The 122,195-nt window shown below is 42.3% G+C and overlaps 1 protein-coding gene across 1 annotated transcript; it reads right to left on the bottom strand.

Annotated features, from left to right (window-relative positions):
* Positions 1 to 8,572: 8,572 nt before the first annotated feature.
* On the bottom strand, positions 8,573 to 121,864 carry CACHD1 (cache domain containing 1). Its single transcript, XM_027792679.2, has 27 exons — positions 121,335 to 121,864; positions 83,304 to 83,366; positions 68,867 to 69,015; positions 55,904 to 56,010; positions 45,596 to 45,722; positions 43,192 to 43,336; positions 41,359 to 41,575; positions 37,599 to 37,748; positions 36,253 to 36,486; positions 33,814 to 33,963; positions 33,106 to 33,229; positions 32,488 to 32,605; positions 30,618 to 30,786; positions 28,362 to 28,504; positions 27,577 to 27,758; positions 25,827 to 25,937; positions 22,588 to 22,710; positions 20,303 to 20,402; positions 20,065 to 20,181; positions 18,510 to 18,670; positions 17,119 to 17,205; positions 16,782 to 16,898; positions 15,709 to 15,860; positions 14,809 to 14,970; positions 13,843 to 13,920; positions 12,806 to 12,907; positions 8,573 to 10,283 (listed from the first exon to the last, which is right to left on the bottom strand). The coding sequence occupies exons 1-27, from the start codon at positions 121,542 to 121,544 to the stop codon at positions 10,045 to 10,047; spliced, it is 3,837 nt and encodes a 1,278-aa protein (XP_027648480.2). The 5' UTR covers positions 121,545 to 121,864; the 3' UTR covers positions 8,573 to 10,044.
* Positions 121,865 to 122,195: the final 331 nt, after the last annotated feature.

Genomic DNA, 122,195 nt, shown 5'->3' with positions numbered 1-122,195 from the left:
AGGAAATATTCCCTCCTGAACCCAGATGTCATCCCTGTTTTGAACTACAGTACACCCTCAAAGGTACCTGGAGAATTAAAATGTAATTTTAAATAAAAGAACAATCAAAATTAGCCACCGATAAAGTAAAATGCCAGAGTCCTTTGGAATCCCCCCTGCCCCAAGCATCAGTGGGCACATTAACACAGTGTAGAGGTTGTGCAAGCCCACAATCCAGCTCCTTCGAACTGCCAAAAACTTAGCAATGCATTAGATAGGCAGTTCTCTCATTTGACAAGTTAAACTTCTGCCTTTGGAAATTCTCCCATTTTACCATAGTTTCTGCCAGAAGCACCAGAACACCAGGCTGGTCGCATGGGTTACTGTCCTCTGTGCCGGTTTTGGCCAGTGCTCCTTCAGGTCAGCTGTTACTGCACTCACCTGCATTCTTTGTAACCGCTAACTACTTTGTACCGGTGAAAATAAATTGTGCGAGGTGAAGGAGCCCTTGCTAACCTATGCTGTGAGAGCTGATGCGGGTTAGGGAATCCTCTCACAAGCCTTTATGCTGCTCTATCCACAGGAGTGAGGAATGCCTTCATGAACACGCTGTGATGGTGCATGCAACCAGGATGAAATGCAGGTGGTAACAGTTTTCACCCAGCTGTATCCAGGAGAGCAAGAGAACAGTGAGCCAACGCATGTATGTATTTTCCTTGAAGAATTTCATCTGGTTGGTTACAGGCCATCCTTCTATATGCGGATGCTGGATGCATATGTTTGCATGACTATACTGTTACTCTCTGTTGCTTTCAAAGGAAAGCCCTACATGCTTTGCACTCTATAAACAGTGTTCAGTTTTCTAATGCCCTTTCGTTATGTTTCAAAATCACTGCAAAAGCAAAAAGCACTATGTAAAAAATATCAGGAAAGTATAGTGATCTGCAAATGTAACTTCGGTTGCACTGCCGACTTGATGCTATTACACAGATAAGCCACTTTGCGGTAATTTAATTTAGTTCACTAAATTCCTTGTTAATTAAGTGTAATGTACCCATCCACAGCAGCTGCTTTTGTACCTCTTCTAAGCTGAAGATTAATTTACACATGCTTCTGCAGCTTTGAAGTAATACAAGCCATATATATTTTTTCATTTTTATGGGATGACGGTCATAAAACACAATTGTATCACAGACATTTTTTCTGAATTAAAGATGCACTCAGGCATAATTGTCCATGTTCAAAAGTACAAACAAGTTCAGATCTGTGCAGGTAAAATAAAAGCCAAGATTTAGAACATCTGGATCTCAAAGACCCATCTGATGTTCCCAGGTATATGAGGGGTACTAAAAATGTATCTGTGAGCTCTTAGACAAGTGGTTTCTTATGTGAAAGAGAAATCTAAGCGGTTTTCTAAAACCCAAAACCATGTGATTGGTATGTTTCCTGCAGTGAGGGTGTGGAATCCATCAGTCACTCCAAATCTGAAGCTTCCATAAAAATCCCTGCTTGCTAGCACCACTTCATGTGAACAAAGTGTAAACAATACCATTCTCTTCAGTCTGTATTACGGCCTGTTTCAAGCTCTAGCTGCTCCTTTTGCTTCATTAGGAAACATGTTTTGAAACCAAAAGACATAGACTCAGTTTTCAACATCGGTAATTAGTCCAGCAATAAACAACGAGGATCTAGATGATATCTCACAAATGTATGCTGCCTCCAAATTATACCAGAGGTGCCAAAAGAGGTCCTTTTCACCATCTTTCTAACAAATACGTTCAGTATTCTCAGTATAACATTTTGTAGTGCAGTTAACACTGTGGATCATTAAGAAACAAATGGAATTTCCTACCAAATTACTAACCTAGAACAGCACAGTGAGCAACTGATACCTTCAGGATTCTGATGAAGCAAAAACTTTGTAACCCTGCTCTGCAGCTACTGCATAGTCTCGGGCTTTGCTTCTTCCACAGGGTTACAATTCACTAATTCACCATCAGAATAACTCAGCATGTCTAGACTGCAATTTTGTTGAGTCAGGTATTGTGACATGGTAAATCCTCCCAACTAACTGCTAAGCTCTTTTTAATACCAGAGATATTTTGATTAATGTTTCATTCTCCAAGACTTAGGAACTGCAGTAATACAGGATCAGACTTCAGGTCTATCGAATCATATCCCGGCAGTGCCCATCTTGTTGAAGAGACGCCAGATGGGCAGCAGATTGCTTCAGAGATCACAACAGCCACACGCTTCATTCAGAGCTGCACTGCCAATACAGTTATTTTCATTTTGCTCACACTCCTTTGCAGGAGCCTTATATGTGCTGTACATAGCTCACATTCACTGGAATCTGTCAGGTACTGCTGTGTATGACCAAAAATGGGATGTTGCTTTACTCCTGAAATGTTCTTCCAATCAGACAGAAAACCACTTCAAGTGCCCACAGCTGAACATCTTCTTTTTAGGTGGAACCTGATAGCTATTAAATCTGATATACCACTGCTCCTAAGTGAGTTAGGGGTGATGGATTATCTCACTACCAGAATGGTTAGCAGCTTCTCCTCAGTTTCCATTCTGTTACACAGTGGTCTGCAAATAAACAGTAAAAAGATAAAAGAGGTAAGAGCTGTAACTTACAAAGAGAGTAACTATTCTGAGGAAACCATTACACTGAAAGGTAACGGTCTATTTTGGGAATCGTGGTCTTTGCAGTAGAATTTGTAATCTTTATTGCCTAATGCGTATCATTAGCAAATCTGTGTGAAGGTTATATTTAAAAACAGCAAAAAAAGAGTAAATCTCAAAACAAACCACCACAAAACAAACCCAGCTTCTTGGATAACAACGGAGAACAGAAGAAAAGAAGATGAAACAAATATTATGAGTACAGTCCTCTTCAATACATGGCCCTAAAGGCCAATATATTCGCAGGGAGACCTCAGCAATGCTTTCTCTTAAAACAATGCCTTCCCTATTTTATATCACCGTTCTTCCAAATAAATAAATACATCTATAAAATTAGGCTTTGTTTTTCCTCATTCAGAGTCATCTCAAAATTTAATAATAACTTACTGGCTGAAAGTACATTTTAGCAATTTTAGTATTAAAAAGAAATAAAATGTTCCTTGGGTTTCTAGCAAAAGCAGATACAACCCCACATTCTTACACAGAGTATTTTTATTGGCTAATCTGTTAATGTGATGCAAACTATTCTTACACAGAGTATTTTTATTGGCTAATCTGTTAATGTGATGCAAACTGTAGTTTCAAATCCTTCTGTCTCAGATTTGTATGAAAATAAGTGCTTATCTTCCAGGAACTGGAAAGTGATAATTGAAAGTTCACAGGAAATTGTGAAATGATTTCACATAAAAAAACCCAGTGAAATCATAATATTGAATTAAAGCATTCACTAGGGCACATTGGTACATCACCATTACTATCTCATTTACAGCCCCCACGGATCTGGCTAATTATAAACTTGAAGAAAATCTTTAACATGATTAACTGAATAGTTAGTACGTACTGGGAGTGAACAGGCTTCTTACCAGCAATTTGTTTTGCTGTGATAAACCAGTCAGTGATTTATCCCTGCCAGCAGAGGTTGGAATTTGAAACACCCCCACAATATTTTGTCCTTAAAAATGCTGCAACTTGTTAAATACGGAAAACTGGCATAAAGGATGTAATGCAAGCTAAACATTCCGAATGCATTCTTAAAAAAATTTATGAGACTTTAAAATGTTCTGGCATTCGGTTATAAAAAGGTTTCCAAGGAAACTGTCATGCAACATGACTTTTTGCTATAAACACACTTACTGAAGTATCTAACTTCTACATGTGCATTCTGTTTTCATGGGGAGAAAAAAAAAAAAACCCAAACCCACCAAAACCCACCAAACCACCACCACCCTGTCCCTCTTCCTGTTTTCCAGGTTCTCTGGCTGAGGTTACAGCACTAACGCATTTCGACTTTTTTATAGAGATTTCCTTGGTTAAGCTGCAATGGAAGTAAACACTTAGAGAGGTTATTATAATTTTGCGGGAATTAGATCATGTAGGTTAATTACTGAACCTTTAATCTCTCCCAGTTGCATGTGATTTGCATACATTATGCCAAAAGAGTTGATGTTGGGAGCAAATTAATTGTTGAAGTGTCAGAAAGTTGGAAAACTGAAAATAAGTATACAGAAAACTTTTGACCGAGTTCCCAGTTTCCTGCAGCTCTCGGTGCCAACCTGTCTCAGAGCATCTGTCTGATTGCGTTACCTCTAGGTGCAGTTTTAAAATTAGAAAAATCCATCAGTGTTGACCAAACTGGAAATATTTGGCAATCTAATCCAAGGCTGGCCCATTGTTCAACTGGTATGATAGTGCCTGGGTTTGAGGCGGAGAGACTGCCAGTTTTAGAAGTTCGGCACGGTGTGGCACCACCTCTTTCTCTTTGGTTTTTTTATGCAGACTTACTGCTTGTAAAAAGTGCCGACTTGACAAGTCTTGGTGGCTGAGGTTGCACCCTTTATCCATGGAGTAGCTGTTGTACTCGCGCCTTCACATTTTGGCGCCAGGTGGAGGGTCGGGGAACAACGGCTCCTGCACTATGCTTTTTGGCCAACAGCTTCCCTTCCTTGCTATCACTGCTTTTATTCCATTAGTGGCAGTAACAGTGGAGAACACTTGTTCAGGCAGTGCTCCAAGAAGCTGGTGGTTTTACCAGTGTCAGCTATAAAAATGTAGAATAAAATGGAACAAAATGTAATTGTTACTGCTGGCTCCCAGCTTTGGCAAGCAGTACCATCTACTGCTGCCGCTAACAAAACCAGACCAGGGACAACAGCAGGGTATTTCTCCCACAGTATTTAGACGAGGCCACTATGATTCACCTGTTAGCTGAAGGTGAAACTTCCAGACCTAATAGATGTTCTGCCTCTGCCACTGAATTCGTGCATCTTTTCTGCTCAGGCCACTGCTACTGCTAACTGGTACCAGCTGTCACTTTCTGCTGGGCATAGAAGAGTGTTGCATTACAAACGCCTTAGTTAAACAAGAGTACATCTGATTATTTGAAGGAAACTTTTGTACTTCAGACATTTATTTTCCCTTAATATATTATTAGATCAACTGTTCACTGAAGACCTCACAGGAAGTTTGCAGAAGAGAGGTAGACGTGATTAAACCTTTGCCTGCAACAGTGCAGGCAACCAGTAAGCACATGTTCTAGTGCAGGCTGCCATGCCAAGTTGGTAAGTCACTTTGGAAACTCCTGTTCACACAGAGCATTTAGTTATGCTCTGAATTTCTGCCAGTTTGGGCTCCTTTGGGTTCCCAGGCAGAGGATCTGCAGGCCCAAACCTCAAAAAGCACAATCCAAAGCAGGCAACATAAACGGTACGGAGGCAGGGAAGCATCAGGCTTTTCTACAGAGATAAAACCGGCAGCGTTTCTGCGCATGCACTGGCAAACAGACCAGTTATGCTTGGCACTTCACTAACAAGGCAGCGTTGGAGGACTTCACTCTTGGATTTGAGTGTCTAAATTCCACTGTAGCCTTGGCTTCAGAAATGCAAGCCCTTCTGGGCCAAGGTCCTCCGGTGACTCACTTCAGAGCACATAAAGTAGGGAAGATAATTACCTCTCATCACGCAGAAGTGCTGCAAGTAAGTAATATGGAAAGCTCTATGGCACTTACACTACTTTTTTGTAGTTGGGGTCCGTGGCAAAGAGGGAATTGTACAGCAAAACAACCCAACAGTTACCGAATTAACCGAATTAATATTCCAAACATCACTGAAAGCCTAGCTCAGGCTCCTTTGAAAATCCCAGCCATAGCTGGGATTCTCTTTCAAAAACAAATTCAATGGGTAGCTAAGAGCTATGAACGCTGCAAATTCATCTTTGCACTCGCACACAGCCTCTTGGATTACCTGCACTCTCTTAACTTGATCCATGACTTCTGCATCCTATTTTTTACCCCCTTTTCCATCCTTGCTGCCAGCTTACCACCATAATTTGTACTCTGACAAATACACTTTCTATCCTCATCACCATTTCTGGGTCACTTTCCAGAAAAAAAACCACCTTTGAAAGCTAGAGATCTCATTTTGACCAGTTATAGTCACAACTGCTGCTGCACATGCGAACATCTCATGAATTCTCATCAGTCTCCTCTCTCATTGCTAAGGGCAAGGGTAAAGATAGCATTTCATGGCTTAAGTGCCCTTGTAAAACATTCATGGGCAAACTGTAACATACTCTTCTTTCCAAATCACGTTTCTATCAAGGCAATAGCGTAAACAAACAGTCTCAATTAATCTTCCAACAGTATATTCTGAACATGTAAACAGCTTGTCTCTCTGGGCAGGCCAGCTGGGTTACTTGGACGGAGGACCAGCTTGTTACAGTTAGGAAAAATCAATCCACTTCACAGCGCTCAAATGCTGAAAGCACCGAGTCAATTTAACATCAGTGAATGCAAACCAAAGGCAATACTCATTTTCGTTTCAAAAGAACTTTTTCTAGAAGAATGAAAAAAACCCTACAGGGAATTAATACCACTTTCAAAAAGAAACAAGCAGAAAATGAACGGCCATAAAGTCTACCAGTTATAGGGAAGGAGGACACAGGGTCTGAGCCCAAGTCAGGCAGCTAACCGCTCATTTTATGATCTGTTCCTCAGTCAACACAGTAAAATAATAATGGGGAGGGAAGGCCATGGCAGCAACACGGGCAATAAAAATGGAAGCACTATCATGCAGCTTCTTAGAAACTTCGATTACATCCATTGTCAGTTTTTCTTTTAAATGAACAATAGCACCTTTACCAGCATTACATTTAGTCCTGCTGGGACAAGGCTAGCTGTCAGCATTTGAAGTTGTGATTTGGCACACCTCTAGATCTGTCTTTTTTCTGCAATTATTCCTTAACAGCAAGAGCTTTGGCTCGCCTCATTACTTCAAGTATAAACAAGGTTGTCCAGACCCCACAAACCGAGAACGGTTTATACGTCCTAGAACAAAAGTGACGAGGCAGCAGTGAGGTGCAGCTCTACAAAAGCTTTTAAAGGTAAAAGCAAGGGGGGCTGATCGCTGCCACTTTTGATAGCTGTTTAAAGAGAGGTGTTCTGCAGCACTTGGCTGAATTTCTGGCAGGGCTGCAACAGAGCACTGCAAGCGTTTTCTGCCCAGTACATACTGCGAAGAACAACAGAAAAGATCTCTCTGCTGAGATGGTACTGTCGTTAAAGTAATTAACATTATTGCATTTTACAAGGTATGTGCTTATTCATGTTACTTTCTGATACGTTTTGAACAAAAATGGTTTCTCCCACTGTAAAAACATAGTACAGAGTATGCCAGCGTAGGTTAATAGATGTATACATACAAGCTGTGTTTAACACTGTAGTTTAATTAGAGCTGGGCTTAATGACTTGCCTCTCACCACAAATGTGCTCCATGGCCTTATCTGGTTTAAATTAATATCAGCACCAGAGCAGGCAGGCAGGTGCAGATCAAGCCAAAGGTGTGCTTTTCTTTCTTTCTGTTTATATTATTTTATAAGCAAAGAAACTATTCTAATGTTGCTTGACAAATTACAACTGGGGAGCAAATACTCAAGTTCAAGAACTCTGCTGCATAGTGAGATACCTTCGTATGTACGTGGATGGGCCAAATACAATTCAAATTCCACTTTACAAGTCATTAAATCCTAGAGACACTTTTGTCTTGTGGCAACAGCTTTTGGTTGAATTCCAGCTTCTACAATACATTCAGAGTCAAACACATACAGTCCTAGCTAGAACTTCAAATCTCACTTACCTCTGAATTTCAGTGAGAACACCTTTATGAGTTCTATAGGACTAGGAAATCAACAAAGCACCTCATTCAATGTTTCACTTAAACTGTTATTAAAACTTACATACAGTTGAACAGTTTCAACACTGAAAGCTATTTTCCCATCATGCTTAAAAATTCTGCTTCTTGGCTCTGTATGTTGTTCTTTGGTCGAGCAGTAATAACAAAATAATGCATTTTCTTCTAAAAGCAAACCTGATGAAACAGCCAGTTTGTCCATTATTCAAAACCCAGCATTATTCTGGATTCAAAATTAGAAATTCTAGTAAGTGGCTCTACAGAAAGTGACCCAGAAAGTGTTACAGGGCGTCAGATTCGGACCTTTGAGAGCACAAAGCGGTGCTTAATAGATATCTACAGCTGTCTGGTCAGCAAAAACCCACAACCCAATCCTCACAACCACAGCAGAATGGCAAACCCAGTGCAACCAATTTTTCAGGTTTTCAGTAGCACGTAAGAAAGAAAAAGTCCAAACCAATTACTGGCTTTGGCGAGTCTATGCAGTGGCTGACCACTCCCAGAAATGTTCATTTCCCAAATAATGCCAACAGGCAAAGGAAAAAAAGCTTTAAAACACATCAATACTGTCATTTACATGTGAAGTTTAGACCTTTCAAGATTGTTGATCAAAACTATAGGAACCTGACCAAATGTTTCATTCCTGTTATAGCACTCATTCAGCCAGAAAACTAAAGGAACAGAGATAGAACAATTTCAATCTAGCCAGTTATCCACAGAACTATACTTTATATACAGTTTATTTCACTAGAGATTTTAATTTTATACATAGTATAAAGGGGTATCCTGATATCACACATACAGTTATTTTACCGTACTGTTTAAAGAACCAATTTTTTACATATTACAGTATTAAGTACCATATTAATTAAAACAAGTGATTTTTTTAAAAAACTACATATAAATGGATGTTTATCATATGCACAGTGCAAGAATGGTTTTATATCATTGTAATCAAAAACTGTGAATCTAAAATACAACACTGTGATTTAAAACTAATTTATAATTATGATGCCCTGCGTTGTAGACAGATTGATTAATCTGTGTTTGAATTACCAAGCAATGTTAAATTCCAGACAAACAGCAGCTTATAATTATGATTTCAAAAAGATATCTTCCACAGTAACCCAAGTTTTACAAAACACTGGTTTATCCCTACTTCCAATCTTGACAGTGTCCTAAGGAAACAGAAGAATGGTAGAGATCTCATTTGGAATCATCTGGTAACTAATGCTAAATAAATTCTTTATTACTTTCACACAGGAGACCTTTAAGGAAGATCAAAGAGGCTGAAGATGGAGAGGTTTATGGGCAGAATTATCAGAATTTTAGCAATGGAGTACAGGATTTCTCCTCTGCAAACAGGAAGAAAATACTGTAATATAAATCAGGTTGTAATATTTACAGAAAACAATTGTGGAAAAGAAAGCATTCATAATGTAAACACGTCAGAAACGACTTCTTCATTTTCCCTTTTGCAGAGTGGGGCAGTGGATGAGTATCAGCTAATAAGAAACAGATGTCTTCCTCAGAAGAACCACTTCACCATCACAGAATATATGTGGTAGTTGCTGAGAATTGCTAACATGTTTTCTCCCCTCCCTCCCCCCAAAGTTTCAAGTTCAATAAATAGTAGAAAAATAATCCTTTACTTAAAAATCTTGAGATGCATTGTCCCAGGTTCCATACAGCAATTGTCGGAGGAGTGAACTTTCCATGCGCAAGAGAAACCGCAGAGAAACCAACAGCCTTCCCTCCACCCCCCCCCGCCCCCCCCGCCCCCCACCCCCCCCCCCACCCCCCGCCACTTGTTAGTCTTCAGCTGCCCAGATTTCTGCTCTTCCAGTTAAGGAAACCAAATCATCTCTGGCTCTTTTAAGCGCTCTCTCCCCTCTGGGCTCAGCATAACAGGGCTTCCAAAGCTTCAGCTGCTGTATAAACTTGCGTCCCTGGTCCTGGAGATCTAACGTGCCTCCTGCTCCGTTTTATTAAATGTTATGTCAGGTCCATTCATCAAGCACGTTTCCCTTTCATTTCAGAGCCAACCTTACATTTATAAAAATGTAAAGCTTTTATACCTAACAGTTTGCTCAGGAAGTTAGTTCAATCGTTCCTGGTGAAAAGCACAGAAACCAAGCTGCCTGTTGCCGCATGGATCATTGTTCACAAGTTCGGTTTCTTTTGTCGTTGTTCATTAGCATTCTGCATCCACAGTGTGTACCGTGACTGCAGCCTGTAAGTGGTGGCTGTGGTGAAGAGTTGGGTGGTGCAACCGGTAGTGGTGAAACTTGTGACTCAACAGGGCAGCTGTCTGAGGCGGTGTGTCCAGGTCTAAGTCTTCGTCGTGGTTTCCAACATCAACACCAGCTGACAACGGGTCATTGTTGCATGGAGGGTTTTCACTGTCTTCTTGAGGGCTCATAGTGCTGTAACCTAGAGTATTAAACATAAATATTACAAAATAAATATATATAAATATATCAAAGAAATCAGCAGGGCAAAGAATTAAAAGCAAGACTAAGAGGTCAATATTCCACAGTGCTGACTGCTGCACCCTTCATGGAATCAGACACAGTCAGTGCTTTATAGAGAATAAAACAATTTTCCTTAATTCACAGAAAAAGAAAAAAACAAAACCACCCTCTCCTGTAAGTTCATAATGGATCCCTTTCCCTGTTGCCGCCTTTGTTTATGGACTTTGGGGACCTGTGGTCTGTACCACCCCAAACAGTAAAACACACTCACATGTTCAACAGTTTGTTATGGCAGGATTGCTAGCACTGATTTTAAAAACAAATTATTCTTTTTTTGGGGGTGGTATCTTTTCAGATATTATTGAATTTTTACAAAGAGACAAGAAACAAGTGGGTTCTACTGCTGTTACCTCCGTTCCTATCAAGCTACACTTTGCTAGGAAGGACTGCCAGCTATCGTATCTGGAAGCAGCAAAACTTCTTCACATCATCTTTACAATCACAGTATTATATTTTTAAAAGGAAAAGAGCACTTTTCACCTCTTATTTGCAAAAAACAAGCATATGTTTTTAATGCTGGTGAGCTTTCCACACAGTTAAGGAAATCTATTGAATCCACATGGGAGGCGTTTCACACAGCAGGTCCGTTAAGCCGAACAGCGCTGATGCTTGCGGCTAAGCACGCGCACACAGCACAACTAACTCAAGGCTCTCCTGTGGCTAAAGTATCTGCTCCTGGAGAACAAACCTAGGTCAGCTGTCTATAGGCATAATAAGACATATTCACTGGATATACTAAGGAAATTGTGTCACTAGGAAGCTAACAGCTAACCTTTGCAAGACAAAATTGTGCTTTCTCAGCGAGGAAGCTGTCTTGTAACAGGCCCCTCAGACATTTTCTGTTTCTTTTGAAGCAGGTGCTGGTAGTTACTATGAGATTTGAATTTACCACTGGAACCAGCTGTTACCACCCAAAATCAGTCTGCGGTACAAACAAAACCACCTCAGTATTTCTAAATGCAAAAACACAAATGAAATTTAAAAAGGAAAAAGATCTTGCTTTCATTAGAAAAATAATCCTTCTCAGAAAACTTTGGCTAAGAACTGAAAAAACACTAGCGCTTCTAAGCATCTCAGTCAGGTTTTCAGCTTGAGACACCTAAAAAAAATGTGTTAAAAATACCGGGCTAAGTACCCACAGCTGGTTCTCACTTGCCATGGTCTGAGTCATGGCTTCTAGCTGGCAGAGAGGAACTGGGGAAGAAGACTGGGCAGCCCTTTGAAGAAGATGGAATTACAGAAACTAAACATAGAAGCAGACGTTTCAGAAATAGGTAGACAGTTACCCTGCTAACCCTGACACGTTGACTAGAAAGATGGGAAGGATTTGCTAGGTCTACAAAAAATGGAGCAAAAGGAGCATTAGTCTAGCAAATCTGCCTCAGCCCAGGTAATCTGACCCCAAATCCAGGGTAATTCCTCGCAGAGCAAGATTGCCTCTCAGACATCTGTTCAGCGACGCTCCAAGGCTTTGGCCTTCCGATTGCCAGTCTCTCAGCAATTCCATTACTGCAACCACTGTCTTAATAATTGAACAGGTCTGCTGTAACATATCCAGCCACTACCCCAGGCAGCTAGAGCTGACATCTGTGGCAGACTGCCTTGTCTAACCCTCCTCTTAATTTATATTAAGACTCTTCATGAGTCAACAGCATTACACCCTTCTAACAGCTTTCAGGATTTAAGACGACTTAGTCTCAGGGCACGACAGACATATCAAAAGTCCCTCAACCTAAACAGGGTTGAAGTGTGTGTGCGTGGCAGACATATACGGCTGAACCCCCTTCATCACTATACATGTATGCAGTTAACATTGATCATTACTTGCTTAAAGGAGACGTAAGAGATCCTCTGCGGTGATGCTATAGACTGGCTGTGCAACAGAGGCAGCACCTGGTCTCTAAATCCCTGCTTGCTTTACCCCAGCAAACGCAGGTGTCCAGCATGTGCTGCTAGAACTTTATGAAAGATGTGTATGTCACATCAAAGAGAAGAGCAGCAGAGATGCTGACTTGGGTGCAAGGGATTTTCCTTCTCTCGTTCGGTAGGAGAGGTCCATGGTCTCAACTGAACATGTGGATTGTTAGGGCTGGCAGTGGAAAAGGAGCGTGGTAAATGTAGTACCATTTCTGTCGGTCTGAATTCCGGTCACCCAGCGAAGCTGGCAGAACCCAGAGCCAGCCAGGAGGCGCACGGCACTCAGCTGCTGCTACAGCACCACTCTGAGAAAGCCAGCTCCCTCGCTGGGCAGCGTCATCTGCTGAAGGGTGTCAAAACTGTTTAACTGTGAAGCAATAAGGAGCAAAGGTTTTTGTTTTACTCTGGTTTTAGCAGCCTTATCTGCAACGTGCCAGATATACGAAGGAAACCAAGTAACCACAATGATTAGCCTGGGGCCAGGGCAGTGGTTCAAGGTCTTACCGTGGTCGCTTTCTGTTCCCGACCGCCCCCAGTACCGGCGTCTTCGTTCAGGGCTGTGAGCGTGCCGCTCTATTACCGCTGCTATAAATCGAGTGTTACTAACTGGGAGAGAGAAACAAACAGAACTGGTTTTAAAGAAAGTGCCTTTACTGAATTGTATCAGTGGGACAAATCAGGCACAGGGGAACAGGCTTTCTGCAAACTAGTTCTTCTCAAATACTACTCCTTTTAAGAAGACTGTCAAGCGACAGAGGAGTAGGAGTAAAGAGATGCTGTTTAAGTGTGGAATAGATGAAGATCCAGTCGAACTCATTCACCTCATCTGCTTGGATTAACAGAAGTTAGAGAATTACTGTACCAATGCTAAAGAACCTGTGGCAGCACTGCAAGCTGACTGGAAACTAAAAAGGACTTGGAGAAGCAGTAGATGCAAGCCATGAGACGCAGATATGCTTGTTTTTCGATCTTTGAGTGTTGACACAGTTTCAAATCTTGGGTATTGTTTTAATTCTGCTTTAGTGAGGGCCCAGAGACAAGGGATCTGGTCTGACCCAATTTAGGTGCACCAGCTCATCTTACAGTACACCGGTAATCGTATGCAAAGTGCCGTTTTTACTCAACAGTAAAGAAGTACAAGCATCCCAGATCAAAGCAAATAAAATTTACTGCTACCATGTGTTGAGCGTACATGCCAGCCTGGGCCCCTGCTTTCCAAGGCTGACCACAGGTAAGAGTTTTCCATACCCTGTACCGTCACAATTGCAATTTTTAAGCTCATCAGAACTATTTCTGGAAGTGGTCATGATGGGGGGGCATCAGGGACAAACCTCCTCCACATAAAAAAATGTAATTTTTCAGCATGAAAAAAAAAGGTGCACCAGAAGCTACAGCTTAAGTTAAAATGCTGTGCTGTCACTTTCTACTGCTAATCAGCACAGGGCTTCCTCACATATTTTTAATACTAGCGTATCAAGAAAAAAAAAAGGCTCATTTAATCTCCCCCATCCCACCCCCCAGCAAAGTGACTTGGTACTTACTGATTCCTCTGTCTTCATGGCTGTCGTCGTCTCTCTCGTCCCTATCATTTTCCAGGTTCGACATACGCACTGACATTTCTACACACCATTACAAACAGAAAAATGCAACTGTTAAGAGAAAAATTTTGGATCATCTTACTAACGGCTGTCACCCTGGTAATATAGTGGAAGCATTCTGTGTTACTGTGTGAGGACATGCAGTCTGAGCTTCGTGTGCTCTTTTCCCAAGATAGATGGGGCTAGGGATACCAGGAAAACATCACAGCTCACCTCCCCCTGAAAGGAACAGGCTTTCAAGTTCTGAAGAAAGTTAACTGATTCAAAACGGAGCCAGGATACAATCAAATATAGAGGTAACTAGCCTTGATCACACTTCTCACCCTCTGTATCTTTCTACCAGTACCCTTTCTCCCAAACAGTTCTGTCTCTCAGACTTCAGCGGTTTTATCCATGTATGGATACTCCATAAACATCACACAGACCAAAAACGGGAAACACAAGTTAAAGAAAAGACACGTCCCAAACAGCCCAAGCAGAAAAGGTGTGAAAACTGTAATACTCCCCAAAGCACCGCCCTTGTGCAGAAATACGCAACCGGCACGCTATGACAAGGCCCGGAAAGCTGTGAAGCTGGGCTTATCATTGCAGCTCTACAAAAAGTGTAACTTCAGCTTCCTGACAAGAACAGCATGTTCAGGTTTTTGGGCAGGCTCTCCTCAGGTGGCAGCAGGTCTGGCTGCACCAAGGAGAGTGCACAAAGCACCCTGGATAAGACTTGACTTTTATAAGAGTTGGCAAAAGGGAAATAAAATGGGCTGAAGCATTGAAACAAAACCAAAGAAAGAGGGTTTGGATTTTTTTGTTTGCTTAGTTTTGGGGGTGTGTGTGTTTGGTTCTGGTTCTTGGTTTGTTGGTTTTTTTTTAACTCCCACCCTACTATTTCTCTCTCAAGAGTTATCAGCTCACCCTGGGCAGCCAAAGGTGACATGTGCTGGTGACTCCTCCGATGTATCTGGTGGCGATATGCGTATACTGCTAGGACAAGCACCATAATGCAGCCCATAATGCCTCCAGCCACCGGGCCAACCGGTGCACTTTTGATCATGTTCAGAGTGATTACCTCATCTCCTAAATCAAAAGGGACAAAACAGAGGAAAAACACCCATTAACGCTCTGCAGAAAGGTTTAAATCAACATCTCTCAAGATTCAGAGATGATCCTGAAGGTTTTCTGGGTGCTTAACTGCGCACACACAGGACGGCACACTTTAAATTGAAGAAATTCAGAGGGGGTATATCTTAAAGACACAAACGTACAGCTACACCCTGTGGTGACTGAGGTACGGACTTTGCAAGGATGGTGAAGCAAAGACCTTTATCGTTAGTTACATCTTTTATAAGTTTATACCCTGCACACACGCGCTGCTAAAAGCTTTATTATTGGTCAAAGTCTACCACCCACGTGCCCAGCCACTGTTCACTATAGGCTACTCTCTGCTGTTCATGCTGCCTCCTTATCTTCCAGAGGTGAGATCACACTCCTCCTTTGTTTCTGTCTCATCTGGCTTTCTTCTCACACTTCCTCAAAGTTATTTACTTCTTTGCTCACGGTCACAGCTGCACATTATCAATGTCAAACCCACCGTCTCCATACTCTGTAACATGCAGCTACACATCGATATTTTCAAAAACGTGATACTCACAACAGGCCTGATGCTACCTCTTTACTGCTTGATGCACTATTTATGCTAATTCACCACTCGCGAAAGAGATAAACATGTCACGTGAAGCATGCTCTGACACTGAAAGTGCATGTTATTGAATACAAACAGTTAAATGCAGCGTCTGTTCAGAAAGGCAGAGTTACCTATTGCTCCCAAGTCATCCACGTACGGGCTCTTTGCTCCCACAATGCCGCCAAAGCATTCCTTCTGAGGGGCACAATAGGACTTGTCCAGATGGGTCTTCCCATCACTGTCTACCATACACCACTCGCAGTCCAACACCCCAAAGCAATCCCTGAAAATTAAAAATGAAAGCGTTCACTGCTTTTCATTTGACATGGCTCAGTCTGTTTTAGAACTGCAAGACAGAGGGAGGCCAAAATCATCCATAAACCCTCATGCACATAACATTTGGCCACAAAAAGCTTCTCATTAAAATGCTTAAGTGCCACAAGGGAAGTTGTTATACAGGGAAGCTGCATCTTCAGTATGCATCCTCCAAGCCTGCTTGCTTTGCTTTTTTCCTCCGTTCCTCAGCCTGAGCAAAAGAACAACCTACTTATAACGCCTCCAACATGACATTTCTCAGCATGGCGAAATCTGACTACAGTTCCACCCTTTTTCTGCACTCCTTTGGAAGATGGAAGAAAGGATTTGGAACGTCTGGTCAGAGCATGGCATGTTCTAGCAATCTCAGCTCCCTGGAGACTGCTCATAACTAGCAAAAAATAAGCCCCCAAGCTTCTCTACGTAATGCCAGGAGTAGAACAGAGAAGCAGGAAACCAGAAGGGACATGCAGCTACCACCTCTAATGTGCTCCAATGTTACCACCACCAAAGCTCCGTCTACTTTCTGTGAACACATTTCTCTGGGAGGCGGACAAATGTATCAGCGCTATCCATTTTGCAAAAAGGTAGAATTCATTGTCCTTTCAACAGCAAATCTTCCACATGTACAGCCCTTGGATGTGAGAGTCACAGAGCGTGATGGGAAAGCCGTTTGTTTGCCATTAATGGTGTTACGCGACTCAAATGGGAATACTGAGGTCTGTTTCTGCACTGCAGCACACCATTGTCATTGCTCTGTGCTGTAATATTTCATCCTGGCATCACACTTTTTTTTTTCCCCCTCTCTAAAATGTGTAAGGAAGAGCTATTTTAATGGAACTATTTCAAGAAGATGGTACAACTTGATAGATGCAGAACGCCACTTTACCCGCTCTCTGTTCTCTGATTGCACTGCGTGTTAATACACTGCGGGAGAGCATCCTGCAGGCTCGGATCGATTGCCGTGAAAGTCATTGGCTCCTGATGAACTTCACAACTCGGATTCCTACATCGGGGCAAAAAGTAAAGCCTTGTATTATAAAAATAGTCAAAGCACAATCAAGGAAAACTATCATGTTCACCTATGACACATCATCTGCTTAATTATATTTAAATTACTGTCTATTCTATCCTCTATCACCTGTACGTTAGCATGAACAAACAAGTAATTTTGTTAATTAGCTTCTGTACCGTGCTGTGCCTTTTTGGAGGAGGCTGGTTCTCACCTGCTCTCGGCGTTGGTGAGGTTGCCGGTACATTCATTCACCTCCAGAGGGCACTCACAAGGGCACTCGCATTCGTTCTGTTCCATTCTTCAGGGGCAGAAAACACACAGAAAAATGCATCAGACATTGCAGGATGATTTTAACCCCTCAGTGCAGCTCCGGAACAGCCGTTCACCACGGAGAAGGCTGTTCAGTAACCTTTCTCGTTCTCCCAGGAACACAGGGATCGCTCTGTTCTGCACTGGGCCTCAGGGCAATGCCATCAGAGCGCCTCTCTGGCCTGTTACCCATCCCCTGAAAGGTCAAATGAAGACAACCGCTGGACAAGTCTCAGATCTAGACACAAAGATCCAGGTTGCCAGTGCAACAAACATGTAACGATGCTGGCGTAGGCAAAATCTCCTGCAGGCGCCAGAATCCCCTCAATCAAAAACTGCACCAATCCACATAAAATCGCAGGTACCGATATGCCAGCACAAAGGGCCTGACCCACAGCTAACTGACCCTGAGAAACTGAACCTCTCACAGTCTTTTACCATGTCAAGAACAACCAACCCGTGCTTTAATACACTGATGATATGGCAAATGATTAGAGGTATGCTATGTCGCTGTCCTGCTTTCGGCTAGGATAGAGTTTATTTCCTTCCGCATCGCCGGTTTTGGATTTAGTATGAGAATAATGTTGGTAACGCGCCGATGTTTTAGTTGTGGCCGAGCAGTGCTCGCTCTAACTCAGGGGCTTGCCAGGCTCCCCCTGCCCAGCCAGCGAGCACCTGCACAGGGAGCCGGGAGGCAGCGTGGCCAGGACAGCTGACCCAAACTAGCCAAAGGGCTAGTCCATGCCGTACGATGTCATGCTCGGTATATAAACTGGGGGAGCTGGCTGGGAGCCATCATTCACCGCTCAGGGACTGGCTGGGCATCGGTCAGCAGGGGGTGAGCCCTTGTATTGTACATCACTTGGGGTGGGGTTTTTGGGGTTTTTTCCTCTTGGATTTTATCCCTCCCTCTCCCTCGCCTCTTCATTACAATTATTATTGCTGTTGCTGTTCTTATTATTTTTACTTTATTTCATTATTAAGCTGTTCTTAACTCAACCACTAAAACCACAGGTTTTACCTTTTTCCGATTCTCCTCCCCATGCCACCGGGCCAGGGGCAGTGAGTGAGCAGCTGTGTGGTACTTAGCTGCCAGCTGAGGTTACACCACGACAGACACCACGCCTCTCACAAACAGCACATGTGAAGTAACTATTCTGTTTTCACTTCAGCTTTGCACTGCATGTTTTCATTTAGCTTATAAAAGAAATGTGCTTTTATGAACCTTGACTCAAGAAAGAGGGAAGCAGTAAATGCCTGGACCAGCCCGTTCACTTCCAATCTCTTGCTCACCTGTGGCAGTTGAGGCAGAGTCTGTCTACCATACTGCAGGCACAGAAGGCGAGTGAATCGCAGGTCTCATTGACAATTCCCACGAAGGCGTTGGTGCCTGGGATTCTCGTCAGCCTGTACTTGGAGCAGTGACTGCCGTGCACAAGGTTTGTCAGATCACCCTAGGTAAAAAACAGATAGTGTCAATGGTGTAGCGAGAAATACGTCGTTTTAGGGAGTGGGACATCTTCCCCTTTCCAAGGAAACCTACAGAACTGAGGGAACACACATGCACGGGAGCACCACCTTCACAAATACGAGGCTTACAAAATTGTTCATCCAGCTGTTGAGCTTTGCTTCCAAGCCACTGCTGGGTGGAAAGACTTTGCTGAAGATAGAAAAAAAATAGGCTTAGCTTATAAACACTATGAGGTGTGGCAGCAGCACTGAGTCCGATATCCCGTCAACAGCAGATTACGTTTCAGTCCTTCGCATCGCTCACCAGCCCAACCCTGCAGTGCCAGCCATCGGTGACCTCCGCAACGAGGCTCTGTGCTGACAGGAAGGCACCATCACAACTTGTGGAAAACTTCCTGGCACACGTATTGTAAGAAAAATGCACCACAGCACTGTACAGCTGTGATCTATTTGGTAGGCAGATTCATTCCTGGTTCCTATTTGCATGCCACCGTCTTAATTTTTTGCTCTGTCCTATACAATTTCCTTTACAGTAGTACACTTTCTATTTTGCATTTCAAGTGTGGGGAAAATGTTTAAGCCTACCTGACATAAATCAACCTATTCTGATATAACTTTCAAATAGTTTTGACACTCATATCCCACCTTCTCCTCCCTGTAATAATTGAAAAGTATTACTTAAAGAGCAGCTTCTCTCACAGAGTGTAACGACTTCTGAGTAATCCTGCAGGGGCTGATATGTGGCACTGCGACCAGCATTCACGGCACAGCGAGAGGACAGCCCCTAGCTTAGACCTCTTGGCATGGCTGAGCGCAGGAGGAAGCTCATACATGACCTGTGGGGCCTGCAGGGCATTCAGGTGTCCAGAGACTGCAGTCTGACAAACACTACTCTGTGAATGCTCACGTGCATTGCATCCATAAATCCATTTATCTGGACACCTAACTAAAAGGTATCAGAAACCCTTACTACCCGTGTCACAGGAGGACGTTACACTGGTCAGAGTGGGAAGCCAGAGGTCAGGTCAGAGGATCCAAAGTAAAAAATCCCAACTACTGCTGGAAAGTCCTCACCTAACAACAGAGACCCGCTCTTATTTTCATGATGCTGGATGAGACTCTGCAGACATCAACCACAGCTGGCCGGCGATCACATCCGTAATCCCTTGTATGTCAACTGACTCCTCGTGCGAGTACAGCTTGTGCAGTCCAGATCGCTGATTTGTGTTTGGAGAGGGCGGACGGAGGCCAATCCACACGGACGGCTGGCTTCCAGCCTCAGCTGCGGATCCTGGCAAGCATTTGCGTTTCCACCAGAAGAAACCCAACCCAACCAAAGTACGCTCAAAAGCAAAATAAAATAGAAAAACACACTTACCACTAAGCTGGTATTAAATTTATAAAACCGCTGAACTGTTCTGTCACTGAAGCTGTTGCAGAGGTTTTTCTTGACGAAGTTTGGGTGGTTCAGAATGTCATTTGCTACCAGAGGTTCCTAGGCAAAAACCATAGGATTTTACGCCTTTGAAGTCAGACACGAACAGCAGCTTCTCTGCAGTCCTTAGACCTCAAAAATTAGAAAAGGTAGGAATAACCCACGAAAAAAGGAACCAGACCTTGTGCGTAATGTGCTGTTGCTCCACCGGTGCGTGTCCCTTGGGATCGATGAGCGTTGGGTGGGCCACAAGGTACCCTCTGTCCTCCATGATAAAGCACCTGCCCAGAACAAACAAAGCGGAGAGCCTCCCATTAGACCTCCTCGGGCTTTCGAGAAACACGGTGAAATAAAACATGATCGGAAACGTACAGCTAGAGGAAGGATTTTTAAAGGCTTCTGTTTACTAAAATAACAGGGACATTAAACAAATTCACTGCAAAATATCTGTAAAGAATACGTTGGGGATTTCCCTGAAGCTTTTAACTCTGTCACTGTTACAACAAGCCTGGACCATTAAGGACTTGAAAATGGAACTGATTAGAAACAGAAAGGAAAACTGATCAGTGCGTTGTCTTGTCTGATTGAGGAAGATCCAGAAATAAATGAAGCATAATGAACTTGGAAAGCTTTAACAGTTTATTAATCTACTACGTTACTAATTAAACAGAGATTTCACACTCTCCATTAATGACCTCCCGCTTTAGAATTCAATTTTAAACAGAGAGATAAATCACTCCTGTTTCATTCTCAGCCTTCCCAACCTTTCCTCTCCCTTTTCAGCTCTTCCCATTAGTTTCCCGTGTGATCTCAGGGAAATGATGTCAGATCCGTGCCCTTATCTAGAAAGCAGTGTGCTGCGAGGTTTTAATCCGTAATGTTTTTGGCATCTCCCGTTTCCATAGCTGCAGACAGCTGCGCTGGGGAAGGCGTAGGAGCGAGTGGCACCGGGGACAGCACAGCCTGTGCCAAGATCAAGAGAATCGGTGGCCGCAGAAGGGAGACGGAGGAGGTTAATGTGACCACTCCGTGCTCCCGAAGAGCGCAGTGGGGTAGCAGCCACGTTCCCCTGTGCAGCGGGGCTTCGGCTGGGCCCACAGCTGCCCCACTGCCCCGGCCTCCTGCCTGGTGGGCACTTCAGGCAGCGTTAAAGCCTGCGATTCCCATGGCAGTCTGCTCTGTAAAGTTCTACTTACATCAGCTCACGGAGGGCGGCAGCAGACAGAATGTAAAGCAATCAGCACAGGATAGATGGGACCGCACACTTTAAGTACACAAAGGAGTCATTAAAACTTTTAGTTGGATGGGGTTTTTTTTACTGCCCCAAACTGTTTGGGTTTTGCATTAGAAGTTCATGTAGTGATGTTGCTTTTTCTCTTTTTTCCGAAAGATGCTATAGGAAACAGGAGAACGAGTAGGCTCGTGACTACCCCAGAATAACTGCAGAGAGAAAAGGCTCAGTAGATACCTCTAAAACAAAATGCCAACGCCTACCAGACAGAATAGTTGTCCCTTAATACCTGCGTGCATTTTCCACAGAGGCCATAAGCATTAGATCCGGCTTCTACATTAGAAATGTCTAACAAAACTTTTAATAATACGCTTGAAATTCCTCATTTTGGGAATGCAGACACAGAATAAAGCATCTGACCCCATTGACTATTAGTAGTTTTTAACTGAAATGAAAGGAATGCCAAACCAGAAATGCTGATTGTTTTTTTTGTTTTTTTTTAGTACACCATAAAATATATAAAAAAATACCCAAATCAAAAAAGAACTGTGAGGATGACAGAAACCCACTTCCCTTCCTAAATTTAAGGTTTAAAAACAAAGAAACAACAACAATGCCCAAACCATGTTAGTAACTTACTCTAGATTCAAACCAGAGTCTACTTCTGCCCCTCCCACATGATTTTTCAAAAAAAAGGGTAAAGGGGAACAATTAAGATACACGTAAGTCTAAATAAAATTAGATACTTCTAAGACTTCTGACTATTGCTGTGCTATATATTTCTGAGAAAAACGTAACAAAAGTTTATTTTATTAACCACAGTTAAAACAAATAGAGATGATACATCATTATTACATGCTCACAGTAACCAAGTAAGTAAAATGAAAACAAACAGAAGTGAATAGGAAATGTGTTCATAACATTTTTTTTGCCCGGGATTTCAGTGAAGTCTAAATATAACCGAAAAAAAATATCAGTCATCTACTGTTTTCATATTCCTGCAGACTGTTTACTTGGCTGATGACAGTTTGATCTTGAGTAATAAAAAAAGTCTACATAATCTTTATGAGAACAAGTAGTACAAATTTTAGTGGAAATAAGAGAACATACACTGAAAGTAACAGATTCCTAGAGTAAGTTAAGTCCGAAAGTACCTCTGGGTCTTTCAGTTAAAGAGGGAAGAAGAAAAAAAAAAAAAGGCTTGAACTATGTATTGCCTGGAAGGAAGGGTTTACCTGATTTTGTTTCCTCCGTCTTGGTTACACACTGGCAACAGATCCATGAGAACTTTGTAGAAGTATCGCAGGGTGAAGTCAATGCCCATTACTGCCACTGAATGTCCTGAAGACATCTGTGCACTGCAAAGAGGGGAGGAAAAAAAGGAAAAAGGCTTTCATGGCTGTATTAATAATTACTATTTTAATTACTTAGTTTCCTGCTTTAAAAGCAGACTGGCTTCCCTGGCATATAAATGACCAGCTCAAATCCACACCTCCACACTGAAGCTCAGTTCACCCCGCTTGTGTTTAAATCAACAGTCTGAGCAGCTGTGAAGGGAGAGAACAGCATCTTAACAGTGTTAGTTATTTGCTGCCACTCCTGAAGTCTCTCCACAAAAATTGCACCTCATTACAACCAGCATGTGGAAGAGACAGGACCCAGCCCAGGACTGGATCACACCCCAGAACTGACCCTTCTCCCTCGACCCTTACATACACCCCCACCACCTATACACATTCAGTATTTGGCAACACAAATTAGGACTAAAAATTCCCCACCCGCACAAATGAACGCAGGACGCAGCTCCTGCACTCCCAGCACCTGAACCCCCACCGCATCAGCGGGGGTTATGTTCTGCACTGCTCCTCTGCTCAGCCCCCAGCATCACGACCTGACTATGAAGCTGCCACAAACATTTTGCTAAATCCTTAACATTCCAAAGTGTAAGAGTGATTACGAATTTCAGCCAGAAAATAGAGGAAAATCGTATTTATTCGGGTGGGTTATGAAAATGGATGATATGATGTGGTGGTGTACGGTAGCCTGCGGCTGGACCGGATGACGAGGGAATCTGTCACTCCTCCACTTCTAACGCCCAAATTCTCAAGGTTTGCTTCCCGCAGCACTGCAAAGGCACGGCCAGGCCACGTTAGCTCCCATCCCTGAAGGATGCTAAACGTTCAGCTCATCCTCAAATCGCAGGGCATGCTATTTCGCACCTATGTGGGCTTTATCCCGGTGACCAAGGAGACACCTTTGACTTGCTGGTTTTTAAAATGTACTTTCCTAAGTAATTTTATCTCTGAAGATAGGAATAAAAACGTTTAGAAAAAGAAGATACTGAATGGCACAGCTGGACTGCACAAAGTAGAGGCTGCTGGCGAGACCTTATCGATACAAACCCAACTCTGTTTACTGCACTGAAGTTTGTTTGCTTTTATAGAGGTACAGTGAAGATGTAGTCAAATCTAATTTGCAGATTTAAAAACACAGAATCTAAAAACCCAGATTTGATTTATTTTTAGCATTATCCATTTCACAGAGAAGGAATGGGAAAGAGGATGACAGTGAAGCAGCACAGACACATTTAACTGTATGTGACAAGACATCAAGCTATGAAGTTTCTGCTCTGTCCTAGCAGACAAAAAGCCATTAGGAACGCTGTAAATATTTTAGGCTCATTTTTAAACATTAACTCCTTCTGGTTTGCTGATGCAAGCTACATTAAATAATTCCTTGCATGAATCTTCTATTCCCAGCCTCCAAAAAAGAAGTAAGATATACATAAAATGGGAATGAGAGGTAAACGTCAGTTCCAGATAAACTAATGTTGCTATTTAAACCCACACAGCAGTTTCTAATGCGAGCATGCCTATTAACTCTACTGATTCCTCCCCCACCCCTCTGGGTTTTTTTTAACTAAGATTTCTTTGGGGATTATAACCGCATGTGACTATAAGCTTCTAGAGGTCATATTTACCCAGGAATCACACTCACATCTGCCAAATTTTGTTTAACCATTCTTTAATCATGTTCTAATAACCCACATAAGCTTTAAGTTCCTAAACCTAACTAAACCATCTCTTACCAGATAAAAATCAGAGGTTTGATTAATTGCACTTTTCTTCTTACAAAAGTGCTTATTTCTCTTAAGTAAATTCTTCTGTGAGAAGCACCACACAGGCGTTAGGCCTGATAATACTTCTGCCAAAAAAGACAGGCAGATGTCCTGTGGTGGGAAATCCCAAACAAAGCTGAGATGTCTCTGAGGAGAGTAGAAAAGCGGTGTCCTGGGCTCTGCTGGCTTTGTGATCGGTATTTACCAGCGCAACATTAGAAGTCACCTTTGTACTAGCGGGCTGTTTGAGAGTGTGCGCAGAAGCCACATGCTCAGTGAAAGCCTTAGAAAAGGCTCTCTGTAAAAAACAAAATGAGTAACTACGATTTCTGAAACTTGGGAGAGCTTGTGATTGAAAGGTTTAGTACACGTTCTGTGAACTGACCTCCTTTAAACATCCTACATCTCAAACCAAACCTCAGCCTCAGGCTGGGGGCCTGGCCAGGAGGGAGCTTCTGAAACAGATAAATGTCTGGTCCTCAAGGAAAAGCTCATTCCAGTACTGACACGATGATCATAGAGAGACTGAGTCCGCTTCTCCTGGTGGCAATATTAACTGTATTAACATATGGCTGTGATGGCCCTTTAGCTGTATGTGGGGTTTTGATCCCAAAGGCACGGCCGCTGTTTTCACTCCGATTTGTCTTCTGCAGTCCTGTAAGGGCAGTTGAAGGTTTACAGGCTTCTCCTCAGGTGGTTCTTCCTTCTCCCGAAAGCCTGTCCAGAAGGGCTGAATTTAAACAGCCCAGGTGAGGTGCTCTGCCAGTGCCTGGCGTATGGACAACTCTTCTGTTAAATCTGTCTTGTGGCCTGACCTCTACTTGCAGTTAGGTATCTGCTTTCACTTCTTGTTCCCTTCCTAACGTCACACTGGTACATGCAACTTCAGCAGTGGAAGTGTAAACCTCAGGAAATCCAGAGATTAATAGTCTTGATGAAAAACTATTTGCCTACCAGCAGAGAGAGAGCATCTCCCAGACTGCCTAACGGAAGCAGTCCCTCTCCTTCTCCTAGGTCTTTGCCTCGTACACATGACAGCTCATCTCATGGTCATCCAGGAGCACATTCTCACCATTGTTTCTTCTATATGCTGTTATTCTTCATCTATCAGTAAAGTTACAGAATATAAACTATTCATATAACGTGGATTTTTCACCGTGTTTCCATATACTATTTCCACTGACTCTACAGAATGTTATATTACAATTTCACTAAAAGCACTTTAAAACCAGGTTTGGTTTTCACTTCCTGAACATGTACGTATGAGTCGCTCAGCACTTTTCTCTCCTACCCAAAGCACATCTTGATAATTCAAGATGTATTCTAATTTGACACAAACCTCAAAGCACCACTTACCTGGAAGAATGGACTGTGTGACTGATCGTAACGACGTAGCCAGCCCCTCCAACATCTAAGTAGGGACCAGTAAAGGTAATTAGCCCTGGATTAGCCACTGCATGCAAGTACCTGAGGGAAGTCAAAAGAAACGCTCACCATTAGTGAAAAATGGTTACTGTAAACTTTAAGACAGCATCCTTGATTTTGCAGAAATACAGACAGGCACTGAATTCTGCAGACTGTGAACGATATGCTACCAAACCAATGTTTCTTAATATTAAACAAGTACCTAAGCGTGATTAGGACCCAGGCCTAAAACAGACTAGCCCAATAAATGGTTCCTCAGTACATCCAACTGCATTAAAAACTTCAACTTACTTCTGCACAGGATATGTTTAATATAATTTTAGACTTTTTTTCCCAGAAGAACACATGACTTTATGCCAGCAGAGTCTCAAACGCAAAGCAAATACTGGCAAAATTACTATGTTGCAAACGGAGGAGAAATGACATCCTATAGTAGACATAATTCATGCACAAAAATTGAGAAACACGCAAGCCACGGTCACAGCAAATATCTTTCTACTGTCATGAGAAAGTTTATAAAACACTCCAGTGCTGGCAACATTTTTGTGTGAGAAAAAGCTGTTACTCCGCTTTTCCCTACCCCAGTATACTCAGCTGACTCCAGACAGCACTGTGCAAGCAGCTTAACTGACTTCTACTTTATTTCTAGTGTTTTACTTGCATCTTCTTTCAAAAACGCTACCATCTGGCTTTATATGAAACCCAAGACACTATCTCATGCTGCATACGAAGGCTTTTTCAAAACCACAGCTTGAAAAAATCAGTGAAACGTAAAAGCAAAAAACCTCAAATCCCAAATCCTAAATAAAACAAGAGTGGAAATAATATGGGAGCTTTTAAAATGGAGACAAGGGATTGTAAAGGTACGTTCAGTTTGTTTACAATATGAACGCACCCCATTTATCTCTACTACAAAAGAAAAAAAAAAAGAAAAAAAGCAAAATTCATCATCTTATGCAAAAACATAAATAACACAAAAAGGAAGAAAACCTGAAGAAAAGCTGATCGGTAGCTATGGCAATGATTTTTTCAGGGAAAACCCGAGTCAAGAGAGCTACAGCATCACCAAGGCCAGGAGCAATTCAGACCCTTCCCCGCAGAGCTGGAGGGTTTGGACCCAGCGCTGGCTTGTGGCTTTCACAGTGTGGCAGCTCCTGGCTGGCTCCTTTCAACAAAGCACAGATGTCGAAACACACTCCAGAGCGCTCTCATGTCTCAGGCTCTCATTTGTAATGTATACAAATACTTCCCCAAATCAGATGCTAGCATCTAATTAATAGTGCACAGTCGAGCCAACAAATTCCTACTTTACGTTAGACAGGAAACCCACTGTAAACAAACAAAGAAACAACCAAAAATGGCACAAGTTGCTGAAAACACTCCCGAATTAGCTAATCCCTAAAGCAGATGCTAATTTCCTGAATATTTATATTCCCATCTGCCATAGGAGGGATATGAAACAGAAACCATCACTTAAAAAGGGTTGAAATTAGAACCAATAAAGGTTTTAACTAGCTGTATTTAAGCACCGAGTCTTTTACCCACGATGAAAACAATTACAGTTAAATAGTTCATTAGCTGGCCATAAAAAAACCCCAGGTTATGAAATCGATACCAAATATCTTCCTTATTGCCCTCCAAGATTATCCAAAGCTTTGATAACGGGACCCTAAAAACTCACCATTGTCTCCTGGTGGGATCAAATGCTTTGTCCATGAGGGAACCGGGGTAAATTCGGAGCACCCCATTGGGGGTTGCTATGTAACGGCGCACAATGTAACTGTTCAGGCTACTCATTTCCATTTGTGTCATCCATTCATCTGTGACGTGACTGGTAGCCATTACTTCATTTCTGACAGAGAACTGCAAAACAAAGGCAGACCTAGCAGGGTTCCTCTAAGACTTGCATGAAAAGATAATAAGCTGCTCACGGGGTTTCCTAAAGAGCCATCGGAGATCATCTAAACTCAATTACTTGTTTAAAGTCGTCTCACACCAGACGGATCTGGCACATTCCAAGCAAAGGAAAAGCTTATTATAATGAAATATCGTTGTCATTATCTCTGCAGCTTTTAGAGTTTGCTTTTTTATTTCATGCAAATATAAACACTGCTGTGCTTGCACACAAAATAGAAAATTCTCATTTATATGCCTAAGAATGCAAAGACATTTCCACTAAGAATTTACTGTAGCTTTAATTCTTCTAGTGTTTATTTCAATAGCTGCTTATCAACTTTTTTCCCCCTCTTGCAGCAGAAGCCCCCTCTCTCCCTCTCCACTATTCTGTGCCTTGAAGGCCCCGGCCAACTCTCCAAGCATGGGAATACCACTCCAAACCACCACTCCATAACCCCCTGAGCATCAGGAGGTGAATGTTGCAGGTACTTCCCCGCCGGGTGAAGGTGTGGGACATGAGGAAACCAGGGTCTCCAGGGCTGACCAGAGTGGTCAGCACCAAGGACATACCTTGAGGCCAGGGTTGGCAATCAGGCGCGTGTTGTCGCTGAGGTACGCCGTGTAATGCTCCACCATCCGCTTTGTCTCGGGCTGGCTGAGATGTTCGTAAGGAGAAGAGAAGCTGCCCGCAGAGAGCATGACTGTAGGGCTTTCTAAAAATAGCAAAATACGAGAAAGTTAAGGCCAACGAATTGCACATATTGCATAGTAAATGCATTTGTACCACAGAAGGGCATCTGACGTGGCGTCCTAGCTGAGGACACGTGGAAGGAATTACACTGATGCGCTCTTCATTCCTCCGCCTGTTCCTCCAGTCTCCCACTCCTGAGCGTGCAAAGTGCACCGTTTCCTCAGGTCGCGGGCGGACTGTGAGCGAGGGCAAGAAACACCAAGTTTCTGAGCCAAACCAGAGCCCTTACGGCACAGCTTGCCTCCCCAGGCACCCACAAAACTTAGGTTGCACATGAACTATCTTTCTTGCTTCAAAATACAGAAGTGACAAAGTTAGTCCAGTTACTCTGATTTGGTAGGCTTTAGTGCCCCTGCTCTCAACGTCTAAACCATTTCTGAATTACTACTTTTTGAAAGATTACAAATGCTGTTTTCCCTTAAGAGAAGATTTTGTGCTAAAGAAGAAGAAATTAATTATCCGTGTTTAGGTTAAATACAGCAGAGGAAAACAGAACCAAGCACTTTCAGTTACAGATAACAAACAAATGGAGAATTACAAGCACACAAGAGGGAGCTACACCAGAAGTGTAGCTGTCTGGGGTGAGTTTTCAGAACAGAGTAGAAAGCAAATTTTCATTGTGCAGAAACTGCAATGCCAGACAGCTTTTTCTTCTTAAAAAGAAAAATGATTACATTAATGCAGGGCCAAAGGCTGCAAAGAACGTCTTTTCTGAATATTTGACCCATGGAACCCAATTTCCCCATGTGTAATGGTCCCCAGCGGAAAAAATCTCACCGGCCTATGTGAAGTGTTCTGCTTTTATTCACATTCCTCTAAAACACATCACCATACATCCAGCAACCATATGTACTGCAGTCATCACTTATGAACTTCTATTATAGTCCTTCATCTGCTTCCCAGACCAAATATTCTGATGTGATTGCATTTTGCTTTGCATGAAGTTTTTCCACTTGTGAGCTTAGTGCTGTGTTTTGGGGATATTTTCCACTTATATCTTACATGCAGAAAGACGAGCTAATCATGACTAGGCACCACATTAAAGAAAGAAAAAAGCTTATGTTTTAAACAATTGGCAAAGCAATTTTGATAGGTTTGTCAAGTTCCTCTGCATCTCTCAAGTCTAATCTCACATGGCTATTCGGGGCACTGCAATATAGCTATGAAAATATCACAACTGTGCCACTAATCCACCATGAGACCTTCAAACCCTGCTACAAACAAAAGCACCTAATTCAGAACTTCTTACAATAGAGCGCAGATCTTACTAAACCCCCCCAAGATTAATACTTAGAAATGAAAGCTTTCAACTTATGATGCTTATATTAAACCCCCCTCTATGTTCTTAGGATATATTAGATTTTTTAAGTTCTCTAGCCTTTCCAGACACTAGAACTTACACTGCCATGGAGACTCGCCCTCTTTCCTCCAGTAATGTTTGAGCAACTACTGAAATTACAGGTAGAGCAGAATCACTTTAGCTTATCAAAAGCAGGAGTGCGTCTGTAACCCAAGAATTTTTAAGCAGTTAAGGAGGGTCTGGAAACCATCACACCACTGAAGCTCTCAGTTTTCCCCAACAGACTTAACTTCCATGTGAAGTCAGATCGATGGTATTAAAATGCTTATGGCAGTGAAAAACTTGCATAAATCCAAAGTCAAAAGAATAGTAGTGCTGCATGACTGGCTAGGACTTCATCCTACTTATTTATCAATAAGCTGCTTTACAGCCAAAAAAAGAGAACTTAGTTTTAAAGCTTGGTGAGACATCTCTCACTCTCTCGACTCCACTTTCTGGGAACTTGATCGAGCAAGAGTCCCAGTGTATTCATCTCGTACTCTGATGAGCAGTCCCACTGTGTTCATCCATGCAAGTGCTCACCATCAAGCAGAGTAGCTATGATCAATGAAGAGCTATAAGAAGGTAACAGCTGATTAGAAAATCAGCCTTGGAAATAAAAGCCTCTCAAAGGGAGACTATTTCCAGGGTTCTGTGAGAAGAGTTGTACTTTCTGCTGCCACACTCTACAGAAACATGCACAAGGTGGTCAAGGTGAACTGCAAGAAAGCTTTACCTAAGGTGGCCAGCTGCTTGAAGTGCAGGCAGGCGTTGAGCTGGCCCAGCAGATCCAGTCGATGATACAGTAGCTTGCTGCTGGGGACAGTGTTGAGATTCTTCAGCTGTTTAACAGGTATTTCTGGCTGTATTACCACAACACACAGGATAAAGGATGTGTCCTGGACCTGAAAAACATAAGCAAGTCATCAAACAGAAACAAAAGGGTGAAGATTTAGCATTCATTCTCTTGTCGTTAATTGCTCATCTCGTCCAGTTCTGGAAGGCAGCACCACACTTTGCCATACTCTCAAGGATCACAGTTTCCACTGTATCTCCTTTTCAAAGAAGCCACCATAGACTTGATCCTACAGAAAACAGAGGGGAGGACTGTGCTCAAGCCACACTGGTCTCCATGCAGGATAGAGACACTTGTCTTCAGTGGTTCGATTACTGCAACCCAGTCCCATACAGCCACATTCTAGTCCGTAACCATCTTGTACATATTGGAGCCACTAAGCTGTAACAAAAAATAATTTTCCACAGCCTATGCACAAAATAAAAATATCTAGTTTTCAGGAAAAAAGATTACATTAAGAGCCTCATTTTGTTGTTCAATTAGCAAATAATTTCTCACACAGTTTCATGGACACTTTTTGAAGTGTCATTAACAGAGGAGAGGCTTCAGTTTCCCACTTGATAAAAACACACTGGTATTCCCTTTATGAAGAATACAGACAAACTAACTCTCGAAAACAAGATCTTATCATTACCACTGTTAATTTTGTGCTACATGTGTCACATGCTTTACTGGTTTGTATACTCTAAGTATCCTATAGTACATTAGACTAGCAAAACTTGGAGCTGCCCAGCTGCTCTGCAAGCCTGTTTGATATTTAATGTAGCATTACAACATTAGAAAATTAGCTCCAGACACCCTCCTATGTGAATTTCTCTTACACAATGACAGATTTAATCTCTTAAAACTGCTCAGCTTAATCTTTCAGGTTGGATTTAACTTAATACTGTGAAATGATCCACAAGTACCCTCCTGAGTTTGTTGGCACAAAGAAGTAGCCAATTATTTCTGGCATCAGTGAAATTCACCTGGATTATAGTTAACCTCAGATTCCATTTTAATCCCTGGGTCAAGATTAGCATTCAGATATGTTCCAAACTGAAGAAAGGAAGACAGCTGCCAGAAGCTCTCTTAAAGCGCCGCAATCGGTAACATAGCCTGCTGCATAAACATCGTACTCCGTTTCAATGAAAGCTTTGATAGGAGTAATGTTTGTAAGAAAAGTGCTACATTACAGCAAACACCATCACTGGCTACGGATACAGTTCTGCAACAAGACAGTATCAGAATGAGAAGATGACATTTTCCCAACTATTAATTACTGGATCATACTACTCTGCCCCAAAGATAACCACAATATTAAGCAAAAGAGTGACCTAATGCTAAACACTGCCTCAGCACTGTATTCAAGTGTGGTCTCTCGTAGGTATTTATGTGTCACCTGGCTTGCAGTGTGACATCCAGACCAGTACAGACTTACCACCATCAGGAACGCACGAGTATAATCTCCACCTAACTGTACATTACATGCACCTTACGAAATGAGTGCCTTCATGCAGAAGGGACACGCGCTTAGCCGTACAGACACATCTCTGAAGCTGACATGGTAAGAAACCAGAAACGGTAATTTCGTTAGTTCTTCATTGTAACAAAAGCGCCCCACGTGCGCAGTTTCTGAGTAATTCAAAACTTTCATACTTTAGTAAGAGAGCAATACTGCATGCTTCACTATATTCAGTACATTAACATACTCTTCAATCTATGAACTTACTCTACGCCATCCTGTAATAGTATCATTGTTATTCCTTACCATTTTCCAGGCATAGCTGACGTTGTAGGCTTCTTTTCCAATTTCTCTCAGTTTGTTTACATGCCAAGACAGTGAGGAGTTCACAGGAACTGTAATGATCTGGCTGCCCAGGGGAATGCTATATTGGCAGATATAACACCCAGCATGTTATTAAACACTGAGTAAAGGCTTAAACAAAACCTATCTGCTGTACATTCATAGAAGTATCATAAGATATGAAGAGATTAACTGCTATCTGTCTTAGGTGAAGAGAAAGCGTATGTATGCTAAAAATGAACTCGTTTACCATCACATTTTGAGTTAAAACACATACTCAGATTAGACAAAGGATAAAGAAAAACCCAGACCAAATAGTGGGAAATCTTCCCGACATGCAAGAGAGATTAGAAAGAGTACTGGCCAGATCAGCCGTGGAAGCCACTGCTTAGCACACCAAATGATAAAATGAAGAAAGTTGGAGGAAACAAACCAGAACCATTGCGGGCAGGGGAATTCCATCCAAGTACACAGATATTGTAGGAAAAGGAATTTTACATTATCTTCTCTTAAAACTCCTCTAGGAATGCTTCTAGTGCCCTAAGGACTGCTAAGATTTGGAATTGCATCCCAGTCCCTTACCTAAGGATGTTCTGTCGCACCAACTCAAATTTAGGAATGTTCTCATAATGGATAATATCCGTGTGGAGCGGTGGTTCAGACAGCAGGTAGGGCCTGGTAAGGGATGGGTGCATAAGAGTGTATCCTAAAAAATAAAGACACAAACCCATACATTGACTATATTATAACAACTGAGCCCAGGATGAATATTTATTAGGGGGGGGGGAAAAAAAAAAAAAAAAAAAAAAGGAATACAGTAACTACATACAGTTTTTGCAAAGGCTTAACGAACACCAGTAAACAAGCAATATTACCATTGAAGAAGCTGCAAATGCAGAACTAGGTAAGTTGCAAATGAAAGAACAGCTCGAAGAACCAAGCAATAAAAAGAGGTTGGGATCAGAGGAAAAGAGCTGAACACACATATACACAAGTTCTGCCTTCTGCCCTACACATACAGAAAACCTCGGACGTTACACATGTAGAAAATCTCAACAGTAAGTAAGCATTTCCACATCAAAACTCCAGTACAGAAATTTCAAGTTATGAATCCTCCTATAGCCTCCAGCAACTCCCAGGCAAAACTAACCAAACAACATGCAGCTAATCTTTTAGTAAATATTATCATTCATTACTTACAGACTATTTAGAGACATGAGAACTGAGTATCCTTCTGATGGTTGATGACCTCAGTGAGACTAGAAAACATTATGTGAGCCAAAAAGTTACCTTTATTATCAATGAGGAAAGTGTAGGAACCCAAGGAGTCTTGATAATAGGTGACATCTTCCAAGATATAGGCGAGATTAACGTCTACTCCAACAATCCCTAGCAGCAGGTTTCCAAAGTAACACGGTTTACTTACAGTCATTATCAGGCCTTCGAATGAGAGAAATAATATAAACTCATCAGCAATAGTATCTAGTTAATTATTTTTAGAGGAAACAGAGCACACACTTTGTAATTTCAAAATGTTACATACTTAAATCTTACACAGTGTTCCTTGCTGGAATATAGACAAAAACTGGCATGCCTACAGGGAAGCTGAGCAGGTTATCTGTCTGCTGTTAGCCACTCGCCCTAATCAGTTAATTTCTACGTTTCTGATAGTGACCTAAGGTACATTTAATCAATTTATTAAAGTACACACCACAAGTAATGTTTTGGGCGTTTTGTCAGTCTGCAAATGGATGCTTTACAGATAAGACATGTTTGCATGAAAAGCCAGGATAGTACTTTGTTCTTTATCATTTGAGGCAATTTAAAAAATAGGAGGAGGAGGGAGGAAGAGAAATTGCATCTGTAAAGCAACAACAGAGATAAATTATTGCTCATCTAATTGCATTTTCAGAATATTAAACCTCCTCTGCTTAACTCAATCCCAACACGGCCACTGTACTGGGAATCATACCTGTAATTACACAACGCTTTGGGACACATCTTGTGCCTGAGGTAAGAACTCTTGGTAATACTTTATTTTTCTTACTTTCTACACCACTGCTATTTGGAAACTCAGCGACTCTTTTCCTTCAAACCAATATAAAAATCATTCGCATGTATAAACTAAGTACACTTTGAAATTTATGTAATTTCCTTCTCCGCTGCACCAATTCTAATCCTTCTGTTGTTCAAATTTTCCATTATGCTTGGATATGTCTTTGTGTGAGAGTAGTAATACGGCTTAAGTACCGAGGTTAGGAAACACAGAAAACAGCAAGCATTCTGACTCAGAAGAGATTTGCTCAGGAGTAGTCTTAAATTTCTTTTGGGACTCAACACATAAGGCAAATGCACAACGCAACTCAGCAGTCCTTGAAAACTGTTCTGCATAACCCTCAACTACTCCTGCCTACTAGCAGAGACTAGGAGTGTGCAAAGTCCTGAATGAGGAAATACAGAATGCGCTCAATTCTCAAAGCAATATAAAATCACCAATATATTTCCTAACAGCACTGTGATGGTCAGATCTCTTTACGGAGAAGACACTTAAGCAAAGTAGGAGCTGAGGCGGTGGGACCCACGGCTGGGTGTGTGTCCAGCCGGGGGAGCTCTGCCAGCACCGTGGGAGCAGCCCAAGCGCGGTGGTAGCTCCAGAAGCCTCTATCGGTATCTGCACCTTCACTCTCCCCATTACTGGAGGTAGCGGGGAGATCAGATCAAGCTGAACACGCTGCTTTTGTTAACAAGGCATCTAATCTTAAGGTAAAAGGGAAGACCCATGCACCTTCTCTACCCCATCAGCATAAATTAGAAAGTGATGGGCGAGTCAGAGTGCAGACATCTGCTGCGTTAAGATGGATGCGTTCACACAGTCTGTGGAAAAACTGTCACCAGGTTTCCACTGAATTCAGCGTATCACTCGCTCCAGACTGGCCAGGCCATCACCAGCCAGCTCAGGCTTCCTCTTCTGCCCGGTGCTGGGGGCAGACCAAGTGTGCTGAAGCTAAAGAAGAGCTAAGAATAGCAAATTTGGGGCAATAATCAGTAGTCTCTCTCTGTGCCATATGCTAAGTTGGCTGTCTTCCCCCTCTTACAGAGCTCTGACTGCCGGTGTCCAGCATCCCCGTCTTCAGAGCCTGTCAGCAGGAACAGACGCTAAACTAGCTGTGAAGAGCCACTACTTGGGTTGCAAAGACAGAACGAAGGGAACCCTGGCAGGAAGCATGACTCTGAAGTCACATCCACGACCCCACAGGAAAGGGAGGCTCAAATGGAAACAACTTTTTTCTCTCTTCCACTGTGGCGACCTGGGCAATCCCCTGAGTCTATCTGTAAGACCTCAAGACATACCAAAGTACTGCAGTAATGAATCCTGCAATGGTGCAGCACAGTGAAGCCTGTCATTCCAACGTGAAAAGATTGCTTCCCTCAAGTACAAAGAACTTCTCTCCACAAATTATGGATGCTGTATATGCACACATACCTAAGAACAAATTTCACCCTGAAGAATCCAACCTGCATCTATCTACTCCATGTGTTATTACCGTTTTTTTCATAACCAGACCTTCTGCAGATCAAAAAACTTAGCTGCGTGAAAGGCTAATTGTACATTTGCCTTGGGAACACACCTAAAAGCATCTTATAAAGCCACAGTATATCTGAGAACAGCTAAGCAAATGGAACCTATGCCCTTACAACTTTATACCTACATTCAGCGTAAGCACTTACCATCTCCCATTTCATCTGAGAAAGGCAGGCTGAAGACTGCCTCATCGATCATTCGGTTGGGGAGGTTTGTATAGAATCGGCCAACTGTAGTTTCCAGGTTACTCAGCTGGTTTAGGACCATCATGCTTCCCTTGATCACAGGTAGGGCTGTTCGGTCCGGCACCCCGTACTTCACCGAGTTCTGCTCTGCCAGGTCTCGCAGAAAGGCCAGTTCCTTCAAACCTGTCACTCCCTCTGAAACAGAGATACAAGACACAGAAGGAAGGAGATAAAAGCAGCTTAATTTCCATCAAGACTTCTGTATCTTACTCCAAAGTACTGTAAGTAAACGCAAAACGATATATACTGTGGGACTGAATATACTATAAGGCTTATTTAAATGGTAAGGTAAAGTGCTGAAAGACTAGTGTGGTCTTAAGAGAAGTAATTAGCTAGCTCAATATTTAGTAAGACTGCCTCTCACATACCGTTGCATGATGTAAAAATTTAACACGCTGTCCACATCGCCACTTTAAACAAAGATCTTTTAACAAAGACTTATGTGACCCATAAATCCATAGGATAGCTCTTTGTTCGCCACCCGTGGCTAGTCCACATAAAGGACCAGGAGCGTATTACACACCCGTGGAGATAACAGGCTTTGTTCTTTAGCTTAAACGTTAAAGTTTCATGTTTTACACAAGTTCCAGGCTCAATTTCTGCAGACAAATCAAATACTTTTGTACATCTTACATCTCAAATGAGTATTTAAATTTACAGTCAAATAATACTTCAGCTTTAGCATTAGTTTCCTTGGCTAGAGTCCACGTGCAACTTTTTAGTGTACAACATATACCCTTCTTACTGAAAATGCTTTATTGGAAAAAGCACAGGATGCCAAACTACCGTGTGCATGATGTTCACACTTAACTTCACTCTTAAGATGGGTCCTAAGTTACTGGAGGATTTCAGATTACATTTGATATTACATTCATGCTCCTTGGCTAATGACCGAAACGGAAGTCACATACATTCTCGTTCTGCTGCACCAGGAAACACGGGCAGTGCCAGGAACATTTACAGTTGCAATAGTTATCAAATTTAATTCAGTCTGGTTGCCACTAGACCAATCAGGCAACAATACTTTATATCCTGAGTAGCTGCACTGTGATATATAAGCATACGGTGGCACACAGTTTTATATAGCGAAGTACCAATATCTGGATACAGCCTTGGATTACATGGGCCAGCATCTATTAACAAACTGCTCCAAATAAGGTATGGAATCACAATTGAATGAGCTTAACAAACTAGCTGTACAATGAAAGGGAATTTTCATCAACTGGAAATACAGAAACATTTCTCACCATTCATAAGCGCGTAAGTAAGAATCATTACTGAGTTATTGAGGAAACTATTTTCTTCATTAATGACACGTAGAGTAGCTTTTTTATCATCTTCTGAGGAATCTTTTGAGGTAATCCCAGCCGAGAGATAAATTATGACCATATCAGTATCTAAAAAGAATTACATACATACAGCAGAAAGTGCATTAGATTTTTAACTCAGGAAAGTCAGGCACTAAGAGCCTTTCCATCTGCTTACAACCATGTATTGCCAACAGCTTCATTTGTGAGATTGACAGGAATCTACAGTGGATAAACATGCTGCAGCCTTACGAACTGTGTCACTTGCTACTAAACTTCCACCCATAGCATTTAACAGACACCTGTTTGAGTCGGCACCTACCAGCCACCCAGAAGCACTGTGGTTTGCTTCTCCTGAGCAGACCTCACAGGCACCTTGTGGCCTGGCTGCAAGCGGGCAGGAGCAGGCAAGACCTGCACGCAGTGTGCTGCAGAAGCGACTCTGACTCCACGCAGAGGGCCTTAACAAAAGCAAAAAACCTGCAGGTTTCCTCCCCTGACCCACTGTTCCTTCTCTCATCCTGCAATTCTACAGAGCGGAGCTGTGCTGCATCCTAGGGGAGCATCTGATTGATATTTCCTACATGAAAAGCACACGGTGCTTTCCCAGCCATTGCTGCTGCAAGAGCTGCGCGGGGGCTCGGAATCGCTGTTGCTGCCGATCACAGAGCCCTCCTCATCCTCCCTTCCTGCAAGGCTTGGCCGTGCAGCCAGTCCCTGCTGTAGCACGGTGGCAGACAGCCCAACGGTCGTACATGAGAAACACGAAACCCCTGTACAAGGCCTTTTCACCCACTCCCCTCCCTCGTGCCTGCACCAGCACCGCGGCCACCTCGCCCGTGGCCTGCAGCGCCACAGCGGGAGGCTGCCGCAGGACGGAAGGCACCTGGTGCTTTCCTGTGGTGTACGTTAGAGCCTAACGCCCAAGAAGGGCGATGCAGCACGCCGCCATTCACCATCGGCTCGTTCGCGTGAAGTTGAACACGTTTTTCAACCTGCGTATGTTTTTGGCAAGAGGCCTGCCTCACAGCCTTTGAACACGGACATTCTAATCCTTGCTTATACGCTAATCTGTTTCATCATAACAGATCTCAGTATTAAAAGTGTTTTATGCATGTAATTAAGACACTTCTAGGGATCATACATCACCATGTAAGCTGAAGAACATTAGGTTAGTTGGTTATATACTAACTTTGTCTCATCTGGCTGAGGTTTTTTTGTGGTTTTGTTGGGTGTTTTGAGTGTTTTTTAATAGGTATGAATGCTTTGACTTGCACATTTTGTCACCGCGACTTGAAAAGAATTTCTGCTGGAATTGGCTTTTGATACAAACAACTAAGAGGAGCTGTTACTTTTGCAGAAATTTCTGCTTCTTTTTTTTTTTTTAGAAGCTAAAACCAGGGGAGAAAAAAGCAAAGCCAGGCATTAATGCAGCTTTGGCTGTAGTTTAAGGAAAATTGTTAACGTCTTTCCTAGTCTACAGCATAGCTATTAGATACTGCAGCCTGGCATGCTGCTGCAGTCCAAAAGCTTTGCCAGCAGGAGTAACGTAAGACAGTCTGAAGCCTGCATTAGGGACCAGTGCTAAACAGGGCATCTCACCGTTCATAGCTGGGGCCTTTTCCAGCTACCAGGGTACCATTACTGCATTTATCTATCTATAGCGTGTGCATGTATATAATGTATATAGCCACACAGCAAATTTTTTTGGTTTGTGTGTGTGTGTGTGTATATATATATATATATATATATATATACACATACATACGCACAGAGACAAGCACACCCTACCTATTTATCTTGAGCTTTCAGGGAATGTTGGTACTCAGTGGCAGAGCATTTTCTTTACACTCTGCGATGGGGGTCTGCTGAGCAGGACTGCAATAAGAACCGGCATAAGGCAGGAAATTCAGACGTGTTCAAGGGCACAATTCTTCCATCTCATACCAGTAGTTCCCTTCTAACTTTTCCAGTGTGAATTTGGGAGCAAGGCTGTATCTCAAGAGCCTTGCTGTATCTCAGTAACTTCCCCGACACACCCACACATTGTTCTCTGGGAACAGGATGTTAGAAGATTAACAGTGAAATGAATGACATTTTTTTTCTAGGTTTATTTTCCTTTTTAAAAAAGATGAAAAGATTATTTACAAGAAAATGAGACAGGTTTTATAAACATCCTCTTCTCAAAGCTCCTGTATCTCACCCTACGAATTCCAAAATTTGCTATATACACCTTAGGTTTTCAAAATCTTTCAAACTTAGAAAAACCTAACTCCAAAGCATTTGCCTTTTCTTTTAATTTTCTGTGCCTGTGCCCCACAATAATTGCTCGGTATAGAACTTAGTCAAAGTATGTGTTTTCACATTCATGAAGAACATGCCAAAACCTTCTAATCCTAATATACAAACAGTGCCAAACACACAAGGTATGTAGGAGGATGCTGCAAGACTCTACAGCTGATGTTCTTGGAATAACACTTACAACTAATGCACCTTATCCCAGCTAGCTTCAGCAGCACTGGATTTTAAATATTTTTTTTTTTTTTTATTTTCTAGAAAGTTGCACCCCTTTCATCATTTTGCCAGATGATGGTAAAAACCTGCCCTTGACAACCATGCCTTTCAGCCAAGCAGTGTACAGTCAGAGAATTATTTCACTGTCACCTATGGCCTAAAGTTCAGAAGTTGGCTGAACCTTTAATAGCAAAAGCACCATTTTATAAATGAAAGGCAAGTCACATGAAGTATGAGCCCATTTCCTCAGCCTTTCCAAAGCACTTTCATTCCTGGACTTTTCCTTTTCACCACCTTCTGTTCTGGACAGCATCTGAGCTGGTGTCCTTCAGGACACTGAAGAATTTGCACTCATTGGAGCAGGCACAGGACCAAACTATGGGATCTGCGTTACACAAACTGACTAAACCAACAGAGACCAGCCTGCTTTCTCTACCCTGCCGCCGCACTGGCAATGTTACTCAATTCCAATGAGCACTCAGAGCACAGGTTCAAGAATTTGCCTTCCACAGCTTCCTGGCAAGCAAACATGGATGTGAAACTGAGTTGCCTCTTTTCCACATCTTTCACCACATCCTTATTACAGAAAAAACACAACGCCCCCCCCCCCTCCCCCAGTCTTGGGAATGGGCAGGAGAAAGCCCACAGTGCATACACCAAAATTCAGGAGGATATTCTTGGATGAAGGAAAATTTAGCCAGGCCAACCTCACATTCCATAAAATACCACCCATAATTGGCATTCTCAAAAAAAACTTTTCCCTGAGAAGCAAGGGCCACTTCCGTAGGATTCCAGCTATGCACATTACCCATACACAGAAGTTTTGGCAATATTTAAATGAACCTGCAGCAACAGCAATTTTCATTGAAAGGACCCACACACACATTTGGGAAATAATGCAGCTATCAGACAATTCAATCCTGCAATTTCATATTATAGTTCAAAAGAAAGGGAAGTCAGCAAGTGAAATAAATAAAAAGGGAGCAGCCACATTCAACAGTCACGCAGCTTACAGATCAAGTAAATGCTACTTACAAACACATGTGCTCTCCCCCCCCCCCCCCCTTTTTTTTTTTTAAATATTCGAGACTACACACTCCTTTGACCTCTGTCAAAGTGAGAATCTCAAATAAGAAAACATTTGCAAGCCCTAGAAATAATCAGGATTGCCCAACAAGAGACTTACTTCCTTGGAGTTTTGTGCCATTGTTGGTATTTCGTATCAGCTGGAAAGCCTTTTGAAATCCCACTGCATGCTGCGTAGAGCTGTCAGATGACTTTATACTGCTAACGAAGGTGGACATCTTCCTTTTTGTCTCACTAGTGGCAGGAGACAGAAAGGTCTTATAGCACTGATCCAGCGAGCAGGTTCTTACTGTGTCTGCCGCAGTTAACACAGAGATCTTGAAAGAGAAGAAACTATATTGGATTACCTTACCATTTATAATTCTTTACGCACCAATATAGAAAACACAATGATAAGCTAACTGAAGAGATTCCGTGGATTTAAATTCAATTGTTAAAAAATAAATGCTGGAGGCATAAATCCATCAAATTTGAAAAGGATTAGACTTATGGTGAATTCATGTCAGTTTTTGTTTCTCAGATGAAGTCAGCTTCACTCTGCTCACACACAATAGTTAATACACGGTTCTGGGCAGAAGCCTAAGTGAACTAGAGATAACTGAGAACAGAATCAGCAAAGAGCATTTTCAGGAAAGCCTTCAGTGGCTAGAGAAAAGTGGAGTGCATACAGAAAACAAAACCAAAAAACACTTCTAAGAACTTTTTATAGGCAAAGCATTATATTGTTTTAACATTTCAGTCAAAGCATGCCAAAGCTACCGTCACTTTTTATCCTGTAAATAAGGTATATAGTGGTAACACTTGCATTAATATACACATAACATACCAGTTTTATTAAATGAGCGGCATCGTTATTAGAAATTACGACTGATGCAAGACAGTCACAGAATGAAGCACTACCCGTCTAACAGGTTTCATAACCACTGAGCTACTGACCAAGTCATACATCTTAAGTGTATTTTCTTTATTACAGGTCTATATTAAGACAAACACTTCCGACAGTTAAATTTAAGTACTATTAAGTCTGCTAAACTATAAGCATTATCTTACAATCTTAAAACTTTCTAAAAGCACAGAAGTTAGAAGTGTTTTTCCTGTACTATTAATGGAAGATTTAAGGCAAAGATTGTTGTTCTTCAACTTGATTTGACGGAAACTCCCCTCCAACTTAAAAAAAAAAAAAACAAAACCACGAACCCAGGCAGAAAGAATGATCAAGTTCCCACTAGCAGAGAATTACTGCAAGGAAAGACCAAACTGGGGGACTGCTTGCAGTCCTACAGAAGCACCTTACGGGCCCCTGGTTGTAATCCATACCTCAAAAAAAATACAGGTTAAGTACCTTTCTCATTGCCAAGTAAAGTATCTGTGGCAGAGCATGGTCAAGGTTTATTGGCTCTTGGCTTTATCCTTTCCTTGCTAGTATCATGGTTGTCCAGGAATCTTCCGAACACTAACTACATTTCAGCTCACCCAGTGTAGCAGCAGAATAGATAATTTCCATTTTCACAAACAAAAAAGACAGCCTCAGAGATAAAATGAGTTGCTCAAAGCAATCTACTACTTCAGAAGTTGGCAGGCTCAGAGCATGGTTCTCCTAATTGCACACTGTATCACACTGCTGACCGTCACCTGAAGTGTCTCTGCCAAGATGAAGGAGCCTTTAAAAATTACTCAGAAACAAGATTTTGCCTTAGATCAGTAGCTTACACTTCTCTTTTTTTTTTCCAGCCTGCAGATCCCCAAATGTTTCCCCTGCAGTAATACAGACTTCCAAAAGTGAGTTCAAGTCTTCAACACCCATTAGAGGTAGAACACAGATCCCCGTGAGTTCATGGACCACAAGTTAAAAACACCGCTTTGGATGAAAACCGAAAACACAGAGCATGGTTGAAACCAACGAAAACATGCTCATTGCTTGGAGAAAGCTTACCTTATCGTGTTCATCTATAGAGCTCAGAATAACCTGAGCAGCATCTTTGGCAATCTGGAGCTGTGTCTCTGTGACCGAAGCCCCATGGTCCACAATGACAACAATATGCTTGGACTGAGGTCGAACAGTAGAAACATAGACGGGCCTGAAGAAGAACAAAACCCAAACCACCGTCATGAGTCACCTTGTAGTTTCCACTAAAATGATTACAAGTAAAAATGGTTAAGAATTAAAAAAAAAAACCACAAAAAAACCAACAACAACAAAACACCCCACAAAGAAACAATGAAATGTAACAGGAATTCCTGCCTTTATGGAAACTTCTACTAAGACAGACCAGCCGAGAACCTGAACATACAGAAGAGGCCCTAGTTTTCACTCTCTTTCTGATTTTTTAATCCAAATCAGGTGTCGGATCCTTCTCCCTCTGTCACAGCAACTGCTTTCAGCTAGGAATAAAACAATTTTGCTGATGCAGCAGCAGTGCTTGGGATTACTGTTTGCAGCAGCTCGCATGAAGTTTTGGAAGCACTGACAAGCAAGAAATGCCTCATGATAAATGCTGGGTGCTGGGAACCTCACTCACATGTGAAAGTAAGAGCAATAGTGGGTATATGCTGGTTACATGACAAGTAAAAACCTGTGCAACTGTGCAGAGCTGCATTAGCATAAGGTGTTTGGTTTACTGCAGTAAGGGAAGGCTTCTGGCCAAGAAAGGGTTTTCTCTTGGTGCCCTGGAATGCATCTCACGTGGGTCATGCTCCACAACCCCTTGGGCCTGCGCAGTTTCAAACACCATGGCCAAAGGGAGTGAACTCTGGTGGAGGCTCCTGGTGCTGCCATGTGGCTGTGCTAACATCAGAAAACATATTTTCAGTGAAGCGACGCTCAGATGCAGTTCAGTACCGTGAGAGATGCATGAAAGATTTCAAGGTTTCAACCTGGAACAGATTAGGAAGATCTTCAGCAAGGAGGAAGGATTTTTAAAAAAAAAAAAAAAGAAAGAAAAAAGGAAAAAAAAGGAAAAAAAAAGAAAAAAAAAAGAAAAAAAAGACAGGATTCTGCTCCCTCTTCAGTCCAGACCCAAAACTAGTCAAGAGTCAAGTGTGAATTTTGGGACCTAAATTTTGTTATATGAAAGACAGCCACAGGAATCTTATGAGTAAAGGAAGTACAGAAGACTTTAGACAAGGCACTGCAATAAACAACTGGCACAAATCAGTTCTTAATTGTAAAACAGCCCGCAGCTCTGTACTGGTATTAATACCTAGAACTTAAATAGGGTCTTTGATCTTCAAAGCACTTAAGTATTAACTAATTAATCCATCCAAACTACCCTCTGAAGTAAATACTAGCAGAAAGAGATCCCTTATTTAGCCGTGGAGAAACCGTGACCCAGACTAAGTGATTTGGATGAAATCACCAATGGTTTTCATATCAAAATTCTGATCAAGACTGGAGTACCCATGGCTCTCACGTCTTCAGGCCACACCTTTCCAAGACCACAGAAAACTTAAGCAAGCCCAGACACTTCATGCTTTGATGACACATGGAAGATAACATCTGAAAACATTCGACTGCTCAACACTGACAGGTAACCAGAACACCTTTTAGTCTCTGTGCACTCAGCTACGTGGAAATGTACCTGGATGCGCTGATACTTCCTCCGCACAGATTGATTAACTGGTGCAGTTAGCTAACGTGTGACCAGGGATACTGAGCCACTGCACTTTGTTAGAAGGTTCCACCCTTGAGTCTCTATTAGTCCCACGGTAATGACAGCAAAAGCCAGGGAAAAATCCTGCCCTGCAACTGCTTTGTTTCACACCCACAGAACAGAAACATAACCCTGTGCAAGAACCCCCTGTCACCATTTCATCCTTTTTTTCTACATTTTTTTTTAGTAGAAAAAGAATGTTTCCACTATTGCTGCTTCTCTACTATCCACAATGTGCTACTTGAACCTTGGGTGGAGACTGGAGAAATGCTTCTACGTATGTCCCTTCCAGTCCCTCACCCTCCCACCCTCCCCTCGCCAAAGTGATGCACCTGCCAGATCAGCAGAATATGTGTTCACTACTTCATTAACAGGGGCCAAGCACGAGTCAAATAAAAGTAAAATTTTGCCTAAAGGCTGACCTACAATTTACAAATAAGCTGTTATTTACAGCTTATTTGATTTGGGAGAGGTAAGGAACCTGTATGTAATTCTGTTTTACTTCAAAGTTTCTTAAAAGCGAAACCCGGAGCTTTAAAAACAAACCTAAGAAAACTCGAGGGACTCCATTAAAAGTTACTCACGAATGCCGTCATCTTGGCAAAGCGTAGCACTGAAATGAAATCAGTGCTTGAGGAATCCAATTTTAGTGCTTTGCCCAGTAAATTGTAAGACGACAGATCATACCTGCTGCGGTGTTCGTAGCTGCCTTTGCATCGGAACTTGTGGGCTGGGAAAACAGTGAAAATGCCTTCTTCTGAGCTGAAATACTGCCATTTAATCCCTGGGTTAGACTTCAGATTATCAGCAAGAACTGAAGGTTGGAGAGGAAAAAGAGAAAAATTAAGCAGAGTTACAAAAAAAGGTCAAACTTGGAAGTACATTTATTCAAGGCACCTCTTGTATGTGCTTAGAGAAGAATAACCCGGCTCCCAACCCGAAATACAAGTGGCTCTGTTTGAGAACGGACAGAGCTTCACATCTGATCTGCAAACACTTAAAGTCTTTTGAAAACTTAGCACTAGATTTGACAGATTTTGTTTAATACGCGATGACAGCTCCTGAATCTCTGAAGTATAACTGGGTCCCAAGAAGTCAAGGCAGGAGCAAGGAAGGAAGAGATTAAGGCAATTGTATCTAATATGTATACACACATACAATTACATGTAATGATAAATACATTGTCCACATAGTTTTCATAAAGAAAAACCCCCTAACGTTAAAAAAAAAAAAAAATCACGTGTCCTTTATACTGAAATAACTCCAAAATATTAAATAGGTTTGCTGCTTACAGCTCTGTATCCAAAGCTGTTAACGTAACTTATTCTGACATCTGTTTAAAAACGTCTACAGGAACATTTAGCAAAAACAGTTTTACATGCAAAAAATGTGGGTCAAGGAAAAACTCACCGTACAGAAACAGCTGAAAAGGTTAAGAAAAAAAAAAGGGTGGGTGGGTGGGTGGGTGGGGGTGGGAAGTCTTTTTTCCTCTTTGTTCCCCATGCTCTCCTGTTTGTGTAAGGGTAGATAGGAACAGTTCCCACTCTTGGGACTCAAGAATTTCTCCAAGTTTCTCATTATCCCTGTGCCATAATTAACAAGGCTGTGGCCTCTCAAGTACTGCTTGTTAGGAGAGAGAGCCACTTCTCCGCATCTTCCCCCAAAGGGTTATGCAGTGGCTGCGCTCTCCAAGTGCCAGCTGGTGGGTGGGGGCTCCATGCTGGTTCCACCCATCCTCACCATGAGCATCACCACCAAGATCATAAAATTCAGGAAGAATGACAGTAACAGTTGTTCGCAGCTATATCACAACTTTCCTCCAAGTCTCTCAGACTCCTCTGTGGCGGGTGATTATTAGTTACTCCTTGCATAGACAAAAAGTGAAGAACAAAGAAGGTAAATGACATGTTCCCAAGTCATGTAGTCAAGCAGGGACCGAGCTCAGAATATCACCGTAGGGTAGAGATCTCAAACCCTCCTGTAGTTTATAGGCCACGTTCATTCTCCTTAAAACGTGCTTGCTTTCTTATTAAAATAATCTCTAAGGAAGCACTGTTGAACACTAACAAGAAAAGCAATTCAAAAGGTGCAGCTTAGCGATACTAACAAAACCGACTACACCGGTAAACCCACAGAACACCACCAAACCCAACAATCAAATAAAGCAGCTACCCCAGGGCCAACGAGTAACTTGTGAAGGTATTTAATATACCAAGCTAAGCCAACGGCGTGCAGCGATACTGCGGAAATCCCGAGTACTCAGAGCACAGGTGGGGACATCCGTGTCTGAACGAGCGGAGGCAGAGGCAGCGCTGGGATTTCTGCCCCAGGGGCGACGGCAGTGCCCTAGGTGCCACCCGGAGCACACACCTCGGCCTCGCTCTGCAAGCCTCAGCCATGGAGGGGTTGCTGCTCACCCCACGCGATCCCCAGCTCTGCCGCACCGATGGCATTAGGCAGCTGTAGGCTGGCACAGTCCTCTAAAGCAAGAGGAAAAACCCTCCCAGGAGAGAGGGAACAGAAAGTCATTAGCATGGGAGGCACAAACCGTCTCACCACCGTGGCAGTTACAGGATTATATTCCACTTGGGGCAAATCATCGTCTGTGCTTGTGGCAAACTGAAAATAAAACCTCCATGTTTGAATTCTTTCGTTTTTACCTAACAGTTAAAACGGATCGTACCAGCTCAAAATGCATTACAAAAAAAACCCAAAACTAAAACCCACAAACAAACCACAAAGAAAAAAAAAGCACTTCCTCGCTATTTCTCCTTTCATGTTCTTTGATTACAAAACTAGCCAGAACTGGCACAGGGCAGCTCTGATTTACAGGGCTGCACCTTTTGCTGAGCACTCACTTTTGGCATTTCCTTCAGGACTGACACTGGAAATAGGCCAGGCGGTTTCATCTCCTGGATCTCACTCATTATCAAATACCCCAATATTTGGCTTGGAAATCACTGCAGGGCACATTTCAAACCCTCCCAGACATTCTACAACAAAATACCCACATAGTATAGTTTAAGTTCAACATCCTCAACAGTCTGGCACTTACTCAAGTTTCCCAGACTGGCTGCAGCCGCGATGTTCTCTCCACATCCAGCTCAGCATAATTACTCTATAAAACCCACTATCTTGGTGGGTTTCCCCCTCGACTCTTGCCACAGTTTTTTGTATTTCCACAGTCCCAGTGGAAGTCCCGGTTGCACCCTGCTGGACTCTGTACAAAGATGCAGCTTTGCACAACTGTGGTTTTGAAGAATTTGGTGCCTCAATAGACCGAGGAAGAAACAAGAACAAGATGTGAAATGGCTGATGAGGGTTTTCCCAGTGCGCTAACGACTGAGTCTGGAACCAGAACTATCCTCTGCTCACAACTCTCACTTCCTCATCCTTCTCCAAAAAAACACCAGTTCAACTCCTAACAAAGATGCCAAAGCTCGTTTCTCTTTCTCCGCTGCGCACAGGTAAAATCAGCCTGGTGATGCTCTGGGGAGCAGGAATCTTTTCTCTCATGAATTTTCACACTTGCAAAGAAAGCACCCAGGCCCGCGCAACAAAATGTCAAACAAACTACCCAACAGTGTTTGTTTCAAGCTGCCTCTAAACTTCTCCCAAGTTCTTGTTTTGGTTTTACACCTGATAGGGTAATACCAGTTTAGCAGCATCGTTTCTGATCGGTACAAAGAGCAGGTTTCTTCGGTCACAGACAACCGTTTCTGTGTAGCAGGGACAGAAAGCAATTTGCAATTTTAATATCGCCAGATTTAGGTACCATGGAAAACTTCAGGGAAAAATCAGTATTAATTAAAAACAAAATTAACCCAAACCGAATTTCTAGCTTTTATAGCTAGGACTACCAGAAATCCCCCTCCTTATCCCCCTCCAAAGCACCCACCCTCTTCTCCTCTCGGAAATCTAGCGTGGAAAGCCCCAGGTTAGTTTCTGAACTCCTGGAGGGCTGGGCAGTCTGTCCCTTCGGAGAACGTGCAGCACCGGTGCTCACGGCCCACACACGCTCTCCCGCGGGGGAACACACTGCATGGCCACAGCTGTGGGAATCCAGGGAAGTATCTGATAACCCTTTATTAAGCTGCAAAGAGGAACCTGGCGGGGAAAAAAAAAAAAAAAAAAAAGTCCCTTGAAAGTATCGAAAACTTGGAAGAAAAAAGAAAATCCTGTTTACACACTTTTTTTTTTAAGCAACACTGTCTTTCAGCAGTGTATGCAGATCAACGTTATCCATTCTCCTGCAATACAAAAAACTTAGAAAAAGGTAATACAGTGAGACTTTGACGTGAATAAGGTCACCAAAGGCCAAGCACACCATGACCCTGCAGCAGAGCACTTGCCATGTGCAGGTTATTGCTGGTTTCCCTGATGTCCAGGTCCATGTGCCAGAGGAGAAGCTCACAGCTACACCGCGCAGCAGGCGTAATGTAGCAAGTTAGCCAAAAAATGGAAGAGTGAGTTGCTGTCTACTTAGGTGCAGGCACAGAGTACCTACAGAAGCGTCTGCCACGTGTACTGAGTGCTTCTTTTGGATGCCACAGTTTTCAGCGAGACCACAACGGCTGAACTGCTGTCTGACTGCACTGCTTTGCAGGCCGGGAGGGACATGAGACTCTCAAACATTTAAATCCTTTTCTTGTCTGGCCACCAGGATGTCATAGTTCTGGGGGTGAAGCATGGCAATTGTTTTGCATAAAGAGGCTGAATTTCTGGGATTTAAGTTATTGTTACGGGTTACGGAACTGGAAAAATGTATTTTCAAATCAGACATGTGAGCACTCAGTTAAAGCCTGGATGAAATAATTTGCCCTGTTTAATTTCACCAACAGCAAAGGAGTTGATAATTAAAAGGCGGGGTTTTTTTAGTCATTACTTTCTATCTATTTACCCACAAGAGTATCTGGATTTAAAAGTTCATTTTCCCCACAAAATAATTGGTTTTGAACCTCAAACCCCTTACAGCCTTAGTGCCTCTCTCTGCTATCCCTCCTTTTCACAGAGTTCTGCTCACGTTTTCCTTCAGCTAGTATGTTAGTTCAATAATGCCACCCCCCACCCCCTCCACCACCAATTGTATCGTAACTCTTTGTTTGGGGTTTTTTTGGTCTCTTTTTTCCTACAACCACAGAAGTCAATCTCCCAGCAGATAAGCTACAGCTGAAAAATACATACTTTTCCTCTTTTAAGTGCACTCTTATTTTCCATGCACTAAAGCTGTAAGAATGCCCCATAGATATTTCCTCATTTATTGCTCCCTGCCAGGACACCCAGCAGATGTTCTTTTTCAGCCTAACCTTACTCACCCCAAACTTTGCCTGTACTTTACTCTTACCTCCTCCTTCCAGCAAAGCCTGCCTCTGTACAGGTTACACAATCACAACACCCCAACAAAAAAACATACTGTAAGACAATTTGCATGCCTAGACTATAGCTAAAGACTAAATCTGTCAAAATTACACCCTTGGCAGCACCAGCAGAAGTGTGTGCAGGGCATCTTTACCGGTCCTCACTTTCTAGGCTCCATATGCTTGACCTGTGGTTCCCGTTTTAACTCAAAAAGTCATTTACTTTTTTCATCTTCTGGTCAGGTTCAAGATATTTTTGCAAGTATAAGGCGGCACCCATCTCCTTATTCTAATAGAAATTACGAAGTATTCTGTATTACTGAATAAACATAATAATTTTGCTTTTCTAGAGTGAGCATCACTAAATAAAGACCCAGCCTTGATACCACATTACTTGGAGAAAGCCAAGAGTCCAAGTCTTATAAACACAGTAATCTTAGCAGAATCCCTTAGTTCCAGACACAGGCTGGGGATATAACCGGCCAGCTGGGAGCTGCTGCCCATGAGCCAACTGCCAACTCGCTCCGCAACATCTGTCCCCTCCACTTACAATGCAGCACTATCTGACCCCAAATCATGCTACAGGCAGAAAAAGTTGGAAAGTATTAACATGAGAGTATTTGAAATGATCATTCTCTTTAATTATAAATATATCACAAGGCAAAAAGGACTTTTAGAAAGAAACCCTATGTGATAGGGTTTATAAAACTTCAAAGGGAATGTGATATGATAACACTTAGTACTGCTAGATACCACTTTACATCTTCAAAGCATAGTCAAATCATTAACTAATTAATCTTCAAAGAACGGCACAAACAGTCAGTGAAAAAAAAAAAAGGAACTACTGAACATAATCGCTCATTATAAAAGAGTTTCTTATAGTCCTCTTTATCATTACATTTACTGAGCTGCAGACCTCACGGTTCTGACCCTGCAAAGAAGAAAAGTTCAATTTTCTGTGCAACACACATACTGCAGTTCTTCTCTGACAAGTACCTCTATTAAAAATAATCATCATGAAGATGCTTTAGTGTTCCCCAGAAACAACAGCAGAAAGCAAATGTGTTTACTTTACAAGTAAAGACATTCTCTAACTCTCCAGACCTACAAATCTGATCCAGGATTTTCTGAGTCAAAACGTATTCTGGCTGATGCACTTTCACCAGCAATAAAAGGCTCTGCAGCTCAAACCCAATTAAAATTCTGTTGATGGCATAAGCCAGGATGGAGCCCTGCTCACTCCTTGGGAGCTTTTTTGACTCTGAAGGGGAAACAAGTAAAAAAACTTTTTATTCGAAGGAACGAACCCAGCTTTCTTGATTAAAAGGACCTGGAAGGGGGGTATTAACTCTGCTGCTCAAATACCTCCCAACTATTTTAACTCACTCGAACCATCAGTTTAAAGTACAGCAATATAAGGAACATGACCAAGGCACTCCACATTTTAAATGATCACCACCTTGAATAAGGCACAGACAAAATTTATGGAGCAAGTTGATACCACCTCTGCATATGGCTGGAGAAGAGCACTCTGCTAAAGCCACCTGACTTGAAACAGACATTGCGGCACTTTGAAGGATGAGAAGGAGAAAGATTTACTCGTTCCTTGTTTATTTAAAAGAAAAAAAAAAAAAAAAAAAAAAAAAAGAACCAAAGGAATCTGATAACATAATGCACTGGCTCTGGTTAAGTTTTTGTTGTCTAATAAATAAAGGCCTATTCATACCAGTGAGGACAGATCTCTTCATCTAACTAACCGAAGCCCCCGATCCCATCTGAAGAATAAAGACTCTCTCCTTAGCTATTTTGTAGTAATGGCTAAAAGTAATCCAAAAACTCAAGCCAAGATAAATCAAAAGCTTTTCAAAACATTAAAAAATGTCACCTAATATCAAGAAAAAACGCAGCAAAAGCATTAGTTTTGAAGGGCTGAGATAAGATAGACATACATCTATTTCTTCTTCCTCCCTTTCCCAAGATTAACGTTTATTTTCTTTTTATATTAGAAAAAAACCAATAGAAAATGGGGAAAAAAAATAAATTCTTTATGTTTTGGAGTTTCATGAGCTACACTTGCCCTTCTTAACACACTGTTCAGACTAGAAGCTGAAACTGTTGTCTGCACCGAGGGCTCCCAGGCTCTGTTCCTGTGGCTTGCCCGGAGTCTGTGGTGCAAATTCCATTCCATTCCGACACCTACAACTTCACCACTCTGATCCCACTTTCTTAAGCTGTGCGCAGAGTGGGCCAAGATTAACATTTAAAGAATTGAGATAGAGGCCGAACAGAGCAGAGTTTAAATTTATGTTTTGCTGAGAGGTTTTTATAGGCTAGATTATTTAAACTACAAAACTCATGCTGGAAAAAAGACAGACACACGGGAATTTTTTTTTTACGCTAAGAATGAAACAATCAACCCATCTGAGAGGACAATCGGGTTGACGGACAGTCCAGGCTGGATTTGGAAACTGCGGGCAAACTAGAGAAGAGCAGAAGAGCTCCTGCTTCTGGGCTGGATGAGCAGAGGGCTTCCAAACCCTTTCTCTAGGAGGCTGACATGCTTGGGGTCCCCCCCAACATGCTGCATCCAGTGTGAAAGACAGTATGGCACAATTTTGGGGAAGCCACTGGCTTCCCATGCTGCCTCTAAGTCTAAAAAGGCAAAGCAAGGCAGGAGAGAAAAACCACAATCAAAATACCCAGATGTACCAAAAACTCTCAGGCTTTTTAGAGTAGAAAAATAATTCAGGCTGAGGCAGAGTCTGATTCCAAAGTGCAACAGATATTCCTCGCGTAGCTCTACATGAGGACACTTACAAGAGGAGTAAGAAAAATACGAGATTAGAGGAACTTTCTTCTTGTTTGATCTTTATCCTCTTTCAAAGGCAGTTTTAGTTTAGAGTAATGCATACACACACATAGATTTATTGAGAAGCATCTCCTGTGCAGACAAGGTGCTCTGTCCTAAGTGTATCCTTTAAGATAAGCAGTTTCACAGAACTAGGTCACTGCAGAAGTAAGAAAAAAATTAAGCGTTTCAAGAGAGAGATGACACTAAGTAAGTACTTTTAAAAAACATTTCTAACCTGACAGCCATCTTCACAGCTCTAAGGACGCACTGACAGCACTCTGCCCTTCTAAACAAAAATGTTTCCCAGTCTGTTTATGCCCCCAGTCTGCCTCAAGCCAACTATTGTCTTAGACCATGAATTCCTCTGGGCAGAGACAGCTTTTTTTGGCACAACAGGTCATGGGCCATGGCTACATAAGCAATACTACAGATACCACCAACACAATACCCTCCACTCACAAAAAAACCATCCAGCCTCCTGCCCCTAAACCTTCCCACATCCATTTATTCCAAAACCCAAATACTTCTGCAGGGATACAGGGACACCGCCCTGGATGTGGGCAATGTCCAGCTTCACACCAGCATCATTCTGCTTGACCCTCCTGGCAGCAACCCTTCCCTGAAGCCACACTGGTCTCCTGTTCTGTTGCTGGGGTGGTGGAGCTCATGTGGTTTTGATGTTCTCAGCTGAGGACCAGGGAAAAGAAGGTGGGAGCCACCATCTCACAGACTTTCAAATACCTTCGCACAAGAGGTGAGGACTTGCCTACAGAAAACTTAACTTCTTACTTCACTAGGTGTGTACCCAGTACCAACTTTTGTTTCTCAGATAAAAGTGTGCTCATCTCATCTTTCTGCATCAATCTACTCTCTCCATTCCACTTCTCTCTTACAGGCATTTTCTCACTAATAAAAAACTTCTCCCTAAAGGCTGTGTTTCTGAGAGCTGCTAACAGGAAAGCTGAAGGAGAGTCTGCTGTCAATAAATCTTGAAGCACTTCCCTGTTCTATCACTCCAATTCCCTCTTCTCTTCTGCTGCCCTTTTCTGCCAATGCCATTTTTTGAAGATTCTCCTTTCATCTGGAAGCTTTCAAGCCAGAGGCAAGGGAAGAGGAGGCACTCAAGTCTTACTGTCGAGCCAGGACAGCAAGAACCTTGAACATGCGTTCACTTTGTTTCTGTGAGTATTCAAACCAGAAATTTAAAAAACGTTTAAGGGGAACTGTAGCTTATTCATTTTCCACCACTCAAGAAGAAGGAATATTTATTTAATACTTCTTTTACATCCATCTTCAGCAGTAGAAAAAGAATGGGTTTTTAACTTAAGTAAAAAAAATTAAGTGATTCATTCAATGCTTTGTTTTTATAACAGTTTGAAAACTTGCTTTCAAAAATTATTTTGATAAATCAACAACTGCATGTGATTTTAAACATTATTTTAATAAGCTGTTTGTATGTTTTAATATAGAGATAGCTTATAAATAAAGCAAAGCCCAGCGAATCGTAGTAAGTGAACAAAGACTGCCTATCTTTAGGACGGAAAACACTACAGAAATTATGGTGATGAGACATATGTCAGGAAATTAGCTTGCCTGGCCAGCACCTGCATTCAAGATGTGGTGTACGATAGATGGGATGGAAAGGAACCTACAGAGACTGTTCACTTTGCTTTTGGGTTGTACTTTTTTTTTTTTTTTTTTTTTTTTTAAGATTACATTAGAAATCCAGAAAGCAAAGCTGTAAGAAGAGACACACCAAGACAGGCTACAGAGAAATTTGGGGTTCTTTCATCCTATTTGTTGTAAGATATGCAAATGCTCTGTGCATGGTGAGGGTAGAATGGCGGGTCTGCGACTTTATCAGTCAAGTTAAAAAAAATTAACCAGTACTTTATTCCAAAAGATACATGACAATTAAAATAAAAAAAGTCCTCAAGTCCGTGTTACCTGTCAACAACAATAAAAAAAGTAAAATCAACAAAAAAAGCTCCAAAACTTATGCTAAATGAAATCTGCAAAGCCTATAGTGCTCTCTAATTTACAACACTAAGGCATCATAAAAAGTTGAAAAAGTAAGATGGAACAGCTGGACAAAACTATGACTAAAAATAACTGAAATCCATGTATTTCATGTATATCAAGTTGACTAGGATGGAAAAAAAGAAAACCTTGTGGCACTGGAGGACCAAAAGCTGAATTTTTCAAGAGATAAGTCATATATATTTTGGTTCTAAGCATATTTCTAGCTCTTTGAGTGTGCCAAACAAATGCACTGACTGTCAAAGATGGAAATGCCCTGACAAGACAAAGAAAGGAAATATTTTAGGATGTCCTTATACTTCATAGTTTTTGCATATCGCTGTGAACACAGTCTCACATTAGCTGAACTCAGCTAAGAAGATCAGAGAAACTTCTTTGCATGGCTCCTTCAGCAGCTGACACTACTGATGCCAAAGCAGACAGACCTGGGAAGGAAAGTGCCTTGGGAAAAAAAAAAAAAAAAAGAAATAAAAAGTGCATAAACCACAACAAAATTATCCATGGTAGGCTGGAATAAAATCTTCATGACATTTTTATGAAGTACTTAGTCTAAGGGCATTACTTTAGGTATCATCTTTCAATCATGAAATCTCAAATTAAGAACAGGGTGACAGTTTCAAGGAGAAATAAAAGCTTGTTGCTATGGCAATCAATGCTAATTCTCTAGGCCAAGGAAATGTTAAAGTCTAATGGAAAAAAAAAACCCCAACTCTGAGAAGGAAAAAAAACCAAAAGTATACTACTTACCAGAATTTAAGTCACGTCCAGGATTGAAGGCTCTGCTGTTGACAGTGGTAGACAGTCTATCACAGCTAATAGTTCTAGAAACATTGGTGTTAAAATTTCCATCAAATCTGAAATGACAACAACAGGATTAGCAACCTAACATTACCTATTAAACCTACACAGCATTTACAATGGAAACACACCTTTTTGAAATTTCAATGTAAATTAACGATTCTGGAAATTCCAACGTAATATGTATTTTAAGGGTCCAGGAAAAATTGTGAAACCCAGAAACAGGGGGGATGAGCTCATCATGGTTGGATTGTATCTGCTCTCTGCAATGATATGTTGCATTTTCCTCCACAATATTCCATGAAAGATAGGATCATAAAACAGTAGTGCTCTTTCATCTAGACTTAAACAGTAGAGGTTCCAGCGTGGAAAGTGTGTGTAGCATCCAGGCATGCCATTAGGAACTGTTTTCTCCTGTTGTTGAACCAAACCTTTTCTTGCTAGACACTCTTCCACCAGAGCTATTACTTCATCATTCCCTTAAAAAAAAATTATTCCAAGTGTCTTGCATGAAGAGGATTTCCTCTTTATGTCTTTCTGCAAAAGATCTAATAGAACACTGGTAAACCTGTTTTCTGCACCAAAACCTGAAGATTTACATTCCAAGCAGCAGAAGGAACTTGATAGTCTGAAGTTTTGTTACCGTTTGGTTACGTTAAATAATTCCAATACAGCCATAACTCTAACGCAAAAAGCATTCTAGTGCATAGTTCTAATGACAGTAAAATATAATTGAACCAATGCCTTAACAAAATTTAAATAAATAGGGTTTTAAAGGGTTATAAATAACTAGAAACGATTCTGAAGCTTTCAAGGACTCAAATGTAGTTTTGTATCATTTACATAGGCCAGTTTTATTTGTTAACATTTTAATGACCTTGAACATTTTGATGACATTTGACATTGTGATTATTCTAGTACTTAAAAAACCTCTTTACTTCCTACCAAAGACTTTTTCTACCATCAACTTATTCCTAAGGAATTACAATGAACTGCAAGCGAGGGATGCATAACATCCCGTTCTGGACAAAGAGCCTTTCCAGCGTGAAAGCTAATAGCAAGTAAGTCTTGGAAAGGAACTGGGCAGAGTAGGGGGTTGTTCAATACTGTCAAGATTAAACCAGCAAATTACACAAAAAACAGCTACATCAAAAGATACTGACCAACTTAATATTAACAGCACTTCCATCTCTTGCTTTTAGCTACATACCACTCACCCAGCGCCATTCTAATGCCTTCCATTCAGCTCAAGGCACATCATATTTGTGCTTAAGGTTCTTTATTTAGTTGCTTATTGTCAACTGCACTTAACTGCTTAAGCTGATGTTACGCTTTTTCATACGCACATGTGTATGTACACACCCAATGTATCTATGCTATCACATAGTGGAGGCCCAAAACATTGCAAGCAGCAGTGGTCTGAAAAACAAGCACCATTCTTCTGGTGGAAGATTTTAATTACAAAATTAAAATCCAGTAAGTTGCAACTACTTCAACAAATACGGTGCCCAGTAAGAATGGAAAGACACTGATCTTCTGGTTCTGTCCTTACAGAGCGCTTGCTGGAAGGGCTGGGGTTCGTAGACGCAGACAATAAAACAATGCACTTTTAAATCATCTCCTTAAAACAACAATTAGCAGAAACAAAAAACCACAGACAGATGGAATTGGTTACCACAAGGAAATTTCAAGTTACGACTACAGGAAGCAAGTCTTTTTAAGCAAACTAAACCTCCCCTAATCCAATATATTTTCTTCCAGCCCAATTCAAAATAATTTCATCCTACAGGGATGGAGCTGCAGCAGCCCCAAGTCAGCCAGATGCAGGATTTGCTGAGAGACTCCATCTCTCATTATGGGATCCTCGCACGTGGGATGTAGGAAAACCTTTTAGGACCCCTTAGGGAAAGCTAAAAAAACGAAAAATATTTGTTAGTGGGCTCAAGATCACCACCTCTGTAGGCAAGTGCATCCACCTTCAGCAATTTTAGCGTTACAAAACCAGGAAAATGGCCCTGAGAGGAGCGCTGGAGCTCACTGCAAGCAGCACGGCTGTTGCATACATGGGCCACCAGTTTGCCTTTTGTACATGATCCATGCCAGTATAACCATAGTTAAGGTTGGGCTGATTTTTTTGTTTGCTTAAAGCAGAGGTTTAACTTCTGTTACAAGTGAAGAGTACAGCACAGCCTTCTCACAAGTTAAGGAATTTGTCCTTCAAGTGTAAAAGTAATTTCCCAAGAATTTACTATTAAACTCCTTAATGATTTTCTGAATTACAAATAAGCAAAAGTTTATGCAAATGCATAACAAAACCTCAGACACTGACTTCTTTGTTCTTAACATCAGATTAGATTTTATGACTCTTACAGAGTCCCAGGAAGTCTAATTTTACATCACTAGAGCTCATCAGACTAGAGGCTCTGTTCAACAAGGCTCTAATTAAACCAAATCTTTGAACATGCAATAAGTGATCACTATTGATTACTAACTCCTTAATTTTAGTATTTTTACTGTCACATACAAATATCAATAAAAACACTGTCTGCCTAAACTGGCATGCTTTGAAATTAGTTTAATCTATATCCATAAACACTACATGCATCTTAAACTAACTGATATTCTAAAAGGAGATGAACGATACTACCAAGAAACAGTTAAGAGTTACCAAGGCACCAATATTTTTTGATCCCCTCTCAAACCTAAACTTAAGGGGGGGGGGGGGGGGGGGGGGGAAGTCATATATATTTGGAAATAATTAACTGCCCTCCATACACTTTAAAAATTATATAAATGCAGTGTAAACATAGCTTTATCAATTTGGCTCAATTATTTTTTATATACATATATAAACTGGGGGGGAACTTGAGTTTCAAACCTTGTACCACATAGATGCAAATGTGGATGAAGAGTGCAAGTCCTTGCATCAGGGACTCCCAGAGCAGTCTGTTCTCAAATGCTCTCTCTCATCTCTTTACAAATATTTTACATACCTCAGGCTTTGACATATTCAGGTTACAATGCATAAAAACAAACGTTTAACTCCGCTTGCCCTCCTCCGTCCTTACCTAACAGAGGCAATTATGAACTTGTTCATCACTGGAGAAACATCTTTAATTGCAGCAACTGCTCAACACATCAAACCAGCCAGCGATGAGCGAAGTGAATAATGCCATATACAGCGGGAACAAGAAAAGGCAGCTGAATTCTTTGCTATACAAAAAAGTACTGTGGGTTCCTTATTGGACACAGATGTTCAATGCTATTGGTATTTTATCCAAAACAGCATAATCAACAGCACTCTACCGGCGCTGGTGTTTTGATTCAAGACTCAGTTAGGGGCAAAGAGCTTTTGATGAATTCTGCATATCCTCACTCTTCATGGCAAGGAAGAGAGAGAAATGGACGGACAGATTCATAGAAAAGCCTCCTGTCCTCCTGCTCAGACACCACCACTATCAGGTTCTAAGGTCAGGAAGATCTATGTCAGACACCAAAAGCAGCCAAACTGTGATGCTGCGGAGCTCTGCATGGGCTCACCCACTCTGTCAGGAGCTGCTCGATATTATTGGCAACCTGCTCTCTGAAAACTCCCCAAAGTCCCCTCCATCGAGGAAAAGCCTTGACATTTCATAGGAACGTAGATCTCCGATCAGGGCCGTGGCTTCTCCTACCCCCGTTAAAATGTAACCACTTCAAAAAATTACAGCTTTTACCAAGCAAACAAAAAAAGTTGGTTTTTTTGTTGGCTAAGGAATCTCAAGACTAGGATCAATTGGTAAAGGATGGATTTCACAAAAAGCATGTTTACCTTTGGGCGAAACCAGATGGAGAAGAGGTAGCAACTGCAAATTAAACATCTCCATGCTGAAGAAATATTTCCGAGCAATACTAAAGAACAAACTCTTAGGGAAAAATAATGACTCTTCAGGATGTTAGCTAATTGTCCCAGTGCTCCTATCAAAGTCTATTAGTGATGGCAACAGGATGCCTTGTTAGCAACTAACATATTCATATCTCAGAACACGGGCAGTAAATGCTGCGGTTTAATTCAAAATCATCTGGAATCTTCCTCTGCTCTGAGTTTATTTTATGCCAAAACTTACTGCTCACACTCACTCAGTGTGACATGCGCATCCTTTAAATTACCTGACAGAGAAATTGTCTGAACCTTGATTCACAATGTTGAGCATATTACTACATCACTTCTTCATACACACAAAGCTGCCAAACCACGTTTCAGGTCTCTCAGCCATGATACATATTGACAAAGGGTTTCAACCAGGTCCAATTCTGGCATGCCTTCTAGGAAAGCAAAAATCAAGTTATCACCATCAACTGCCCCGCCACAGGCTCTCCTGCGGCCCCAAACTCATCACCACAGGCCAAGGGGATCAGTATTCCAGCTATAAACCCCCTATTCACACTGCACATTTATTGCAGCATGTCAAAGCACATTAACGCAAAAATCAACACAGTTCCTCAGCTTTTCTCAGTAAGCAAGTATTATGTTACCCATCAGGAAAATGAGGATATAGATACCTAATCTACCTGCAGCAGAGCTGGAAAAGGAAAGCTAAAAAAACCTGCAGCCCGGCCCCCCTCCTTTCTCTTGCTACAGCACACAAGTAGCAAAAAGAGAATACAGTTAATGGCAAAATGACATAAATAAAATATGCATAAGAAGAATTGCTTTAAACCCCATAAATTAAAGACCAGCCCTCAGACAGACTTGTCATCCTGAGCCACATGGGATATCTACTTCAAATCTCTTTTCAGGTGCCGTCTGCCTTATAACTGACTTTTGGCACCTTGCAATGGGGTGTATTTGTAAAGCATGACTGCTTCCACAATATGAGGACCTTGAGAAAAGACCAGCTCCCATCGCAAACATACGCCTTCAGAAAACCAAGACCAGAAACTGGGCAACAGCAGCACTGTGGAAGATTTACACTGCAGTTTTCGCAGTCATTTTAATTACACTGGGGAATTTTCCATGTGTTTCTTTAGGGTGCCTCTAAATAATTTCAATTAAGAACACAATATTAACTATTTGGCAATCTTTGCCACTAAAGCAACAATTAAAACTAAAGCCTCGACACTGCCATGTGGCATTTACAGTAAATGCTTATATTCTTGGCCGTCACTACTGGTTTTACCTTTCCTATAACATGTTTCTGCCTTGCATGTTTTCCATGCATTTTTCAAATCTGCCCATCACTTGCTTTGGAAGAAGTTATAAAATCAAAAGCTTTAAGATTTGCAGACAAGCATTGATCACCACCCCTTTTCTGCACAAAGGAGACTTAACTTTTACCAGTGTCTCTCTCCCACTTTTCCCAGCAGCCAGACGGTAACAGCGATGGCTGACCAAGGTCTCCTCTGAGATTCAGCCCAAAATGTTCTAGGTGGCACCACCACAGCAAACACGCAGGAAGCCCTCCAAGAATCCTTATCAGAAAAACGCAACAAAGCCTGTATTTAGATGTAATTAGGTTTTGTACTTACTTAAGCAAGAGCAAAAGACACTGGCTGAAATTCAGTTTGACGACAGGCCCACTCACCCCATCCCCCTTTCCCTGCCTCCCTCTAAAAAGCCCTTCTTTCTGGATTCACTTTAATGAACAACCGATCGAAACTGCATCCCGAGGGAGCAAACAGAGCTGCGACTCCAACTTTGATCTCTTCCCCATGGAGAAACGCGCTCCCTGCCTAGCTTGCAAGATGTTAATTTGATTGACATTTGCTCTGATGTGCAAACTGCTTTGAACTTCAGACATTAAATTCCCATCAGGCTGCACTCATTTTTATTCTCCTTCAACAGGATTTACAAGCAGGAGATCAGCAAGTGTAGAAGATAAAATAAATTTGCAGAAGCTTTGAATCTTACATCAAAACAGTGCTCAAGTGAGCTCCAATTGGATTTTGTTCGGCCTGAATTTACAGTGTAAATCAGCCCCTTTTGTACAGTTTCAGTTTAGGGAAAAGTGAGGGAGCAGCATATAAAAACGACACTCGAGTAGCTACGAAGGGGTTCTCATTGTTGTAAGACTCATTTCTTTCCTTCCCTTTCCATTCATACAAATTTAAAGCTGATTTTAGTATGCAAATGAAAATATATAAGATCATGGAAAATTCAGCATTTCCTTTGAAATTCACCACTAGGCATACTTTCTTGATTGTAAGGCAAGATTTAAACTCGTATTTTACATAAATCCTTAAATATATAGTTCCCACTGCAACTAAGCAGTACGCTGGAAAACAATGTTTTCATGAATAGATTCAACAAAAAAAAAAGCTACTGATTATTCAGTTGAATAGATTCAACAAAAAAAAAAAGCTACTGATTATTCAGTTAACCAGTTTCTTCTGGTGAGGCACAGAAGTAGTTCCAATTATTTCAACTGCTGCTTGAAGAAGTCCAAGTATACTTGCTCTCAGATGTAAAGAAAGTGTATTATTGGAAGGAGGGCTGCAACCCAGTAACACAACTTATTTCAGAAACCGCTTTTTCACGAGGAACTCGGCCACATTTAAGAAGTCCAAGAGAGCGATTTCCAATTTACCTGCTACAGTTTATGGACAAAACAAGACCACGCCAAAACTAGCACTATGCACGCTCCCCTACATTTTCTATAAACCCACATGCATCACTGTAGACTGACACTCTGTACGAATGGCAAATACATCTTAAAGTTCATTTGGTGTGGCCCACCCGCTTCTCCTTTGGAAGTGCAGCTCTTCAGGTATTGCGGCAACTTGAAGGACCTGAATGGGATTCCTGTTATCTCCCACTTAACTGCTCCAGAGGGGAAAGATAAACACAGAAAAAGCTGCGATAAAATTGAACTGCATTAGCAAATATTTAACCATCTGTTCAAAAGAGAGAAAAACAGACCACTTCTGAAGGTGGTATCACAGTCAGGGAGTAAATGATTTTCAAAAATAGGTTTGTAAAGTCACTTATTCAAACAGCTCCATTAATGTTTGTAACCAACGCTGCCAAGTAGTATGTTTTACCAACAAAGATTTCTTCATTCCATCTCCTTTTACAAATGCAGATAAACGCATTCCCTAAGCTTTTATCAGGACAGTTAAATAAAGAACAAAAATAGATTTCCGGCTGCCTTGAAACATATGTATTAGCAGCAGACGCAAGAGCATTAATGAATGGCAATGCGCCTTTAAACATGTTTTTTGGAGACTCATGACAATCTTCCATAAAAACCAGCAGTGAAATTCATTTCTGTCCTCCAGGGTCGGAGCAAAGAGAAAGGGGGATGTTCCCACCAGCACATGTATGTGTTCATGTCCCATCTGCAGGTGCAGCGTTATCGGGGGCCACGATCAGCCGTGCAGAAGCAAGGCACCATGCGGGGCAGCTTCCCGGAGCTGCGACTCTGCCCTTCTCTCTCCGCTCAGGTCCCAGTCACACGCAACTCAAGGAGACTGTCTCCTACCATCTCTCACAGACACCCGAGGACAGGAAATGCTGTAGCACATCAAAGCATGATGGGTCTTAAAACCGAGCAGGAGAGGAGAAGCGCTGACACTGGGTTAAGGAAGATTTTTTTTGTCTCCCTTTAAAAGCGTCGTCTGTTTTTTTGTTGGAAAAACTGCACAGGTAGCTGCATGCTTCCTCACAAATGTGTGTGAATAAGAAACTACAGCTTCTTGGGTTTGTCAATTATTGGTGGGTTTTTTTGGAAGGTAATCTTACTGCAGATATGCAGGACTTTGCTATGTCAAGAAAACCATTGGAGTGTACTCTATGGCACCAAATTGGTAAAGTACACACTTGCAACTGCATCTTCACGTGTACATAAATGTGCGAATATAACTTTAACTTACGTGGCAAAACTGGAACTATATAAAGCTACTTCTGAAAGTCTCCTACAAGAGCCAGCTAGCATCAATCACAGCTTCTCCTGAAAAAGGCATTTTGTATACCAGCTAAAAGATGAATACTCAAACATTACACACATTATCAGACTTACTCTTCCTTTTTGTGCGGCAAGAATTTGATTTTCTTTCATCTGCAAATATTCAGTATAAAACACCTATTTGATCTACATGTTGCCATCCAGTCCAACACCATCTTTATGAAGAAAGCTATTTCAGTTGTCATTCACGAGTCAGCCCACACAGACCTGCAAAGTTACAACCCCCCACAAAGCTGTTTGCCAAAACTCATTTCTTAAGACCCTAGTTAAGAGACACATACCCCATAAGTTCCCCATAAGCGCAGGGAAGTGCAGGTGCTCAGTACTTCTGATAGATAAACACTGTTCATTCCTCCCCCTGCCCTCCTGCTGACACTCTGCTATACTTCCATCTGCACCCCACACACATCAGGCCACTTCAGTTCCAGGATTTCCTAAAGACCTACCGAGGGCTTTCTTGGGAACAAAGCATCTCAGAGTGACAAACAGGAGACACCATCTTGTACACACACCATCTTGTACACAAAGGTATTTATCCTCTTAGAAAGCAAGATAATTTAATTAAAACATTGTCTTGTAAATAACCACCCAATGCAATCACGATAGGGAATGTCTGGCAACAGCAAGAGATCGAGATGAGATCTCGATCTCGTTTCTCATGGCTTCTTCAGCAGCCTTTCTTAGTAAGGAAACACAAAGCCTTGTTTCTCCAGCAGGGATTTCTTCAGTGATTAGATGTGTGTCACTCGACATCCACTTTCCTTATCTCCCTTCAGTTTTGCTAAGAGCCCAGAGCACTTTATCCATATTAACTCTGTCTGCTTGGAGCAATGCCTCTTCTCAACTGCTACACGATTCCTGGACGCAGCACACAGCCCCAGGAAACAGAGCAAGTCTCCAAGCTCTGACCCCACGGACACAAATACCACCTGGATGGTAGGGCAGATGCCTGATCTTCGTAAGGTCCGCTTCTGAGCTCATCTGACAGGTATGCTCACCGGCTGCTCTTCTCAACTGTTGTCTCTCCCTTCATTGCCATCATGGTTTTTCGATTCCCAAACCTTGATTAAGTAGAACTGAAAATGCAAACAGCTGTATCTGAAGGAATGAACAGCAGCAACTAAAGAAAAACACACAGCCCCCTGCTCCGTTGTTCCACTTTCGCAGTCCACCTCTATTTAGCAGTACTTGCACAGATACTTCAGCATATGATTCATTTCCATTTACATGAGCACATATTTAAACTCTTCAGTAAACCAGATGAGCATAAGCATATGATTAAATGTTGGTTGAATTAAGCCTATGTATGGAAAAGTCAGCTGCCAAAACCGCTCAACAGCCACTAACTGCACTGCCTCATCAAGTCAGTTTTGCATATTCTAATTTACTTATTTTCACCACTTTCCCTATGCAGGTAGTTCACTTGCATAAACCTGCCTTGATGGAGAGAACAAATACGTGATTGCTCTTACTTACACTAGTTAGTCCGGTATATGTTGGGTACAATATTGCAACCAAAAGCACAGTTAGCCTCTTAATTTTAATTCAGAACTAGTCACTATGGACTGGAATCACAGTTGCGTGGAAACGTATTCATCTGGGCTCTTCACCATGTAATGGCAATAAAATAAATATTGCTTTTCCTGTCATATCTCACTACTCAACTAAATAGGCAATTTAAGTGCCAGATTCATTTTACATTCCAGTTCATACTTTGTTAATCCTATTTTATGTCATTTATTTATAGTCACCAGGTGTGGTATTCTCACAGTTCATCTCAAGCAACATTGCAAATTGTTTTCGAAGCCAGTGGTCAGATTTTCAAGATAAATACAAGCAAACACAAGGCTACACATGGGTAATTTTGTTAATGGTAGCAACAAATATACACTAAAGAGATGAAGACAGTAAAAAAAAATTCAAAAAAAATCCTCTCTCTACACCTAAGTTCAGCATTTCCTTCCCAAGTAATTTTTCCAAAACCAATCCAAACTGGCTGCATTCCCACCACAATGTCAATAAGCTAGAGAGCAACATAAAGGGCTGATGGAGGAAACACCTGATAGCCTGAAGTGCTCTCAGATCTTCAAATGTCACTGTGCATTTAAAGGCTGAACATCATGTGATAAACAGCCTTAAATATTGTGGGACAAGCTTTCAAATCTACTTTAAAAATACAACCTGAAAATAATGTGCTTCTAACACTGTTCTTGCACCAAATGTTTATCCAAGTAAAAGGCCACATGATGAAACACCTCCCCACACCAAGAAAAAGAACACACAGAGTTAAGCAGTTACAACGCAAGTATTTCACAACCCTCCTGAAAGAAAAAAACATAGCCCTAAGGACATTTTCAAAGTACAATCCAAAGCCAAGTACCTCCTGAAAACAGCAAATAGCAACCGTCTTTTTCAATGTGACCTCTTCTACAGCAGCAGCTAATAAATGTTATAATTATTGTTGCTCTAACACCAGCACTCTTCTGCCCAACACCAACACGCATCATTTAAATGTCAAGGATAAGCTGTTACCAGCAATAGCACATCTAACTTAACTACTCACAAGTGCAGGCCTCCTCATAGCTGGAGCAAGGAAGTCCAAAAATTAAAGCTAGAAGAGTTGAAGTAAATCAGCAGCCTTTATCTGTGATTTACAGAAACGGAGATATTTTTAAAACAACACAGATAAAAGTAATTCCTAAATCCACATTCAAACACCCATACCTTTGTTACAGTTCTCCAAAATCTGACTGTTAAGGTAGGTATCTTAACTTCTAGTATCTTCTGTCAAAAATTACAGTTTTTTATCTCTTTGGACAAAAGGGAAAAAAAAAGAAAAAGAAAAACCTATTGGTGATTTCGGATACACCTGCCTGCATAGACACTGGCGTGCTGGCCCTTTCCCTTCTTTTAACCAGCCACCTCATGCCCACGTGAACCGTTTTACCTTCCCCTTTAGCAGGCTTGTGTCAAATATAAGACCTAATAACACCACCTTGGATATCAACATGTTAAGAGCAGCAGCAGCAGGAGAGGCAGAAGGGGGAGAAACGACAACTGAAATGATGGCAGAAGCATTTAGACAAGCAGGCAACTAATAAAGCATGGTGCTAACAACTTAGAAGTTAAGTTTCAGAAACATGTTTTTACATTCTTTCTTTTTATGACTTGCAGACAATTCCCCAAACACAGCAGTGGGTCTATTCCCGATGGTCTGGTAAGTCATCGTTCTCAACCACATACTCGACCAGGTCTTGCCAAAGTGCTGTCTGGAAGATCCTGCAGGCTGATGGACTGGTCTGGTAATCACTAAAGGTGACTTAACTTTATCAATCCAAATAATTAGATAATGATCATATTGCACAGCCCAAAGGAGGAGCTCTGCAAATAGATTCACCTCTCTGCTTTGCCAGCTGTGACCTCCAGTTCATTTTTCAAACCACTTACTGTGAAAGACCCCTTACGCAAGTCCACCACGGGTAAAGAAATTTCCGAAGGATTTGCAAGCTACTGATTTTGGTGGACAAAGTGAAAGGAAATTCATTAAAGTTTCCAGACTAAGAGCAGACATTGCTTTTTATTTTTTAATGAAAAATTATGCAATACCAACCAGAGGGTGATATGCTCATTCCTCCTGTTCACCTCTTGGTTGGAAGGTGTTACTGCTGGCTGGCAGTTCCTGCATCCAGAGATCAGAGGGCAGGAAAGTTTTCATCCTCAGCTGATTCTTGACCTTTCTTACTGATGCTGCCAGCAACCTGGCCATTCAGCACCAGATGTGCCAGGATTTTATGTAGGCATCTTATCCAGCAGAACTGCACTGAGACCACCAAATCTACACACATCCCAACAGCAAGGTACCCATTTCTCTGGAGTCACCCGAGGCTTAACCCTATCGAGATTTCTTAGTTTTGTGCCAATCAAAACAAACACAAAACAAGCAGGTGGCCTTTCTGTCTGGACACAGATCCATACCACATATTTGAATACAGTGAATATTTTAAATCCTTATATAAACAAAGGCTCATGCCATACTTCAGAAAAGATGAAAGCATCCTGTCATTAAGAACTGTCTTATAGAAAGTGCTTTTAATATTTATTACCCAAATTACATTCCTCTCTAAAATATTTCTAAATCAGACTAAGATATAAACAACGAAAATATACTCTGTAATCAAGATTTACATAAATTGAAAGTTACTCTCATTCTTTCCTAGCACATGTTGAAGTAAATGTTTCAAAAGTTGAGCATTTAAAAATTTATTACACTTTTATTGGAAAAATAAGACCTTCTATCAAAATCTCCTACAATTAGGAAACCCAAAGATGTTTCTGCAAACACGCAGCATAATAAAACAGGATTAAAAAAAACCAACTGCCTGGATTTAGATTATCCAGAATTCCTGTATTTAAAATGTTCATTTGAAAATAATAAATTCAGTTTCCAAGCAGTGTTCTCAATTTCGATAAACCTCTGTGTATCAAGCAGCAGCACATCAACTTGATTAAACTGTAATGCAATATTTTTAGCATGTGATGTGCTGACCAACTTGTGATTTTCGTTACTGCACTTAAAAGGGGAAAAAGAAGTCTCATGACCAGCTCTTCAGAAGAGTTACTCAGGGTAAGCAGTATCTCAATGCAAAAACAGTAATCCTGGATATAAACAAGACTCATTTTGTATAGAAGACTATTCCATGCAATTAAGGGATGAACAAACTTTTTTCCTTTTTGTTACATTTTACAATCCATCACAGCTGAGTCCCACTTCTTGTTTAGTGCTCCTCATTAAACATGTACATAGTAGGAATGTAAAAGAATAGGAGGACAGTGTTAGGAGCATCTCTGGAGTACCATCTTCCCCCTTTTTCTGAGTTATCAGGAAAATACAGGCTATTTTGCAAAGAAATAATCTTTTTCCCTCACATATTAAATGGAAGCATAAGTAAATTCAGAATTTAATACTTACTCCATCATAGATGGTGGAATAGTACAGCAGTCTTGGATGGCAGTCAAGGGCGACGTGAGATGAGCAGTATACGATGCTTCCACTACTTGCTTGTTACGATTCACAACATCCAAGTAACGGTTAAATTTCTCACGAATTTTTTTTGCCAACTAAAAAAGAACAAGATAAAATTAAGCCAGTTACTCTGTATGACCCCATTCCTTACTAACCAACCGAAATGGAAAGTAAAACCTGTGTATGTTAAAGATAATAGTTGCCTGCTTTGCTCACTGTACTTCTATCTTGGTGGCTTAAGCACTGTGAAGTCAAGTTACTAATAACATTGGCCACAGAAAGCAGTCTATACAAAAAGATATATTTACCATCTAGCGATGCGTACTTTAACATAAGAGTTTTGCATGTATGAAAAGTAAAAATCCATTATATCAAACTTGCCTTTCATTAAGAACTGACACCTGGATGTGATGCTACCTACGCTATGCCTTACTAAAGTTCTCCAACACGATGCTCTTGCAAGGCCTGACAAGAACATAGAATCATTGAATCATTCAGGTCGGAAAAGACCTTTAAAATCATTAAGTCCAACTGTTAACCCACCACTGTCAAGTCCATCACTAACTCATGTCCCTAAGTACCACATCTACATGGTTTTGAAACACCTCCAGGGATGGCGATTCCACCAACACCATGGAGATTAAAATAAACAGGCCACAAGACAATTCAAAAAAGCTCATTCAAAAATGGACACTTAAGGAAAGCCCAAATAATACTATTACAGCAGACCTCACCTACAGAGGAATCTCCTGCTGCTTCAGGAGCAAACAGTCAACAGTCCATCTACCAGTGCACTGTATCTGTTTAAGGGAACAAGCTCAGGATCCTGGCAACCTCAAATACCACCATGAATACTCCTCTGCTCATCAACAGCCTCCCCAGTCAGATCTGTGCAGAAATACTGCACAACTCCTTTCATATAGTTCTCCTCACTGCAATTTGGGCAAAATAAGCCATCCCAGCTTTTGCTTTTTTTGTATCCCCGGCTGCTTTCCTCGGGGGCACGACAGGCTCTTAGCTGAGCATCTTCCGAGTGATTTTCTTCATCAATTTAGCAGCTCACTGTGGCTAGTCATAAGCTGCAATACTTTTGACTAAAAACTTCAACAAAAGGAAGTCTGTAACTGATATAATCTTGTATCAGAAAGAACACCATAATCCTAGAATGGGTTGGGTTGGCAGGGACCATTTACAGACCACCCAGTCGCACCCCCCCACCACAGGCAGGGACCCCTCCCCCCAGCCCAGGCTGCTCCCAGCCCCGTCCAGCCTGGCCTTGAGCCCTGCCAGGGATGGGGCACCCACAGCTGCTCCGGGCAGCCTGGGCCAGCGCCTCGCCGCCCTCACAGTAAAGAATTTCTTCCTAATACCTGCCCTACATCGAGACTCAGCCGGAAGCCATTCCCCCTTGCCCTATCGTGACATGCCCATGTGAAAAGCCCCTCCCCAGCTTTCTCGTCAGCCCGTTAGGTGCTGGCGGGTGCTCTAAGGTCTCCCGGAGCCTTCTCTTCCCCAGGCTGAACAGCCCCAGCTCTCAGCCTGCCTGCACAGCAGAGGGGCCCCAGCCCCCTGGTCATCTTCGTGGCCTCCTCTGGACTCGCTCCAGCAGGTCCGTGTCCTTCTTATGTTGGGGGCCCCAGGGCTGGATGCAGTGCTGCAGGGGGGTCTCACCAGAGCAGGGTAGTATATAATGACAACCGTCTCACATGGGTGAAATTCTTCCACAAGCCTTTTGTTGTCAGAGGTGCCCCTGACGAAGGCAGCCACTTATAAATCAGGACAAGGTTTAGAGGTTACACTATTACTTGTAAGAGCAGATGATCGTATTTCTCCTTTCTGAAAGGGAAAACAGACTGCCATCCCTCCCAAGCAATTCTCAGGCCCTTAAAAAAAAATCTGAGTGCCAAAGTTTAGAAAGAGAAAGTTGGGTACTTCAGCCTTTCTCCTTAAAATGTTGCTTTAAAAAAAAAATTTAACAAATTAACAAATTTTTGCAAACAAATACTTCTGAGCTGTGCTCTGGGTTTGCTGGTGTGTAATTTGCATGCCTGGTTGTGCCCATACCTTTTGAAGGCAGAGCCCCGTGCTCTCTCCGTGCCAGGCAGATTCAAAGCAGTGTGGAGGCGCGCAGTGTTAAGGAGGGTAGAGCCTGCTGGGACACATCACAGGCCTATTGAAGCTCCTGTGCTGTCAGATAAGAGCTCACTTGTGTCTAGTTCATTAAGCACTTCAAGACAATCCTAACTAATGACTTTGCAAGAGAAAATTGGAAGGGAAAAATTTGTGGCTGTTACTTGAGCAAACCTGACAGTAAATAATTACTAGGAAGCATCAGGTTTTACAAGAAGCATTTACTGAGACTTTTGCTCCCAGTCTTTCACTCAAAGTGAGAAATTAATGAAATGGATCAGGCATGTTCAAAATTTTCTCTTGGTACATTTGGTAACCTTTCCACACCAAGATATCTATTACACTTAACCATCTGCCAGATGCTTCCTAAATGAAAGTGAATAATCTCTAAGCAACATACTGCAGTGCTGAATACTCAGAAATACTGACTTTTGCATTTCTGCAAACTTTCTTCAGAGCTGAAGTTAGCTCATTAATTCCTAACATTCATCTCTCCTGCTCCCTGCTCCACGTGGATGATTTAATGGTGCTTCTACATCTGTGTGCTGAGAAACGCCGTCAGTTGTTCCAGATCCCCTGGACTGACAAATGTCTTTCCTAACTGTTATTAAAAGGACATGTCATCATGATTTACTTCGTTATGCGAATAACGAGGCCCACGCTGATAACAGCATTGCCTTTGCCTCCATTGTTCCCAGCAAATGCTACAGCTCAACAACAGGTCTCCTAGGAGCACAGGTTTTAATAGGACCTTGCTCAAATGACTTGCAGAATTATACCTAATTAGTTTTGTAGAATGATTTATTGCCAAGGCACCAGAGGACTACTAATGGTCTCCTCCGTGTTAGGCATCCAAAACTAGTAAATTACTCCCAGTTGTTAGATCCCAGTAAGCTGCTTAGTAGTTCCTTTTCTATTTTCCAGTAAACTTTCTTTTTGTCCAACTGTGCTCCTCAAATCTGTCCTTGAGAAGTCTATTCTTCTGGAGAACCTCAAACACACATAAGCAAAATTTCCTAAATCAAAACATTTCAGTTTCATAGTTACAAAATCCCTCTCTCGGTTTGGGCAAATGAAATACCTGTGCTTAAGCATTATATAAACCAGACATTTGAAAGCACTATGTAAATCAGATACTTGAATCTATATACTTCTTTCTTGGTCTCCCCACCTGAAATCATAAAAAGGGGAGACAGCTTAAGTCTGCTGAAAAAAGGACCATACGACCATTATTAGCAGTGACAAAACTAACACAGAGCATCACAGCGAAAGGACTCCCATTTGGAATCACTGCTTTTCTCTGATAAATGAATGCTGTACAAAAAGAGGTTTCAGTGTTGATGAGTTTTAACCTTCCAGGTTGAACGATAAAAACACCCTACAGCCTTTGAATTTTACCCTGCTGTGTGGAGTCTGAAGATCTGACAAATCTGGTTTTCAGAAGAGCCTGTACCTCAGACGCTGACAAAAAGCAAAGGCTTAGTACCTAACCTGCATCTCCCATCGAAAAACCTCTGAACGGCTCAAAATCATTACGTTACTTTTATTAAATGGGATCCAGCACTTCAGTCAGGGCAGAGTCATGCCCATGTGCATGTCAGCAACAAGGGAGCTGAAGCCTCCAGAGCTACGGAGACATCTATTCCCTGCCCACGGACATAAGCATGGTTGGAAGAACCGAGTTTATCTCATCCAAAGAACCCTAAAAATACTGCCCTCTGACAGCAAGAGAATACTCCCAACAATCAAAACCACTTTAAAGACGGCTAACTCAAAAAAGTCATCGATGGTAAGATGATCCAAAGTGATTTTCCTTTGAAAATTGATTACAATGAAGAAACCATGTTAAGAATGTAAGGGCAACACACCAATCAGCTGAAAAATTACTAAAAACAAATGGTTCTAATTCATCAAATCAAGAAGTATAATCCAGATGAAACCCAACAAAACTAACTCAATTTTTCTGCCATAGCTGGGCTTCACTGGAGCACAAAAATCCACAACAGTGAACAAGCATTCCAGCTCTCAGCGATTAAAACAACAGCAAAAAATAATACATACTTCCTAGCTCCTCATCTCTGCCTTGCGTGCCCAGGCATGCATGCACACTCACATCATTAGCTCAGAAACATTATTCAGTTTGCAAAGTGATGCGCTCAGTTGCTAGCGCCTGTCACAATAAAAGCTGCAGGCTTAAATCAGCTTCTCATTTTTTCTAATAAAAAAAACCCTAAAATCTTTAACCAAATGATCACTTTTTTTTCCAACATGTACCCTGCTTTTTTTAACCTGCCCAGAGCTGACTGGCCATGGCGTACTGGTGGGTACACAACCGGTTACAAAGCCTCAAAGGTACAGAAAGAAAGAGGTAACAAATAATGAAAGGACAGAGCACTGAACTATGAAACCATCCTAACATAATTGTTTAAAGCATTTTTAAGGCAAAATGGAAAACTGTGTCCCAAATCAGGCAGATAAAAGTGGCAGGTAGCTGACAGCCCACGCTCAGGTATACCCCTGGGTAGGTACCAAATGTGACAGACATTTCCTGCTCCCACAGAAGTGCTCAAATTCACCCATTTTAATGGAGACTAAAATAAATCTGGATACCTCGAGACTGACATAAAATGCTATTATCCTCGGGTCAATTCTCAAAGCACTCGTCATTGCAAAAACAAAGGGGGTGGAAAAAAAGTCTTGCTTGGCATTCCTCTCGCCTTTTTTCAGATTTCTGTATTTTCTCTTTAATTTTAAGGAACTGAATAATAAAAAATGAGTGCTCGCTCCAAACAATGGAGCCATTAGCTCTAATTTTTTTTTTTTTTTGGCAGCTGGCACGAGGCCAAAGCATTTCAGTTTGCAGACAGGTTGGATGGTAACACCTGTTTCTATTAATGCAGCACCCACGGGTAATGCACTTCAATTGTCACCATCTCCACTGACAACCTTTCATCACAACATCAGTGAGTTTCTCTAATTTTCCCAGAGATATTTTCCTCATTTGCATAGTTCCCTTGAGCTTTTTTTTTTTAAAAAAAAAAAAAAAAAAAAAGCTTCATTCCCCTAAAAGCTCCACAGCTCTGAAGTCTTCTCTTTTCAAGGAGCACTGAGGGAAAGCAGAGCTCCAAGGTTAGGTTTTATTTCTGGCTGTATCTTGAAAGCCAAGATATTTTTAATTTTTCAAGACTATATAAAATATGTATCAATGAGGTCAACAGGCACGGATGCCACAATGGACTCACAGCCGGGGTTCAACACTGCCAGGCTCCTCGAAAAGTATTGTTTACACATTGAAGAGTTTAGTTAGCACTTTCATTTTTCAATCCCCTCCATGAACCAGAAGAACTTGGAACAAAAGTACGTCTCTCCAACACGTACCAGGCACTCCTCTTGCTGTATCACAACTTAACACTACTGTGCATCCACAGATTCCCATTCCAGAAAATTTTTAACATTTATTCCTAACCTGCTTGGCTTTTGAAGAAACCACTCCTTCTGTCCAAACCCAGGAGAGCACAGCAGTCAGCGGGGACGTGGCTTGAGAAAGGAGCTTAGAATCCCCACCAGCACCTTCCCACACCTCTGTTTTTACAGATTCAAACCATTCCTACTTCTCTGAATGACACTGAAAATATACTCTTGGTCATTCAATCAGGATGCAGGAAGCTAGCTACTTTCCAACAGGCATTTCTTCAGAGACCAGCACTCACTCGACACTTTCCACCAGCCAGTACTTTTGGCAAGGCTTCCCAAGACCTACTCCAAGGAAGATGTCAAACATGGCGCACAAGAAAATCTAGAGAAATGGCCATAATTCCTGAAAGTCATTCTGGAAATACGTTAAACACAGAATGCATCACCTTTTATCATGAGGCTCACAATTAATTGACATAAAATTCAGCGCTGTGCAAGCATATCACTTTTCCTAGCCAGGGAGATGTCACGCTTAACAGCAAAATCTAGATTTTTCAGCATGCTAATCTATTTCCCCTCAAAAGGGTTCAACAGCTCTTTGCCCAGTCCAAAAATCAAACAAACAACCCAACCAAAAGCACAGCAAGCCAACATGCCAGCTAGGTCTTAGCACCCTGCACCTCTCTGGCCAAGAGGAGAGTGCTTATGGCAAGCACGGAGCTTTCCCTTACCACTTCTACAAAACCTGAGTGGGCAGAGCAGCACCCAGGGCAGACCCTCAAGACCCTGTTTCTACTAAGAACACTGCTGAGGAGAACAGCATTTGGTTTCTCCGAGGCTGCCATGCTGTTTTTGCAGGAGTCTGGCGCTGGATCGGTGTGACTGTCAAAGCTGTCAGCTGTGGGCAGCGAGCACTGATGTGTGACACGGCGAGGCAGCGGGACAGCAGCCAAAAGCATCCTTCCTCCTGCCACGGAGGAGAATAGTGAGGGCAACGCTTTCTTCTAGCCTGGTGACAGAGGGAGCAAATGCATTTATCTGTCTGGCAGGTACCAGTGCTCCAAAGCCAGACAGGCTTTTGATGGCCTGTGTCCCTCACCAGCACAACTGTTTCTGCAGCAAGCCTATCCTTCCAGGCTGAGGCACAGCTTAGTTTCAGAAAGACATCACATCTTGGTAAAAAAATAAGTAAAAGAAATCAGGTGATGAGGAGTCCTTTCATTAGCGTGACTGCAAAGCAGCTCCTTAAACTCACATATTAATTATTTTTATAACAAGACATTACCTGAAAGAACAGAGGATATCTTGTGCATAGCTGGTGTCTGATGTGACGCTGGCCTTGGCAAGAAATGTGTTGAGAACAGAACACAACAGACAGCTGTGTCCTGTCCCACAGCTTATTAAAAACCCCACAATATATAGAATACAAATCAACTGCCAAAGAGAAACAAGGAAAAACAAGGAATGGCTATGGCTCTGAATGTAATCCCATCACCTGGCAACTGGTAACAGAGGAAGTAAAAATCAAAAACCCAACCAAGAGAGGTCTGGCTCTGCAGCAGGCTTAGAAAAAGTGGTACATTATCTAACGAGTTCCAGGTGGGCTGCATGGAAGTCCTCCACAAACCCAGAAGATGACAGCAGCCCAACAGCATAAGGACCCAGTGAAAGAAACCCATAGAAATAATACAACCCGGGATTTTTATTCGTCTTAGTCTACTGCTCTCCTTGGGCCACAAGGTCAGTTTGCAAAACAGCTATTTGATCTTTAAAGAGAGCTCTCCCAAATGCAGTGAGTGCCTGTGTCCGATTCAGTTTAGTGGGCACAACTTCTATCCTTTCCCATATTTTCAGAAGCAAAGCAGATGTTGGCTATAAACGCTGCTTCCATAATAGTCATCAGGGAAGAACCCTTCACAAGCAAATGAACACGTGCCCTTCACTCATATGCTGCTATATAGTTAAAAGTATCTCAAAAAATGCGTGCCCTGCCAGGGTGAAAAATCCTCAGCAGCTGTATCCCACTTGTGCAAAATTTCTTCTTATTTTAATTCCAATTATTAACAAACACTTCACTGAACTTGCCCAAGTATAACAGTAAAATCAATGTATGAAATAATTTTTGTCCATCAGGAGTCTAAGAGCAATGCAAAGCAAAACTGTGAACAGTGGATCCTTCAGTTTGTAGTCAGACATGGAAAATAAAACAATCCCCAAATTCAAATATAAAGTTCTCTAGCAGATTGACAACAAGTATGTCTAGGTATTCTTTCTACAAAAATAATACTGGAAGTTCCACTTCAGATTAGCTAACAAATAATTTGATTTTTTTTTTTAACCATTTCATAGAATCATTTAGGTTGGAAAAGGCCCTTAAAGATCATAGAGTCTTAGCTTTTATAACTCTGAAATATAAGCATTTCTGAAGTTACAATATATTGTATTGCAAGAAGAATGCTTTGAATTACTCCAGAAGACATTTTGTGGCAGACAGAATATATTCAAACCCAAATCATTAAAGCAACTTTCAGGAATTTTATAAATATATATATATATTTTATTTCTCAAAAAAATACTTTCAGTAACCTGGTTCTATTAGAAACAAAATCGCATACCTGCCAAAAAACAGCATTTTGCCTCACAATTCTGTTCCTGAACGTCTCAACAAACTCCCTTCTATTTCTTAGCAGCTCCTACAAGATTTATAAAAAATGGATTCTCTAGGTTATTCTTGCTGGTTTTATGGATGATGATTATGCTCTGAATGAGCTAGAAGGAAAAGGAATGACAGTCTTCTTGCTCTAAACACAGGAGTTACACAGAGAGAAGGATACACTGAACAAGGAAAAATCTGACGACAAAAGGCATTATCTCCCTGCTTGTGCATTCACTTCTTCTAAATTAAAATCCTCCCTTGGTCTCTGTCCTTCCCAGCCTTCAAACAGGAGTGAATATTCCCAGGAATATTCCAGCAAGGTGATTTTCAGCTGACATATGCATATTTACAATTTACTATCTCAACTAATTTAATTATTTCCTTTGCTTCTGCTTCTTCCCCCAGGATGCAGGGGCAGCCAGAAATAGCAAAAATTATTATGAATTTCTACCTGCAGAGATGTCGCTGCTGCACTCCAACTTCTCTAGCAGAGTGTTCAATGCTTCAAGATTTTTCTGCATGAAACCGGTAAATATGCTCTTGCTCAAGACACTGTCACTGTCCTCCGTCCTCCTTGGAGCCCAGTTTATTACTCTCTGTATCGCAGAAACCAGCTGTCTGGCAGGGCGCTGAACACTTGCTGACTTCCTTAAAAATGGCTAATCTAGGTTTTCCCCTAATAAAACTAACTATCTTTCACTTCATTTATATCACTAGTTCACACCACTACATTTTCATATTGTATGCAAGTTCTCTGATACTGAAATAACTTACAGGAAAGGAATCAAAGTTATTTTTGGCAACCACCTTCCAATTTTTAATAACCTTTTCAGGGCCAACAATGTTTTATCTGTTACGTACAACAGTAATCCTGTTATTGTAGACCTTAAAAGTGTAATCCGTCCAACGTCAAAAGGTAAACCACTCCTTGTGTGGCATGAAGAAAGTCAAACGTATTAAATAGTCAGGCCTGAAGGCCAACAGCTGTAGTTTTTCACTTTCTCAACAAACTGAAAGTCATTATTTAAACAGTTTGGTATAAAAAACCCCACACCCACACCCCGCAACAATCCAGTGGTCTGCCAGAAAAAAATCCTAGCTGACATAAAACTGTAATTAATTGCCTTTGGGTATCAGTTGCTAAGAAAATGTTAATGAATGACAAAAACAGAAATGAGCGACAGGGGATTTAATTTGCTTATATTTGTTTGCATTTGCTCAAGACGATCCTGTTCAATGTACTACTCTTACTCATAAAACTCCGATTATACTGCTTGTGATTCATTAGGCCTAAAAGAACCCAGTTATTAATGAAACAGAAGTGCTCAATTATTCTTCTATCCACTTCATTGTTGAGCTTTTAACCACAGTAATTATGCTTCACTGGGGCCTCGTTTTTCTCCTCTGACAGCTCCAAATTCATCACACTACCTACAGTGTTTAGACAGTTATTTATATCTATTTAGGGTGAATATGTACATCTGCGGCTGGGAAACATGCAGCATCTTTTCCTAAGTGGAACATCGATAGTTGAGACTTCAAAGAAGTTTTAATCCAGTTTCTTGGTTTCCCCAAAACATTTTTGGCTTTCAAAAGCCATCTGATACGTATAATCTAGCCCACACGGCCCCTTTCGTGGTGTGCAGACCACCCAGAAATACTCAAGAAAAACATTACCCCAGTGTGACGTTAAAGCCAGAGAATCCTTCTTTTAAGATACTGGGACAGTTTCAGATTTTAAATTTTAAAGTAGGGCAATCCTTTCACAGTCACTTTGCACACAAGCACCCACATGCACGTGCTTACAGGGATGCCAAAGCCTCCCAAGGGTTGCCAGTGGCCTCCAGCAGCACACTGAGCACAGCACGCATCTCCTCTCCGCACCACTGAACCATCACTGTTGGTGCACGTCTGACCTCGGGCACCACAGAAACCAACTGCCTAGTGTCACCAGCTGCAGTGGTGATGCATCACCTTTGCAAGCAGCAAATTTCTTCTACAGGATCATATTTGAGCATCCAGTTATATGTTTTTTATTGACAATATTTCACCAATACGTCAACCAAAAAAGGTACGCCCAAATTAGTAACAGAACACACATCAGAATTGTATAAATTAGTAACAACGATACAAAATGAACTACTCAAATACACAGTCATACCCATCTGGAACTCCAAGGAAAAAAAGGTAGCACTTACACAAAGAGAACAGGATGTTGTTGTACTCTGTTCCATATAACCTCTTCTTAATTACGTGTTCTCCAATTTTTTTGTCAAAAGTTCGTCAAAAAAAAATCAAACTCAAAAGTTCGTCGAACTCAAAAGAGTTTGTCAAAAAAGAAAAATAAATTGGGGAGTTTCTTGAAAGAGAGATTTCAAAAATAAATGAAGGGTTCTACAACATTAACGGCACATCTGCTGCCTCCATGTCATGCCACTCATACACAGGTGACTGCTTCAAAAAATAAAAGAAGAAAAAAATGGGGGGAAAAAAATAAAGCAGAAGGCAACCAAATCCAGGGGACAATAAGGATAATTACTAAAGGTATGGAAAGTCTTCTGTGCAATTCACTTGAGAAGGGAAGTGGGAAAGGTGGCATAATGAAGAGGCAGTGGGATCAAAACCAGCAGAGGGAATGTCCTCCTGGCTTATTTACCCCTCATCATATTTTTTTACTCTTGTATTATGGGTGATGAGCTATCTCAACAGTTATGATAAAAAATCAGAAACATGTTTCTACAGCCAAACAGAGTCAGAAACATGTTTCTACAGCCAAACAGAGTATGCAGGACAAACTCCTGTAAAATAATCAAGCTTCAGGAAAAACCTGCATCAAACATCTTTTAAATAACCAGAACTAGGAAAAACCTCCTGTAAAGCATAACACCTCTTATTACATTTGAGACACTATTATCCGCAGGGTAATAGTGTAAAGTATTGTTAATACCAGAATTAAGGTAATTTACTAGGATTAATGCATTGCTCTGGCTTCCCCTGTTGTTTCCCACTACATCTGCACCTCACCAAACATCTAACAGACACAAGCAGTACCACAGATGAACTCTGTTTTTCCTAAACACAAACCTTCTCATTTTTATGGTAACATGTATAAGGGATTCACCCTAAAATTTGTATAATGTCAATCTGAGTCTCATTTAAATCCCAGATCATTAATTGCATGCTCTTGTATTTATTAATTTTTTCTGTAATGTTGTTGCGCACTTCAATTACATGCCAGTATGGGACAAGACACCAAAGGCTTCTTTTAGGTTTAACAGAAACCCAGCATCAGTGGAACTTTCCTGAATGATTCTGCTTTCTGCAAATTAATTTAGTTCCTACATTGACCAAAAGCCCATCGAAAGCTACCGTATTTCTTCTGAAATAGAAGAGGAGCTGAGCTATGCTCTCCAACTAAAACTCACCAAAAATTTAAATACAGTGTACAGGATGAGGAAAAGGCTTAACATCGCCTTTGCCTCAGCCTTTATCAGTAAGGCCAGTTGTTCTCCGGGTGCCCAGCCCCCTGAGCTGGAAGACAGGGACAAGGAGCAGAATGAAGCCCCCACAATCCAAGGGGAAATGGCCGGTGACCTGCCACACCACACAGACACACACCAGTCTCTGGGGCCAGACGGGATCCACCCCAGGGTGCTGAGGGAGCTGGCGGCAGCACTCACCGACCCAGCTTCCATCATTTATCAGCAGCCCCAGCTAACTGGGGAGGTCCCAGTTGACTGGAGGACAGCAAATATGATGCTCATCTACAGGAAGGGCTGGGAGGAGGATCCAGGGAGCTACAGGCCTGTCAGCCTGACCTCGGTGCCGGGAGGGTTATGGAGCAGATCATCCCGAGTGCCACCCCACGGCACGTACGGAACCACCAGGTGATCAGCCCAGCCAGCGTGGGGTTATGAAGGCAGGTCCTGCCTGACCAACCTGATCTCCTTCTGTGACAAGGTGACCTGCTCAGTGGATGAGGAGAGGCTGTGGATGGTGTCTGCCTGCACTTCAGTAAAGCCCGTGGCACCATTTCCCACCGCATTCTCCTGGAGGAACGGCCCGCTCATGGCTGGGCCGGGGGTGCTCTGCGCCGGGTAACAGCCTGGCTGGGAGGCCGAGCCCAGCCAGTGGCGGCGACTGGAGTGACCGGCCGCCAGCGGGACGTAGCAAGGGGTGTCCCCAGGGTGCGGGCGGGGGGCAGCCCTCTAACACCTTCACCCATGACCGGGGCGAGGGATCGAGCGCACCCTCAGCAGGTTTGCAGGCAGCCCCGAGCTGGGGGGTGCTGATCTGCCGGGGGGTCGGCCGGCTCTGCAGGGGGGTCTGGGCAGGCTGCGTCGAGGGGCCGAGGCCGATCGGACGAGGGTCCCCAGGGCTCAGTGCCGGCCCTGCCCGGGGGTCACACCAGCCCCTGGGGGCAGGGGGCTGGGAGCTGCCCGGCGGGGAAGGGCCGGGGGGGCTGGTCAGCGGCCGCTGAACATGAGCCGGCAGCGTGGCCGGGTGGCCAAGGAGGCCAGCGGCGTCCTGGCTGGTACCAGAAACAGTGTGGCCAGCAGGGCCGGGGCAGTGACGGCCCCCTGCGCTCGGCACTGGTGAGGCTGCACCCCGAACCCGGTGTGCAGGATCGGGCCCCTCGCGGCAAGGGGGACCTGGAGGGGCTGGAGCGTGTCCAGAGCCGGGCAGGGGGCTGGGGAAGGGGCTGGGGCTGTTCATCCCAGAGAAAGGGAGGCTCAGTGGGGACCTTCTCACTCTCCATGACCACCTGAATGAAAGAGGGGTGCAGTGGGGTGGGGTCAGTCTCTCCTCCCAGGTAACAAGCAACAGGATGAGAAGCAACGGCTTCAAGCTGCGCCAGGGGAGGTTTAAATTGGATATTGGGAAAAATGTCTTCACCAAAAGGGTTGTTAAGCCCTGGAACAGGTGGTGGAGTCCCCATCCCTGGAGGTATTTAAAGACCTGTAGATGTGGCACTTAGGGACATGGGCTAGTGGTGGGCTTGGCAGTGCTGGGCTAACGGTTGGACTCTGTGATCTTACAAGTCTTTTCTGATCTACATGACTCTATGATTCACAATCCCATTTGATCCAGCTTTGCTTTGACTTGGCGCAAAAAAGGAAGTCTGGGCATTTTACTATTTACAGTAAACACAACTTAAGTGTTAATTTCTTTGTATTACATGACCAGTTTTCATGCACACGGGCATGCAATGTACTGATACACTCTTGGAAAGCAGCAACTGCAGCTCACGCACAAATCAGGTTACCTGCAAGGCTGAAAAGCAATTCCCTTTTCCCCAGGGAGAGCCCTGCTTTGAGGCACTTCTGGTTTTACTGAACATTAAAACTGGTTTGATGAGGGTCTAGAAAGGTCAGGTTACTCGCTGAAGGTTGTGCAAGTGAGTCTATGTTCAAACTGGAAAGAAAAGCCAGATCTTTGTTCAGATGCCCCAGCGGCCCACACAGCACAGTGGCTGCATCTTCTACCAAAACTCATCACATTTAGCACGGAGGTGCAGTTGTGAGCACACAGAACTGGTACCTTAGTTTCTTAAAAAAGAAAACATGATCTATTTGATGTTTTAAAACTGATCCAAAATTAGTTTTTGAAATGCATGCATGCATTAAAATGCAAACAGTCCATGTATTGAGATATATCACCTCAATATTAAATTGAAGAATGAAATGTTCAAATGTGTTCCCGTAAGTAAAGCCCACTCAAAATTACAAAAAGCCCTCAACCACAACTGTTATGCATGAGGTTGTAGCTGTCCCATATTTACACAAAGCAATTGATACCATTTCCACATTCAGAAACAGTATTAGTGTTTTTGTTTTGAATTAAATCTATTTTAAAGGAGACACTTCGAACATGAAAACCAGTCAATTAATCAGATACTACATGGGGGCCCCAGCTCTGCCTCTGCTCTTTTGTTTCTAAGGGACAGACCCACACAAAGCAGATGGAAAAGCTTTTCATGGCAATGCAAAACTCTCCAATACATAATCAGCCCATATACCCCATCTCCATTTATATTCTATCCCATTTATTGTTATCTGATGGGCTGGATGCTAGGAAAGTAGCCACAAAAAATCCAAGACAGAACTGTAATTTTTAAGCTGACTCTGCCTTTGTAACGCTGCCAGTGGGCAGCGGAAAGTGGGAAGGGGCTTTTGGACTCACCTGTTGAACTTCACTTTCTCCATTCGATATCTTCTCCATGTACACGAAGGAGTTGAATATCCTCTGGGAAAAAAAAAGAAAAAAAAAAAGAAAAAAAAAGAAAAAAATCAGAAAGTATACATAAGAGACATTTTGTCATAAATGCCATGTTAAAGCAGCTCCAAAAGGCCATGGGTGAGGAAACTGGTGTCAGAAAAGGACCGTTTAACCCAGGGAGTCTCTAATGCCAGGCTTCCCCAAGGGGAATCAGGTTTCTGTATACCTGTTTGTGGGTCTGCATGAAGAGGCTGGTTTTGTTTCGGAAGGCAAAGACATGACAGGGTTTTTCCAAAACACCTGTTAATTTACCAAACTGACATAAAGATGCTATAAAAAAGTATTACACATTAGAAAGTGTACTGCTGTGCAAACTATGACTGATCTCTAGTGCTAAACATTTAACCCAATGTAAGTATTTTTAAAAGTACTTGTTTCCAACTAACACATGAGAGGCTGTGAACCAGATCTAGATGTATTTGGTATCTGGAAAAGAGAAAAATGAGACCTGCTTTTGAAAACCACCAAATCAAGCTCATTAATGGCAAAGAAAGGACATATCAAAAGATAGAAGTGAGGCCTGCGCTGTGCCCTCAGAAAGCTTCCGGCCTGTTCCCAGAGGGACACAAGTGCCTCCAAAGGCGACAGCCACGCTGCCATCCTTCTTTACTTACAGTGGTTATGTGGAGGAGAAAAACACTCAGCACCTTGTTAATACTCTGCTTCCAGACTGAAAAATAAGATTAGAAGGATTCCAGGTTACACTGATGACATTCCTGGAAAGTTTGTCTGATACACTTAAGTTTCTCTTTCGGGACTTCTCATTTCCAAGGGCAGCTGTCCCCTTAGGGACACTAAGACATCCCCACTGGAAAAGATACAAATGTCCCTAAAATATTCCTTTTCTATGTGTCTTAATGGGAATACACGGTGGCTGCATAACACAACGGAGGTTTCAGAGAACAGTATCATACAAAGCAGCAATAGTGTTGCTATTCATTATCAATAGACATAATGGTAATACATCGAGGTTATTTAGGTCATTATATATTAGAAAACAGAAAAAAGTGCCCATTACTTTAAGAAAGATCTTTAACTTTCTCTTGTCCTGCTCAGGTGCATGCCAATCCCTGCAAGCTTGGGGGTAACTAGAAGGCTGGGAGGGTTTGTAACAAAGTGGCCATTTAGCCACCACGTATCAAATACCCTGCACAAAAGCAAGTTATCCAATATAGAAGCTGAAATAATTTTCCAAGCAGATTCTTATCAAAATGCTTACACTTCCTCGAAAACATGGGTGTTTGCAACACACTGCACTTTTTACAAGAACACAGCCCAAACCCAAGACATGCTGCGATTGCCACCCACAGAAACAGCAGCACGGGGAGCCCATCTGAGTTGTACAAGAGCTGTGCCGGCTGCTCCATGGGAGCGGGTGGTCCAAGAGGGCACTTTAACATGGCACACAGTGCGACATTTATGGGAGCTTCTGTGCATCTTATAGGGAAGAGAGGGAACTGCTAGGAAATACATCTTATGACTTCAAATATACCAGAAATTGGTGACAGAAGCAGAAAGAACACAGAGGGTAAACTCCTTCCCGGACTGTGGAGGAGGCATTACAAAGTTAAAAAAAATTAAAAAATAAAAGTCAATGGGCTTTTTCTCTACCAGCCTCAAGGGGAGCTGGGATTTCACTGATGAAGTAGATTCCACATCTATCACCCTTAAGTCAAACACATGACAATACATGTGTAGGCACAGCTACATCTGGCAAAGGGCAGTGACTCATAAAGACCCTGTTCAGTCCCTCCCCTGATGTGATAGTTGTGAAATTACTACAACTCATGTTTACAGCAACACAATAAGCAAGAGCCAGCTCTCCAAATTATTGGCAATAACAACTGCAATTACTAAAGAAGTCCAAATTTCTTCCAAATCCAGTGTAATCGTTGGTCCACAGATCCAAGAGTTACCTTGGTTCAGGTTTAGCCGACTTCCTCCTAGTAAGACTGTATGCAGCCATAACTGGCAAAACCAGCCTGGAAAAACCTTTGGTGCGCTCTGCTCCACTTACAATCATCACTTTCCCTTATCCCTCTCCCTCAAGGACTTCAGGAATTTTAAAAATCTGAACTCTTAATTCTAAAGTACCATTTGGAAGGGCAGCAATAAATCTCCTTGGTTTACAAGTTTCAGAGAGCCAGGGGGGCAGGGGGGTGGGGGGAGGCATCTACTCTTAAAAGCCGCCCATACATTGAGACTTCCTCTTTTTCCAGACCTTTGTTTAAAGTTCTGCTTGGATACTTTAACTACAAACATGTTGGCCTTTTTTTTTTTTTCCTCCCCCTCATGAGATGAAAAGACAATTTTAACATCAGAAGAAAATACATTAAATCATGTCATTTTGATGCAAAATGTTTTAAATGAATTGAATTTTTCTCTCCACGCAGCATTTAGTCTTCAGACATCAAAAGGAGCAAGAAGGAAACAGACTGTCAGCTACCGAGAATGGAGCATTCTGTCCTTAACACAAAGCTGACCCCTTCCCTCCGCCCCTTTAACACGTAGCTGTGTTGACGAACTTTCAAAATAATGCCAGAGAACATTATACAGTGTTATATAAGAGTCACAGTGCCAGCAGTTTACTGGCCACTGGGCTAGGTTATTAACCTATTTTTGCTCAATTTATAATTCAACTGAGTTCTTTAAAATGTTACAGTATCTTCCACTTTTTTTTAATTAAAAGCCCTGTGCATGGCAGAGACAGGGTAGCAGGACCCTGTTAGTCAAACTGCCATCACAGACAATGAGCCTAAACCAACAGTAAAAACTAAACAAGGATAGAGAAACAACCCAGGAAAATGCGAGCCATCGCACGTCAAGCTCCCCGAGGCCACACATTAACTGCTCAGCCCCTGCCTGGGTACAGTCCCGTTACTCAGGATACCTGCTCCTCATTCAACAACTCCTATGCAGAATCACACCCAAAGCCAAAAACATCTTCCTGTTGTATTTAACCTAATTTCACTAACTTAAAAAGCGATCTAACTTTAAGTAGAAAAATACAGCTATGTGGCAACCTCCTAATGAAGTTAAGGGAACTTCAGAGACCCAAGAGTAAGTCAGCCCCACAAACTTACAAAAATAGTCTAAATATTTAAAAGAACTTCCCATCGTAGTTTACGCAGTGCATTAGCATCTGTACTTTATTTTTCCCACCCCTCATTGTTTAATTGAATCTGCTTAGCAGATGGCAGCAGGCTAAGTTCATTCCAACAGGAACAATTACACACATGTTTAATGAGATGCTCGCCCAGGATTATTTGCCGTAACCCATCACCACTTGCTCTCACAGCACATGAAGGCTGCAGCTGCTGTGCTGGTTCAGCATCCAGGCTTTCCTCTCACCCAAGCTGGTGCTCCAGCAGACACGGAGATATCTGCATCCCTGCCACCGTTCCCAGTGCCTCCTCATCACACACTGACTCAAGCCCTCAAACAGCATTTTATTTTATTTTTTCCATTTTCCTCCCTCTTTTTCCTATCATCAACTATTTTAAGATTATTATAATCATTATAAATATTCCGCTTCCTGCTGAACATTGGTCAACTATGTGGAAATGATTCATTTTCTCAGAATTGTCAAATTCCTTTAAACCAAACATCTTTAAAAGACAACAGCTTTGTTCTTGTGGCACATGGCAGAGAGCAAAACTTCATGCTCTGCACAACTTATCTTCAGCACTGAGCTGAGAACAGTTGCTTTGCAGTCGTGCTCCAGCCCCACACATGCTGCAACACACCTGTACACAGCGCACTTACGTACTCCAATGGCTTGGTTTCATCAAGCAGATTTCCACCAAGAATTTCACTTTTAAAAAAAATAAATTTGAAACAAAAGCAACTTTTGTTTTTCAATCCAAACTCTGAACTGAATTTCATGATTTGGTTTAGAAAACAGCATTTGGTGCTGCTGTGGCTTACCCAGCAGGGCAAGCAAACTTTGCTTCAGCTATATCCACCACAAAGCATCAGTTTTCAAACACAACATTGAGAAGTAAACAAAATGGAAAATTTCATCAAAACTTAGGAGTTTTGAAACATCTGTATTTTCCATGCTTTGTTCCAAAAGCAAGCTTCAGAAATGACATGAATTCCAGACTTAGCCGGGCCTAAACTAGAAAGTCAGTGAAAGTGTTATTTTCTGTTCAAATTACTCAAACGTTGGAGATGCTCAGAGAGAAGTAACGCTTGGCTGGCTGGCTGTGTCTCTCACCTGCTGCTTTATACTCACATTTAAACTCCGAGGGGCACGCAGGGGCTGAGCACAAAGCCCTGCGCCATCCCTGGGGCCCCTGCGCCTCCGGCAACACCTGAGCCCTGCAGCACGATGCTCGGCACATCACTGGTGCTCCTTCTTAATCCTCCCCTTCCCTTATCGAAGACGGCACTCGCATTTAGCTACGCAAACAGAAAATCACGGCATCTGCAGGGACCACCACAGGATTTCTGGTGATCTGTGACAGCTCCAAGATATGCAGGCTTCCAGAGAGCTGAGCAATGTGTCTCTGTGAGCTGCAGAGAATGCCCACAGCCTGGACAGAGTCCTGAGAAGGCTGGGGTTTGTTTTACAAACACACATTTTCAACACATTAGAGACACTTGCCTTCCCAAGCGCCTTCATTACCCGCCTGGGTCAAAGCACTTGCAAATTCCTAGAAAATATTCCTCTGTGGTATCTGGATATATCCTTTAATGACTTTAACTGCAGCCAAGTGCTTCACGGTGCCACCAGCCTGCCTCACTTACAGCTTTGAATAGCAGGACAAATATTTGATAAGTGAGATAAACTGGGAAGCGATGAGAGGATCCAAGGGCAGGGGTCCTTGGGGCTGGGATGGGGAAGATTTGGGCCACCACTGTCTAATGTTTCCCGCAGGTGGGGTCTGACAGTGATGAATGGGCACGGCACCCAAACCCGCATCTCCGGGTAGGATGGAGTCAGGTTTCCCACCAAGCCAGAGATAAGGGGTAGCTGGGGTTTAGCTTCATGGTGTGCCAAAACAAGGCTTAGGAGACTCTTATTTATAATCTGAAGCTGAAGGCAACTCAGTTTTAAATCTTGGAGATGACTCTAAATGAACCTTAGCATAGAAAGTAAATATTAACTGGCATTGTCCCCTCCATTCCTCAAGATTAAAATAAACTCAGCAGCAACGCAATGCAGTGAGAAAATAACTTCAAAAGCCCCCAGTTTGACTGTCAGCTCTGCATCAAAATAAACAAAAAAAGCCATCACCCCCAAATCTCCAAGGTCCCTGGCCAAATACAAGCACCAACTGCTCCACAAAGCAGTCAACCATTTGCACATCATGTTATTTGCCAGAGATATGAATTCATCTCCCTACTCCCAAAAATAACATTCTTAGAGACAAAGAGAATCAGGAAAAACAAATACAGGATTAGTAAAATATCCACTGAACTGTAAATACGTTGAAGCTGGTTTACCATCTATACCACAAGACATTTAAAACAAGCAAAAAAACCCCCACAACTTTCAGCAGATTTAGGACATAGACTGCTGTTACCTGTCATATTTGGGAAATGACAATGAAAAAAGCCAACAATATTTAAAAAGTATACAAAACAGCTGTAGCGAAATGCACGTGTGTCAAATATAGGCAGTATTAGCTCAGCAGGGCTGCAATACTTTTTAAACTTCAAGCAGCTACTAACCAGGGTCTGTTTCTTATTTGAAAGGTTAACATTTTAAAAAGTGGTGAGCAAACAAATATATAACAAATCTTTTTTCTGATGAAACTCACCGAGTGAGATTGAAGGAAACCTGTGACTTCTGTCTGGAGTTTATTTTTGCAGTGTCTGAAGCCATATCACATTATGTTTTGTTACCATTCTCTAAAACCAAGAAACATTAAATAGTGGGGTCCCGTGAGATCAAGGACATGCTTCATGTTTTTTCTTTAACAATTTACAATATACATATAAGAAGCTCATGAAAATTGGAGGAAAACAAAGCGAAAGGGAAACCCAGCCACATGAGAGCAATGATGGCAGCAGCCCAGTATTACAGACCCTATCCAGCCACGGCAACGACACATCTAACAGGAATATCCCAACATGACACTGAAAATACCCTTCTCTTTCTGTGGGTTTCAGAAGAGAAGTTTTCAGGAAGGATGTAACTAATTAATGCTTTTTCATTACACTATTTGTCAAGAGGCAACAGATATCTTTATCAGACAGGTAGACAAAGAGAAATGTGATACAGAGCTCACAAGCTGAGCTCAGGTCGGCGCTTTTGTGGGGGTCTGAGAGCAGGCAGCTTCTCAGAGAGCAGGAACCATGAGCAGCATCTTCAATTACAAACTGAGAAAATGGAAAGACTCATACAGCTTGTGATTCTGTTGTCCTGGCCCAGTTCATCTCCTACCATCCACAATTTGCTTGGAGAAGCTATGTCACTTAACGGGCAAAGCTGGTCTAGGCACAATTATCCAGAGCTCTGTTAAGCCACATCAACATTTGAAAGACTCCTTTGGCAGCTTCATTTAAATCATTTTGCTAATTTTACACATAAAATTTACACAAGATTACTTGGAATGCGGAAGAATTTGTGGGGAAAAAAATCGGTTGTGAGAAGAACCTAAGACTACCTATCAGACATAACTTTTCCATAGGCAAAGTGAACACAGAACCTCCTGGCATTCAGGATGAAGGGTGCGTGCGTTTGCAGATGTGTATCTCCACATGCTCATACACACACCTTCATGGGTGCATGCATTCCCCAATATCTGAGAAGGTTTTAGGCAGGCAAACATCATCTCTCTTCCCAATTTTTATCTCAATGAAGATCCCTTACCAATTCACTATTTACCAGCTATCATTATCATCTCCCACGTATTGAGTTGGTCAATCACATCTGCTCCCTGCTCTGCGACCAGCACTGGAGCAAAACATTTTGTGCAACACAGAGGACAACAGAAGAACTGGTACTGAGGTTTGATCTTCATTTTGATGGTAGAAAGCGTCACAGTTAGCATTTATAATTTATCTACCATCATCAGACTGTGGGAGGTAAAAGCCTTTGGATCATTTCCAGAGTCATATTTGGAAGAGGAGATAGTAAGTAGGTACAGCATTGCTTGCAAAGAGTCGAAGTAGAGCACAATTCTTATAAATGTGTTTCCCTTGAAAACTTCAAGCATTTGCAAAGAGAGAAAACTATGGAAAACTGAGTAACTGCCAAAAATGCAATCAAGAACCAGCAGATTTTTTTGTCTTCTTTTTCAAGGAACCAGAGAAGAGGGAGGAAAAAAGAGTGAGAGGGGAAAATACCCTAAGAAAATTAGTTCCACATGTTAAAAACATCATTCATTTAGCCAATGTAACTTGACTAAGGTTATACTCATGACAATGTATATGGCAGTATTTCAGAAAAAGGAAAGCCATGCTGCCCAACCTTAAAATATAAAGCAGATGGTCTTCTCAATAGGACTGGATTTTTTTTCTTCCTACACTTATTCCTCATTCCAGCCTCTAGGATGTGAAACTTAAAAATATTTATACTTTTTTTTTTCAGGTTGAGAACTTTTTGATTACTGGACCTTTTTCAACTCCCTGTATTTTGTCAGTCCTCTTCCCTTTAAAAAGAACATAAATTTGAGCATTTATCAGGAGTAAAATCAACCTGAAACTTCATTCTATTGGGAAAACTCTGGGTTTCATTTTTCTGGTTTGTTTTCAAGCTCATGTCAAAATGACTAACTAAAAATGGGGAAACATTTAAGCAGCAGACCAATACATGTAAACAGATGCAATCCTATAGCCAGAAGAGCTGGGTATCATTTTAATTACTGTGCTTGTCCAGTTTGGTCATTAATTCAGTATACTGCAAGTATGCAGAAGAAACATGGATCAATTTATGCAACATTCCAGCTAGGATTGTGTAATTTCACAGCAAAGTAAAAAAACTCAAAAAACAAAGGGACATACACACACACACACACTCCCCCTGAAAGCATCTGATTTTGTTTCCTGATCCATTTAACACAATAAAGGCAGAAGCTGTTGGGTTTTGTTTGGAGAAACTGCAGCACAGAATACCAAGGCTGGAGTGAGGTATTAAAGAGATCTACTTGAATCAGGAAAAAAAAAATAATCCAAGAACAACAAGTTTAAGCATGGGAATTTATAGATCATAAATCACAACACTAAACTTCTGTGCATAAAATGAATGAGCTGATGCTAACGTAATTACAGAACTGTTTTCTTTAAATGTCCAAGAGTATCATTTTTCAGGATCTCGCAGCAGGAACCATCAACATGCACACGATAAATACCATAACAGCCTTCCCCTACAACCGCTGCTGCACTGCCCCTTAACAGTAACTGTCTAACACTGCCTGCGCTCAGAAAAACACTAAAAGTTTAGGACTGTAACACATATGCTGCAGTCAGTTCTCGGCTGCTTCCACACAAGGCACTCACACTTTTTTCAAGAGAAAAATAATAGATGACCTGAAAAAGACTGCTTGTGCCTAAGTACCTTCCTGTATGAGTCAGTGTCTGTAATAAAAAGTACAAGAGTACGCTCACTCAGTACTATTATTTGTATTAGTAAGTAGAAGAGTTTTAAGGTCACCTGTTTTACACATTTCATCTGCACTGGTCTTCTTTGAGACAATCCACACCCTTTTTGAGCTGAAGGGAGAGGAAGCACTTCTTTCCACTCCTAACTTAGGAGGTTTAATCTCTCAATTAAATTTTAAAAGTGGTTAAAAAATTAACTCAAGAAGATAACCACTTTGTATTAATTACCTTAATCATTCTCTCCAACCTGGATGTAAGTCATTTTCAAATAACTGTTACATTTCAAATTGACCCAGGGCTTAAAACTGAGTTAAACTTGACCCCCTCGGGCTGCCCACGCAGAGGTGAGCTCAGGCACACCAACTCTCAGGTTCAAGGCCTCACCAAACCCAGCCGAGTGCTTTGAGACCTGCACACCCGATGAAGGTGCATGGCCCGCAGCAGTGGTGCCCGCAGCAGGCGATACCTCCGGCTGCTGAGCTGCGCGGGTTCAATCATTTTCCCCTTTTCACACGGCTGGTTTTGGCATGCCAGCTCATACAGGTGCTGCAGCAAGAAAATCGAGCTCTTGACAGAGATTTACAGGATGGCATATATATTAAAAAAATCCTCCAGTTTAATGTCAGCGTATTTTATGAGTTAAAAAAGAGTAATTGCTACACATACTGGGGTTATACCCCACCTGCAGATGTAGCCTCCCAAAACACTTCTCCAACCAAACCTGGTTTACACAGCGACTGAGGGAGCCAAAGGAGTACAGATGGGGAAAGGATCCATGTTTGCCTACGAACAGTAAATGGAAATGGCACCCATGGCAGCCGCAGCCGCCAGAGTGCACCTGCGGGAAGAGGCTCTCACAGCAGCACGTTACCACGGAATGCCATATGCTCCTGGCAGAGCTGCCCAGGCACTTGGGGAGTCCCATCCTTGGAGGTATCCAAACCCAACAGGACAGGCACCCCAGCCAAGAGGGGCACAAGGACCTCAGGGGGTCCCATCCCACCTCATCTGCTCTCCAGTTCTCCGAAGACATGGTGCCAGTCCCAGAGCTGTGACCCCCATATGTGGGTCAATCACCCAATGCCTACAAAAGCAGAGAAGAGTATAATTTGTACGCTTACTGACCTTGAAATCTGAAATCCCCTGGTACTCTCTGTGAGCTTTAGGCAACAACATTTCACTATACTTCGGTGCTAATGAAAAGTGAATTACCCATCAACCAGCATTGGAAATAGGATATTCCTCCTCTGGCTTCCAAAACAGGGGTGGAATGAACTCGGGGAGCAAGCACATTAATGGACTAATTATCAGGCAAGTTCTCCCCATTATGTTTCATGAGCCAGAAGATCACCTGACACTGCCAGCAAGATTAAACACACCTACAAGAGAAGTGCGTCCAGTATCCCGGACCCCCAAACACAACGTACAGATGCAAAGTAGTAAATAATTGCTAGGTCAGTAAAGCAAAGAAGGTAATCTCTAGAAGAAACTGCTAAACCCCTTCTCCAAGTGAATTGCTAGCGCTCAATCAAGGTCAGCGATAACCCCCATGTTCTGCAGGGCACCAGCCAGAGGGGCAGAGCTGGCCCACGGCATCCAGCAACCCACCTTCAGCTGGCCGGTGCTGAACAGAGGTCAATTAGTCCCTAGGACTATTTTTCCCCTCATTCTTTCAGAGAGTTTGGCCCAGCATGCGTCACCCCTTCATGAAACAAAACGTCACGGGAACACTCAATGGGAGCTGGCTGATTAACCATTCTTCCTCGGGTTTAACTTGTTATCTCAGGACACCGAAGGAGGTAGAGCAACCCACAGAAAACAAATGTAATCTTCTGGAAAGAACAGAGCCATTAGATGTTATCGGTTCGCAAATAAAAATTAAAGATTGAGACTAAGGGGAGGCTCATGAATTGAATTCTAGCAGCACTTCAAAGCAATTTGTGCATGAATGCAAGCATTTATTCTTCTAATTAAAAGAATAAAAGCAAGCAAAATAGCAAGACATCATTTACATGAAAGGGGGGGGGGAAGGCAAAATCCCCCCACAATCAAAACTCTAACAAAACCCTCAGTGTTAATCAAAAGCAGAGTAGAGTCCAACCCAGAAAAGGGAGAGAAAACTCCCAATTTAATGAGGGAAGGCGCTGAAGAAAAGCAAAACTCGCCTCAGCGTTTTCTGTAGCACTCTGGCCAAGCCATCCCATGAGAATTTCCACATCCACCCTTTGGGAGCAAAAAATTATCAGATGTTTTGCACAGAAGAGTCCTCTATCTTGCTCCCTCATTGTTTTACAAACTGAAGAGGCTGGAAGCCAGGGTGGGGCTCCAGTGTCCTTGACTGTGGGTCCCAGAAGATGGGATGGTTCCAAGGCAGCTGCTGAGATGGAGAAGGCTTGGGCCAGCGAGACCTGCCACAGGCCAAGGTGTGCTTGGGACCAAGCGAAAGAGCTTGTTCATATTTCCCTTTTCAGTGGTCTCACTTTGTTTTAACAAAGAAAGCCATCCTAATAAAAAACAAGAGAGATGGCTCTCTGGCATACCTCCCTGCTCCATGTCTATACCAGGTCTCCTCAGTAGAGACATCCTACATATCAACTATGTCCCCATTTCTCCACACGAAGAACACTAGACAGTTCACGTTCACCTAACACTAGCAGCGTTCAGGCAGGGGCTATTCAGCTATGCGCAGTAATTTCAGTTAAACAGAGTCCATGATTTGACACTCAAGTCCAAATTTTTGTAGATAATATATTGGTCTCCAAGACCCCCTGACAAGTGTTGTCATTATTCGGGGAGTCACTTAACCAGGGCTCCAAAACATAAAAACAACCACAGCGCTGCTTGTTTCTCTTGCCACAACAGCAACTGTAGCATAAGTCGTATTTCAAGAAAAGAAGCCTAAATAGCATAAAAGGCTTATGAAAAAAACAGAACACAAAACAGAATTTCTAATCTGCTACTCTAATTATTTGAATATTGGCAAACCAGTATTTATTATCGTAACCGTAACAAATACACACCTTGAAAACAATAGTGTCATTCACTATTGTTAAATGAACAGCCTACACTATTTCCTAATTTAAAATAATTATTTCAGCCTTCTAAAAACTAGTTTTGCTAAAATTATTAGAAATCTATTTACCTTTTACTTAGCAATAAGAAATTACTGACCCTCAGTTTAAAAATCAGCATATGCACTCTTCTGATGAGCTGATGATTAGCCATAGTGAGATGAACATCACTGGAATGTGCTTGAAAATGGATGCTACAAATTAGCAGTTGAAATCTGTAAGAATTCCAGCCCCCCCCCCAAAAAAAAAAATCTCTAAAGGCATTTCACCTGTCCGAAGACAACACCTCAGATTACAGTGCAGGACTTCTTCAGTTTCCACAGAGGCACCTTTTCCTTAGCCAGTGGAAGAGCTTTTTGCAGCTATTTCAGTGTATGGGATACCCTTCGCCATGTGGCCAGATTCCTGTGGTTTCACATTAAAGCCATACATCCTCAGAGACACTGCAGGAAGAATTGTCTGCTGGGGGTGTCCCAGATCTGTCACTGTTTACCCTGGAGTTTTCAGGACAGAAACACACTACTTCCCTGCACTACTACAAGCTTTTGTAAGCTGTTATTTTTCAGAAGCCTTTGCAAAATACACTTACTAAAGGATAATGAAGGCTGATCATTTGATGAGAGCACCAAATACATGCACACAAAACAGTGAATAAAAGTATTATACAAATACACAAATCAGATATATATTTCTCAGTGTGGTTCCTCTTCGCTCAGTGAAGAGAGAATTCTTTTTAAAGAAGATGTATAAAGACTAATTTTTGTAATTTATACTTGAGTTTGCAGACACACATGGTGTAGATTGAGTAGCATCACCTGTTCTCCATTTCCTGAGTTCCTCTTCTAATCTTCAAGGTATGACCATATTCAATAACCATGTTCCTTTGACCCTTTGAAAATACTCCTATTTCTTACTCAAGTTCAACTTATTTGTGAAAACACTGAGAAAAGGAGCAAGGACCCTGCAAGTTGCAAAGGGTTTTGTTGGTTGGGTTTTTTTTTAAGGGATTACCAAATGAGAAGAAAGCATGTTCTTTTTCTAAGACGACCCGGAATCCTTGAACTGAATATTCACTGGCTTCTGCAGGTTACTAAAAAACAAGTAAGACAACACTGGATTTAATCAGTTCAGTGTGGACTGACCCAGGTGCCAGCACAACTCGACTCACGGGGACAGAAGACCCAACAAGGCTCCAGAAGATGCTGTGCAGGAGGCACCCACATCCCCTTTCCACCACCATGTTGCCCCACGCCACCGCTCTGCAGACAAATATCCTTAACACTAGACTTAATCATTTGTCAAAACATGTAAATATATCACCCACCTTTCAAGGGGACTCCGCTCAATAACCTGCTGCAAGGAGTGACCTTTTATAAGGTTTGGGCAGTAAAGATGGAAAAGCACACAGTTAAAGAGCCAAAACCTTCCAGCACCTTCCAATGCAGACCGCTAATGATACCACAAGCATCGTTACTGTACCTAGTCATGAAAGGATGAGTCCGTGATCCTCATCTGCACTATCCTTTTACACTCCCAGAGATGCAGGCAAACATGCACCCCATAGACCTCTTTAACCTAGTTAGCCTCAACTGCCAGGATCGTACGGCCATTCCACACTAGTTACGGTAGAAGTTTATTTCTGGACGTTTAGAAAAAGTTCAAGTTTTTAAGGGAATGTATCAGTATGCAAACCTGTCATATGGCTATTACCCAAGCCCCCAGCTCTCATTAGAAAAACTGCATATTTCTAAACAGACTGGTCCTTTAATGTGGCCACTACTACTGAAAAATATAGGAAGACATGCAAGAAACATCACAGTGCAAAAGCTGCAAAGCAAAGCAAAGAGGAAAGAAGAAAAAGAAAATGGCTTTCAGGATGTTCAGAAACAGTCGAGATTGATTTTATTTTTTTTTTAAGACAGGTTTTTACTCTATTTTGACTTTGGTTTACCCCCAATGCAAGCTTCCAAGCCCAGAGAAGAGAGCAGACGGTACTGAGAACAGCACTATCCCAGCTGCAGAGGACAGAATTAAAATCTCGAATTGCCTGACATCAGATTTATGTTTTGTAACCTAAAACACACAAGATAGTTGCTACAAACCTACAAGCACAGCCCTGGGACCCTGCACATCCACACAATCTCATAATTTATGTTCAACATAGCACAACACCATGAAGACAGGAGGAACAGAACAAACAACAGAATTTGGGAGCAGATTTCCCCTGTAAAAAAGGGGGTTTTGAACTGGAGGGAACCAGCTTTTCAGGAAAAAAAAAAAAGACCCCCCCCAAAAAAAAAACCCAGGAAATTTATAATGGTAGTATTAATTCCTTTTATGACATGACATCGTTGCCAGTTGGGTTGTACCTATTAAAAAGATCAAAAAGGACTCATAGGCACACACATTGTTAAAATTAAAACAATGACAGAGGAAATTACTATTTTTCATTCCTTCTGTAAATATTATTACAAGCTGCTTTTTCACAAAATATTTACAAACTCTGAAGCAAGCTCCACTGCTCCTGGTAAATGAACACAATTACAACAATTTCTGTTTCAGAACAGAAGTGAATTATTTGACCTTTTTTTAATCTCAATTAATGTTTAACTTTGTCTAAATAAAATATTTTGAAACCTCTGGAGAAAAGGCTGCTCATTTACTCAAAATAAATCTCTGCTGCGACTTCTTCCAGAAGACACTACTTATATCAACTCGCTTATTTAAGAAGCACACATGCTGATCATGTGCACAGTCTCATCTTCATTAAAAATAATCAAGAATCCCTAGGCAGACATTTGCACTTGAAATTATAAAATCTCAATGTTTCATAGTACTACAAGGTTTCCTAACATTCATTCATATTTAATTGTTGAGGATGTTTCAGTGCACATAAAATATATATCAAAGGGGGGTTCAAATTAGACTGTTTAGTATCAGCTTCTTCCTTAAAATAGTTTTTATTTCATTTTCAGTAAATCATCCAAGCTTTCGTTTGTTAAATTTAAACAAATTCAGAAATACAAAATGTCAATGGAAAGCCCATACTTCTATGTGCTGCTGCACTACAACAAACAGTGGTTTACTAAAACCTGTAGTTCTTTTATTATATAATAATTCCACTCCTTATGAATACATAATGAATTGTGCTGAACAGGCATCGAAATATTATTCTGGTGGAAGCACAGCTTCCCACGTTGCAACTGCGTACAAGGCAAGGCCACAAGCTTGCCAAGCCTCACTGGGTGCATGAGCCCAACAGGACTGACTGGCAAACCTGAAATTGAATTAAGGATTTAAGGCTGTACAGAGACCACCTCCAGCTCAGCAACCTAAATAAATTCCCTTTCTTTGCTTTTCTGTGCAATTATCTATGTGTTGTACATCTGTCTTAACACGTGCAAATGATGCTGTAATCCACTTTGCTATCAGGATTAGCGAGTTTAGACACCAAGGAGAAATAAAGGCATTAACGCTACTTTGAATGTAGATAGAATTGAAGTAGATTAATGCTACTCAGGGAATAAATATTCCTGTTGTCAAACAGTTACTACTACGCTGCTATCAGTATTTGACAGCCAGAAAGTGGGGAGGGAAAAAAAAAAAATTATTGGACAGGGAAATTTTTATTACACTGATACTGATAATTTATCTTATCGAATTAATGAATTTTAACTTTAATAAATTAATAACTTTTACTGATAACCCAAATTAACTTTACCTCCCTGTTTCAGCATGCAATCTGTATTTTAATTTCCAAAAGCCCTCCATGGCACAATTTAAATGCATGTTTTCACAATACAGTTTTCGCTACATAGAGACAGTGGGAAGCGACAGAGCTACGCTGAGAACAGCTTAATACTTCTGTCTCACCTCCCCAGATTGACTTAAATTCTTTCTACGGCTTTTCACTCAAATCTAACAAGGACACAAACACAAGGCCAAGGTTACAAAATCAAGAGCATCAATTTTTAAAATACCCAAAAAGTGATGTCCATCCTAAAAAGAGATATGATAAAGCACAGTAAGACAAAGTAATGGCATGAATTTCAGCATTAGAAAGAAGTCACAGAATATAATTTTTAAAAAGAAAAACTAAATCTTCTGAAAGTTCTGTAAATCCTACCCCCATGCAAGGCAAAGTCCTTCCTCTAGTCTCTCACAACACATTAAATCAGAGTTTTAAACAATATGGTATGCTCCTGTTTCTCCCTACACTTGCAAATGAGTGATTAATAAGTGGCAATGTGAAGCAGCTGTATCTTACAGTGGATGGTTTACAGATTTTCACACTGTATGTGTATATATGTAATATTTTTAAAGTGTGGCATTATGATGTGGCAATTATAATGATACCACCAAGTACAAAGTAAATGCCACCAATTCAGACCTGTACATTCCACATTTCCAGGCGACATCCCTGGTTTTGCAGCATCCCATGCTCCCACATGCCAGACTTGGCTCCTACCTGCTCCCTCCTCCACTGCACTTCCACTCTCATCCACAAAGTGAAGTTTCTCGTATGAGCATCATCTCATAAAAACATAAATTATGCGGACATAAAACGTACCACAGTATGTGCTCTGCTCCACATGTTAAGAATTACGAGGTGGTGACCTCCACATCAAACTACAAAAAAGTGGAATGCTAACCAAATTCTCCCCAAGCATGCAGCAGACAGCCAAGAAATATCCCAGTGTATCATCTGAAGATGAACGATAATTACTGAAGTTTAAAACCGTTTAGGAAAGTATTCTATTTGATAAACATAGCAATCACTAGTTGCTTATGTTAATTCAATATTTTTTCATATATTTGCATTCAATTTCCCCCTATTCACAACCACAAGCTATTATTCATACAAAAGTGATTTGAAAAGCTGATTTCTTGCTGCAAACTGCTCCTCTATTCAACCAAAGCAGCAAGGACACAGGTTTTCTTCAATCGGGAGAATCAGAGCAAAACCTTTACAATACTTTTCAAAGTCTAAAGTGCATTTGCATGACAAAATTTAACAATTACAAGGAGTTGGAATTTTTTATATTTCCTTACACAAGCAATACAGAGAATGAAGCAGAGAATCATTTCCAGATGGTGTCCTGGTTTGCTTTGGTTTGTCAGCTCTACAGGGTTTTGGGAGGTTTAGTTGCTTGATCCGAGAACACTAGCAATTCAGATACGTTTTTGTCCAAACCAGAATTAAATACGTATCTTCCTCCTACCCTCCTTAACCTTCTACCACATCACTCTGCACCCCCCTCCTTGCTCGACCCCCACCCCCTCCCCCAAAGTTATCAGGAAAAAGTCTCATTTAGTTTTGCTTGTACAAAATGCAGCCCACTGCAAAACAATGAAAAAAAAGAAGCCATAACTTGAATGACCTATTGCATCTTTGATTTTTATTTGCAAAGAGATGCAGTCATCTTTAATCTAGATGATTAAAAAGTTAATTTCAACTGTAACACCTGCCCCCTATTCTGTTATTTCATAGGGGAAATATCAGTGTTCCTCTCACTTGAGGCAACTAACTGAAAAAGAGTAGGAGACTCATACAAAAAAGCTATCAAATGCATGAAGTGTAAAAAAAACTGGGGGAAAGATGGACCCTAAAAAAAGTATATCTAGGTTTAAAAACAACAACAACAACCACAAAAAAACCTAAACGAAGTGTTCTAAGCATTTATTCCACCTCTCCAAGGATAGAAGACGCGTGCTAACCTTGGGCATCGTAGGCTTTTGCAACAAACACAAGTATGAAGACAGCTTTCAGCTACAGAAATATTTGATGGGTGGAAGCTCTCTCTTTTGAAGGAACCTGCCTATTCCAAGATCAGCACTAACCAGAACCGACCGTAAGCCCTGGTTAGGTTTCCACAATGTTCTCACAGAATCATAGACTGGTTTGGGGTAGAAGGGACCCTAAAGGCCATCTAGTCCAATCTCCTGCAATGAGCTCCTCCAACTCAATCAGGCTGCTCAGAGCCCATCCAGCCTGGCCTTGAACACCTCCAGGGATGAGGCATCTACTACCTCTCTGAACAACCTGTGCCAGTGTTTCACCACCCTCACGGTAAAATATTTCTTCCTTGTATCTAGTCTACATCTACCTACCCTCTTTTAGTTTCAAACCATTATGCCTTGTCCTATTACAGTAGGCCCTACTAAAAGGTTTGTCCCCATCTTTCTTCCAAGCCTCCTCTAAGTCTTGAAAGGTTCTCCTTTACCTCTGCAGACCAGAGTCAATCAAAATGCCATCAGATCTAAGGCCTATTTTTTAGAAACACAGGTTTGGGGCACAAAGAAATCTCTGCTATCAGGCTTAAGGGTCTTTTTACATGTCTCTCTGTGTATTAAATACTAGTAAGCAAGCCCTGCAATTTGTGTGTTGCGAACACTGATAGTTAATAATTTCAGATCTTTTTTTGTCACTGTGCATGCCTCATTCTCGTGTAACGAGTTCTGCTCAATGATTATTGCTGAAGTTCAATCCCAGCAGCTTAGGCAGCTGCTCCAGCAGCAGCAGGGCAAGGAGGCACCTCTTGGCAATGCTCTTTTCATACCAAAACAAAGGAGAATGAGCTTCTGAAGGACAAATTCTTTGAGGCTGGCATACAAAGATGACCCGTCTTTAGAAGTGGCAGGTTTTAAACCACAATTATTCTTTACCTCAAATGGTGTAGTTATATATACGAGGGCATAAGCAGCAAATCTGCCTTAAGAAATACTCACCCTAGCGCTTCTGCTATACTGGCACCACTGTTATCTGGGGCTGTGCTGAACCCCTGTGACCCCAGGAATTCATTTCAAGGACCCAGTTGACACCACAGCCCCACAAATAGCTGTACTAACACTACTACTAGTGAGGCAAACCTCAGCGGAGAGGTGGGGCAAACAGCCAAGGACGGAACCTCTGAAGTTCTACAGCTGCAACACCAAACCCACACGGTATGCACCAACACTGTTAGCACCTGAGGGGCGTCAAGCATTCAATACAGAACGGGCCACTGTATATCCAGCAGTAACCACTGGGTAACTATCTCTGAGCTGCCAGTATTGCGGGAAGTGGTAGGTTCCAACCCGAATTTGCTACATGAAGAGATGAGCTGGCATGCAATAGGGGTGGCATGGTGCAATCTGACTTCCAGAAACGAGCATAATGCAGCAGGACATGCAGAAATTCAGAAATCATCGCAAAGCATGTTGCAAGAAAGATGACTGCTAAAAACAGTATTTACCAAGTGGTACAGCTGATGAAATATAAAGTCCATCAGGTAGTTTTTAAGCCTAATGCTCATTTACTCATTGCTTTGTGCTTTGCTGAAAGCATACAAGACCCTTCCAAGGTAAATAAATCACATTTGCAACCCCCTTGAGGCACTTAACACCATTACAGTGATGTAGACAAGTACTAGTGAAAGCGAGACCTTTTTTCTCTCACCTTTATCTTCCCTGTAGCTAAACTGCATTTTGCTTAGCTCCAATTTATTTGTTCTATAGCCTTCTGAATAGCTGCATTTAAGATAAACACCCTTATTAAGCACTTGCTGTTCCATCCATTCTGAAGATAAATATTTTAAAAGGTGCAAAAAAGATTCCTATCTCCTGCCTGCTAAACATTTTCCGTACAAAGTAGTCATGAGAATACAGGGCTCTGGCAACAGCATCTATATGAAAGGTGTGTTTTCTTTAGCATTGAATTCAAAATCATGATTAAATTGCCACTTCTAGAACATCTTGTTACCATTTTTTGTTTTCAGGTAAATTTCATTTGATCTCGGATAAAACAGATTTGTTAAAAGAAAGGGACAGGGAAAGAGGTACAATCGTCAGGGTGGCAGGACCTGTAGGACTGTCACAGCTGCTCAGGAACACGCAACCTTCTGCCTCTCATGTACAACAGCAGATCTATTTTATTTCAGCCTCTCAATGCACTTGTAATGCCTATTTCCTGAGCAAAATAGTTGAATATATACTCTGGGATCAATATTAAAATTTCAGCCTGTGAAGAAAAATAAAGGAAAGCTCCATACTGACAACACAAGCAGGAGACTGGATTTCAAAATTTCAAAGTGCACAGAAATTTCTGCCAGCTGCAGACACTGTTCCTGGGAAATGACACTCTTGACACTGCACCATCACACAGGAGTAGCAGCAAATGCCACGCTTTATTCATAAAGAAAGAAACATCTTCCAATATCTGAAGGCAGGAAACACCTATTTCTCAAAATCCTCACCAAAATTCACACATAAACCACAATATTAAAGGTTCTTTCGGCAGAGAGAGCTGGAAAGAGTTGGTAAAAACCCACTGGGATTATTACACCAGAAAATACTGAAATTGCACAGAGCAGCTAGCCTCCTGCGAGGAGCACGATTAGCACGTTAGTTTAATTCCTGCGCATCACTCCAGCCCACCTGCATTCCCGCAGTGTCAGACCGTGGCTCTTTCTTCATGTATTAATTTTACATGTTCCTCTCTCGCAGGCAGGCAGGGAGCTAACGAGCAGTCCCCCAGGCTTAGTCTGCAGAGGAAAACTGGCAGTGGGACTGCAGCTGTTGCCTAATAAGATCTTCATAGGAGAAGGCAGAGGAGCTGCCCAACGCTAGCAGTCAAGCTGGTTTTAGTGGGGTTTATTTATTTATGTTGAAGCAGCCCTTTCAGACAGTAAAGCTCCTTCCTTACCACTGCAGAAGTTATGAGGGCATAATGGTATAGTGAAAGGGTCTTACATCAATCAGCCGGAGCTGTGCCAAATTCCTCCAGACCCATCTCCTGTTGGCTGTTTATCGATGGTGCAGCAGATTTTAATGTTCACAAACCACTGAAGTCTTTGTGAAAGACTAGCAACTCTTGGCTTAGCTTTCATTGGGGAGATCCTAATCTCCTGCATTCAAAATAAGGCTTGCTTTGATACCCAGGAGATAAAAAAGCAGACTGCTGCACTTAATTTGAAGTATGCCAGCCTAGATGGCATATTCCGCATAGAAAGTTCAGAAGGAGAAAAACAATGCATGGAAAGCAACACTAACCAGCTGGAAACACTTCCAGGACCAACAGGGCCATGGAGAGTACTTAAGGTCCCAAGAACAACAGTGACCTCAAACCATTCCCACAACTTTCCCTTCCAGGCATTCAAAACTTCAAGGGAAAACAAAGGTAACCCACACACAGCAGCAAGCAACACCTTAGGTAAGGCAATTACCTTCTCCATCTGGACAGGAAAACACCTACTGAAGAAGGAGCAAGCCATGAAAATCCATCCAACCGCTCATGAAACCGCACCCTCATCAGTCACATCTCGCTCTGCAACTCAGCTTATTAGGATTCCTTCAGGACTTGTCCCTCAAATCAAATATAGATGCCAGACACCAGGATCATAAGTTTATCAACTTCAAACACCCACTTTTGGAGGTCAAATAATTTGTTCAGAGATCTGCAGCTCCCAAAGTTAGATGGCAGAGGGAAAAATGAACACGGCAGGACTGTATGATCTGTAGTCTTTTTCTCTCCAGTTGTATGGTCATAGGGAACCTGTACTCATTTCATACTGTTTCAAGTCCCAGAAAGTAAAATACACTTAACCTAAAACTGTCTGAATATCTAGCATTTAATCTGCTTTACTACCTGAGATTTGAACCATTTACCAAAAAAAGTCCTTGTGGTAAATATTTCACTCTATGTAAAATAATTTATCACCTTTGCCATGTCTGGGAAGGCTAACTGTTCACCACAGATTTTACATGTACATTAACACCCTGATCAGCATCCCCACTACCAGCAAAGAGACTTCTCAGATTTAAATTTATATTCCAAAAAGATAAATTCTTCTGGTTTTGCACGGTGACATTTTTAACACACACAATTAGAGGTGGAGCAAAAGCAATGATCTAAAATGGGGACATCCATGAAGCTCAGATGAGCTGCAATAACAGCAGAAAGCAGACCTGGCTGCACGCTGCTGTAACTACACATCTTTCTGGGTAGGAACATACTGAGCAAAGGAAAAAGCCAAAAAAAATGAGAACACTGCCATTTTCTTGGGATTTTTCTAGACAGAAGCAAAACCAACATCACAATTCACAAGGAGCAAGAGGTTCTGTTCTGGTTTTACAAATTCATTATTTATTAATGCATCCACTCCAGTAGATTTTTATTTTAAATACCTGCTCACCCCCAAAAGCCACATTTATGCTTTCAAAGACTCTTAATTTTCCTTTCACTGAGGCATTACTGTATTTCCTTGTCCTTGGAGAGTTTTAGCTGGATTATACATATGTACCAAAACACAGCTGTTCCACTTCTTTTCTCCTTTATTTTTCTCACATAGAAAAACCTGCCTCTATCAGCCACCCAATTAGCTGCTCACTATCAAAAGACTGCTTTGGCCTTTCATCTTGTTGAAAACTGAATTCAAGTGAGAGGGTGTCATGGAAACTGTGTCTCAGGTCATTTCCTGTTTCAGTTTCTACTCACCAAAAATAAAATAGTAATAACAATAATAGTGGGGGTTTTCTGATAAAAAAAAAATATGAACAGTTGTTATCCCAGTCTGCAAAGCACGCAGTAGCTATTAAAAAAGAAAAAAATTATTATTCATGAGAAATCTTCATCTGACAACTGATTTTCAATTCTGTGGTCAACTAACTCTTCTCTAAAGAAACTGAGGATCAAATGTAAAAAACACAAACCTGCAGCAAATATGCAATGAAATTATAATGAAAAAAATATATCTAGCTTTCTGAACATGTCTGCTTTTTATAGTTCACAGTACTACCATACAGCGTACACTGTGTGTGTTTCTCTAAGTATTGCACTAAGCAAGTAGGATAGAAAGGTGTTAGATAATTATGCAGTGCATTGCTATGACACCACCAAAGTTTGGTGCTTTACCTATTCCAAATACCTCCTTTTATAAACTAACAATCTCAATTACCTCTTGCTTTTGCAAAAACAGTGCAAAGCTTGCTGAATTGCATTATTACAGAAGAGTTGCACTTGACTGGTAAAGCCACAGAAAACCTTATAAAAGACACCAAATTCACAAACATGACAAATTTCAACATGCCTGAGGTTACAGGTAACATCACATTTCTGCAACAAGCCCACGCGCATGGGAAGGCCAGTGCAAGGGGACATTTGCAGGGATGCAGCACCTATTTTTGTTTATTCATCTGAAACCAGCAAGATGTTAACCACATGAATGTTCATCATGAGCCCACATGCAACACGCTAAAATAGACTCGCTACTCAGGTGATTGCCTGGAAGTTCACGCTCCTGACAAAGTTCCTGCCAATATTAATCAGAAATTACTTAATTCCCTCAGGTTCTGAATGTTAAACTTTAGCACCACCTTACAACACACAGCAATTAAATGAGTCACAATCCCACACTTTTAATAATGGCATGGTTTGGAGGACCTGTCATCAGGAGAAATTTGGAACAGGGACACTACAGCAGAAAAGTGCCAATTTATGTATATCACATTACTGGGGAAAGGTCAGCTTCTGATTCCAGCAACCAGCGCTGCCATCTCCAGTTCCTGAACCCTGCAGGACATAACTCCTTGTTTCTTTTTTAAATTAACACACTACAACCACAGGCTCTTAGAAATTCCAGGTTGTCTATCTAACAACACAAGGGCTGTACTCAAAATTGAAAAGCATATTTATATTATTAATTTATATATATATATATGAGAAAGCTCACAAACTAGGGTGCTTTTATCTTTAAGATAGGTGGTAAATAAAAGTAATTGAAAAAAAAAAAATCAAAATCACTCAATGATTTAAGAACGCCTTAGTCCTTTGTCAGATTTTCTGTTTTCATGAAAAAAGAGAAAGACACCACAAGGTTGCACACATAACCATGTAATGCACTTCATTAAACAGAGCTAAATGGCAGGGCTAACAGGGAAAGACAGACAGCCTTCTCTTAGAGAAGGAATTAAATCAAAGATATCACTTATATGAGAGCTTTTCTTTGGTAAGAGGAGATTGAGGAAAGTGCACAATAGCTGGAATGCATCCATTTACAAGCATGCCTAGCAAGGGATTATGCCTTCATTCGAAAGCTAACAGGTTGGTGTACACTTGATTTTATACAGAGAAATGCTGTGTGCTCATGCTGGGACTGCTGGCCAAAAGAAGTGTTGAGTGATTTCTCTCAAAAAGCTTTTTTCAACTCTCAAGATTAAATTCTCAAACAGAATAGTGACATCAATGCATAATATTCCAGTTTATCCCAAGACAAGTGCTTTCAAGTCATTACAGGAACAGGGAGAGCCCAGCCCACTGCCTTTCACCCCTGATTCACTTCAGATTTGGCCACACGTGTTCCTCTTGCGACACTTTCCAATATAATACCTTCATACCTCTTTGAAGGTACCTGGGTGTAACCCAGTCCTCAGCTTTCGCTCTCAGCCACCGCACAACCAACTGCTTTACCCTTTGGGGGAACCCGCAGACACCCAACTCAAGCCAGACACAGACCTACTTTTGCTCTTCCTTGACACCACGAGTCTCCAGCTGTGATCGCAGCTGAAAACCCACGGGTAAATACGAGGAACTGGATGAAGGCAAGGTGGCTGGGGTCCAAGGCAAGGAGAGGTGAGGTACACTGCAAGTTACTGCTATCTGTCTGGAGGTACCCAACCACCAGCAGCCCCTGGCTCCTTCCTCATCTGGCTGTTTTCTTAGAAATGTGTGAGCAGTATTTGTACAGCAACCAGCAAGAAAGAGCATACAGAACACACCTACCTTTCCCACCAGGCACAGACCATCTGACCAAATCAGAAACCCTACTCCAAAGGACCACAATCACATCTGTCAGCTTTATCATCCTAATCAAAAGTGTGAAGCTTTTTTTGCACCCGCCCCCGCCCCCCCCCCCCCCCCCCCCCCCCCCCTCCAAGAATCTCCTCTGTGAATCTTTACTCAAGATATTTCCAAACGGGAATAGATTTTCTGGGGTCCTCACTACAGGACTAAGGTGTAGCACTCTCTCCCTGCAGCCCCACAGAGCGCATCAATCAGCAGCAACTGCAAAAGGGGATGTCTTTATCAGAGAACTTAAGGACTTTTTTTGTTGTTTAGTTCTTGCTATTGGGGGAAACTTAATTAGATGTCCACTAGATTCTTATTCTCATGAAGACATTTGCCAGGTCAAACCAAACATATCCTCGACCTTACAGCCTTATCTTTTGAGAAAGAAAACCATTTTCTCAACAAGAATCCATGGTGAACCACAGACAGAAAAAAAATACCAAACTCCAGCCAAGAGATTAAACAGAAGATGAAAGACAACATCAGATCTCAATTTTTATAGAAATAAATGAATCTAATGCTATTCTGGTAAGTGGCCATTACAGACAAACCTGATCCATGAACCAAACAAGAAATACAGGGACTACCTGGGCTGAGAAAAGTTGTCTCAATTTCACCGGGCTGGGAAGCCGCTATTGTTGATGCAGACCCACTTGTGCTGCCAGGGTAGCACAGAGCTCATTGCAAATGCAAAGCCCCAGCTGGGGGTAGGAAGAACTAAATGTGTTAAATGCTCGGCTGGTGAGTGCCCATACCAATCACCCCCGCGTAGGCGAGCGGGGTTCCCTCCCCCACTCCACCTCACTCCCCATTATTCTCCATTCAAGCTGAAAGCGAGAAGGTCTTTTCCTCTGCTGCTCGGTGTCAGCCAGACTTGGGAAGCTCCGCAGGAATTGCTGAGAGATCCAGAAACGCACAAAAGCCTCCTTCCACAAAGCCCCCTTTCATCTAGGCAGTGTGTCTATTAAATAAGTTCTGTTAATGTGCATACATTTTTATAAAGAGATTATAAAGTGAAGACTCAGTCACTAACTCAACTACACAATAAGATTTTCAAGTCTATTACTAGAAAACTGGGGTTTAAAATGAGTAGCTGGGAATGCTTTGCAACTCCTCGGCAGTAATACTCGAATAGGTCTGGTACCCACAATGAGAGCTTAAGGTGTACTTTCTACATTTTAATGCTTACATTTCTGTATTTGGTGACACACAGGCACCTCAGACCACGACCACTCTGCTTTGGGCACTGTTCAGGGATAAAACAGGAAGGACGATTCAAGCCCAGGCAGCGTACCTGCACCAAAAGTGATGCTCAGAGGACAGACACAGCAGGCTGGCAGTAGGAAAGCTTAAAAACAAACAAACAAACAAACAAATAAATAAATAACTTTGATTAGAGCTTGTTCTTTTAGCATGGCATTACAATGAACGGGCGAGCTGCCATTCCTGAGTACTTACTCCTGCTCTCATCAAAACTAAAGTAGTAAACAGCCACTTTATCCACTTTCTCCGTTATACCCCTTTCTTCATCTTCTTCCTCCCTTTCCTTTGCCCACAGGGGCTCAGCATCTCCCAAGATTTTGAATAACTAAGTCAGGTAGACATAAATTCCTGCCAGCCCTGTAAGAAAGCAAGTTATTTTCTGTCCCCCAAAAGGCAAAAAAACCTAGAATCTGTCTTTTTTCTTTCTGCATCAAAGCAAGGCCACAAGTTGACAATCTTCACCAGCATGGGTATGGCCATACGCCAGCTTCACATACCGGCCTTTGCAGGATCTGCAGCTAGCCACACTGCCAGCCCGCAGACTTGCTACAGCAAGGTTTTAATATTTTAAATGTATTTTTGGACATGCAGGCAATCAGACTTAAGGTTAGAGCCAGTGTTAGCGTTGGGCCCTATTTCAGAGCAAGAATCCCAAGAAGGCTATAAATCTGTTTTCAGTATTAAAATGAAATGTAATTTCCTAGCAGCGGTGGCAAAACCCAGCCCAGCTCCTCATTGTGGGCACAGAGGAAGAGTGGATGGTTGCAAAACTGCTGGGTTTCATCAGGCAGACAGTGCTCTGTAGGCCTATGCATTCACAGCCCCAGGCGTCCATCCAGCTCGCTGCCAGCCCCTCAGGGATATCTTCCATTAAATGCAAAATTTCAGGAGATCTGTCACAATCATGTTATTTCTTGTGCCGATCAGAGAGGTGTGTCCATCTGCCATACCAGAGCTGGGAACTGACCACCTCGGCCCCACACACGTCACACGGAGGAGGCCTTAGTGCTCATCCAGCGCTGACAGGCAGGGAAACCGCTTCCAGCACGCTGACAGTACTGGAAAGCAAGCAGACAGGGAACAGCAAAAACGACACAAAAGCAGCAAACTAGGAAATGGTGGAGCAATGCTGGAAGGCAGCAGAAACCCAGCTCTGCTGCACCTTCGGTCTGCACAAGAGCGCCTTAAGTACAACTCAATGGGAACCCCTTAGGCTTCCCAACGAGTGAAGGGTTGGGGTCAAAGGTCTTGAACACACAATAAGATTTTTTTGTACGGACACACAATAACATATTTTTTTTGTATCAAAGTTGCACCAAGATGTGGATTAATAAAAACCAGGTAAGAGCCTGAAATATGCCTGACCTACACTACATGCACATTTATCAAAGCAGCTCTCATCAAACTTAGCTCAGAGGGGACAATGCTTTCCTTACATTTTCAAAGAACCCCCAAAACAACGCATTCTCTACTAAAATTTTTTAATGACTGTGCTATCCCTTTCTAGCTGCTTTTTTTTGCGTCTTCTCCTTTCGTGTGAATTTTCAGGCTCTATTGAATCATCCAGGCAACACACTCGAAGCAGAGAGCACACTCAGCAGGTCTTTCTTACTTTTCAAACAAGCCTTCACAAGCAGGTCTGCATTCATCTCATCCTGACTCCAAGTCTTCCCTTCCCTTCCCAAAATAGCTGTTGCACCTCTCCTCCTCAAAGAGAAATCCTCCATTTCAAGCACTGAAAACCATGGTGATGTATGTCAGGTTTAATTTATTTTTGGAGGCTGACTTTCTATTCTTGGATATGTATGAAAAAGAAGCATTTGAAAGTCTGAGGTTGCAATTACCAGAATGTGTTTTTTTTTAATGTATTTCTAGACTTACAGTCAACAGCTTACTGAATACATAAATACGAAGGGGGAGGCAAAATTACATTTATGTGACATCATGGTGAATCAGTAGAGTTGTAAAAGTCATTAGATTCATTTTCTCACCAAACAGAATTAAACAACTAGTCATTTCTATTAAGTTAGTTACCTACTGTCATGACTATGTTGGGGTTATTTTAATTTTAGCTTTGCATCCAGTAGTTTTAATGGAAATACAGTATCATCTGTATGTCGATATCTGAAATGTCAAAAACCAAATACAACTTTTGGAACAAAATCCCACAGTCCCAGCAGCAAGCTCAGCACAGCACGGGTACCTCTGCCAAGAACAGCTGGATCTTCAGCTGACTGATTTTAACAACTTCAAGACCATCAAGCATATCCCTCAGAGCAGCTACCGAAATCATCTAGGGCTACATAAAATACAACAGCAGCAGAATTCAAAAGGAAGAGATGGAATATTGTGATTTACAATGATAGTTTCATTTTAGTCAAAAATAAAACATTAAGAATAGACTACATTGTTTCCCAAATTACACTACTAAGCCGTAACTGACAAGAGAAGGTAGGCTCCTGAATGGTGGTTAGCTTTATATTTGCAACTTCAACTTTGGTGAAGCTAAGTTTTAAAAGTTTGCTATTTTCACCTTCCTCCTGCAATGTATTTGAATATTAACTTTGTTCAAATGGGTTTTTCCTTTTAAATCATGACCTCCTACAAGCCAGACACAAAAGACCGTGTATCCAGGAATAGCATTTTCTAATTTTAATCTAAAGATGAAAGACTTCAAAATTTGCAATTTAAAAACAGACGCCTGACCACTGCTAGATAATGTGACAAATGAGCCATCCTCAGTACTTATTCCTGTCTTCCTGCCTGCACCAGAAAGTGCAGTTTTCCCTGTAAATTGTCCTCTGTAGCCAAACTCCACCAAACCAGACCAAAGGAATGAACCTCTCATCACACCTGACAGTCCTGGATAGCCACTGGCAAAAGAAATGAAAGACAACGAAGAAATTCACATTACGCATGCTTCTTTAGGCAAACAGTATGCCCAAGGAAGTTGTCTACCTAGACCACAGTCGTAGGATATTTAAATTAAATATCCTTTCATTGTTGAAGTTGCTAAATATATTATCCTTAAATTAATAAACACCTTTATTTTATGTTTCATATGACTTCCATGTAACACAAAAATTCTGCCTCAAAAACATTGGTTTGGCCTCTCTCAAATATGCCGGTCCACAAGGGCTTGACTGTGCCAGCTGTTGTCAACTGGGAGCTGAACCTGCAGACCACACACCCGCGTTCAGCCTCACTAACAAAATACTCAACAACAATCTAGGACGCACTGACTTGAAGCAGCTCTTCCTCCTCCGCTTTACGCTCCTTGCAACGAGGAGAGATCCTGCGTCTTTCTTTTCCTCCAAATTGTGTTTAGGTCTCCAAAATCAAATGTCAGAAGCCCCGTATGACTTCCATACTGGGAAAAACAAGGGAAAACAACGTGCTAGTTCACTGACCATGAATAAAACAATAAAAATAGCCTGAAAACTACATTCTTCTGTGCTAATCTTCCATCAGCATTTGCATGCATGTTGATTTGCAATGGACAGACGACCACTGAAAGCAAACACTTCAGGCAAACTTCATTTTGCTCCCAAAAAGCACATGCTCTGTAGCCATACCAAGGTGTCTGTGCAGAGTATTCCCAGAAAGTGCTCCTCACCTGATGCCTGCCAATGAATCAACACCTCAGCATCTACTTTTGTCCAAAAAGCATCACATGACGTGGGGTTTTTTTCTTCCTCGCTGTTTTGAGGCAAAACAGTGCTAGTGCAAGTCAAGCACAACCAGTCTCTGCTGAGGACTTGGGCTCTCTCCTGTTCCAAAAGCAGCCAGGTTTGGGATGCACCAGCGAGCTGAACCACCCCACAGTGGAGCGCACTACCTGGAATGCAGCGGAGATGGCACGGTATGCTGGAATGGTCCCTGGCCAGGGACAACTCTGCCATTACTGCTGGCCACACCGCCATCCCAATGCTGCTGAATACCCCTCCCTGCAGCTGCAGCACTATTTGATCAGTTTTCACACCCATCTGCCATCATGTGGTAAGGGGTAAGGAGAAAAAATGATCACAAGCAGGCAGGGACCATACAGCTGATCTTCTTTGTGCCAACATGGCTTCTGGGAAAGAACTGGTGAAGACTGCTGCTTATTTGGTTAAAATCAAGATATTTCGCTAGCTTGCTGTTCATTTTAGTATGAAATGCTACCCTCACCCAAAAGGAAAGTCTGCTATCGTAAAATCTTACGTTCCTGACCCACATAATTTGGGGTTCCTTTATTTTCCAACAAAAGGCAAAGAGCCCTCCTGGCTCTCCGCACAACCTTCCCAAGGGCTGGTAAACCCTTTCCAGCCTTGGCTTGGAGCCTGGATTTGCCCCAGGCAAACAGGCTCCCACTATAGCTATTTTGGGGAGTCTGTCCCTTCTCCCCTCCACCCCATCACCACAAACACCTCCCCAGGTTTTGTTCAATATTACTTCTGAGGTGAAAGCACAGCCCAAGAGGAAATATTTCTAATGCTTCCTTTGCTAAAAGCAAGAAAAGCAGCGACCGAACCAGAGACAGGGAGGTCGTGGGAGCACCTCAGCCCTTTGGTGTGGTAAAGTCATATTGTCACCACCAAGCTGAACTTACCTTCACATGCAACCTGGTCTGAAATCCACAAAAAATGGCACAAAAATACTCTCATAACCCTACCAGGGTGAACGCACAAGAAATTCTGCTTAAGGCATTCAAGCTTCTAGAAACTTTTATGGCAACTTCCAGATGTGTCTATTTTAAAGCCCTTTTCCCTGGCCTCATTCCCACCTGCGACGATCGTAAGTATAGCCAAAAATTCCTGCTGCATTGCAGGAGTATGTGCAAAAGGTGGCCAAAACCGGACAGAAAGCACTGGCCAGACAACTCCACAGAAATGTTGAAAGTAAAATTACAGCTTTTCTCAAAAAGGTGTCAGGGCTTTTTTTGCTCTTCTCATAGAGTGGTTGCAGCCTCATTTCACATAGTCAAAGCTGAGCAAAACTGTGTGCTCGGAGGGAAACAGCACTAGTAAAAAGCTGGTTTTATCAGCTGCTTTGGCTGAGAAGCTGGTAAAGGGAGACGTAATAGTTTGGTTTTGCTAATGATTGTAATTGTGCAAATATACTTTTGCAAAATCACTTGGGAGACTCTAAAGAGACCTTACAAGTTGGTAGAAGTGACTCCATTAAAACTTTTCATGGGATTGGAAATGAGTATCATTGACTTGTGCACGATGATTATTTCAAAAGTCAGCTGAGATTTTTCTCTGCAAAATTAGACATATAGCCTTGTTCAGAAATCTGCACCAGGGAAGAGCACACATAACGCAAGATTCAAGCAATGACTTAGCATGCACTCTATTTTATATAAGAAAAGACATGTCTTCACAACAGACACTGGGTAAGTAACGATGTTATTAAACTCTCTTTTCCATGGGAAGGAGTGCAGAAGGATATCCTTTCAGATTAACACTGCATAGTATTGAACAACAATAAACTACAGGAAAAGAATGACTGCAGAATGCAATCCCTCCATACTTTACAATTTTACACTTTATTCTGCATTAAGCCTACAACACAAGAAGAGGTAGTACAGCTATTAGTCAAAACCTCAACAGAATTTTTGACATACAAAACAAAAACTGATACATCAAATAAGCTACGTAAATTTCAATTTTTAAGCTATGTTATCTGTGTACAGGAAAAATGAAAAAAAAAAAAAAGTTAGTGTTTTCCTACTCAACTACATAGAAATAAATAATTCCTCGAACATTATCCAACCCTTACTGAAGTCCCCAGCAAAGCCCCCATAAGCTCGGATCCATGAAGCGCTGCCGTTAGCAGGCTTCACAGAGCCAGGCTTGCACTCGGGGAGCCCTGCACCCCAGCCTTGAGCAGGTCACACTGGAGTGCCCTGACAAAGGAGATACAGAAATCCAGAGTACTTCCTTACAGCTGGGCACTTCCACACGTAAGGGTACTGAACTGACAAGGCTCCAATCATTTCTTTGTCCATTTTTCAGCAATCATCAATGAACAGAAAAGAATAATTGTTTTTTAAAAAAATCTGTTAATACTTCCCTTTAGCCACAGACACAGCAGAATAACTGCTAAACACACACACACACACACAAAAGAAGTCCTTTAACACTTTGTATCTCCCTCCATTCTCAAACATATCTTGCCTTTCTGTCTGAAAGAAGGTGAGGCACTCCACATTGCTTGACAGCATTAGATTTTTTTCTGACCAGTGCCTGGCCAAGCTACCGGCAGCAGAGCAGCTTCCCCACTATGTTCAGATCATCATGCACTAACCATTCTTCCTCTACTGAATTAAGCCAAGAAAAAAAGAGGGCTAACACGTGCTGTATCTACTTTTGTGCCTTCTTAACATACATGTTATCAGCCCTGCCACAGCTGAGAGATTCCCAATCACTTCACAGCATACTTGGATTTCTTGCTGCTAATAACCCCTCCAGTCCCCGCCATGGCTAGCAGGGTCCTTCGTCGCAGCAGTGCAGGGGACGGCTAATTATCTACCAACCCACCTTGCTGCACCACACTTGGCAACTTTTATCTGCACAGGACAGCTGCATTCTCCCTGTTTGAAGCAAAATGTCAGTCTCCACTAATGCAACAAGACTTACATCACTAACAATGTCCCGACACTTTGAAGAAACAACTCAAAGCCTAATTAAAAATTCAGATTCGGTCTCCTAAGCGCTGCCATTTTCACTGTCCTTCCACCAGGACCTCTCTCTATCTTTTTGAAATGTTTCATGCTGGAAAAAAAAGAATCCATGTGGAACAGGATAAAAAACTGCTGCAGTCTTGGGCTTTCAGAAAGCCTTGAAAAAGGCTGCTGTAGCTGGATTCAAACCAAGACATAATCATGTAAAACAGATGAGGTTTTACTCGACTGGTTTCTACTCTGTAATTATTACTAAAGGGTGCAGTACTGCCAAATAATAATTAAAACAAAAAGAAAAATACAGTCAAACATTTATCAGCCCTCCTTACTTACATTTTTCTATTGTATTTCAGCTTCACAAGCTGGAAACAACCTGAAAGTAAAAGGGCGGTGGGGGGCGGGTGGGGAAGAGGTTTTCTGTGCTGTCATTTGGCTGAGGGTCCACAGAGGTCCAGGTACATCACTTGTTGTGCAAGAACCTCACAGTCACTGACATTTATTTGTAAATACCCATAGAAATAAGTGTGGAATTGCGTGAAACCCCTGATTTCAGAGATAGAGAACCACGGTTCTGGCATTTCAACTGGTCTGCAGCACAGCTCAAAATGGGATTTATCTCTCAGAGCTGTAAATCCTCTGCCATTAGCCAGAAGACCATCCCATTAGAAAAAAAACAATACTCTATTCTGTCAGTGTTCATTTTCAGAGAGATTAAACAAATGAACAGTTCTGGTGACTGCAACTATTTGCCATCACCCAGAAATCTTCAAAGAACGTGGATTTCTCAGAACAAGGGTGTCAGGGCATCCTCCCTGTATAAACCCCCGGACATCTCCCTGTCTCCACGTCATTCTGGTCTGTGCATAGTCTTTTCTTCTTGAAAAACCTAAGGCCAGACAAGTTATTAGTAAAATAAATAAACAATACACTTGCCAATCGACCTGGAGAAACTTGTACTACGCAGTTTGTTATTTTACACATCACTACATCACTTGAACCAGTATTACTATAATAAGGAGGGAAAAGCAGCACCAAACCTACAAGCGCCAAATTGGGAAAAAATGACCAGCAAACCGCTGTTTTCGGATTCAAATTGCATTTTTTTTCCTTCCAACCTCCAAGATCAGTTATACACAATGAGAAAGGGCCGTGCTTCCTTCACAGAGTAAGCGTAAAGGATTAAGATGGCAGAGCTGCCTTCAAAAATACTCAGGGCCCTCTGGGCCTGTAACTTTTGTTACTACCTGGCTAGAAACACCAACATGCATTTTGAAAGTTATAGAAGCACTTAACAATGCTTTTCATCTTCAAAGCACTGCTCAATCCTTTCAAGTCTCACTGCAAGTTTTATATCCCTGTTTCAGAGGTGGAAATGTTGCCTTGTCCCGCACTATCAAAAAATAGTCCTCACCTTGGATGCCCCATGCAGATTTAGAGGGTTAAACCTTGCCAAAATGAAACCAAATGCTCACAAAAGTTCTGATTTATTCTTTTCCTGTTTACACCTCCCAACCAAAGAATTTCAGTTGTTTCAACCAACAACCTACTCTGTACTTTCAACCAGGCCAGAGAAGACAGGTAACAGGGATGGCGGTTAAAATCCACCAGCAGACCAGGTCATGCCACAACCAGCAATTTATTTTAGTATGATAGGTGCTTAGCTTTTAATTACTGCCGAGTGTCAGCTCTGCCCAGGAAAATATATTATAGGACTGCCACATGAGCCACGCGTTGACCAAGCTCCAGCCTTCTGCGAGTCATGACATTAGTCTATTTAAGATGTAGTCTGCTGTGTAATAAGTAATACGGCTGCTCAGACCAGCAAGCAGAGACATGAGTGCACGCTGCCTTGCACGGATGCAGCCTGCTGCCAAAAGCTGCTCCCTATAATGATACGGACACTGCCAATGCTGTCAGCTCTAGCTAACAAAAAAAGAAGGTAACAGTTACAGGTGACTGTAGGTACACCTGCTGTGGGCACAGCACCCCGCGAACCAGCGGCTTCTCCTCCTGCCGCTGCCACAGTGCGGCACCTGCTGTCCTGCAGGAAGGGGAGGGAAGAGTGAGAGATCATGGTGTGGTGGTTTCTGGTTAATTTGGAAGAACCGTTGATGAACTTTGGGAAGAACTTATACATAGATCAACTCTATTCCTTGGGGGGGGGGAAGTGCAAGCACATCCGCATATGCACCACCCCACACCCTGAAGCATAAAAGGAAATACATGTGATATAAGATACAGCGATGTCATTCACTGTGCTTTTGGTAGAACTGTCAAACAAAGTGGGAACAATAATTAATCAGTGCAACAGAGGAAGCCAGACAATCGAACTTTCTATATTTAACCACTCCTGGAGAAACGACACCCAGGATGGTAATACACAGACACCCAAGAACCCACAAGTCCTTCTGCACTGCCGCACCCAACACATGTTCTTACCGAGTACTTCGTATGATACAAATGTGTATATTCTAATTTTAAACTTAAATAAGAAACTGTTAAACTGCTGTCCAATACATTCAGCAAGTGATGCACCTCCTGATTTGTCACCTGCATTACATTACCCTCAGCTGCTCTACATAGCACCATAATCAAGGAATGAAATTGTATATGAAATCAGAGCACTTACATGTGTGAGAAAACAAAGCATTACTTAAAAGTAGTAGTCAAAGAGACTACACTCATGCAAGTGTCTATAAATAGAAAGCAGTGGTGTGAGTGCCAGAAACAATTGTCAGACTGATGCTGACATCAGAAATCCCTCTCATCCTCATCCTTCCCGTAGCTTCAGCCTGTATTACAACACAGACGTATATGCACCTCGTTCCTCTCAACAATGCAAAATAATGCAATTTGATTAAAAACACTAAGTCCTTGTTGCTGTTGGACTAATTACATGAAACACTGGTAAAGGAAGAATGTATCACAAGAAGTAGATACTGCACGGAGGAGACAGATCTTGTTTATAGCACCGATGGCTGCTCCAGCAGAAATCTAACCTATTTTCCATCTCCCAACTTCCATATTCATTACACCCTGCCCCTTTTCACAGGCATTTAAGGCTCACAAATTTTGTGGTTCTTCTCTTACCTCTTCCACTTGCTCCTCTAGTGTCCGCTCTGGAGGCTCCACCTTATCCTCCCTTCCTGCACTTATGGAGGCTCTGTCTACAATTTTCTCTTTCTCCAGACTCAAAACACACCCAAACCAACCTCTCACCTTCACTCTACTTAAGCATCTCCACCTGCTCCTTCACTCATTGGATGCTTCCTCCCCACATCCAGCTCGACCTATCCTTCCTTCAAAGCCCTCTCCCACCGTCATGTCCCACTCCGGCAGCGGGTGACACCACCTCCTGCCTATTACCAGGATCTGCAGACGTGGGAGACACAGCTGGCAAGGACCAAAGCACGAAGACAGCATGCAAGGGAAGCATTAAACCCTGACGCTTCCTCCTCTACAGTTTATGAAACTAAATAAAACCGCATCTCCCAAATGGTTGGTTACTAATCCTTCCTCTCACTACCGCAACTTCCTCTCACTAGGTCCTGATTTAGGGCCTTGCCTCCATGTCGCCCTCTAAACCCAGGGCAACACCCCTAGATTTATATCTAATTAAAGCCTGAAAGCTCCATCGTTTTTCTTCCAAACCCCCCTCCCCTCCTCCTTTCTGCCCAGGTGCAGCCTCACTACGGCACCTGTTTACATCGCCCTGAGCATCCCCACTGTGCCGACAGTCCTGCAGCACAGGGAATCCACCGGTTGGCACCAGGCACCCACCACCACCTCCCCAACAGCCCTGCGCGAGCGGGGAGAAAAGGATAATTCTGTACCAGCTACACCCGGCCCTGCCTGAGCGGGGAAATTTCTGCCCTAAAAATCGAGTGAGAAGCATGGGCTGCAGTGACACATGTCATAACATTTTTCGTTCTACTGTAGGAGGTCAGCAAAGAAGCTTCTAAAATCAGGGGAGGTTTGTTCCCACCGGTTTTTAATCTTAAACAGCTGTAATAATGTTACAGGGGCGAGCAAAGGACAGGCTGCGCATTAGCTTGATGGGAGTTAAGACAGCCAAAATATTAAGCATGTAAAAATAGAGCTCCATATGAATAGGGGTTTCAGAGTTTAACTACCAGTTTCACTGCATTAAATTACTTTGGGGTCTTAAATATCCAACTAACAGTAAACAGTTTTAACATTACTAGCATCCTGCACACCGGCATCCAGATTGTTCCCGAGTTCGTATCAGCCGCACAGTTCTTGGAAAGAAAACCTGGCTCATCCTAAGGTTAGCTGGTGTATGGCAGCAAGGTAACAATGTACGTGTTTATGAGTTGCTTTTTTAAAGACAGAAAGTGTTGAGATGATCGTGTGTTGCTTTTTTTTAACACCAGGCAGATTTAGTGCTACAATTATACTGACTTAATTTGCGGTAGGCAGAGACTCTACCATTTACAGGATTACGCTGGGGTCTTTTGAGGGGGAATACATGCATGCGTATGCACGGCACAGGAAAAAAAAAAAAAGTGACTTCCTTGAATTCAGTACATCAATAATATACCTTGTTAAGTGAAGTTATTTAAATCCACGTCTTCTTAGCATCAAGGACAAGAGACAGCTCAGTGTTTTCCTGGACAAAACGCAGCCCTAGGAGGCCGGCCAACACAAAGATGTTTCAGAGGTGAGAGAATGAAGCCAGTTTAGAGAAGATAAAAGGCCATTTGGGTAGAGACCCCTGCTGATCCTCTGAAAGTGTCTCCTTTTCACATGGGGAGGCTTTTAAAACTGCATTTGCTACTGACCATACCTTCCCCTCAGCGCCGCTGGGGATCTGATTTCACATCCCCGCGACTGCCCCAGAGGGTCGGTGGCCGATAGCTGGGGCCAGCACAGCCCCCGTACACAGCACCCTGCGCTGAGCACCCTGCGCTGAGCACCCTGCGCTGAGCACCCTGCGCTGAGCACCCTGCGCTGAGCACCCTGCACACGTCACCCCACCAGGATGCAGCCTCCGAGGTCGGGATGCGAATAACTCCTCACTACTACCTTCACCCAAATCCCGACGCGAATTACAGCATCCGAATAAACTTGTCGGGCCGGGCAGCGTTTCTTTACCCCAAGCCGAGCGTTTTCGGGCAGGACTCGGCTCCCCGCAGCTGCCGGCCAGCGGGACGCAAGGGCGGGATGCAGGTCAGCCCCACGGCCGGCTCGGCCCCCCCTCCCGCAAACCCGGCCCTTCGGGACTTGCGGGGGGCCACACGCTCCCGCCCGCCTCTATTGTGTGCGGTACAAACAAACGCGGAGCCCGCCCGCGCCCCGCGCTGCCGCCTCAGCCCGCCCCGCCGCCCGCCGCGGCTGAGGGAGCGGGGCCGGGGGAGCCGGGCGGCCCGCGCAGGCGGAGGGAAAGTTTGCGGAGGAGCCGGGGCGCGAGGGGGGGGAGAAAAGGAGCGAGCGAAGAAAGGGCGAAGCAGGAATCGGGAAGAGCGTGCGGAGGAGGGAGGGAAGCAGGGAGGGAAGCAGGGAAAACCAGGCGAGGCGCGGGCCGGGCCGGGCCATACCTGCATGGTGACGACCCCCAGCTCCTCGGTGGCGAGTTTCCTCATCTGGGTGGCCAGAACTTGCGCCTCGTCCAGGATGGAGAACTCCGCCTCGGCGGCGCCCAGCCCGCAGAGCAGCGCCAGGCAGAGGAGGCCGAGCGGCCCCCGGCCCCGCGGGCGGCGGCCCCGGGCAGCGGCAGCGGCCTCCTGCCGCCCGCCGCCCCGCGCCATGCTGCCGCGGCGGGAGAGCCGCGGGCAGCGCCTCCGGCCAACTTCCCCGCCGCCCCGGCCGCGACTCCCGCGCCGCCGCCTTCCCCCGGGCCGCGGGGGCCGGCTAGGGCTGCGGGGCGGCCGCCATGCAGGGGGACGGCGGCGGCTGGGCGGGCGGCCGCTGCGCCCCGCGCCCGGCTCCGGGGACACTGCGCGCCGCGGCCCCGCCGCTGACTGAGAGCGGCGGCGGAGAGACGCAAACTGCGGAGCGGAGGAGGAGCGGGAGCGGCGGGGCCGGCAGCGGCGGCGCCGCGGGGAGAGGCGGGCGGGTGGTGCCGCCGCGCTGCGGGCGGGGGCAGCGCCCGGCTCCCCGCGCCCCCCGCCGCCCGGCCGGCCCCGCCCGCCCCCCGCCGCCCGGCCCGGGATAGGGCTGCGGCCGCCGGCAGCACCCGCCAGCCCCGCCTCGCAGCGTAGCGCCTTCGCCGTGCTCTTTTCTAACCTTTTTCTTTAAACGTCTTTTTAACCTTTGTTTTAAACCTTTTTTCTTTACCTTTCCTTTAAACCTTTTTTTTTAACCTTTTTAAATCTTTCTTACACCTTTTTACCTTATTTTTAACCTTTTTAAACCTTTTTTAACCTTTTTAAACCTTTTTTAACCTTTTTAAACCTTTT

This window comes from Falco peregrinus, chromosome 10, assembly GCF_023634155.1.
Source record: "Falco peregrinus isolate bFalPer1 chromosome 10, bFalPer1.pri, whole genome shotgun sequence".
Lineage (NCBI taxonomy): Eukaryota > Metazoa > Chordata > Aves > Falconiformes > Falconidae > Falco > Falco peregrinus.
This window is presented reverse-complemented; position numbering and strand designations above follow the sequence as displayed.

Bases quoted from the DNA above. Each gene is read 5' to 3' on its own strand.
- CACHD1 (XM_027792679.2), bottom strand. From the start codon at position 121,544: ATGGCGCGGGGCGGCGGGCGGCAGGAGGCCGCTGCCGCTGCCCGGGGC. The intron at 69,016-83,303 runs GTGAGTCCAAAA...GTTCTTTTTTAG, and splicing joins GAGAAAGTGAAGTTCAACAG to TTGGCAAAAAAAATTCGTGA. The intron at 13,921-14,808 runs GTGAGCTGATAA...AATGGTGTGTAG, and splicing joins GTCACCTTTGGCTGCCCAGG to AAATGTCAGTGCGTATGTCG.